Source organism: Salminus brasiliensis, chromosome 1, assembly GCF_030463535.1.
Source record: "Salminus brasiliensis chromosome 1, fSalBra1.hap2, whole genome shotgun sequence".
In the NCBI taxonomy this organism is placed as follows: domain Eukaryota; kingdom Metazoa; phylum Chordata; class Actinopteri; order Characiformes; family Bryconidae; genus Salminus; species Salminus brasiliensis.
Window position 1 is genome coordinate 39,460,179 of NC_132878.1, and position 139,249 is coordinate 39,599,427.

At 39.6% G+C, this 139,249-nt stretch overlaps 5 protein-coding genes across 9 annotated transcripts in view; 4 read left to right on the forward strand and 1 right to left on the reverse strand.

Moving 5' to 3' along the window:
- wasf1 (WASP family member 1) overlaps positions 1–24,242 on the forward strand; it is a 102,364-nt gene extending 78,122 nt beyond the window's left edge. For 2 of the 3 annotated variants that reach the window (XM_072679173.1, XM_072679179.1), the window contains exons 6-10: positions 12,922–12,978; positions 15,163–15,329; positions 15,891–16,061; positions 19,857–20,410; positions 22,731–24,242. In XM_072679173.1, coding sequence (XP_072535274.1) covers positions 12,922–12,978; positions 15,163–15,329; positions 15,891–16,061; positions 19,857–20,410; positions 22,731–22,888 — 1,107 coding nt within the window. In that variant the 3' untranslated portion in view covers positions 22,889–24,242. The remainder of the gene's footprint in view (positions 1–12,921; positions 12,979–15,162; positions 15,330–15,890; positions 16,062–19,856; positions 20,411–22,730) is intronic. The other variant, XM_072679188.1, reaches the window with a different exon arrangement.
- A 3,223-nt stretch (positions 24,243–27,465) lies between these two features.
- On the forward strand, positions 27,466–35,155 carry aida (axin interactor, dorsalization associated). Its single transcript, XM_072679233.1, has 10 exons — positions 27,466–27,731; positions 28,299–28,365; positions 28,559–28,612; positions 29,590–29,644; positions 30,249–30,312; positions 30,399–30,502; positions 31,162–31,284; positions 33,115–33,237; positions 33,449–33,566; positions 33,914–35,155. Exons 1-10 carry the CDS (start codon positions 27,625–27,627, stop codon positions 34,008–34,010), a joined length of 912 nt encoding a protein of 303 aa, XP_072535334.1. The 5' UTR covers positions 27,466–27,624; the 3' UTR covers positions 34,011–35,155.
- Positions 35,156–36,486: 1,331 nt separating this feature from the next.
- mia3 (MIA SH3 domain ER export factor 3) lies at positions 36,487–51,721 on the reverse strand. The gene is given in 29 exon segments (XM_072679201.1): positions 36,487–37,904; positions 38,229–38,508; positions 39,126–39,172; positions 39,275–39,349; positions 40,030–40,143; positions 40,393–40,481; positions 40,618–40,685; positions 40,772–40,807; positions 40,906–41,068; positions 41,483–41,621; positions 41,895–41,985; positions 42,079–42,134; positions 42,226–42,325; positions 42,449–42,571; positions 43,607–43,711; positions 43,857–43,928; positions 44,025–44,135; positions 44,239–44,316; positions 44,419–44,507; positions 44,622–44,643; positions 44,731–44,862; positions 46,196–46,320; positions 46,411–46,698; positions 46,919–49,649; positions 49,866–49,952; positions 50,125–50,258; positions 51,467–51,593; positions 51,595–51,625; positions 51,627–51,721. Coding segments are annotated over 29 exon segments (5,916 nt in total). The 3' UTR covers positions 36,487–37,596.
- taf1a (TATA box binding protein (TBP)-associated factor, RNA polymerase I, A) lies at positions 50,255–63,300 on the forward strand. 3 transcript variants are annotated; one of them, XM_072679214.1, is made up of 12 exons: positions 50,255–50,297; positions 52,793–52,843; positions 53,002–54,480; positions 54,561–54,724; positions 55,323–55,436; positions 55,623–55,821; positions 56,938–57,053; positions 57,145–57,303; positions 57,389–57,455; positions 57,686–57,809; positions 58,298–58,452; positions 58,697–61,827. In XM_072679214.1, the coding sequence occupies exons 3-12, from the start codon at positions 54,348–54,350 to the stop codon at positions 58,804–58,806; spliced, it is 1,341 nt and encodes a 446-aa protein (XP_072535315.1). In that variant the 5' UTR covers positions 50,255–50,297; positions 52,793–52,843; positions 53,002–54,347; the 3' UTR covers positions 58,807–61,827. The 3 variants fall into 3 exon arrangements, 2 of the variants coding, with proteins under 2 accessions (XP_072535315.1, XP_072535326.1); XR_011979689.1 differs by lacking the exon at positions 50,255–50,297 and adding an exon at positions 62,457–63,300 and having other exon boundaries at positions 52,625–54,480; positions 58,697–58,872; XM_072679225.1 differs by lacking the exon at positions 50,255–50,297 and having other exon boundaries at positions 52,625–54,480; positions 57,689–57,809.
- Positions 63,301–64,975: 1,675 nt separating this feature from the next.
- Positions 64,976–79,706, forward strand: dusp10 (dual specificity phosphatase 10). Its single transcript, XM_072679245.1, has 4 exons — positions 64,976–65,131; positions 65,970–66,823; positions 71,672–72,040; positions 75,524–79,706. Exons 2-4 carry the CDS (start codon positions 66,022–66,024, stop codon positions 75,787–75,789), a joined length of 1,437 nt encoding a protein of 478 aa, XP_072535346.1. The 5' UTR covers positions 64,976–65,131; positions 65,970–66,021; the 3' UTR covers positions 75,790–79,706.
- Positions 79,707–139,249: the final 59,543 nt, after the last annotated feature.

Here is a 139,249-nt window from a genome sequence, read left to right on the forward strand (position 1 = left end):
TGGACATGTTTTTATATTTATGTAATTGGTAATCATTTTATTGATTGTTATTATTATTATTATAGTATATATTTGCAGTGGTCAAACAACAGTCTTGCTGTATTACAATTCTCATCAGTGCTTACAGTTCCTGCAGTGCCTTCAGGGCTACCTGTGTGCTAGTGATAAGTATGGTTATGTATCTGATAGCAGGATGACTCATGAGGTCCAGTATCTCTGTTTGTCTGTGTTCTCAGTTGAAATGCTGATCCAACTTTAGATTCACTCCAGTCCATGTTAATGTCTGTGTGTAGCGGCATTTTTAAAAAAAATACGACAGGATCATTCTTCTGAATGCCTTCATGGGATTCTGAGGCATCATGTCATGTCATAGGTACAACAGCGGACAGTTCAGCTCAAGTTCCTTCCGCCTTGTCACATGGATGTCCATAGCTGTAGCACTGTTATGGCAACAGTTTCAGTCAGTGAATTGACTTACCTCTCTGTTTTGTCTTCTTCGGCTCCTCTCCCGTTGCTTATTCCACCATTCAGCGTTCCATCTTTACGAGGACCATTCCATTTATAGTGAAACTAGACATGTCATAGTCATTGCATAATCACATAATAGCAATTCTTTGAACCGGATGCAGTTATTAGGGCTGACGGCAATTATTTTTCACAGCCGTTAGATTTCACATAAATATCACGTTGCAAGATGCAGAATTTGGTATGTTGAGGCAAAGGAGACCTGGTCACTCATTTAAACCAGATACAGATCCCATCATTCAAACCTCAAACGCCAAGCTAAACCCATCCCAGTACAATCAAAACACCAGAAATAATTTCCACACAACAAGTGCATTTGCATAATCCGTCCCACACAGCACGTACATTTCAGTGGGACTAACCAGAAACCCTTTTGGCTCCCAAGTGTAAATGGATGTGGCTATTATCTTATCAGGATACAGTCCAGATACTAGTCACATGACGTGGTCATGGGACCAGGTGTAAACGGGGTATAAATGCAATTAGAAGACAGCAGTCAATGCATTCGTTGACGCATATGTCTGATCCAATGAGAAGAACCTGCCATAACAAGTGTAGGGAGAGGTGCTGAGTAATGTTTATTTGTTAGATGGGCTTTCAAATGTCCGTGCCATATAGGAAAGCCACTTTCCTCCAAGTGGGATATAAAATGGTACAAAAACATGGCAAAGGAAACAAGACAAATGTAGAGCCATGGCCGTATTGCACTTAATTATCACATTAATGGATTGTAAGAACTAATTGGACAGGTTGGTTGGGTTAGCATGGTAAGTTCCTCTGAGCCATCCCTCAGAAACCATGTAAGCAGCTGGTGGTGGTGTACCTTTTTACTGTTCAATGTTGCCTTCACAAGCATGATCTGTGAGCAGCAAGTGTCATCAGAAGAAAGCTTTACTTGCAACAAAGGTGAAGTATGAAAAAGGATCTAGATAACCATGTAGAGTCATTACGTAAAATGTAACTCTATGGCCACGATCACCAAAGCTGTCTTTGGAAAAACAATGAAGTTGCATTTAATGAAAAGAACCCTTTGCCAACTGTTAATCATGAGAGGTGGAAGAGTTGGTCAAGACACTGAAGTTGAAAAGCTGACATGCTAGCTTGTCACAAAACAAGCCAGTTACCTAAAACATGCCACAAAATCCATAATGAGCTACTTCCAGACCCACTAGCTGAAGCTTTTGCAGTGACCCTCACAGCCCCATCCCCCCTACCTGCACCCTCATTAAAAAAAAAAGGTAGGTAGATTGTAAGAATCCTGCTGTGCAAGAATATACCAGCAAAAAATCCATGTTGGCATTTTTCCATAATCAACATAGTAGACCTATCTGGCTAATCATTATAGTCATGAGTTACAACAATGCATTTTTGCTCCTGAAGCAACAATGGCCAGTCAGTAAAATCAATGCTGTATTGACTGTATTTCTACAGAGCTTAGTTCCAATCCTATCTGTCGCACCTGATCCAGCTAATGATTAGGCTTGGAGCAGGGCAGATGTCCCAGAGCAGGGTCAGTCATCACTCAGACAGAGCACTGGTCATTTGGAGCCAGCATCGCTCGTGGAGTATGACGTGACAGTGGCCAGCACTGCCGGATATGTGCAGAGCGAGATGCCATTTATTTTCATTAGATTAGCGGTGTGTGGGAAACGCAGGCCTTGGATTAGGCAGCATTGCGTTAGGGAGGAATAGATTAGGTTAGCAAATGACTGATGGACACCGAGCCGGTGAAAGTGCTGCAGCAGCAGTCTCTGCCCTTTCCCTCCCTACTACTCATCCCCACTGATATTGGAGCTGACTTACTGACTGACTGTCTTTTTTCTGGGTGTCTGTGTTTGTCCCCCCATTGGTCTTGCTCTGTCTCTCTCACAACCATTTTACTCAGAAGCCTGTGGGTGAGCGAGTATATGATGATCATTTCAAAAGAAAATGATTTCACCTACTGTATCATCCATTACGCTTAGAAAATGCTAATATCATAAATGTAACAGATCCCACAGTTCAAAGAGTTGGACTCAAAGACTTGGGTTTTTAAGAAAGTAATAACACATAGAATAATTTCAGATAAATGTAGATAATTACTGTTATAATGCTTCACAGGTTTGAAATGCATAACTTTAAAACATTCAATTTAAAACATGACTTAAAGATGAAGAGAAGTTGACTGACAAAGCCTTGCTACAACACATTACCCAAAATATAGAGCGTAATTTAATTATTATTGATTATTAACTTTCATAATTTTCTTCTTACTGTTGTCTGTAGTTTTTTGGTGATGAATGTGTACAGAATGGGCAGAGAAAGAATGATGTTGGTCTGTTGGACAGTTGGACAGGACTACATTTAACTTAGGTGGCATCAGGCCTGCCAAAGTACCAATCAGAGTTAGAGATGTTTTACTAAACTAACAACAGTCAAACGCATTGTGCTAATAGCTTCTGGCCTTAAATGCCCATTTCATTTGAACAGTTAGCTAGCTTACCGATACTGATGCTGGTGCTGAATGTTCAAAAGAGTGTGTGTGTGAAATAGAGCCAAGTTTGAGCACTAATATTCCCATAAAATTTTAATAAAATATTGTTACTTGATTTGACACATTTTACTCAGTCAAGCTGAGCAAAGTGGTGTATTTTCTTGTAGGGGAAGGCTAAGGTAGAAGGCTGCTGCCTGATGTGTGTGTTCCATCTCTAGCATTGTTTCTGGTGTCGCTCACCATTGCCACTGACAAAAGGGTTTGAGTCTATGGATCAAAAGTATGTCTGGAGAAGGAGGAATAAAAAAAAAAAGAACACTCTGCCTACAGTGAAGCATGGTAGTGGCTCGGTGATGCTCTGGGGCTGCTTTGCTTTTGTTGCTTTGGCGTCATTGGGCCTTCCAACAGGACAATGATTCCAAGCATACCTGAAAGTGCACCAAGGAATTGTTTCAGAAGAAGTCCTGGAAGATTCTGGAGTGATCGTCATAGTCGCCTGACTTGAACCCCATAGAAAATATTTGGTGGGATTTGAAGAAGGTGGTTGCAGCAGCAAACCCAAGAGTATTAGAGTGAACAGGAGGTCACTGCTCATAAAGAATGGGCTGAGATTCCTCAGGAACCCTGCCAGAAGCTGGTGTCTGGCTGTGCATAATAAAAAATACAAATGGTTAAGGTGTGAAGGTTTTAGGTTAAGGTACGAAGCATTTGAGGAGGCACTTCATATATACTCTATAGCGATGTGTGTATGTCGTGAGTGAGTGTGTGTGTGTGTGTGTGTGTGTGTGTGAATGTGTCAGTAGGAGCCAAAAGCAAAATTCTGTTAGCGTCTCCTGATTTGAACCCTGGATGACGCGCAGAGCTCTGATATTTCTGCCTAGACTGATGACTTACAGACTGTGCATCACATTGACGGCCTCAAACAAGATGGCAGTGTGTGTGTGTGTGTGTGTGTGTGTGTGTGTGTGTGTGTGTGTTTGGTGTTCCTTTTATCCAGTTCTTAGTAAGGCTTTTGAGAATGCTGTGTTAAAGGCCATGGTTTTATCATCTTTCCCTCTCTCTCTCTGACACACTCCCTAAGCTGTTTTACACCTCACCTTAGTGTTGGCGAATGGACTGAAAGTTGCAGTGTTTCTTAATAAGCGCTCAAATTCAGTCCGTCCTACGCAGGTCCAGCTTGCAGGCGCTGGAAGTGTGAAATTGTAGCTGTTCTACATGCACTTGAAGAATTACCCAAACCATTCGTCACTGTGCTGTGAAGTCGGCCCTCCGCACTCAGCAGCTCCGTGTCCCAGCCATCCTGCAGAAGCTGAAGTGCCAGCTTAGCACCCCCCCTCAACATTACCAAGGCTGTTTGAAAATCAAAATAGTTCAACCTGATCATAATTCTAAGCTCTTCTAAGATGAACAGTAGCAAAAATTATATAAAAATGGTGTAATATGTTGACTATGGGGTATACATTTTCAGGCTGTACCCTTATTGCAGGAAACAGGTTTTGTTATCCTAGTTTTATTTGTATTTATTATTATTATTATTATTATTATTATTTTATTAGCTAGTTAGCTGCTGAATGCTTGGTGTTTTTTTAAAAGTAGCTGTTTTTTCATGACTAGTGTTTAGCAGTTATTCTGTGGTGAGTTACAATATAGTGAGATTGCGCGAGTTTAGCTCCTGCCCTTCCTCAGTTTGTCATTAACTTAAACTAGGTTGAACGCCACTATAAAAATGTAAATAACCACAAACTGTATCAGACAACAGCTGATATGTTTGTAGGCAATAATGGACCATTATGGTAAAAGTTTATGAATGTAGCTTTGAAACTCACAGTTCATGTGTAGCAGCTTGTAGCAGTGGATCCTTTTAGCACGTGCACTGTTAGAAGCATAAGATTCCTAAGGAAGGAAGGAAGGAAGTTTGAAGGTGCTTTGAGGAACCTTCAATAAACCACACAGTTTTAATAAACCACACAGGTTTAATAAACCATCACAGTTTTAAGTTGAAGAATCTTGGAATCTTATACTTTTAACACAACTTTTGCACATCATTTATAAAGAAAACCCACACCAACAGGAGCGTACAGCAGGGCCGCTTCCCTGGCCTTGTGACTGGTTATTTACAGTACATCAGTCCCAATCAAGGTTTTGTTTTTTACCCCTGATCCGATCCGAGTCTCTTAATGCTAACTGTCGGCCGATACCTATCTGATCCAATCTTTGTGTTTCTATAAATTACACAGCCCTGCAGTTTAGGTAAGATGTGCTAATATACAGTAAACAACAGTAATATCACTGTATTTTAGTACCAGTTTCTATAAATCAGACTAAATTCCAATCTGATCTACTTAGTTTGAAGCAACTTTTTAAACTCTGTAGTATTTAATATCTTACAGTCCAGTCTGACTGACCTACCTAACCAATCAGCTCCCAGCTCCTTTACAACTCTGCAGTCTGATCAGTGTGAGTGCATTAGCATTAACATTAGCCCCCTACTCGGGTTCTGAATGCACCGTTCAGAGCTGGTTTAGAAGGTGGCTCAAGAGGATAGACACAGTGAGATTAATGTGGGCGTAATCGTCCCAAATAGAAATGATGTCCCAAACGAAGTAGAGTAGAGTAGCTTTAGAGAAAATTAGAAGTTCACCGCCGCCGCACCCTAAAGGATGGGAGGTGGCACTACAGCAAACCTAAGGATCAGAAGTGGATCGGAACCTTAAAAGCCGATACCCGATCCATTAAAAACATCCCTACATACCAGTGATCGTTTTGGCGAAAGAAACAGTGTGATGCTTGCTTTACCATTTCACATATTGCAGAGGTGTGTTCATATCATGTGTTCGTTCTGAAGGTTAGGAGCTAAATACAGAACCAACAAGCGCGTCATTATCAGTGAAATTATTTGTTCACTTTGTATGGACAAACACAGCTGTAGTACATGTCTGGCATAAAGTGTGAGTGAGTGAGTGAGTGAGTGAGTGAGTGAGTGAGTGAGTGAGTGAGTGAGTGAGTGAGTGAGTGAGTGAGTGAGTGAGTGAGTGAGTGATAACCAACTGACTCTGAAAGACAGGAGACAGAGGGGAATCACTCTTTAACAATGAATGATCCTATAAAATCTAATCTCTCTACATTCCTTACTGGAGCTGCTTAGTGTGCAGCACAATATGCCACTGTTGTCTCAGTGTAGGGACTTGTGCAAGTGAGTGTGTGTGTGTATAATTGAGGCCTTGGACATCAAACCACAGGTTGGAAGAAATTCAAACAGTGGGCAAGGTTTCTACACCGCACAGGAATGACCATAATAGTCACCTTCCTCCCCTCCGTGTTGCTCTCTTGTTCCCTTGTCTGTCACTCCCTCGTTCTTTCTCTCTTTCTGTCTCTGCTTCTATTTCTGCCTCTGATCTCTCACTCTCTCTCATTCTCTGTGCTCTCTCTCTCTCTCTCTCTCTCCGGCTCTGAACAGCTTGAGGTGCCTTATCTAACTTTGCCGCAGGGTTTCATGGGTAGCCCCCATGACTTCCTCCCGATCATGCCTGAGGTAAGACAGCAAAGAAATGCCACCGAAACACCCAAATTCACAGGGTCCACTAGCCTGCTGCCCACCTCACCTCTCCCCCCGGACCCTCATCTCCTAAGCCCTTATCCCCACTAACCTCCACTCTTACCAGCTATTCTCTGTCCACTTGCGGCGTGGCCTGTTTTTTTATTTATTGTGTCCCTTTAGGAATATGTGTGGTACGTTTTAGCTGTTATTAATCCTGCTGTAGCACAAGCCGAGCAACTACCAGTGCTAAGGTGCAGAAACAAGCTTTGTAAAGGTTGTAAATCTCACCAAGCGCGAGGGCCGGAATGCTGCAGTCATTTCATTTGGTTTTCAGAAGATCTGTGCGCACATAAATTTGGCAAAGGCTGTGCTCACCCGAGCCGCATTAAAACGGTTCGGAAACGTGAACGCCGGGTGAGACAGGGTTTATTTGACGGGAGATGCGCTGTTGAGGTGATTCTCAGTGGGTTTTTTTAACGTCTGCATCATTTAGTGGTCGGGTTCTGAACAAAGTCAGCCAGAGTGAGTTTGATGTGAAGTGGGCTCATTGTAGAGAAACGTACAGCCCCCGATTTCTTTACAGTGGACCACAGTCGCCAGTAAATCTAGACAGTTCTTTTTAGGTTTTATATGACTTACTAATTTGCACAGTGCCCTGCATGTACCTCTCCGGCATGAACCCAAAAAAAACAACAACAAAAAAACAGCTATTACTTTTTTTATATGTGGTGCATGGTGTTCAAGCACTGGACAGAATGCTAAATTGATTTTACAAGCTATATGAATGAGGATTATGAAGAAAGATGTCATAGAAAATGATTCAATTTGCTTCATACAGACTTTTGCATGTGCTTGCCCCTTTACTAGCAGATCTAAAGCTTTACAAGATGCTTTACATGCCGTTATAATTTGGGAGATGGTCCACGGCTCGAAATCCTCCCACTTAGCCCTACTTGGTACCCTCCTTCGTCCTGTCTCCTCCCGTCTTCACCTTTTTCCTCACCTCTGGCAGGTGGGCTTCTACCCTAGAAGACGCTCCGAACTCCAGCCCAAAAAGTCCTTAAGAGTTCGCCTGCCCGGTCCAGTCTTTAACCCCTTAAACAGCCTATAGCCTGCCCTGTTTCTGTAGTTATTTAATAATGTCTTACTGTGGAATAAGCCGTTCTGCATTAAGGGGTTAAGGGTATGGGACATAAGCCTGACATGTTGATAATGCTACTTAAAAAAAGGTGTATCAAATGACTCTTTGAGTGATTCTATAGAAGGTTCTTTTCCTATTGGTGGTTTCTTCACACTCTCACGTTTCTACTGCAAACATGGTTCTTTCTGTGGCATCATGCGAAGAACAGGTATTTTGAAGAGTGTGGTTCTGAATGTCAGAAAGTGGCCTTTCAACTTATCTGAATCAACATAGTCATATAAATGAGACCTTACTCAGCTGATTAACCAGTGAAGTCCCCACTGCTTGTCTGCTAGATTAATCTGATGCTCAACTACAGTCTTATATAGTCTGCACCTTCCTGTTCCGTTTCACCATTCTGCAGTTTAAAGCCCTCAGAATAGATACTGGACAACTTTGAGGCACCTCAGACAGGTCTTTGTATCAATTGCTTGGTTTATTTGTTCAAATAAAACCGCCCAACAAATTTTACACAAATTGTCCACACACCCCTCGGCTAACACAAACCAAAGTGTTGCTGATTTGTCCACATGGTGTCCGGTGTAGTCATATCTAGCTTGTTAGGTTTAGCTGGGACAAACTTTGAGATGCTGATTTCCTCCATATTGATTTAAAAATCAATCAGTTTGAGCCACATTATTCCAAATCAGCAAACTAGGCCGATGGAAAGCTGAGCAGAACACCAAACCAAACTCTGTGGGTCATGTACCAACCTAAAGAGACACACCGTAACTAGGAAGTACTAGGTTAGCTATCTGTCCAATCTGTTCAATTCCAGGTTTCCAACAAGCTCCTGGGTCACTGCTACTGTGTGAGCACTGTAGACTCTCAATGCTTTCTCCCCATATTACCTCAGTACCGGTATCAACAAATTTATTCCAGACTGCATTGCTTGAATGCAGCCCACAATATCCCACCCTTGTTCTGTTTCATTTCTTAAGCCATTTAAAAAGTAAGAGTACTTTAGATTGCTGGTTCAGATCCTGGGCCATGCTGCTTGCCATCAGTAGCCAGAGTCCAAGAGAGCACAATTGAACTTGCTTGCTTGGGAGTAGGGGGGGGGGTTGATGGCACATTACTACATCACTTCTGATGTATCGGAGATAAGAAGCTGAGCTTTCCTCCTTCAAATAGCTTCACATGTAACAGAGGAGATATGTGCTAGTGATAGGGGATAGAGTTCCCATGAACAGGTAATTGATCTTCCACATTGCTTAAAAACTGCCACCCCCAGCACCTCAACCTCAAACTAGAAACCACAAAGTAGAGAATGCACTGAACGCAGAGCCTTGTGAAGAAAGGTAGGCCTTTTTCCATCTTGTGCTTCTATGAATATGTTGACCAATGAATTAGCATATATTAAAAGAATAAATTCATCTAACAGCCCCATCTAACACACCTGATCCAGGTAATCAAGGTGACTCGGGGTGGCATGCACAGTACATTCATCAGTATAAAAATGGTGTCATGAAATAAATCAGTGTATAAAATCTAAGAAGCATATTAGGAAACATATACTCACTGGACAAAATGCGTTGCAAGCATCCTTCCTTTTCCAAATATCCTAATGACGGCTCCAATGCTGTCAGGTAGGGGTTACACCAGTCTCTTGAGATGCCGTTCATGTCCTCTCACTGTTCCACTGACTGGGTGCACATTTCTGCAAGAGTTCCAAAGTGCCTGTTTCAGCATTTCCCCTGCTGTTCCAGATTGAGAATTGGAATTGAGGTCTGGTGATTCTGCTGGTCACTGAAAGTGTCCAGGTGAAGCACAGAGTCAGTGGAAGTCTGGGAGGAAATCAACAGGAACAGGACAGGATCTCCATAGACCTGCTATTAAGGCAAGAGGGACACATAACTAAGTACTAGACCAAAACGATGCATGTGACTAATCCCTATTCAGATGGATTGGAGTTGTCCAACGAACTGCCCAGAGATCTTAGCTATATGGTGTTGGGTTTAGAAGACCTCTCTTACTTGGACTTTGGGTTGAGATGAGGTGGAGTAGGAGCAGAGGACGAGGGAGACGGACGATTCACATTAGCATAGGTCAGCTAAAAGAGCGACAGCTGAGGGAGTTTAGAGCAACACAGGCCTACGTGTGAACAGCGTTCATCACTCAGGAGAAGAAACGGGTGGAAACGGGAAGATTGAGAGCGATTAGACTCATTTAGAGAAGCTGTTTAACTAATGGTTTGTGATGACTTTCACTGTTCTAAAAAATGTCAATGTGTTCAGCTTTGCTACTGATGGTGTGTGTGTGTGTGTGTGTGTGTGTGTGTGTGTGTGTGTGTGTGTGTGTGTGTGTGTGTGTGTGTGTGTGTATTTTTGACCAGTTCTTAATTAGGGTAATGGGCCTTAATCAATCTTCATCGCTGCTTGATTTCATTACATTCTCTCGGTAATGTTTGAGTGTGACTGAGAGCGGGAGAGAGGGTGTGTGTTCCAGAGTATAACACTGCAATTAGCAGCCCGAGGTGAGCCTGTTTATGAGACTAGCTCCCATGCTCTGGTGCAGGATTCATCATACACAACACTGCCCTCTGAACTAGCACCATGATAATGAGCATCTCACTGTCGTACTTAACATCGCCTCACATCAACACTCACGCAGTCACTCGCAACTCATTCAAACCTGTCCAAATCAGTGTTTACACAAGAATGCACAGTGATCAGCCAGTTAAATCCACTCTGCTCGACTGCTTATCAGTATTTACTGATTGATTGATTGTTTTTATAGTTTTTCTATCTTATAGTCTGTTTATATAGAATATCTTCTTTATTTATGATATATCATTTATTTACAAAGCTCTGTTGCATGCTGCTTATTTTGCAGTGTGTGTTTGGTGTGTTACAGTCACATACTTTTGCCTAGGGGATTTCTGATTGTTGAACTGTGCTGCTGTGCAGGTTTGCAAATATGCTTCTTTTGTTTTGTGTCATAGGTGTCAAACCCTAGAGACTTCCTACATAAATGCACATAATGAAAACTCTTATTATGCTATATTACGTGTTACAGCTATATGTTAGAATATATATTAGGATGGCCAAAGAGCTGTTAGTGATTACAGGTGCTACAAAATGCATTTATTCATTATTTTATTATTATTATTCATACATTTTTTAATATATAAATAGTAAGTGACTTTAATGGATGAGGCAAAAAAGTGCAAGTAATTAAATGAGCTCTATTCTCATTGTCTCATTTATGTTACTGCAGGGGCTCACAAAGAAGCCAGGTAGCATAGATCGTTATTATATTACCAGAAAGTATTGTTGTCCTCTTGATTCAGAGGAGAGATGTTATGTCTGATGTTTCTAAGCAACATAATAAGATTATTAAAATTAAATGATATGATTATTTCATACAGCGCAATGCTTCTACTAATTTCTAACTGTAACTCACAGTTTAGTTTGTGTGTGTGTGTACGCAGCTCAGACACTCATGTGTTTGATTATACGACTGGTGCTGACGCATGTATAAACCACTACTTAGTAAATTAAATAGATGTTTTACAGATGTTTGATGATGTATTGATTATATTCCACATGAGTTGCTTTGCTAAAACATCTGTGTTTTATTTATCTGTGTTACATGAATTTCTGTTTCTGTTTCTACATTTCAGTGTAAATGTATCAGCATCAGCACGAACGGGTGGGTTAATTAGCAGAAAATGTGGGTTTAGAAAGATGCTCATCTGGATAACATTCAACTGAATGTCTAATAAATGCATCTGAACTTTGCAACTGACGTTGACTGTCTACTGAATATAACCCTAAACAAAACCCTAACCCAAAACCTTCACCTAAACCTTAAATATGACCCTAAACCTAACCCTAACCTTCACATAGACCTTAACTATAAGCCTAAACCTAATCCTAACCTTCACCTAGACCTTAAATATGACCCTAAACCTAACCCTAATCTTCACCTAAACCTTAAATATGACCCTAAACCTAACCCTAACCTTCACCTAAACCTTAAATATAACCCTAACCCTAACCCTAACCTTCACCTAGACCTTAAATATAACCCTAACCTTCACCTAGACCTTAAATATAACCCAAAACCTTCACCTAAACCTTAAATATAACTCTAAATCTAACCCTAACGTTCACCTAGACCTTAAATATAACCTTAAACCTAACCCTAACCTTCACCTAAACCTTAAATATAACCCTAAACCTAACCCTTCACCTAGACCTTAAATATGACCCTAAACCTAACCCTAATCTTCACCTAGACCTTAAATATGACCCTAAACCTAACCCTAACCTTCACCTAAACCTTAAATATAACCCTAACCCTAACCTTCACCTAGACCTTAAATATAACCCAAACCTTCACCTAAACCTTAAATATAACCCTAACCCTAACCCTAACCTTCACCTAGACCTTAAATATAACCCTAAACCTAACCCAAAACAGGTAAAGTTAAGGTTAAGCTTCAGGTTAGGATTTATGTTATTAAGTTATGGTTAAGGTTACATCCAATAGTCAGTCATTTTCATTGAGTTTAGAGTTCAGGGTTAAATACATATTCAGTTGAGAGTCAGGCGAGCGTCTACAATGCGTCTACAATGGACCATCCAAGTAGAGTGGTAGCAAATCTGAATTCAGTTATTAGCAACAACAGCAGTTCATATAAAACATGTAAACATTGCACATAAACATATAAAACCCAGTCAAAGGGAGAGATTGAGAGATGAGCTGAACTCATTGTGCCAATACCTGCTCTTTCTGTGTACAGCAGGGGAGCAGTGTGTGACAGCAGTGAGACCACTCAACTGAATGCAGCGGAGTTATTGATGTGAACTGGTTTAGAGGAAAATCACCCTATACTAATTGTCCAAACAGCTTCACTGTCTAACAACTTTACGCATGTGAGGGTTGAAGAGAACAGACAACAGGAAGTGTGTATTAAAATGTTCAGTGACTCTCTGCATATGTCTATTTCCACAATTTTACATGGGCAAATCTTGTGGTTTGACACCTATGCTCTTCAGATGAACTCCTCGCACTGTGCTTCTGTTGTTTCAAATATTTAGCAGCTTTGCTCGCCCTATGTTCTTGGTTTGACTGTGTGAGCACATAGCTTAGCATGATGCTTTATTCTACAATGCTTGAGTGCTCTGTTTTATGTTTAGCTTGTGCATATGTTAAAATGGTGCCTTTGGTGCTTCTCTTTTGATTTTGTTCTTGTAGTTACAGGACCCCCACTTGTATGATCAGGTCTATAAGTATTTAGACCTCCCAGGGCAGGTATGTGAATTAGACAACTTCAACAATAGTACCTGACTAATCAGAAAAGCAACTTCAACTCATCACTACAGGGAACAAAGACTCTATGGCTATTCTATTCACCATAATGCACGTTATGATTTTCTGAAAAGACAATGACCAAAACACTGTGATTATAGCTGAGGTATTTTTTTTTCCTTCATTACAATTCCCAGTCCTGGAACACATTCTGATCTGAGAATACTAGATATAGTCCTATAGAAGAACGTAAAGCTTAGTGATGACCTTTACATCTATGATGTGAATGAGCTCAGAGTTCTTCCCCTGGGTCAATGGTCAAGAGATTGTCATTTAACCACACTGCCCATCAGACATTTGGGGAAATACGTTTTTCAAATATTCTTAAAGTGCTCATATAATCATTTCAAAATGTACCGTTTACTGCCCAGTCCATATACTAATCTGCGACAGCAGATCCTTTTTTTGAATTTACAGCTTTTGCGATGTCACGCAAAATCAACACATTAATATAACACAGGACAGCCAGTAAGAACTGAGTTAACTTATTAAGGAGACTTATTAGGAGATTTTGATGTATATATTTATATATATCAAATATATCAAATCAAAGAAAATACTCTGATTCACGTAAAGCCTATTATTGCAATAGATAATCTGTGTTTGCAAATAACTGTTACATACAGACCATACAGATACCCCAATCCCATCCACACACACACACACACACACACATGCAATATAAACTAGCAGTTTCACATCAGTCCACAAAACACACCTGTAATGATTTCACTGCAGCATTCTGAAGTAACTGGGAGCTGAATGATGATTGCGATGAATGGTCAAATATAAAAAAAGTCTACTAACAGTGGCTATTGTGAGTAAGCATATCTGTATTATTTGGCAGCACAAATTACCCAAATTCTGTTTACCCAAATTCATCAACTACAAAAACACCATAGTCAATGTATCACACTTAGGAATATGATCAAAAACAAGGAATATACAAACATAACTATATGTTAGGAAATACGTATCCTTGATAACAGTATTATTCCAAATCCATATTAAATGACTGTATAATGTAATGTAATTATTTGCAGTTCAAATGTAAACAATAGAAAAACAATGCTGGTCCTGTTAAAACCTGAATTTTACATTACTCAGTATTCAGGATAATATTCATTAATATACAACTTCAAAAGAGGCCAGGGTTTCTCCAAACTTTTGATGGGTAGTGTTTTTTCCAGTCCCACATATACTTATTGGAGATTGAGCCATAAAGATTTATTTGTTTCCTGTGTTTTGCTCTGTATGTGTGTGTGTGTGTCTATTGCTAAGCTGTGTAGAGTTTGCGGTGTGTGTTTGCGGAGCTAGTGGAGCAACTGACACTGCTTGATCTCCTAATGTATGGATGACCTTTGCCTCGCTATGCATGTGTTCACAAATGTGTGTTCTTGTACTACTGTCTCTCTGTCCTCACAATGATAGAACAGCATGAACAAAAATTAGTGGAGATTTCACAAAGAGCAGGAGGATTAACTCTGGAATACTGAGGTTACATCTACTGGGGTTTAGGTTAGGATTAAGATTAGGATTGATTGAGTTAAGGCTAAGGTTTAGGGTTAGTGTATCACTGGTTATGGTTAGGGTTAGGTTTACATTATTAATGCAAGCAATTAATACAGGTGTGTGTGTGTGTGTGTGTGTGTATATATATATATATATATATATATATATATATATATATATATATATATATATATATATATCAATTTACACTCACTACATTTACATCCAATAACTACGCATGCACACACACACTATATATATATATATATATATATATACATAGCATGTGTGTGTGTATGCATAAAGTTATTGGATGTAAATGTAGTGAGTGTAAATGTATGAATGGGTGTATAATCTTAGATAGAGATTACATAACACATCATAACTAATCCTATAGAATGCAGTATTGCATGTTCAGGTCCTTTGCAAATGGTCATTTTGCTTTTGGGTGTGCTCACATCATAGACAGACTTCTTTCTATTCCTGCCCTCCTAACTCTTTAAGACTAAGACCTCCTCATTTGCTCCTAAGCTTCAGGTTTTCCCATGTTGTGATAGCCGTTCTCATATATGCTAAGCTGTCTATATAAACTGCTTACTCTGTCTCTCCTGTTAGCTAAAGCACATAGATCGTCCTGCAGAACCGGAGAAGGTTCCACGAGCTCCTCACGATCGCAAGAAGGAGTGGCAGAAGCTGGCCTTGGGGGCAGAGCTCGCAGAGGACGACATAGAGGAAAAACTCAAAGACACTGCCAATGGCTTGGCATCCTACCATGACCCCAGGTATGTGTGTGTGTGTGTGTTTAAATCTGCTTGTGTAGCACAGGCATTCATACGGGAAAAGATGAAGAAAAGAAATGTATTATATATACAGTACTGAGCAAAAGGCTTCAGATTTGGGCAATGAGCCCTTAGCAACACTCGTTTTTAACAGTTGTGATGTCTGGCCTGATTGGTTGGAGGACCAAATACACTGTATGTCCAAAAAGTCAACACCTTCTCATCCCAAAGGTATTGGATGGAGCTCACTCAGCTTACTCCAGAAAACACAGTTCCACTGATCCAAAGACTATTGCTGGGGGGGGGGCTTTAAACCTCTAGACCATGCTTGGCAACCTTAGGCTCATGTATAGCTTCTCAAGAGAGTCCCTATCTATTGGCAGTGCCTCAGTGGACATTATACAGCTGTGTATGTACATCTATAGAACTACCTTGAAGTATCTACACTCACAGACTAGAAGCAGAGTCTAGGTACTTTTGGCTATACTGTATCTGTCTCCTCTGTGTTTACATTATGAATTATTATAAACATGTTCTTCTTCGTCCTTGCTTCACCATGTTCAGGCAAATGTACATGGATCATCTGGATGGTCCGTACTCTCTGGCCGCTCTGCCATACTCTCAGATGAACGAGCTGCTGAGCCGGACAGGAGAAAGGATGTACGGCCGGCCACACGAGCCCCCACCACCCCCACCCTCACACCCGGCAGACATCAAACCAGCCTCCGCCATCAGGTACACGCACACATCCTTAATGTAACATTATGTGCCAATCTTTCCTTGAAATTGCAGCATCAAAATCATGCTGAGAGAGCTGTGTAACACTGCATAACCTGAGTCCACTTTCACTTCAGTGACTGTTTTCTATGTGGCTCAAAGCATGAATTTCTTTTCCTGACTGTGGGTGGAGCCCAGGAGCAAGAACTCTCAATTCTTGCATAATGCTGCTTTAATAGGACAAATAAACTGGGCTCTAGATTCAGCTTCATACACCCCCTCCCCCTCAAAAAAAACACACACACATTTTCACACCCTGTAAGTAACACTCCAGCTGTATACACTCTTATATTCACACTCACACCTCACAAACATATCACCAGCTTCTGCCGTTTGCTATACACACCTCACGAATCCCATGCAGGCCTTGGGTATACACACTGCTGTAGAGGTGCACACACGCGGTGTACTCTGACACTGGCTGACACACATAAATCGGAGACGGTATTGGATGGCAATTCCATATTCCTGGATGGGAAGACCTCAGATTTTACTCTTGTGGACAGAAGGTATAGAAAAAAAACGAGACCATGACCATAGCTGTGCGTCGCTCAAGCATCTGGGGAGGAGAAGATGGAGATTCTTGGCCTTACATCTTCAGTGTTTATGAGCTGGTTGATGATTGTGAGGTCCTGCCTGCATTTATCTCCAGAATGGTGAGCGCATTATTGCTGCTAATGCGTTCCTCCATAATCTTACACTGCTCCTACCAACCAGAAAAGCTTTTACATTTAGTGCTGAAGACTGTGTGTGGAGATTTGAGTGTGTTGTCGGATGAAGATGGGCGCTTCTCAAAAAACCTCACATTTATGCTTATTGGTCAAAACTTGGTTTTTGATTGGTCTGTGTCATAAATGGAATTTGGAACTTGTTTTATTTGTTTTTTAAATTTAATATTGAAAATAAATGTAGTGGCCATTTTTATGAAAATTAGTGGGCCTTGGAACCAAACATAGCACTGTCATAGACCTCACATTATTTATGAATGTGGATACGGCAAAAATGATGCTACAGGGACCAAATGTTTCCATATTGATAAGAAAACACATTCAATGTGAGGTTGTTTTTAAAATGCAGCTTTTGTTTTTTTTTAGGGGGTCCTTTGGGTTTCTGAGCTTAAGCTTTGCTGGAGCCACTGCAGTGTTTGCTTATAGTAACGTGCAGTACAGTAGAGGCCCAGTAGGGGTAATAACGCAAAATTGTGTGTTATAATCACTGGCGGTTGGTTCAGCTGTGCACTCAGTGTTTGGGTCTTTTTGGCTGTTTACTCTGAGACAGCTCTCTCTTCCTGACTTAGCAATTCTCTCTGCTTTGTAGCAGGGGTGACCCAGTTCAAAACACATGAGTAATAACCCCTGCTCCACCCCGCTGTGTGTGTGTGTGTTTTCTTGTTTTATTTATAGCTCTGAGGACAAAAAAAGCAGAGCAAAAAACACCTAACTTAGGGTTTCTCTCTCACTCTGTCAGAGCAGTTCACAACTCTCTTAGCACCTGAGCCTTTTAGTATTATGCACACTGTTGCACACTGATCTGAACATGTTTGTTTGGACCAGGCTTCAGGGAGCATTAGCGTGAATTTTGTCGCTAAACTATAATTTCATTTTTTTCACACCTAAGCAGCAGCACCTTTTCATGTTCTCTTTTTTTTAAGCCTTAAGACGTCATAAATTAAATGAAGGTCTATTTTTGGTGACCTTATCTTTTAGTGTGTAGCTCTGTCTCAGGGCTCTGCCTCACCCGGCTGACTGTTTGTGTGGTCTGTCCATGCCACCTTTGGCTATAGTCGGTCATTGTCTGTGCTGTTTTGGTTGATTGGCTGTAAATCTGTCACAATAAGTGTTGTCGACTTATGGCACAATATAGGGATGTGACCTCAATAATTTTTTGCCGACCTTGCTATCGCCCACTGTGTTTACAAATTTATTAGCATAAGAATAAACATCTACAATACTTCATAGCCAGTCCCGCAATGTCCAGTGCATCAATAACAGCGCCTTCATGCACACAGAGCGGGCAGCGGCAAATTAAGATGTATTGCTTGAGGCTAATAGGTGGTTTTATTCATTTATTTATTTATTTATTTTATTTAGGAATATGCTACAAAGTTTTAATAGACAGTACAAATTGCCAAAAAAACTAACTTCTCCAAGATTATTTGTAATTGCTGTCTTAGAACAACAGTAATATCGTTTATCACAAATATTTCTGGGACAACATATTGTCCCCCCACAAAAAATTGTGATTGTGACTGGCATAATGATTTGTTCAACTGGTGTCGGATAATCTGAGCTTATTTTATACCAGGAACCTCTACCACACAGCACAAGAGGCCAAGACGTGACTGAGGGTGTTTTCACACCTGCACTTTCTAGTCCTGGTTTGTTTTCACCCTTGGTATAGTGAGAACATTAATAGTGAGAACAACAGTAATTGCACTTGGACGTGGACCAAAACAACCATACTGAGACCCTTGAGAGGGACCCTGGCCCCAAACAAACTCAAACAAGCGATTTGTTTGTTAGAATGTCGGTGAGAATGTGATCTGATCCAACCCAACTATCAGGTGTACTCCTCAGGTTTGAGCTAAACTAAAGCTCCCATAGCTAGGTGTTAGCCTGTTATACTGCCCAGATAATTACCACAGCTATGAACAGGTGCCCCCTCTGCTGTTACTCCACGTTAAACTGCACAGAAATATTCTGGAAACTAGTCCAGAATCCTTCTTTCTGTATTTACTGGCTTGCTCCTGCCCCAGACAGGTCTGACCGATACGCAGAGAGAACGTTCTGATGTGGTTTGAAGTGACGCATCTTGGTGCATGTAAATGGTGCATGTAAAACGCTCCACGTTTACAGTCTCTTTAACTGATTGGCACCACAGCAAACCAGCTATTGGTGTGTAAAAATGTATAAATAATGCTTAGATCTTAGACTGGACTAGACTCTAAATACTACAGCACTTACTTATAACTATGAAGACGTGCCAACCATGCGTTGTAGGTACAATACATACTTGGACATTGACGTTTAAGTAGTCTTTTTCTGCACTCAGCTCCAAGTTGGCAGTGGTTTACTCTTACTTTCATGCTCTAGTCTGAGCGTATCCACTGATCTTCAGCTTGTAGAGCACTGACAGTATGTTCCTAATTTTCTACGCATTGTACACTTTCTACACTACTTCCAGCTCCCTTCTCACACAGGTGCAGTAAGTATGGGTGTGTCGACCATCGGTCAAAGTCTTCACAATCTGTTCATGTGCAAATGTTCACAGGGGATGAGAGGCAAGTGAGTGAGCCGAGGGAAGGTGTCCTTAGCTGGCTTGAGTTCTTCCTAGTCAGCTTGATGCGCCTAGGCCCTTAAACTTGTATTATTTGCAGCTGGCTCACCTTTAGAACTTCAGAATTACAGTCAGTCAGAATTTTTAATCTTTTTTGCAACCCCCTGTGCCCCTGTGGAGCCCTCACTGCATTTTCATAAATGCTGAGTATGGTTAAAACGTATAGAATAGGATGTGGGAAAGTGAAATCATTAGACCAATAACAAGACTTGTGTCTTTTTGTGTCCGTAATGTGTTCTCTGAGGACCATCTACACACCATTTAGCTGTGTTTGGAACAATGATTCACCAGTCTGAGGTGGACAGATGTACAATAATCAATAAAGTCATCTTGTGGAAACTGTTAAGCTGCTGACTCAGCAAAGCACTGATTGTGTTTCTGTGTGTGTGTGTGTGTGTGTGTGTGTCTCTCTCTCAGCTCCAGTTCAGGTTTCTCAGACAGTCGTCCTCAGTCTCCGGCCCGCACTCCTGTCTTCCTCAACCCCAATGCCCCGCCCCCTCCTCCACCCCCATTACCTCCGCCTCCTCCCCCTCTCCCATCCACCATATCAGGGTCCAGCATGCGAGGCACGCCACCGCCCCCAATCCCACCCTTGCCCTCGCAGCAGCCGCCAGCAATCCCCCCTCCTCCCGCGCCCCTTCAAATCGCCCCAGGTGTGTTGCACCCCGCCCCTCCTCCTGTGGCCCCACCGCTTCACTCTTCCCCAGCCCGCCTCCAGCAGGATAAAGGGCTGCCCCCTGGTTTGGGTGATGGCACTGTTTTACCCCCTCCTCCTCCACCACCTCCTCTACCCCTCCCAGGAGCCAGAAGCTCCTCCCCCTGTTCATCTGCAGGTCCGCCCCCTGTGCCTTCCTTCCCCGGAGCAGTTTCGTCTCCGCCCACTCACTCGGGTCACGAGGTCAAGAGGCATCCCGCCAACCTGCCACCCATCAGCGACGCACGCAGCGTCCTATTAGAAGCCATTCGTAAAGGTAAGAGGAGCTTCCTCAGTTTTCCTCAGGCTACAGAGCTCATTGTGTGGATGGTCCTGGTAAATGCCTGGATTTCACACGTCTGGAGTGAAGTGGTGCTCAAATGTTACCTGAATTTCTGGTTTGTGACGTTATCTTCAGCCAGTACATTCTTTAATACGTGGTAGCTCGACAGACCAAGCTGTTACAGATGAGTCTCAGTGGGTTCATGTTGTTTACTTTAAAAAGGCTGATATGCATTTTTATTGTTGACATTTGAGCTAATAATAAATATGTATAACATTAATTACAACAGATTTTAAAACACTATAAGCTCGCAGAGGCAGTATGTCTGCATTTTGTCAAAAGAAAAAAACATTTTCTGCCATAGAGGGAACTTTAAAAGTCCCAGCCTGCAATGTGGGACACCTAACTATATGTCCAGATACTTAAGGAGAGCCTTTCTAACGAAAGCATTCACCTACCTGTACTTGAATGCTGCACCAGATGTGCAAATGGACACACACACACCTCGTCCAATCCCTGTACAGAAGTATTGCCAATAGAATAGGACTCTCTAGAGCAGATAAACGTGAACCTATTGACACCTAATGCCAGGCGTGGGCTAGAGGGGTACAAAGCTCCCCAGCATGGAGCTGTGGAGCAGTGGAAGTATGAGTGTGTTCTCTGGAATGATGGATGGGGGTGCTCCATCCAGTACTTTTGGGATGAATTTGGGAGTTGAGGATGAGGTGGGGTGGTGATTCTCCAACTTCCTGACCTCACTATTGGACTTATAGCTGAATGTAATCAAATCCTCACAGCACTGCTGCTCCAAAATTGACAGTAGAGACAGACTCCAACACAAGTTACTCTTGGTTTCAGAAGAATCGATGAATGAACAGGTGTCCCAATACTTTTGTCCATACAGTGTAGCTTTGTATGTTGGCACTAACTAGCCTGTGCTTATTGTGAGGTCGGTATAGGCAGTGTCAGAAGACTGATTACAGTATAATGAGATGAATGCTGCAACCTTTCATTGAGTTCTGCATCAGCTGTTGCCCAGACAGACACGCTTCACTCAGAATCATAAATAATAATGGAAAACAGATAATTAATGATTCAATGTTTAAAAACATGAAAAATAAAAACAGGCAGTGAATGGTAAGTAAATTGAATTATAAATGATTATAAAAGCAATTATTAATTGAAACTACTTTATCCTGCAGTACAGAAGGGTTCAGGGTTTGCTGTCTAATGAAGCCGTTATGCTGATTAATTCATCTATTCCTCTGAATAGATTATCCTCGCCTGCTCTTGTACACTTGTTGCATGCACATATGCTTAAGATGATGGAGAAAGACAAAGATGTCTGAGCTGAACAGGAGAGAGCCCTATCCTCTTCAGAACATGCTAGACTTGACTGTCATTCAGGAACGCTCTGTCTGCCTTCAGAGCCTCGGCCTTCTGAACTTGTTAAGCCATCTAAGGATTCTACTGACTTTCTAGGTTTTCAAACAGCATCAACCGTTCATAATCCAGTACGACCCCAGTATGGGCCAGTGGTGGCTCAGCAGTTAGAGCGCCGGGCTATTGCTAACAGGGTTGTGGGTTCGAGTCCCGGGCTCGGTAAGCTGCCACTGTTGTGCCTGTGAGCAAGGCCCTTTACCCTCTCTGCTCCCCGGGCGCTGGAGTTGGCTGCCCACCGCTCTGGGTGTGTGTGTACTCACTTCCCCCTAGTTCACTAGTGTGTGTGTGTCACTACCACAGATGGGTTAAATGCGAAGGACACATTTTGTGACAAAATGGTGCACAAAATATGTGCACCTTTATCTTTTACCCTATAACCCCTTAATGCAGAAAGGCTTATAACACACGGTGTATTGTAAGGTGTATTATTCAGTGACTACAGGGACGTCTGTACAAACTGGTGGGGGCGATTCTTTAGTAATAGAAGTCTGTAATAACACTTTCAGCTTATTAAGGGGTTAAATGGGGTTTTTCCGTGCCTGTTTGTTTCTAAATAAAGCCTTGAAAAGACTACTAGATATGCTCGTCCACCTTCTAGTTGGTTCTTGTTTGGTTCTTGGGTTTTAAAGAGCAACACAGGAGTAAAGTAATGAGTATGTAGGGTCTTGTTTATCTTCGCAGGACGTAATGATAAGTTTGGTCATCAGTTTGACAGTAGTCATTTGTAATTGAGTAGTAATTTGAAAGCAGTTATTTGTACAAACATTTTTAATGACCATCCCTCCCCTCGTTACAGTGTGGTGAAGTCACAGTTTTCCAACTTTTCCACAGTCATGTCTTGAGTGATCTTTGCTTTCTCTCTCTTTCTCAGGTATCCAGCTGAGGAAAGTAGAGGAGCAAAGGGAACAGGAAGCCAAGCACGAGCGCGTGGGCAACGATGTAGCCACTATCCTGTCTCGGCGCATCGCCGTGGAGTACAGCGACTCGGAAGACGACTCGGAATTTGATGAGGTCGACTGGATGGAGTGAGAGAGTGGAATGTATGTAGGACAGGAAATTTGTTCAATTCCCATTTAACAGATGTGTCTCATTTAACTCTTCGTGCCCCTCCTCCATGGTTCTCTGTGGTACGTCTCAGGAGACTTCCTGACTGCAGTTGTCCTTTTTTTTTCTTTTTTTCAAAAATGCTTCGCTCTCACAGCTGTTCCGTTTTTTTGAGAACGTAATGCGAAACATGTTGCTGTTCTCAAGTTAGTTTGGTTTTTTTTTTGTCTTTTTTAACTCTACACACTTCTTGTAGGAATAATGAAAGAATGAAAGTGACAGCTGTTTTTATCTTGTAGCTCATTTTAAAAGGGGACAACAAAGATCCACCATCTCGTTGATTATTTGTATGAAGTGTTATGTAAAGGGGCAATGAAGAGCACCTTAATGAATTCCTAGGCAATGCTGCCACCTTCTGGTTGTGAGCAAAACTGGAGTGGCATTTTTATTCGGTTTGATTTTACGTCACAACGAAGACGTTTCGTTTCACATCTGGAATACTAGGCCAGTAAATGCCTGTTCTGAACCAATGCCATATCTTGAGGGTGTGGGGATATTTTTCATATTTCATATCAGTGAGGAATATGTGATGTCATGTCATTGTATGATTGTAATAAGAAGAAAAAAGTTGTTAAGGTTCTTGTGAATTTTAAAGATCTGAAAATGTAAAAAATAAACAAAAAAAAAACGGGGGGCTTAAACTACTAATCCTGCACAGAGAGGCGTGGCAATGCCATGCTTTGCTTGGGTTCTAGAATAACATGGGTTCTAAGCAACCCATGGAGGAGCAGGGATCTTGCAAGATAAAAACAAAAAACATTACAGTGAAAGATGCAGATATCAGATATGCCCTTTCACACCCCCCCCCCCACCGCTTTGTAATAATAATGAGGAGCATCGTGTGTTAAAACAGTATTGAACAAAACAGATGGGCCATTCTAATTTTATCGTTTCAGCTCATACGATTTGAGTTTGTCAGCACCCGCCGGTCATCAGCGAATGAATGACCTGCCATCTACCTGTTCATGTTCTAACTGAGGAAAAAAAAAAAAAAAAAAAAAAGACTTTGCCGTTTCATTTCTCTTTCTTCTGCCTTATGGTTTGCATAGACGTGTCGTTAAGTTGATGAATGTACTGTGCTGTTACTACTTTTTGCCTGCTTTCCTAAGCATTAGCTGTTTCTCCGTTCCAGCCAGGAAAATATAAAAAAAAATAAAAAAAAGAAGAAAGAAACAAGGAAACAAAAAAAACTCTGATTTAAAAGTGTATACCTTGTAACTTACGTAACTGTTTAATGTAACAGTTTGCTTGAATTAATAAAAGCTAATGTTATGTTTAAGGTGCATTGCAGTGGAGTTCTTTTACACCTGCTGATATGTAAAGTCTTCCGCAAAGGTCTGTGCACCTCTGGACATGTAGCGTTCATGCACGGGTACTGTTCATTTGCTTTGCTTATAACTACAGTTATAATGAACTATAATTGAACTATATATTAAGGGGAATATGTAGCATATACAAAGAATGTGGGCTGTTTTATATGTTATGGTTTTTTTTTTTATTATTATTAATTGTGCTGTTGGGTTTGCATGAAAATATCATAATATTTCTCTCTCAAAAGTCATGTATGGTGTGTCTGTATTGAGAACAGAGGTTCTGACCAGTAGAGGTATATTGGATGACATTGTGCTGCAGAGTGAGAGTGACAACTTCAACTGTTGTCATATGCCAGGTGCGGTCACTACAGTATCCAGACATCTGATACAGTGCATTCATATTTTTCCATATGAATTTGAGACATTTCAGCCATCCGGGTAGAAGCACACAGCAAATAATACTAAGCTTAAATGAATGAATCACAAGAGTCAAGATTTTTGACAATTCCTTGAAATCAGAATACGGTGCTGCATTCAACACAAAACACCATGAGACTACAGTGCATACGGATAATACGCACAATATGTACATACTGTAAATCATACAACACACTATACAATAAACACTCACCATAGCAACAAGAGAAGATACTGGACCGCTGCTACACTGCCATTGAAGATGCCCACCGTGTGGTCAGTTGAGCAGCTTTTGGGCATTGTGAACATACTACACAGTCTCTTTAACACATCCTAATATACAAGCAGGAGCTTTCCCCTTCTCCTGAACCACCACCAGCTTACCAGATCTCCTCCCTCAACCTGGCGGTCTCCCCTTTGCCCCTGATCATCTTGCCATCAGAGCAGAATGTATCAAGACTCTTCAGGAGACAAAAGGTGAGATTTTGGGCCCAGATTATGTCTCCCCATCCACTCCAAGGCACTCTAAGGAATTTCTGTTCTCAACTACCATCTCATTCCCCTGACAGGACTAAAAGACTACAGCCCAGGTGCCCTGACCTCTGTGGAGGAGTTTACTGCTTGAGGTGGACTGCTCAACGTTCTTCTGTGCTTGCAATGAAGTACAGTGTTTGCCGTTGAAGGGTGTGATATCTAGTTTATGAGAGGATGGTTGAGTAGATAAATTTGGTGTTGCTACTGGTAAATTAGTAGAACTGTGGGTCTAATCACTGAATGAACATGCATGCCTGGGGCAAACTGCCAGAGATGTGAAGAATGCCTTGAGCGTAACGAAGACTCAGTAGGGGAACACATCCTCCTCTGATCAAAGCCGGATAGGGAACAGTGTTATGGGAGCATGACAGGTCAGTCAGTAGTAGTAGTAGCTGCCTATGAGAGTTGGTGATTGGTTGGATGGGCAAAGGAATCTGAATGAGGCTAATGACGGCTTCTCAGGTTCAGGCTTGTGATTCAAACTTCTAAAGAGATCCACAAATGATGGGACACAGCGCCCACTGTGATCGCATGGGGATCGATTAAGCCAGCAGATGTGCAGACTGTGGAATATCTGCACACATGACAAGAAGACTCAAGCATTGGGCCTAAAGTGTGACCAAAGAGAAAAATGGTTGCGTTGATTGTGTGGATTATGAAAGGGCCAAGCAGAGGGACAGAAGGAGGATGAGCTATGGCACAGGAAATAACAGGTAGGAGGAGGAGGCTTGAAGTGTTAAGCATCAGAAGATGGAAGGGTCATTAAAGAGGTGTGAACATTGATCTAGCAGCTGAGGAAACAGAGGACCTGGAATGGGCTGGTGGGATGGAGGGAGGAGGGAATGGGATGAAAAAGGGCGGGGCAGGATGATGTAGGGTAGGATAAATAATGAGAGGTTGGAATAGATGAGGAGTGGGATGAGTGTTGAGAGGTGGTAGGAGAAGAACTTTGGACGAATTTTCTTTTTTTTTTAACTTAAATAGGAGGTAATCAAACCCAGTGTTCAATAAAGTGAATATAAGAGAGCAGATGGAGAATATAAGCAGATTTGACGGGTGTATTGAGAGCAACAGGTAATATGAACGCTGTGTGCATAATACACCAATCTGGTATGAACCTCAATTGGATCAAATTAATAAAGCTCCTTAATAAAGAACAGAGCCACAATAAGATTTTTGTATACTGTTAATGTAAAAAGGTCCACATTGTCTACTGACATTTGACAAAAATCTTTTTTAGGAATATAAAGATCATATTTAATCATTTCAAATGAATAGTTCATCATTTATACTGAATAATAAATGATGATAATAATACAGTGATTGCTGCAACACTTAACTCGAAACTTTCCTGTCCTGAAAAGTTCCTTCCTGAGTACATTCTGACTTCTGAGCTTAGCTTCAGCGCAAAAATAGGCCACACCACCTCTTAGCCGCGCCGCTTTAGGTTTGAAGCAGGTTTCAGATTTTTGGAATGGCAGAACAGCTTATAAACCTATAATGCAAGCAGTCTTTCTTTGCTTCAATCTTTCTTTCTTTCTCTCTTTCTGTCTGTCTGAATTTCTTCTGTCTCCTTGTCCCATTTTGAGATCTACTGCTGAATGTGCTCCAAGATTAGGCCTATGCTTTAAAAATAAAAACAAAGCAAAGCAAAGGCAGACCACACAAGGCCTACTTAAAGAATGAAGAAAAAACAGGTTATAAAACGAAGCATTGCTGTTGCAGTTATTTTTTAGTGGATTATTTGTTCATTATTAATTGTTGACAATTTGGGGAATTTTTCTTTCACAAAACCAGTTTAAATGACTAATCAATTAAATTAAAAGTTTTGAATAGTACAGGGGTACGGGATATAAAGCAGGTACTTATTAAAACATCTTTAATAGACATTTACCTCCTGTTTTGTAAAAAAAAAAAGGTGAATTTCCGAGCAGCATCTATTAGTGGGCAGAAAATATTTTCGAACGTATGATCGTTTTGCTTGTCGTTGGGGACTTTTATTTTGACATGTCAGGCTATATATCAGTCACAGAAAATGAAGTTACTAATTTTAAAATTGGAAACGTTTTGAAATTTAGCTTATTGAATATGAACACAGCAGATGCCCTAGAAAAGGGCAACCCCCTACCCTCCCCTCCCCAAATCGAAACGTGACGACCCAACCCGGCGTGGAGACTTTTACAGTAGACATGTCTCTCCGAAGGCGCGCAGGACTTCCGATGGTGTCATACGGAGTGTTCGGTTGCGCTCGCAGAAGGGCTTGGTCGTGTGTAGCGGTGTCACCGGTTCATCTGTAGCTTGTGGACGAGCAGCTGATTCACTACGATGCAGGATGCAAAATAAGACACCGCCGGCGATGTTAACCTGAAAGCTCTCCTTCAGGTGTGGCTTGAGAAGATGTCCGATGTCACCAAGACCGTCCATAAATGGCACGCAAGTTTTAAAAAGGGCACGGACTTTGATTCGTGGGGGCAGTTGGTGGAGGCAATTGATGAGTACCAAATGTAAGTGGTTTGCGAAAGGCTCGAGTCAGTCAACTTTTGCGCTGTTCGTGCTGATCAAGTGCAGTGTTTACTGAGTGTTTACTGAAATATGCGCGGCTCTGCTGGGCTCTGCTGGGCTCGTGGAGCGGAGGCTGCTTAGCGTTGCGCGTTTACATGACTGAAAGACTTGTGTACTTGTAAGTGCGCTGCGATCGGGACCATACGTTGGCGTATGGTCGGAGGGCGTGTTAACTTTTACGGACGGGCTCTTAGCATAGCACGGCTCAAGCTGCGGTACTGTTTTGATCATGTTCGCCGAATATAAACGCAGCCTTTCCCGCATTAGATGTTCCAGAAGTGCCGCCACACCCTCTTTTTCCTGTGGGCGGAGCTTCTGTACTCCCAGCGGTGTCGCGGTCCTGCGAACAATCAGATGCTTTTGATTAATAATAACTAATCATCAATAAAATAATAATAAAAAAACATAATCATACAATTATTTATTTTAATCTTTTCAAAAAGGACTTTTTTACTGATTTAGCTTTTTTATGATGATATTTTCTATTTTTCCTTTTGCTTATTCGACAGACTTGCAAGGCAGCTGCAGAAAGAGGTCCAGTCATCAAATTCACATGATTTCACAGAGGAGCAAAAGGTGTGTACTTCAGTACTTCAGTAAGTCGGCCTTAAGTGTGCAACGTTCACGTGGCTTAAGATCTGCCCAAGATGCTCAAGATGAGCCATAACAAATTAAACAAGAGCAAGAAAAGTGTCTTGGTGCTGTTTAGTGTAAAATGTTGTATTTACTTTATTTTAAATATGAATTTGCAAGAATCTTCTTTTCCTAGAAAAACTTGGGAAAGATTGCAACATGTCTGGAAATGCGAAGTGCATCCTTACAGGTGTGTAGTACTGTCTATTATTCACACTATTACTCTGTATACAAAACACTTAAGCACACTGTTGTTAGATTTTGTATTATTGGTATATTCCGTAAATGTATTTTTGACCCATCTGTGGTAGTGAACACACACACACAAACACACACAAGTGAACCCCCCACACAAGTGAACCCCCAAGTGAACACAAGTGAACCCGCCCCCCCGATAGGTGGGCAGCCGACTCCAATGCCCAGGGAGCAGAGATTGAACCCACAACCCTGTCATCCATAGCCTGAAGCTCTAACCACTGAGCCACGTCTGTCTGTCTCTCTTTCTCTGTCTCTCTCTCATATATATATATATATATATATATATATATGTATGTATGTATGTATGTATGTATGTATGTGTGTGTGTGTGTGTGTGTGTGTGTGTGTGTGTGTGTGTGAACTAAATTTACAGAATATACCAAATAATCTAGCAATAATGTGCAATGTAGGGATATGCATTGGTAAATGTAAAGTGCAGAATGCATTATTTATCTAGCTCCAGGGATTAGCTAGACCTCTTTCATATTAACAGAAAGCAAGGTCAAGCATGAACAGTGTAGTGCATACATTTATGTACCTATCATACACATGAATGTCATGGCAGTGTTAGGCTTTGACTGATTAATTTGTTCCACCAGTATCTGTTACTGAGGACGTTTTGTATTTTAGATAAAGTGCATCTTTACTGCTCTGTATTCAGAAGTAACTTCTATGTGAATTCTATGTGATTGTGATTCCCTGCATTTAATTGATTAAAGACTCTGTATTGAATAGTTGAGACTGAAGTGTAAAGACTGTGTAAAGAATGTGGCTGCTCTCTATATATACAGTCTTATACAAAACACAGACCAAATGACACATTTTGTCATATTTTGATGGCCAGATGAAATGTGTTAATATTCCACAAAGCTAGAACATTACATCTCTACCTTCTTCTTTTCCATGTAGTACACACAGTCCCAAGAAGACTTTAAGTTAGAAGACCTGAAGAAACTGGAACCCAGTATGTACATCCTGAAATACGTGTACCAGTTCTTCCTTTCTTTTATCCTCATGTTCATTCTGTTGAATGTTTTGTATGTTAAGTAGAAAACAACAGAGCACTTGCATCTGTATGTATTTATTTATTACAATTTATTTGTAATAGTATTTATTAATAATAACTGTTCATACATGTGACCTTAGTTATTTCCATTATTATACATATTGTTGTTCTTGTTGTTGTTGTAGTTTTATTTGCTGCTAAAAGGAATATCACCAGTTCTGGTACCGGAAGCTCAACACAGTTTGGTGACTTTCTTCTTCCAAAACAAACACAAACAGTCAATAAACTAATTAGTCAAACCAGATGTGTTTAAGTAGGAAATCATTACACTGTGCTGCCCTCTGGCCCTTCAGGAGGACTGTGATTAAGTAGGCAGGGTTTCCCAAAAGCATCTTTGCACAAAGGTGATTGTACAGTAGTGAGGTGAGCCTCTTTACCAGTTAGGACAACATTAAGAGATGCCTTTGGAAAATTGGGCTCAGGTTGGTTGAATAGTAAATGTGTCAAATTTGTAGTAAATGATGTGTATTGAGTAAACCTTTGCTGCCTGTTGTTTTAACAGTCATCAAGAACATTCTCACTTACAACAAAGATTTCCCTTTTGATGTCCAACCAGTGCCTTTGAGGTAAATGTAAGACTTGAACTTACAAGCAGGAGTGTTTCTAGGCACCTCATTGTGAGCAACTGATGATTCTGAATCTCCACCCTTAGGAAAATTCTTGCACCGGGTGAGGAAGAGAATCTAGATGTTGAAGAGGAGTTGGATGCAGCCACCGGTTCTGGCTCAACACAGTCCTTCCCCACGAGGGTGCCAGGTATGTGAAGTCTAGTAAGTCAAACTACAGTTTAACAGCTGACCAGTTGAAGATTGGCTGAAATTGAGGTCCCCATGAGTGATCCATTTTTACACTGAAGTCTTACTTGTAAGATATGGATAATTATTGGCTTGTTTTATTTATTTATTGTTATTATTTAGTGTGTGTGTGTGTGTGTGTGTGTGTGTGTGTGGGGGGGGGGGGGGGGGGGGGTGTTCACGTTTCACGCTTATAAATTGAAAGTGTCTGCTAACCATACTTTTTATATTTTATTATATTTGTTTGCACCCTAATTCTGAACTATAGTGTAGCCAATCATCATATTTTTATAATATACTGTATTATATATTATAATGCATGTATTATATACTGTAATATAAGTATGTAAGTAGTATATAAGTATGTACTGAAATGTTGATAAGGTCACTTAAATGTGAGGTTTCCTAGTTGTTAGAACACTGTTTTCTGTGGGTTGTCTGCACTGTTTGTTTATGCTGTGCTTGACGTGACTACTGTCTTTCCTGATTATTATTATTCATTATATAATTGTATTTGTAAGATACAGCTGTTGGTCTGTGGTCTTCTGGCACTCTCATACATACATGTGAAGATGCATCTTATTGAACTGCGAATTGTGGAACTCTTAATGTTTCCAACAGGTACTTTATTGCCACGGCTTCCCTCGGAGCCAGGAATGACACTACTCACCTTGAAAATTGAGAAGATTGGTCTGAAAGATGCAGGGCAGTGCATCGATCCTTACATGACAATTAGTGTGAAAGGTGCAATCTTTTTTTATTTGATTTATTTATTATTTTTTTTATTTATTCCTCATTTTCTTCTCCACAGTTCAAGAAATCACACAGCTAAGAACAGTGGATCTAGTTAATGGGATCTGTTCAGACATATAAACCACATTATGGCACAGGTGTCCGGTTCTAAGACTTAAAAAGTCCTTCTGTTAGTAGGTTGCCATTTTTGTTGCAACAAAAAAAAAGTTTGCCTTCCTGTCCACTGAGTGAGGAAAGCAAGCTAAAGCTCTAATTTACCTCATATATTATTCAGCCCTAGCTGTAGCTAGAGCGTTACGTTACCTAGGAGAAGGGGTATTATGGTTTAAATTGAATAATAACCCAGTAGCAGCGCTTCATGGTGTCATGGCGTTAAGCAGCTATCAAATTGTTGTCAAATCTCCACTCACACGTCTAGTGCAACATAATATTAGCAGTAACCTTTATAACAGAATTGATGTCTTTATCCTTTGAACAGAGCATTGCTCAGTGTAAAATACCCGTGTTACCCTTCTTACATGATAAAAATATGCATTTATTTAAGTTTGATTTTAGTTCATCCTTTTTTGTAATTATTTTGTCAGGTTCTAGTTGTTTCATGCAGAGGTTCTCATAGGGTAAACTTTGGTAATTTGCAGTACCTGATATCCTCGAGTTATGTCTAATTGCAGATTGGGTATAACATTGATATTTAGGTTTTTATATATTTTTCATATTGGCTTTTTCTATGCAAATTTGATGTGTTTGTGCCCTCATTACATGTTAAAGTGTGCATGGTTTACGCATAACTGTTAAACATTCATTTATGAAGTACCACGAGATGCAAGTCTTCAGCTCTGACGAAACATAAATCCATGTTTTTCAGAGTGTTTCAATTATAGAGCCAGGTCCATAAGTATCGGGACAGCCACACAATGTTGCCTCTCTACGCCACCACAGTGGCTTTAAAGATTAGGCAGCCAAGATGTGATTAAAGTGTAGAGTTTTCACAATATTGCTTTTATTTAGGAATCCTCTGTCAGGGTTTCACATTTTCAGGTTCAAAAGTAATTGGACTAATGGATGCAAATCTTTTGCACTCAATGACTGCCTCTCATGAACATCATCAAAGTTTCATCATGAGTTTCTTATGCCTCGAGTGCAGTTGCTGCTTGTTTGTGGGTCATCTTTCAGTTGGGTTCTCAGTACCCAGGCGATAGAACACTCCTTTTTTCAGTATTTTACTTGTGTGCAAAACAGCACTCCGCGAATGTCCACTTATATGAAGAAGTAAGAGGTCTGGAGTGTTCCAGCGTTAGCTGAGCGCAACGATGTCGCAGTTAAAATAATCAGAGAACCCCTGATCTAAAGAAGTGTAAATGGTACAACAAAGACAGAAATAGATGCCTGTTAATCAAATCAAGTCAAATTTACTTGTATAGCTTTTTATAGCTGGTGTTTTACAGCTTTTCACAATCAGTAATTAGTAAAAAAGACAAGAAATCAACAACATAAGAAGACATGAAAACTTAAGACCCCCAGTGAGCAGCCAAAGGCGAATCAGTATTTTAGAAAGGTCAGAGGTTAGGTTTATGTGCTATACCGTGATGAACCCTAAAACCGGGACAGACTACGAGTGGTACAACCATGTGATATTACAGTGCAAACCATGGCAAATGGTCTTATTCTGTATACTAAGTGAACAGTTTGCGTTTGGTGTGTACTGCATATATTAGTGTGATACATGTACACTATGTTAAGGTATAGGGAGTATTAACGTCAGCTTTTACTGGAAATGGATCTTTCTTCTCAGAATGTAATTCAGGTTTCTCTCTACTGCAGACTTGAATGGTGTCGATTTGAACCCTGTTCAGGACACTCCAGTGGCAATACGGAAAGAAGACACATACATACATTTCTGCGTAGATGTGGAGATCCAGAAACATCTCGAAAAACTACCTAAAGGTCTGAATAATTATCTTCCCCCTTTGCTCACTGTTGTAGTTTCCCTCTCTTTTGTCCATTCAGGTGTAACTGTGCATATTAGCCCATCAGTAACTGTTCTATGCCAACAAAAGTGCATAGCGTTTTAGAATGGGCATTTTGTATTAATCCTAATCATATCCTTGACACCCTCCATCTGATTTCTGGTGTTTGTGCTTACTCGTGTCCGCAGGTGCCGCTATATTCTTTGAATTTAAACACTACAAGCCCAAGAAGAGGTTCACCAGCACTAAATGTTTTGCATTCATGGAGATGGATGAGATCAAACCTGGTCCCATTGTGATCGAGCTGTGAGTACTGAAGGATCTTTGCGGTGACTCTTTAGAGATCAAGGTTTCATTAAAGTAATGTAACAATGTAGAAAGGTTAAAGTCATTAAATGAATAAATAATCATTCAGTGCCAAGTCCAAGGAATCATTTATAATGGATTAAAAAAAAACTCCTATGACCTAGATCTGCTGGTGCAGTTTAACGCAGCGAGCTGTAAAAATGACCCCAACTAGTGTAGTTGTTGGTTCTCGTCATTACCATTGCACAGAATTAGGAGTCAGTATGTTTCTCTAGGATGCAGGGTAAGCTTTGCGACTCGCCCCGGTGTGCTGTGGTCTTTAATAGCTTTTATTTCCTCTTTCCCAGGTACAAGAAACCGACTGACTTTAAGAGAAAGAAACTCAACCTCCTTACAAAGAAACCACTCTACCTTCACCTTCATCAGGCTTTGCACAAGGATTGAGCAAGCAGCACCTGGATCAACAAGAGATTGGCCCAAAGGGACAACACCTTTTCCACTTGCCAGCCTTTTTGTTACCTGGTTAAATTTGGTGCACCCCTAAACATTCGCAGCAATACATAACTCTGGATGGAATTTCAGACATGGGCTTTTTACCACAACACTTCATCCAAGTGTCCATTCAATAAAAGAGTGAGCGAGACTGCTGGGAAACCCCGAGTAATGTAATCTTCTGCCTTTTTAAAAAAAAAAAAAATTAAATAATCTTTCCTGCATGTTTTTGGCTAAGTCACCCCAGTCCTCTAAAGCCACCGCTGAAGAATCAAAGAGGATGTTGACGTTGGCTAAAGAGGCAGTGTGTCCTCTTTATCTAATGCTGATGCTTAGTTTTGGGCTGATGGAAAAGGGGGCTAAGTGTGCTCTTATTTAAAACAGAACCGCTCATAGGGGACTGGTAGGTTTGAGACGGGGGTTAAGCCAGGCGTGGACGAAGTGTAGCCTTAGGACATGCCTTGTTCTGAAAGGCGATTGGGGATTTGCTATTGAAGGAAAAAATGCAGTCCAGGACTAGGCTTGATCCCCCGTCTGGGACTGTGCAACATACCAGCAAACTAACATCGGGATTTACTTTAACTCAAATTCAATACACGTAACATTTTGGTGATCTATATTCCTTTATTATCAATCAAGCATCAATATATTGCTGACTAATGACATATGGCATATGAGCGATGATGCTCAGTAAGTTAATAAACCATTTCGAGGTTTTCCTAATTCAGAAACGGATCAGAAATACAGTTTAATGCAAAAGTTGTGGCACCCTTGACCAAATGACTTCCAAATCTAAATCTAAACTAAATCCTTCCGTAGTAAACAAAGCTTCTGTATTAGGGCTGGGCGATATTCAAAAAATATTGTATCACAATATTCATCAGGATAGACGTTATAGCAGACCAAAATCAGTAGGGATGGATTTGTACAAGCTACCATCCAAAAACGTTCCCATATTTAGTACGTAATCATTTATCCAGTTAAACCAGACTAATTACACTGTTTATAATGAAACGTGCAGCTGCTCAGAAAAGCATATTGTGTACTATGATAAGAACATTTTTCACAATACAATAAAACATCCTAATGTGCAGTTACTCTGTATTTCATTACATAGTAGATCATCCACTCGACCCGTGCAAAAGCTTGGGCACAGAGCCAAGACTTGCTAACACCCACGCCAGATGCTTTTTGCAGCAGCTGAAAGTCCGTCCTTTCTCCCTCTCTTCAGCAGCTCACTAGTTCTGAGATGTTATTGGGTTCTCTAACATGCATAGTGTTGTATTAATGAGTCTGATCAATAAATGTCCTATGCTGTTTAGATTGTGGGACTGTGAGTGCCAGTCCTAAAGCTTCAGCTTGTGGTCCCTTCAGGTGGTTCATGGTTCTGATTAAACTTGCTGTTAATTGCTAGGTTTAGTAGGTCTGTAAGAGCAGAGAAACTGTGCTGGACTCTGGCCCCAGTCCCACTCCTGACCTATGCAATACTGTTGTTGCCACTGGCAGCAACACAAGCTCAGAGCATGATACATCCATTATCCCCTGTGCTTCACAGTTGGTGAGGTGTTCTTGTCTCCAGGCATATTTTTGCACTGGTTTTCAGTTACGCTTCTTTCACTCGTCTCACTCCTCCATGAAGATGATGTTTGTGCAAGCAATTCTGCATAGTGGAACGCGACACGCTTTTGACACCTTTGGCAGTCTTATGGAGGAGTCTTAACATATGACCAGTTCTCTACCTTCTTTTAGTCTCATGGGCGTCAACTGCTTTCGTTTTCAGATCTTCAGATAGCTGCTTACAGGAGCCTATGGTTGAGGAGTGTTGGTGCTACAGTAGTGGAAATAGGGTGTTCAAACTTTTGCACAGGCCAAACTGGTCTAGATTACATATATCCATGTTGCTACAAATAATGCAAGTAAAAAAATTATCAAAGGGTGCTCAAATTTTTGCACAATACTTTTAGTAAGCAGTAATATTGTCATTTTGTTTTCATAATTCTGAAATATAAAAATACATAAAATTGAGTTACAGAAATAGACTTACACTAATGCATCCAATTGTGAGCACAGTATGCCAGTGCTGAAAAAGTTGAAATTTACTGAATGGCATATCTGTAATGGGCAACATTCACATTTCTTTAATTTCCAATAAATTCCTATGCTGCTTGATACCTACATATTCACTGAATTATTCCATAGACATATAACAGCGACTCGAGAACTACAGCCTCAAGGATATGGCCTTTGTATGGGTATTGGGTAATTTATAGATTTATTGCTGCATAATCTACTGTTGTGCAGTGGATCTCATCTTTTCCACAGAGCACAGGGTTATACATCTTTGGTTTAAAAACAAAACAAAAAAACACATATGGCAGGAACTGTCCTACAAGTACATTACAGCTAAAATAGAACAGCAAACATGCAGTTGAAAACAGCTTCTCTTTAATATTTCCAACTTGAACATGAGCACAACTCTGCAGATAAAATATTTATTGAAACCTTTGATACCACTTCACTGCAGATTCTCTAAAGTCATTCTTCATTCCCTGATTAATTATACCTTGCTGTGGTAGAAACAGAAATAATAATAATAAAAAAAAAAAAACAGACTTCATTGCCCATTTGAGCCTTGTGTGATGTCTTTCAACAGGTTTACATAGCCATGTAGGGACTATACGAGCATATTCCATCTTCTGTAGTTCCTCTGACCTGCAAATAGTGTAGGCTGGCATAACAGCATCAAGCACAGTCACATCAGTTAATTCTGGCAGCATACTGTGCTGCATTTCTATATTCTGGTGAGTTGATTCATGACAATTTTATTTTACACAGATGAGGGAAATATACAAATACTTTGTCAATATGACAGCAAGTGAGTCTTTTCAGTAGGAAAAGAAAAATCATATGAACAGTACACTAAATCAAACATTAGAAAATAGAGGACGTGATGAATAATCCTTGTTGAACACAAAATTGGCAAGAACTCTTTTCAGAAATGCTGTTTAAAATCAGACAATGCTGTGAAAAACACAGGCCACCATGCATTGTAGCATTTATTCATTAATAAGGTAAAAACAGCCAAAAAAGGTCTAATTTTTCTCCTCCAAATCAGGGACATCAAATAAAACTCTTCTTTCTTAAGTCAAGGAGCATGATAAAATAAGTTATTCTATAAAACCTCATACAACCTACCCTTAATTATGCACTATGATGAAACATTGGGCAAATAAAAGCTACCTGCAAAGCAAAATATCAATTTTTTCCCCACATCATCTTAACAAAAAAGAAGCACAAAAAGGGGATTTTCCCTTTTAGAAAAACTACATAAAATAGAAATGTTATTGCACAGTAGTGGCAAAACCCTGCCTAAAACATAGTTGAAATATCACGACAGAGCATGAAGTGGCTTTTTGGATGCTTTAATGTAGAAATTACACTTAGGGGATTTTAAATGCTGTTAAAAATTGGAAAATAAATGTGATCAAGTCCAGTAACGGGCATGTGGCCTTGTCATCTGGTTGATGGTTTTGCTGTTTCAAGGCTCAGCCATTCCAGAAGTGACTGTGTCCTGTGAAGCCCCCTGCTGAGATGAGGTCTCTGTGGCATGGCCAGTCTCACCATCCCTGGAGGACGGACCCATAAGTGGAGTGGCTCCACGCAAGTCCCGGGCACCAAATGGAGGTGGAACCATGGCTCCAGGAGGAGGAAGAGAGCCAGGGGGGAAGGGACGAGGAGGGAAAGGCAAGTCGCGAGGTCCGGCAAAATCGGGTGGGAAATCATGTGCACCAAATGGGGGTAGAGGTGGTCTCATAGGAGGGAGATCTCTCAGATGTGGTCCACGTACTAAAAAGAATGGGCAGTGATGAGTTGTATTTTAGGACTATTAGGATTTGTCCACACAAATAAGGAATCTTGGATTTGTCAAAATTTCCCATTTTTCGCCCAATTTATTACTGCTAATTAACCTACCACTAGCAATGCTTCTGATACTAGGAGGAAGAGGGTGGCATCTAGCCACCCAGAGAGAGCATGGCCAATTGCACTCACGGCAAAGCAGCATGGCTCGAGATTAGAACTCACAACCCCCTGGCCATAGCATGTTCACAAAACCTATTTAATTTTTAAATGCACCAGTGTGTGTTAGAATGGAGCATGTGAATAACTTACCAAACGGTGGAGGGACAGGTCCAAATGGGCGCAGAGGAGGGCCATAGGAGTCCATGTGAGGCGGTCTGAAATGTGGGTCAGGTCCAAGAGGAGGGCCAGAAGGAATCATTGATGGATGGCCATTAGGTGGTCGGATCATTGAAGGATGTGCGCCATTAGGTGGACCACCCATGGGTTGGGGAACATAACCCTTTGAATGGGCATTTGAAGTTGGAGCAGGAGAATCCCTAATGGGAGATGGGAGAAATGATCCCTGGCTCTGAGACTTTGAGAGCTGAAACTGGGGGGAAAAAAAAGAAACCAACATCTGCATGAGTATGAAAGCAGTATCTTCACATTGAGCTCAACAGGCTAAACTGAGCACACTAAAACACCATTAGCCATGCATATAATACCCGCACAGGACTCACTACAATATCTTGGCAGAGGGCGCAGTTGTAATCAACAAGGTTATGTGTGCTGCAGGAAAAGCTCAGTCAAATCACTACTTTAATGAAAAGTTATGCAAGTTTGCACAGGACACCCACAAGAGTTAGGAGTGTTACAGGAGCTTCTGATTGTGCACCACCAGGTTATACATCCATTCACCAAGTTCACATCCCAACACCCTACTAATGTACTCACTGCCTCTGTAGTGTCAGTGGAGGACAGCGTTGAGGCCTCAGCCTTAGCATCTACAGGCACTGTCTGCTTTTTTTTTTTTTTTTTTTTTTTTTTTTAAATGAACACACCCAGGAAAATAAGAGATATACATACAGTGACTACATGATGTCTTAATTTACATATCTAGATTTCCACAAATATGAACAATATAAAATGTGAATTGTGTACAATCCATCAGGAATACAATGCTTACAGAACACAAAATACTGCATGACAACAATAGAGCACACTTACCGATCCATCCTGTGTGCAAGGGGAAGAGGTGCGAGGAGCAAACGCTTCTAAAAAGACAACAATGGATTAGTTTATCTTTTCTTTTTTTTTTTTTTTTTTAACATATACGTTTCTATATTCTACCACCACGATTAAAGAAGAAAACTTACGCATATCTGGTCGAGAAGGTAAAGGATGTCCAAGGTCAGAAAAGCGCCCATGGGCATCAGGAGGTGGTTGTGGCCCTACAAAATAAAAAAGGATTAGTGCCACAATTTCTAACCACACTGTCACACTCTCCATATCTCTCCTTGATCACATTGGTACAGAAACTAAACTCAAGGTCTGCATTTGAAGACCTCTGGTGGGTTCAAACACTTGTTACAATGCTAGTCAGATGGACAGACAGCATGACGTTGTTATAAATTGTGAAGAAAGTTTTCTTTTTGTGGGCAGTTTATTAAAATGCAAAATGTTAATGTACAAAAGTTGCACCAGATTCAGTAGCTTGGTTCAGAGCTGCACAATGCTGGCCAGTCACACCAGTGAGGCACTCACTACATAAGCACCTCTACATATGCACTTTGTTTAAGGCAATGTCTGTACATATACCATATGGACAAAAGTATTGGGACACATCCCTCAAGCGTTTAGGAACCACAGCACTATGTAAAGTTATAGAGCAGAGCACGGAGTGCTGAGGCACATACTGCGGAGTTCCAAACCTCCTCTGGCATTCCTGACTTGTGCAAATCTATGATCACCCTTTTCAGATCTGCACTGACCTGCTTAGACTTTACCATTGTACTGTGTATGCGCTGACATTACCCAATAGCACATCAATCACTCTTAGCTACTACACACAGGCAGCACAGAGCTTGTGGAGAGAAAGTGGAAAGAGGGCCACTTTAACAAGGACACTCACCATAAGGTTCATTCCTTCGGCCGACAGGTGCAGAAGGCGGGCGTCCAGGACCCTCGATCATTAAAGGGGGAGAGGGTGCACCCCCACTCACAGGTGAGGGCCCATATGAATCACCTGTTTACATTAGTACAATCGCCAATTTAACACTTCAGTCTTATGTAATAGAAAACAAGACATGCTAACAAGCTAACGCATGCTAACGCAAGCTAACATGACACTCAAAATCAAATATGCAGACAGAGCTACACTTTCTAAATCAGTATTTAGTGGCGGCACATTACACAACATAGAACCCTACAGAAGTGTACCAAAACTAAAAGACATACACCAGTACTTCAAAAAACAAAAAGGGGGAAAACTCACCTCTACGTAGAGGGACGTGGCGCTCTGGAGGGCCAGATTTATAAAGAGAGTGCTCCAAATCTGACATTCTGTCACTGCACTCTACAATTCTGAAGAGCAAAAGCAACTTGTTAGATCTGACATCTGATATTTTTCATTTTCACAGCCTACATCGCTAAACTTTAAGTATTAAAAATTTGTCATAAGAAATCCTTTGAATTGAAACTTGGCTAGGGAAACACTCACTTTTGACGCAAGTTGGCACTCTCTCGCCTCTCTTCTATTAGAGATCGTTCAGACGCACGGGCCTTTAACTGAAACACACACAATAATATAAATTCAGTACCATAAAGCTAGGAGTACAGTCTATGGATACACACAATTAAAGCATACTGCTTACCCAATTCTCATGTGCCTTCTTTTCCTGGACAGCAATCTATAATGAGTTTTTAAAATAAATAAATAAAATAGGTCAACATGACAGAACATAACATTCATTGGAGTTACTAGTATGTATGAAAAACAGAAGCAAACCTCTGCCTTGAGTGCACGCTCATTCTGCTGCATTTCTTCTTGCATGTCCTTTACTTTCTGTCTGAGGCTATTCAGCTCCTCTTCGGCCTGCACGGCTCTGCCATCCACCTCAGAGAGCTTGGTTTCCTTCTCACGCCGCTCCAGCTCTTCTTGAGTCAACTTTCTGTGAGCGGAGCATGCACATCGAGCTCTAATCACAGCAGTTCAAAGCGCTGTACAGAGCATTTTGCCATTGATAAACTAACGAACAGCTGTTAATTAAAACCATTTGCACAGGAATTCTACATTAACATCTAATGTGAACATATTCTCTTAATCATTGTGTGAATCTGGAATGGCCCAAGATAAGATAAGATAAGAAAAGAATAAGAAAAGATAAGAATCCTTTGTTAGTCCCTCAGTGAACCAAAACCAGAAAAAGTAGTTGGTCAGCATTATAGAAGTACTGACAATATTCAAAATATGCCCAGAAATGTTTATGTAAAAATTTTCCACTATTCTCGAACCTTCATCCAGCAAGGAACAACCCTAACAAATAATATTTTTCACAGGAAGAGAGATCAATAAATGTACTTACTGCTGTAAGACATTTTCTTTCTGCTGATATAATTCAGTTGTAATTTCTAGTCTCTGTTGGAGGTTGTTGTATTGAGTTTCCAGGTGAGTCTTCTCATTTTTCAGTTTGGTTTGGTCATGAACCACCTTCTGAAATTGCTCTAGAACAACAAAATTATGAATTGTTTTAAGATAAGATAAGATAGTCCTTTATTAGTCCCGCAGTGGGGAAATTCCCAGTGTAACAGCAGAAAGGGATAGCAAGACACTCAGTTACAAAAATTTAGATAAATAACTTACACTATATACACAATATAAATAAGAATTAAAAAAGCAATAACAATATTATTTACAGCAAGTTTTGGAAGTTTTGGAAGTCTTCTCAAAAGAAATCGTAGACCAAGCATACACATCAGGAAAAGTAATGTACATACCTTCCAATTCTTGTCTGGCTTTTTGTTCAGCCATAAAGTTCTCCAAACAGCGGTTCCGTTCATCCTCAACGATGGAAAGTGTGGCCTTAATCTGATGGAAGGAGAGAAAATGAGGAGGGAGTTTAATACAATACAGAATACATAAAAACAACCTTGCATACATGTCAATTCGGTACAGGCTTACCCTTGATACGTCCATCATTTGTTTGAGACGCAATTTAATGGGATCGCCTTTCTTGTCTGGAATACAAATTTAAACATCCACGTGAACCAGTCAGACCAATGTAAACCAATGCTAATTCCTTTCTAAGCACAATTACAAAATACTCGCCTGTGGGCTCCCCATTGGCAAGTTTAGCATCACCCTTTTGCAGCTCTGTACAATCCATGACTTCAAGCCCTTTCAGCTCAGCAATGCAGCTAGACAAGACCTACAAATGACACACAGACCAAGATTACAGCATGGCTTTTTCATGTTAAGTGAGACAGTACTCTACATCATTAATCAAGTCAACATTATACAGCTCAAATAAAACTCAGCAGGCCAAACTTACATCAATTTCATTTTCCTTGTGCACAAGGGAGTCCTCCAAATCTTTCTGTGTTTTATGGTAGACTTTGATCTCCTCGCTGAGTTTCTCGTGCTTCTCTTGCCAATCTTTGGCATCACGCAACAGCTGTGAAGATTACAGAAACATAAGGTTCAGGCTATTAAAAAAAAAAAAAAAAAAAACAACAATAGAATTGAACACATTAATTTCTTGGGTCTAGTGCAGCTCATGACAAAGACAGACACAATCTATTTTTATGGAGGCAAAATCCACTTTGGCTTTGCCAAAACATGTGGCTAGTGAAGTGAAGTAGCTAGTAATCTATTTCTATCAGTACCAACTTAATGACTTATATGGAAGGTACCATACAAAAAAAAAATGAGTAAGTTTAGTTAAATTCAGCATGCACTGATATGTCCTTGACTCGGCAAGGAAAAAATAAAATTTCCCAAGAACAAATTCTACACAGAAAGCTGTACGCCATTTAGCAAGTCTGAATTTGCACAGTACTGTGGGAACTGTAGCGGATTTACATGCATCACTGTGGTAATTGTAGTCAACCTCACTCCCTCGCTCCCTTCTTTCTCTCACCACCTAATATTTTCACAAATGTGCTCATATATGTTCTGTTTTCTTTGTTGTCTTTTTTTCTTTAGCCCTCGCTCTTCTGTTTGCAGTGAAACAACTGAAAATAATCATTTAAACAGTCTGGCCTTTTTCCATTTAAACCCGTCGTTCAACAGTTCAACATACTAAACTGCTGCACATTTTTGTGCAACTGGGTTTACTATAGCCAACATGCTTCAGTTATTTCTTTCAACAGGCTAAAAGTGTGCAGAGAGCTCAGGAAGTAACTGCTACTTCTTACCTGTGGTATTTTTAGCTGACTTGCCCCCTCCCGTCCCCATCCCTCTCTCTTTTTACGTTCAGACTGGATGCAGGTTTGTAAATCGATGTAACCGTATTATGGAATGTTCAAATGAACTCATACCCAATTGGTCAAAGACATTAAATTAAAACCAATTCCACACATTCGTGAAAACACCTGCCTTATGAAACCTAATTTACGTGCTCCTCACAACACTTAAATTACTTGAAAATACAAATATGCGCAAACATACACACCCTTGAAAACACCTCCTCAGGTATCAGTTTACTTACATTTTTCTTCTGCTCCTTCAAGGCACTATTGTCTTTTTCAAAAGACAGCACCTGAGCTTTCAATGCATCTTCCCTGAGTTTAGCCTCATCCATAAGGACCTGAATCTAAAAGTACAAAATGTACAAAACAGAAATATGGGGAAAAACATATATCAGGGGAAGAATTAAAATGCACAAATGCCGTGTACAAGGCTTTTATTACATGGACCCACACAAGAGAAATGAATAGAATGTGATATCCCAAATTTACCTTTGAGCGCTCTTCTTCACTTTTCCTTAGGCTATTCTGGTGCTTTTCAATTCGTTGATGCATTGTTACCACCTTAAGAAACAGAGAGAGAGAAAAAAAATTAACGCCATTAAAGCCATTTTAAAAAGCTTTTAGACAACAGGATCATTTCGAAAAAAAAGTAATTACCTTCTCACTGAGAGCTTTGTTCTCTTTCTGAGTGTCTGCAATCTTTTGACCAAGTTGAGAAACATTAACAGACAGCTCCTCCCTCTGGCTGAGGAGCCCTTGGTAACGTGTCTACAGCACAAAAAATAAGACATACATAAATGAACTGAAAACTGGCACTGAAAACACAACCAATGGCACAATCACATTTAACACCTTTGATTTCAGGACTTACCTTAAGCCCTTCAAATTCCTGATGTGTAGAAGATTGGGACTTTTCAGAATTTTTCAGCTTTTCCTCCTGTTGCTTGATCTAAAGTAACAAAAAAGATCAAAAGAACTTTAAGTGATTCAGATGAGAAATTGGAGCATAATGTTTAAAAAAAAAAAAAAAAAAAAAAAAAAAAATCTTTACCATGTTGTTCAGTTCAGTTATTTTCAGAAGGACATCAGATTTTTCACTAACAAGCTGTTGGATTTTCTCTGCAAGTTGCTTTTCAGTTACTGTCAAACAGAAAAAAAGCCCACAAGAATGTAGATTAAGACAGTTATGGGACAAAAACAACAACAAATACCAGACAAATAGAAGTAAGAAAGACACATAAATATGATACTTACATACATAAGCCCTGCCTTTTACCTGTGGAGAAAATGAGAGCATGTTAAAATCAGATTCTGATGCAGGACTGGGAAAAATAAAGACAAATGAAAGTAGCTAACGTCTCACAGCAAGAATGGTCCTCCAGATGAACATGAACACCGTGAGAACTCCAACAACAGCTGTAGTAACCACAGGCTTCCAGGGAAGTCCATGGAAAGTAGGGCCTGGCTGCCATTCTTCAGGCAAGGCAGCAATCAGCTAAAAAGGAAACCACAAATGAAGAAACTCTTGATACCGAACACAAGTACATGGAGGTTTGACAACTTCTGAGATCTCTGCTATGTGTATTACTCTCCCCAACATAGCGAACATTGTGATGGGATCAGACCGGCATCAGATGGCAAGTCAGACAACATTTCACGTCAGGGGGGCCGTCACCCTCTGGAGGGTGCTCTCTATCCACAACGAGGCTAAAATGTTTATTTTATTATTTTTAACTGTATAACCCTGACTCCCGGTTTGAGAGCCACTGCGATACGCTACTCAGACTCCCTTCACCAAACAATGTTGCATCAGGGTTAAAAGTCCATTTCTTTCAGACTCGATGACTCGGTGTTGTGCGCATGGATTACTTGCAGGGGGAAATGATATCTACAATTAAAACACCACATGTCACATTCAAATAAACCACTTTATTACACAAGAAACCACATCAATAAAACGCGCGACTACAACCGTTAGCCGGCTAGCTCGCTATCTAGCTATCTAACGTCAGGTAGCTACTGACCTAGCTACATGGCTAACAGGCAACGGCTGCTTCACTCCAAGCTTAACTAGGATATCTACTAACTTGTGATAGCTAGGTAGCTAGCTAATACCATTTGCGAATAGTCTCCCATATATAGATAGCTAGCATATATAGCTACATGTTTAGACACCAGACATTAACTTAGCTAGCTCGTTAGCACTATATGTGGCAAGCCAAGCGATAGCTAGCTCGCAAAACACTCACTTCCTGGACTGCTGACAGGAGCACGACGGAGAGGGTAGTCCACAGGTCAAGCACTCCGGTCGGAGAAGTGTGGGTTACCCCCGAGTCCATTCCGCTTCTACAGCCGGCTTGCTAGGGTTTCAAGCACCGATACAGTTTCGCTGTCCGGCCGCCAAACGCAGGCTAAATGGCGGACTGCTGAGTAACTTCATAAAGACAGCTAAGAGCTAAACAACACCGCTAGCAAACGTCCCTATTCCCAGGGCCCGCGGGTCTCTCCAGACCTCAGACTCTGCTCGACAGCCGCAAAATCCACACCGACCGACCCGACAGGACCGGACCGGACCGTACTTCCAGCCTGTACTTCAACCCGTCCTCTAGAACACGTCAACATTTGAAAACCCCCGTTAACCTCGTTCACGTCACAGTCCACGTGACAAATCAGCTCTGTCAAATCAGCGGAACCGCCAGTCTCTTCAACCCCTGACCGGCTCAGTGACACTCAAGCTCAACCCCCAGCGACGCCTGTGCGCATACTGAAACTAGAGGTGTCAAACCAGGCACAGCTGAACGATGCATGTGAAAATTTACATTACTCACACTTTCTGTACACACTCCGAGAAATTCAGAGCCTGCTACCAGCCAGCCCCAAACGTGGTCAGAGGTGGATCTGAGGTTTGCTTTATTGTCATAGAAATCGGAGGCACTTGGGGACTCCAATGAACCTGATGATCACAAATGCAAAACATTAAATCCTGAACGACTCCAGTCAAAGCTACAGCATCACGTTAAATACGAAAAGCCTAAAAGCCTACCTGAAGATGGATCCATCTCAAAGCCGAAGGTAATATCCAAAGGATTCTCCAGAATAGCTTGTGGTCCTCTCTGAACCTCTTCTGCGTCTTCAAAGCCTGCTCGAATGTCTTTATTCTTATTGAAATGCCCACCATCCTCCTCAAGACCCATGTCCGGGCTATGGGTCTCACCCTCCTCAATGTTTACATTGGACGAGTCCTCTGCTTTTTCATGGACCTCAGGTGCGGCGGCTTCTTTGGTCACTGGGACGTTTTTGGCCAAATCCTCTTCAGGCGCATTCACGTTTTCTGCAAAACAACATGCATGTATAAGCATTAATCCAACTGTTTCCTAAAGCGCTGGGCTGTCCCAGGCTGAACAACAAGGTGTTATCACTGGTGTGCTCGCTTGAACCAAGACTGTGAAACACACCCTGCTAACAAACACCTGTCTCAAACATTCAAGCACTTACATAATGGGCCGGACTGATCCTTTTGTTGGTTTAACAGCTAGTTTACAATTGCTTACCCATTTCCAAACGAGACTGGCTCTCCTCTGCCAATGGGACACTGTCACTGACTGCAGAGTACTTCTGGCGCAGATAGAAAGCAAACTCTTGAAAGTCATCCAAAACTGCAGCTTCTTCATCAAACATGACCGGGTCCATTTGCTGTCCGCGGTCCCGAACCTTTTGCTCCCGGGCATCCAGCATTTTCTCAATCTCATCGAGTATGGAGTTTTCCGAAACCTCCAAGATGCTCTCCAGCGCCCTTTCTATGTCATCACTGGTCTCAGAGTTCGACTCCCTAGCCGACCTAAGCTCCTGCTCCAACTCCGAGAACATAGCTTCAACTTTGTACAGGTCTTTCAGGTCCAAGTATCTCTGAATGCGTTCCAACTCGTTGTCCTTAAAGTGGTCTCTCAAAAGCGTGAGTCTCATTATACTGTCACTGTACTCAGGCTCTTTGCTGGTGACAGAATCCTGCTCATATTCACCTGGCCCATCAATAGGTTGTACATCATTTTCTTTATCATGTTTTGAAACGAAAGAGTCCACGGACGGTATGTTTGATTGTGTGTCTTCATTTGCTTGGGTGGACGTGATTTGCTCTGGTCCTCTGCTAGTGACAGGATCCTGCTGTTTTTCACCCGGACCATCAATAGACTGTGTATCATTTTCTTTCTCATGGGCTGAGACTAAGGAGTCCAAGGATGCTACCATGCTTGGTTTATCTTCATCTGTCTGTGTGGATGTGATTGTATCTGGTTCTTTGCTGGTGACAGGATCCTGCTGAATTTTACCTGGACCATCAATTGACTGTGCATTATTTTCTTTATCATCTGGTGAGTCCAAGGATTCTACCATGTTTGGTTTATCTTTATCTGTCTGTGTGGATGCAACTTCATCTGATCCTTTGCTAGTGACAGGATCCTGCTGAATTTTACCTGGACCATCAATCGGCTGTGTATCATTTTCTTTATCAACTGGCAAGTCCAAGGATTCTACCATGTTTGATTCATCTTCATTTGTCTGGATGGATGAGATTTCCTCTGGTTCTTTATGTATGGCCAATTCATCGTTTTTTAATTCTGATTTGGGCTTGCCATTTTCTGTGGATTCTTTAACTTCCTCAGTTTTATCTTGAAGCTCAGTTATGGTGGATAATACAGCGTTTTCATCCTCTAATAACTCCTCAATATCCTCATTGTCTTCATAATCATCAGGTTCCTCTTCAGGATCCTCAGCTTCTTGTTCTGCTTTCAATGTACCTTCTGATAAATTTACTATGTCATTTTTCACACTATTGATTTGTTCATTTGTTGTCTCATGAATGTCAGATTCTTTTTCAGATTCAGGTTGTTCTGCTTTTGTCGTGCCTTCAACTACATGGACCAGATTTTCTTCATGTTGGTCATCATCAACCTGAGCTTCATTTTGTGCAGCTTCTTCCGAGAGATCCTCAGCTTCGGAATCATGAACATTCTCGGTCACCTTCTGAACAGTTTTCTCAGTGACCTGTTTGCCATCTTCCAAGGTATCATGTTTGGATTTAATAGCACCACTGATCTTATCCACATCTGAAGACTCCGTGCTCTCCAACTCTTCTACTTCATCATCATCATCATCATCATGTTTTAACATTTTGGAGGCCTGTTCAGATACCTTCTCATCCTCAGTCGTAAAGTCAGTACTGGTCTGTTTAATTTCAGGTGCTGTAGCATCCTTTGATGAAATGGGATCTTCAGTAACAGAGTCCTTATTTGAGCGTTTTGTGTCCCCTGTGTTTTGATTCATTTCTGAATCCTGATCATGTAGATGATCTTCTGAACCTTTTTCACTTCTATCTGCATCAATATCCACCTTCTTTTCATCGGCTTCTTCCTTCTCCTCCTCCTCCTCTTCATCATCATCATCATCATCATCTTCAGTGTCTTCAGGCAGATCTGTTCGCTCGCCGCCACTTACAATTTTAAAAACAGTGTCCCCTAAAGATGACCACATATCATCCTTGGTCACCTCAGGGGCAGCTTCCTGTTTTTCCACTGCAGGCTCATTTAGAAAATCCTCCAGGTTTGATCCTGGTTTAGGACTTTTGTCCTCAAAATAAGGGAGCTCCTTGGTAGCAGAAAGTAGTGCAGGCTCCTTTGGCTTTTCCTCTACTTGTTCACTCGGTTGGGCAACTAATTTGTTGTGTTCATCAAATGCAGTTACTCTGTCTGTGTCTTCATCATCAGACATAACAGCATCAAATGTTGTCCCTAAAGTAGTTTTTAATTCAGGCAGAGCTTCTACCTCTGTGACATGGTCCTCTTTCTCTAGAGCCTCATGATCTTTGGATGGAGGCTCATCTGCCATGTGTCTGGTTAACGACTGACCTTCTGAATGTGCATCATCTGCTTCACTCTTCTTGCTTTCAGCAGCAGCTCCGACATAATCAGATTCTGTGTCTGCTGCATCTGAAGCTACTGGCTCAACAGGCTCCAAATCACTGCCATCCTCTTCGTCTAGATCCTCAGCTTCACCTTTAGACGACGGATCGGAATCTTTGTCGTCCTCATTATCGGCAGCTGTAGGAAATTCTTTCGATGATGTCTCTGCGTCCTTAGCAGCAATCTCAGCATCTTCACTGTGAAGTCCTTCTGGTTTCTCACTTTGCCCGTCGCCCTCATTTAACAATAATGAACTACTTAACAGCAAATCAACATCATAGCTTTTAAATTGATCTAGTCCAGTGTCAAAGCAGACAAAGTCTGTTTCCTGAAAAACATTTGAAAGGCACATGTTACTTTCAACAGATAAACTCACGGTGACAGTACAACACCAGTCAATTAAGTCTTTCGATTTTGCCATGTAACGTTTCACACTGATACACTGAAGGAAGAAATAAACACTAAGGAAATAAGTCACAAACCTGACTATTTATAACTATTATAAAAGTGATGTATGCTGGTCACACCATAACATTACACTTACCTCTGCAGGCACTTCTATTTCTTTTTCAGTATATATGTGATTGATGTTAAGGAAATCCTTTGGGAAATATCCAAAGTTGCTACCAACCTAAACAAAAACAAACAAAGAACAGGAGATGTTTTATCTATTTTATTTTATGAAAAATAAGGGCTAAATTCTAGCATCAGTGCTAGAGCTGAACTGTGGTAATCTGGTAGCACAGCCTCGCAAATGCTTTATCTCCAACAACAGCCCATCAATCATTAGCCTTCATACTTACACTTCCTGCCCACACATCTGACCTTAGTCCTGAGAGTTTATAGTACACATAAATAGTCTCCCCTTTTTTGAAAGACAGAAACCGACAGTCTGGTCCAGAGAAGTCCTTCGCCGCTTTCCCTCGACAAAGGAGCACTATTGAGAGAACAACAAAAGGTTAAGGACAGAAATAAGGTAAGCCACTATGTCCCAATATACGACACGTAGGCCCAGGACACCAACTAAAGCAAGAGAGGGATGGAAAAGGTTGGAGCAGAGACTGTTCGTAAAGATATCAACAGGGGTAGTGTTGTGTTCACTATCGGCGTAGAAAGGTCAGACTAGGGCTATTTCAGAATATCAGGGGATCAACTTTGCTTCCACAGAGAAATGGAGCAAACATGATCTTAAAGGGAACAGTTAGGTCAAACAAACGAATCAGCATGATCTGCCAGCAAACACTGGATCTGAACTAATCTCAGCTCTGTAAATGCATGGTCAAATCTGGATGGCTTTACTGCTCTCGAAATATAGTATTATTCAATGAAAACACAGGTAAGTAAGTGTTAGCCAACATTACCGCCGCACCATTTCGCTAGCTCAGCCGAGAGGTGTTACACTAGAGCCACATCCGAACCACAGCAGATGATCTGCGTTAAACAAACGGACGTGGTTTGAGAGGGTTGAGGTTTTGAGATTGTGTTTGGGGGTTGAGATTGGTGACCGTTCAAGACCAGGGTTTGTTAGCCAGCAACGTTAGACTACGTTAGCAGCACCCCCTGCTCCAAACTTAACAACGTGTCTTAGCTGGTGCTTTTAGCTTGTTGACTTTCAGCTGAACTACCAGACCTCCATGTCTTCCTAACTAGGAATAGGCCGGTTAGTTAGCTAGCTAGGATACAATACAGGGGCTAGACGAAGGAGCTGCTCGAATTTCTGCTGGTTAAGCAAGCAGGCAAGCAAGCAGGCATCGCTGCATGATGGTAGGTAGCTAGGTAGGAAATTAAACTAGTGCTAATTTGGAGCCGGTGGTGGTGTTTTTTCCCCAACTAGACTAGCTAGCTAGCTAGTCAGCTAGCCTGTTATACTGCTGCGTTCCCAACACAGGCAGCTTGTTTAGACAACCAACCAAAGAGTGCTAGCTAGCGAGCCGTCAGTGCTAGCTAACAGTCAGTTGCTTCAGCTGGTTGATCAACTGTACTCTCGTTATTAAACGAGGTGTCCCACCAAGTCCCAGCCGGACACCATTAAACTACTGCTTTATTTTCCGACACGAAGGATGTTGAGCTCGTTTCTACTCCAGCTCGATCAGCATCCAGCTAAAAGTTCACCAGCCCCCCTTTTTTTTAACTATAGCTACTTACTACTGCATTCGTCGTCGGCACATCTTTTAAAATCGGAAAACCGCCGCTCCAGCGAAGCATTAGAGAAGCAGACATTGAGAAACAGCATAAAAACATAAAACGGCCCAAACATTCCAGTCATATTGGCAAATTATGGTTAGGGCAGCAGGCTGCCTGAGCTGGGCACAACGAGCCGAGCCGAGCCGACACGTCAGCAGATTTGCTGCTGCTACGAATCTGATGCTCAAGGCAAGGAGGAGAAAAGACCGGAGTCATGTTACCAAGGATCCGGGAACGCTTAAAGAGACAGGCTCGCAGGAAAAACGCAGTGTGTGTATATCTAAAAAGCTAGAGTCTGTTCTGTCGAGGTTTGCATGTTTACTAGTTTGCTTTACACGCTTGTACCGTGTCTGCTTCGCAGCGGCTACCTCTGGCATTATTAAGGCATCTATCTTGTGGAGCGTGTGTGGGTCTACCACCCTCCCCCAGCACCTTCAGGTGCGCACTTTTGAACAGGCTTAATGGCCCTGTCCTGTGACTCCACCACACATCCTACAAAGTTCAGATGTGCATCCATTAAAAAATAAAATTAAATAAAATTAAATAAATAAATAAATAATAAAAAGCTTATTTCCGAGCACTGCTGTTGTCCTCTCTGCGTCCGCGCTGTGCGCTTAGAGAGCTAGCTAGCTAGCTGGAGAGACTGTGGTCAGTGGGGACTGTGATTTCCATATTTTATTATCTACCGATGTTGTCGCTGTGTTTATTCAGCCTCGAAAGACTCTCACTAGTGGGCTGGGTGTATAAAAGTGTTGTTGGACAAGACTACTAAATCTTAAGGGTGATCAAACGTCCTCTTTTTTTTCCTGGACATGTAAAAATGGGGGGGGGGGACGCACATGTAAATATACACAAATCAGTAAGTACTGAATCAGTGTCTCACAATGTCTACAAGATTTTAACGCCTTAAACTGAGTTCATTCATTCATTTATTTTTATTTTGACACAATAATGAAAAAAAAATTGTTCTGTAAATGTGAAACTAATTTGAGTTTTAAATGATTTTGCTTGTAAGACATACGTTGAAATGAAATGAGCTGATTGGTCATATAGGTTATTGGGGATTGTTTCATTAGTCTTAGCAAATGAGTAAATGTGTGTATATATAGAAATGTTTTTAATATAGTTCATATAATTATAATTATAAATATATATATATATTTTAATATAGTATAAGAGGTATTCAGCTTCCTCCTACACCCACATATACACATTGCCATGGTCCTGCAAGTTGGGTCTACTTCAAGCCCCCCAACCACAGTTGAATACCTGTGTGTCCCCATGCAGTCAACACTGTCCACAGTGGTGCAGTTAGGAACACCCAGACACCTGAAACAGGTAATGCCTATAAAAGCTGCACCCCAAAAACATTTTCACTCAAAATGATGTTCTGGACAGCGTTTATGATTATGGAAATTATGATTTTAGCCTATTTATTTTTTGACACGACATAGACAAAAGTATTGGGACATGTGCTTGTTTGTTGCCTATTACAGAATCAAGGGAACTATAATGGTTATGTTGGAGTAACTGTCTCTACTGTCCAGGGGAAGCGTTTTACTCGATTTTGGAGCATTGCTGTCAGGATTTGATTGCATTCACTGACAAGAGCGTTAATGAGGTCAATATGTTGGAGGATCACCACCCCACCTTAACCCGAACTCCCCAACTCATCTCAAAAGTACTGGATGCAGCACCGACCATCATTCCAGAGAATACAGTTCTTCCACTCCTCCACAGCTCAGTGCTGGGGGGCTTCAAGTCAAGTCAAGTCAAGTGGGTTTTTATTGTCATTTCAACTACATACAGAGTACACAGTGAAACGAAACAACGTTCCTCCAGGACCATGGTGCAACATAGACACAGTGCATACAGAACAGAGTCTGGTCGTGTTGGACCAGATGCTGTGGTACCTTCTTCCTGATGGCAGGAGGGAGAACAGTCTGTGTGAAGGGTGGGTGGAGTCATCCACAATGCTGGTTGCTTTGCGGATGCAGCGGGCAGTGTAAATGTCCATGACGGAGGGGAGAGAGACTCCGATGATCCTCTCAGCTGTCCTCACAATGCGTTGGAGGGTCTTGCGGTCAGAGGCTGTGCAGGTCCCAAACCAGGCAGTGATGCAGCTGCTTAGGATGCTCTCTATGGTCCTTCTATAGAAGAGGATGTGTGAGGATGGGTGGAGGGACACGGGCCTTTCTCAGCTGAATAGGTGCATGCTTATCATGTTTATCTGTTTATCCTATTCTGTTGGCAATGCTTCTCTTCTGAGTCTGGACAAGCTGTATGTGTCAGTAATGGGTGAAACTCAAAGTAGGAGTGTATGTACAGATTTCACATGAAAGTGAATGTGAATAAAATGTTTTTTATGGCTTTTATACCGTTGATTTCAGAAGAAACTGCTTTAATGAGTAATTTAGCTACAGTTCTGACAGATGAGCATGGGTGGAAACGGACGCTTGGGGCGCAGGGGGAACGCTCTTGCTGGTGGTGATGTGTTTTTGACGCAGTGTGCCTGTAGATGGCAGTAGGCGCGCAAAGGACACGGCGAACCGCTTTTTCGCCTGGAGAAGAAGAAACAACACGTTAGCGTTCAGACAGATGGCTGACTTTATCAGGAGCCCAGGAAAATGCTGTGTTTGAGCCAATCGTAATAAAATAACTACTTTTAGAAGTGGGTTTCTTGCTGGCTATGTAATCCATGCGTTCAACATCCAGAAGCATTTGTCGGAATGAAAGCTTAGAGCAGATATGTGTGTGAGTGAGAGAGAGATAGAGAGTAATGCAGGTGTGAGCTGAAAGAGAGCCTTCCTTCTTTTCGTCTACATGCTGTAGCTAGTGAATTATGGATGATCTCGAAGCAGAGTTCAATATTTTTCCATCAGGCCTGAATGTAGACTCCTCAGGCTCTTCGGAGGATGAAAGAATTCCGAGGAAGATTAAGTCTCCTATTTTGCTGCACGCCTCTCCTGCGAGTGGTAAGTTTGATTGATTAGTTAGCTAGCAATGCTGCCTTCAAGCCCTGCATGTAAGTTACGTACCTTTCACTTCATTTCAGCTCGGTCTAAAGAAAGTGGTTTTCACAAGTCTTCAAGATTATGTCTGAAGGCCATTCGAGATGCCATGCTGCGCCATCACTGGCAAGAAGCAGCGCAGTACCTGTCTGCTTACTCTCAGACACTGGAAGAAACCACTGTCAGCAAGCAGTCAGTGGCCTGTGAGGTAAGTGATTACTTATGTCATTTGTTGTGTGTCCACCCTGTCTCGTGTTTGGTCTAATGACCTGTTCTATTCTGCAGCGGAGCCTAACAGTGTTTTGCTGTACTCTAAAGCCCTGTGTTGGAATGATGACTGTGAAGTTGAATTGAATTGAGTTCAATTACACTTGTTTTAGTGTACAGTAAAGTTTTGTTAAATGTCCTATCTGGATAGACCTCCTGAACGAGGGCTGGCTGCTATCCATGGAACTGCAGCGATATGATATTTCCCTAGTTCAGTTCAGTTCAATCACTCTATAAGATATGTACAGCTTTGCATTAATGATGCCAAATAATTAGTGTTTAATGATGTTAATAAGACTGGAACTTTCTTAAAGTTACAACAAATATGATTTTACTGCATTAATAATTGTAAACAAGACAGAAACACTGTTCCAGAATGTAAGGACCTCCTAGATCTTATAGCCTAGGAAGTTAGAACATACTGTCCTACCGTAATTTAGACTTTAGCGGGTGAGTGGAGAGTGTTATCCATAATTGTTTAAAAGTGGTTTAGTTTGTTTACAGCGTAAAGTGTTTTCTTTAATGGTTTCAATCTTTAGATTATTTGGAGACTCGGCACAGAGATCCTTCAGCATCATCCAAACTCTCAATTGGACGACTTCAATGTTTTGTACGAACAGATGAAAAACTCAGGAGTGAAGAATTATGCTAAGGTATAATCATATTTCTCTATATTTTTATCTTTGGCTTTTGGTTAGCCTCATGCAAATGATATTTCAGTGTTTATGTTTATGAATTGTAAAAAATCCCAAAATGATCAAACAATGAACATTGTACCCAATATATTGTTACCAAAATTATGATTAATAATATTTCTTTTTGTTTTGTTTTGTTTATAGATCTGTTTGGAGCACTCTTTTCATCTTCTGTTGAGTGGCAACATCAACGATGCCAAACGGCAGTTGTCGGTTGCGGCAAGCTGGAGATATGGCAAGCAGTCTGTGCGCCAGTCTCTGGATTTGAAGCTCATCCATGCATACTGTGGCTTTCTAGATTACTTCATCTGGTGTATGAAGAAATCGTCTATGTCCACAGATGGTGAGAAGGTGTAACTTGACTCTTTCAATTTCTCTGATTGTTCTTTCAAGGTTATTGACATAATGGCTATTAGATTAAGCACTCAAAATTGACAGTATAACCTTTTATACATAATATATCTTTTGCAATACCATGAAGCTACATTAGTACTTGGAGCTTTACCTGAGATATCTACTTACTTTTTTTTTGGTTACATGAAAAATATCATGAATTTAATTGGCACTGTTCAGCTGGGCTGTGTGGTAGGGTATGGCTATGAATTTGCTTTCCCTCATTTTACTTTAATTTCTCCTGTTTACCATTTTCTCCTAAAATGCACAAGAAGTTTTGGGTGTTATAACACACAACATTCAGCAGCAGCGATTACAGTGATTTAGCTGGAACTCTGGTACGTCCGGTACATACTTTTTTATTTATATACAGTTCTTTGGGCTTCATGGCTTGGCTTTTGTCCCGACACTGCAGTGTTAATTGGGGGCCCTAAAAGATCCAGATGTCTGGCTTTCCAAAGAATGTCCAATCAGTTCAGATTGTAATAACTGCACTCCAACTGAGTTATGGAATCATCTGAAGGATAATTAAAGCAAACAGGATGCACCTGGCCACAGTGTGGTGTGCCACTGCAAAGGGTCTGAATACATCTCTGCACATTCTCTGATTTTGGAAACGTTATAAAACAAGTTTTCACTTTTTCATTATGGGGGAATAAGTATAGATAGTTAAGTACAGATTTAACAGACTTAAATATCTGATTCACAATTCAAAGTTTCACGATTAATTCTGCATTAGGTATGTTTGGTAGCTCAAAACAATACATGCCTATTTCATATAATGTGGCCCACAGGGTGCAGAGAGTACCCATTGTTTTTTTTCATGGGAACAAGTTGAACACCTCCTACAAACAGTATGGTTGTTTCAATCAGTCACCCAGGGAAAAGGGCTGGATTTAAGGTGTTAGCCATACATACTGTGCTGTACCACAGTGTCCTGTAGAAAAGTACCAGTTTTTGTACCAAGTTGAGCCAGATGAGGGCGTTGTAAGTCTTGATGTACAATTGACAAAACACAAAATGCCTGTGAGCAGTGCTATAAATTGTCCTATGTCTGTTGCTACAGAGGATTGTTCGAGTAACCGAGAGATGCACAGCTACTTCAGACAAGCCTCCGTGACCTTGCAGGAAGTGATCACTCAGCCTGGAGTTTGGGACCCTTTTGTATTGAGTTACGTTGATGTAAGTTTGAACTGAATGAGTTGATCTGACCCGACGCTCATGTTAGGGTGACCGATATAAAGACCTTCTGCCTCTTTTCTGCTGTTGACAGATGCTAGAATTCTACAATGATCAGGATGAAGCCCTGAAAGTACTGCAAAACTATGCCTATAACAAGGACTACCCATCCAATCCCAATGCTCATGTCTACCTGTACCAGTTTCTAAAGAGGCATGAAGCTCCGCCAGCCAAACTTATCAGTACTCTAAAGGTATGGTGTTTCTGTGACTCTATAAACAAAGTAACGAGTGAATGCATATTTCATATTTAGGAAACTGTTCAAATAATTGTTTCAGGTACTGCATCATTTAGTCCCCAGTCATGAGCTGATGCTGGAGTATTGCTCTCTGCTTCTGACCTCAGGTAATTGTAATTGTCTTGTCCTTTGTAGTAAATGTTAAATGAGCCTACTATCAAGTTTCTCAATGTCATTAAAACAAATAGTCACAAATGAAAACCATGTATCTCCAAAATAATGACTTTACAGGAAAAGGCAAAAATGATCTTAACTTTGAATTGAAGTCAATGTAAAAAGTAAAAAGTCTGATGACCGGCTTTGGGGTAGGATGACATTTTTCTGCTCTTTTTAACAGAAGTGCAGGAAGATCTAGAAGAATCCCTTACCGTTGTGTTTAATCTCCTTGACTATCCCAGCTGGAAGTATGATCTTAACACATGGAATTGTCTACTGAAGGTTATGACCATCTTCAAAACTAAGTAAGGGTAAATGTTGTGCAGTGCTGGACATGTTCATGGTCTTAATTGTGGAAAATACAATGTTATCTATGAGCTTTTGACGTGAGCTTACAAGAAAAGTTGCACATGTAAATCACACTAATCAAAAAAATATGTCTTCCTTTTACTGGACTTGATCTGTCTCCAATATGGCTTGTAAAACTGGCTTTTAGTTTATTGTATCAAATGAGAGGCTAGAGGAATGCAATCTGCTTATGATCAGGATGGGTTTTTTTTGTTGTTTATTTATATACAGGGAAATTATAGGACAGTAAAGATCATATCCTGTTTATCATACAGTAAAAACATTTTCTATTTAATTTGGAGATCATCACAACATCTGTTGTGTCCACTAATGCCTTCCCTCATAAAGTTTTGTCATGGGCATGGGGTTTTGTCAGTTTTTAAACAGCAGCATGTTTCAGCACAAACATCATTTTTTTTTCTTTTTTTTCCCTCCATTTCCACAGAGGCCTTCAGCATCTTATAGACAAAGAATGGGAAAAAAGGAAAGACCTCTGGCTTTCCATGCATTTTAGAGAATGTCATGGGAGAAAGGAATCTGAGGAGAACACAGAACTTCTGCTGGTCAAAGCCAAAGTAGCCAAACGTTTGGGTCAACACGGTAAGTATTATCACCACTCTTGCATTACAGTGCCTGCGAAACTCTGATATCTCAGACAGCAGGTGCCAGTTACTCTCATGCGGTTGTACTTGTCATCCACAGTTGTTTATCTGTACTGACATTTTTGGATACGTATTGATCATTTCACTGGGCAAAATACATGTAAACCAATTTTTGTTTTACAGAGTTGCATAAGTTTAGAAATCACTCTATTTGACTAAATGCTGAACCTTTTTCATCTTAGGGAGAAGCTACAATAAATTCAATACTGAAGTCTGGGGGCGTTGCAACGTGAAAGAAAAGAAGCAACAAGTTTGCAAAAAAAGGAGCAAAAAAAAACCCAACAGCATTTAATTCGTCTCACAACCAGGTGTAACTGTGATATTTGGTGCATTTAAGGCATCTAAATGGACTTTTTTTGTAAGTACTGATTGAAATCTATGAGCTGGTATTTTTGGATGTTGTATGTTGTGTATTATTGCTTTGGCCAGAATGTGGCCACTAGGGTGTGCTCATGTTTGTTTTTTGTTTTGTTTTTTAACATTTGAATGTAGAAAAGATTAAGGTCACAAAAGTTACAATTTTCCTTGTTAATTTATACACTATTGACGATGCTGAAGAGATGCTATGCGTTTATGATAGGGGAAACATTCCATATTTTTAGGTGATTTTGAAATAAGGCCAGTGACCAGAAAGCTTTGATTACAAAGACCTAAAGTCTTAGCTTGAATGTGCAGTGCTTAAGAACACCACATTTTACTGTAACAAATTAGTAATGTTCAATCATTTGTAAAGTAATAGTACATTGCTGTAAGGCTTATGATTTAGCTTACACCAACAGTGTATAATCTGATAGCCTATAAGCAGCCATGCTCTAGTAATTATTTTATTTGAGCCTATACTTACTATAAAACAATGTTTTTTTACATTTTACAAAACATCTCATCAATATTGAAAAGAACAGCAAAGCCTTGCCAGTATTACTTTAGTGCCTCTTGTCCAGTCAGTCAGTGCATCTTTAAACTCTACAGTATATTAAAGCAACACAACACATATGTAACATGTTTATGTTAAAATACCAGCTTAACCACCTTGGTGTCACAATGTTGCTCTGGGCTTGGCATGCTGCTAACTGCACTTTGGTGAAATGGGCAAAATAACACTTGCGAGAACTGTGTAACGCCACATAACCCAAGCCATATCTGTGTGAAATCCTGTAATATCTCACCGTCCACTTTCTTCTTTCCCTTTCTGTATCTCTCAACTCATCCAGAAAAGCATGTCCTGTAACGGTGGCTTAAAGCGCGAATTACACTTCCTGACTGTAGGGGGACCCCAGGAACAGGAAATACCAATTCTCCATAGTGTTGCTTTAAGTGTGACCTGCATTTACAGTGTAGCAGAGCGTATATATGTGTAATAAAGGAAGCAGAGACTGAAAATGGACAAAGAAGAATTAAACCAATAAGGAGTCACAGGAAGTTACATTTAAGAAAATAAATGACCCAATCATGCAGAACTGTGGGGTTTCCTGTAGTGAATTCCAGCTGTTTTATAGATTAAAAAAAAGAAAAGGAAAAAAAAACAGACAGAGATGACCAGCCAACCTTTTCATAGAGTAAATAGAAATGTGTACAGTATGGTTCACCAGATGACCTAAGACACAGCCGGCAGCACACATGGTCATGGATCTTGAACATGTGTTTTTTATTTAAGCTCTTGGTCCTACCAGTCAAGAAGATCATGTTTAGGTCACTTACTTGACAGAAACTGGATTGAAATGCCCACCCTTCCCATAATACATGACCTATTGTCCATGATAGCTGTTGTACCATTCAGGTTCAAGGCACTAGATTTGAAGTTTTACAAACAAACAAAACACCTAGAATGAATTATTGCACTCAAAAACAAATATGAAGCACCCAATTTTCACCCATACTATCCAATGAGCCAACTACCATATGCAAAGTATAATTTCTAGACATGCAATAACATTTACATTTATAGCATTTAGCTGACACTCTTATCCAGAGCAACTTACAAGGTTACTCGTATTACAGAGGTGGGCCAATGTGGTGTTAGGAGTCTTGCCCAATGACTCTTATTGGTGTAGCGCAGCATAGTCACCCAGTCACCTGTTGCGCCACACCAACCAATAAGCATTACTAATTGCAGAGCCTGCAAAGAATTGTCTTCACCAGACCTTCCATTAGTCGATCTCACAAAACAGAACGCTTTTTACTGTAATACTGTAATATACACAACTGATTGCTTGGTGGGAAATGGACAAGGTCACGCTTTTCTCCTTGACACCATGTGGATGTACTTCAGTCTGGCACAACTTCATCCTTTTATTTAAAAGTCAGGGATGGCACATTTATTTCTTGTGGTCACCTGGTCCAGAATTTCAGCATTTTAAATTATTTGCATAATATTTACAGTATCGTCACCCTAAAACTGTACTGAGGTCTAAAACAAATGAGTCATTTTTTTACTTTGCTCAAATGAGTTGAAAACATTTAGAATCAATAGAAAGTCTTCTGTACGTCTGTATAAGTTTTACTGGAAAAGAAAACTCCCCACATGTTTCAAGAATATAAACTTGGCCTTCACTATTAAAATATGGCCATCACTGCAACGGATTATGGAAGTGTGCCATGCATTAAACACCAGGCTGGAAAATGTTACAAAATATTTCTAAAGAGTTTGGAATCCTAAAAATCCTTTGTGAGGCAGATGATATGTGTGCACATTTATTTATTAAAAGTTAAAAATTCAGTAGCACTTTTAGTCTACTTAAACTAGTCATCCAGTGAAAATCACTCCAAGGCCGCTGCAAATAATATTGCTTAAATTCACAAAGATCCCTATGGTAACATCTAAGGACACACAGACCTCTCCTGCATTGAGCAGGGTCAGTGTTCATGTGTCCAGCATCAGGCAAACCCTGAACAAGAACGGCATGCATGCCAGTATAGCAAGGAGGAAGCCACTACTCTATTCGTGGCTTTGCTGCCATGGGATAATGTCAGGGTATCGATCCATGAACCCTGAAACCTAACTATAAGTGGGTCATGTAACAACACCAAAGTAAAAGTAAGTCTACAAAGAAATGGTTAAAGCAATAGGCCAAGTCAAAGACTAGTCCTTGACCCAATAGAAATCCTTCCCAATAGTGGAAAGATCTTCCACACAGTAGTAGTTAACACTCACCAACATCACTGTTGAATTGAAGCGTACATGGTACAAAAGTCCTTCCACCCACTGTGTAGGATTGATAGAATTAATAGAATGTTGTATAATTCCTCTCAATATATAAAGATGTTATACATTTTATACTGTATAATCTATATTAATAAATGTAAAATGCTTTTGTCATATGTTTATTGAATATATATAATATATATATATAATGTTTGTTCTCTTTATCTAGTTTACAGCAGCATTATGCAAAATTGGGCTCCCCCCATATAGCTGGGGAGAATAATTGACTTTCACACCACTGCTGTAAATACACATCGTGCTTTGAGTGCATTTGTTGACAAGATGTGAGAAACAGAACCAGTAGTAAAAGTGAAAAGTAAATGGACTGATGTGGCAGAGTTCTATTATAGGTTGTTACACAAATATGAGTAGGGTTACACAGCGTTGCATATCTGGGCCTGGAGTGGAAACCATTTTTAATCAATGGATTAGTCAATGGAGCATAAACATATTTTTAAAGCTGTTATTTTAAAGCAAAATGGCTACATAATGTTGCTTTGAGGACTTATTTAACAACATTATTTAAGATCACATTTATGCAAAATGTCAGAATTTGAAGAGCGTTCACCTACTTTCTAGTGACCTTTGTTATATAAGCTTCTGACCACCACGGAAAATTGCTGTATCACGCTATAGAATATATTTATATATATATATATATATATATATATATATATACACACACACACAATGGGTGAAATAACATTTGTAGCTGAGTTGTGTATTTTTGCTGATTCCAGGTTTTTCGGTATCTTTCCACACATGGTCCTTGGCTCTTGGACAACTCTTCTGTTGATTCTTTTCACTACTCTGGCCGAAATCTAGCGGGGAGCACCTGGTCGTGGCCGGGTTATGGTGAAATGATGTTCTTTCCACTTCCGGATTATGGCGCCAACAGTGCTCACAGGAACCCTCAGTTGTTTAGAAACTCTTCTGTAAGCGATGCCATCAGCATGTTTTCCACAAAATACGGTTGCGAAAGTCTTGCGAGAACTCACCCACCCTTTACCAATCATGAGATGTTTCTTGTGTGGCACCTTGGTAATGAGAAACCTCATTATAGGCCATCAGTTGAACCAGCTGATATTAATTTGTAAAAGTGACAGGATTGCTTTCTAATTACTGATATATTTCAGCTGGTGACTTTCCATGGCTTTTTGCACCTCTCTTTCTTCATGTGTTCAATATTTTTGCCTTGTGTCACTTCTCAATATCACACAACATTTTTTTTGGACATGTATGTTGATTTCTTTGCATGTTGTTAAAGCATGCATGTGCTAAGAGGGTATCTTCTAGTAGTGTGATACAGTGTAAAGAACGAGCTGTTATGATGAACGCTTAGCGAGCTTCTCAACCAATCGGCTCTCATGGCCAGAGCTCTCCAATGAAAACCATGTATCCTAATTTCTAATCCTGAACCCTGCCGCTGCTCTGTACACTGTGTGAATAGTTCTGGATGAATAGACCAATAGAGATGCTCTAACTTATTCAGATTAAACTTAAACTTATTTACACTGACTTCCATTCAAAGTTAAGAATGTTTATACCTGCTCCTGTAAAGTCACTATTTTGGAGATACTTGTTCTGACATCTTTGCATTTAAAAACAAATATTGGTATAAAGTATCTATCAGATCTCAACACCTGTTTGATGATTGTCTGTTTTTTAAGAAAAATCTTAAATCTGCAGGTACTGACATGATTCAGATATCGGTTTACATCTGTACACAGTGTACTAAACTCTGCTGGGCAGCAGATCACCAGTACTAGGATGGGAGTGGCACTTCTTAATGTTGTATGTTGTAGTTTTACAGTGATCCCTTCAGTAAAGACCACAAAATGATTTAGTGGATCATGCAGACCAGACTGGAATGTAGTATCCTCTAATAAAGGATTATCTTATCTTATCTTATCTCATCTAAAATGAGAAGTTCACAATATGTATTCTGTGTAATCTCCATCTGTACTTCAGCCTCCTTGTTTTCTCACAACCTACGTTCCAGTCTGGTCTGCGTGATCCACTGCATCATTTTGTGGTCTTTACTGAAGGGATCGCTGTAAAACTACAACATTAAGAAGTGCCACTACCATCCTAGTACTGGTGATCTGCTGCCCAGCAGAGTTTAACTCCAACCCTCATCTAACACTCCTATCAAACAACAGCATCTTCTTGTTGTCCCTCAATATCGATGGCTATTGCAGCTAACTTTCAGTTCCTAATGAACTAAAGATAGTTGTGTCATATATCAGCTCAGCTGGGTTTACTGATAGCTTGGTAAAGAGCATGCTTTGTGTCGAATTGCACTCCAAGATGCAGAAGAGGAAGTGGTTTGAACTTCCGCTGTAGTGTGGGTTGTAAATGCCATACCACGCCATGTTCTTTTATTTTTCTCTCATACATTTTCAAAGCCATTTTGTCTTGATTCTAAAAGAACCTACATGTCAGATCTATTTCTAGAAAGGTGCTTCCATATCTAGAACTTGTGTTGCAGACTTTCAGACATGAATTTAGATGAAGATGCTCTATGTTCATTAATTAAGACCCTAATGGAGTAGCTGTAGCAATGGTCTGGTGTAAAAGCAAGGTAGCAAGAGCCATCAACCATAGCAACTATTGGGGGGCATCAGTACAGATCCTCCCCAATGGTCCATTCAGACCACACACTAATTTGTCAGACTCATATTTCAGATATATTTATAGCATCAAGGCTTAGTCCAGTATAGTGCTGTATAGTGGCCATATTCACTGCCAGTCTCAGCACACACATAACCTCAGAGGGCTCCTGTCTATGGGCTGCTGATCCCAGACCAGTAAATGGACCATTAATGTTTTTTTTTTTTTTTTTTTGGGTCGTGTTGGTTCAGGAGGATAAACTGGATTGTAGGTCTGGTCTGTTTTGATATGACCCCCTCACCCTTTCGTCCCTCGTTGCCGGTTTGACCAAAGAGCCTTTTGATTGGTTGTCAATGACATCACCCTCTGCCTCAATACACGGGACCCTAAGCATTGTTCAGTGAATAGCAGTCAGAAAGCAGACTTCACACTCGCTCACCCTCCACTCTCACTCCCACCTCCCACCTCCCCCCGCCCCAACCCCGTCCCTCCCCTCTTTTATTCGGGGGTAGGTTTCGTTGTCACTCCACCGGTGACACGGATTGGCTGGTTGCGGTGTCACTCAGAAGTGCCACTTCAGCGGGCTGGGCTAACTCACTCCACATCGAGTCCGTGAGAGAGAGAGAGGGAGGGAGAGAGAGAGAGAGAGAGAGAGAGAGAGAGAGAGAGAGAGAGGCAGAAAGTGAAAATGAGGAGACACAGCGCAGGAGCTGGCTGGACGGTCGTCAAGTGAAATCCCCAAGAAACGTCGGCTTCAGACGTCGGCCTTGGAGACTTCAGCCAGCGCAGATAAACGCCAAAGGTCAGTGCGACGTTCCGTGTTGTTTTTAAGCTGTCAGGCGCGCGCGCGAGAGAGAGAGAGAGAGAGATGGGGGGGTGGGGGAGGGGGGGTGGCGGTGGTGGCAGGGGTCGAGGAAGTAGTTTGACCATTGGACAGACAGCGGTGTAACAGCAGCGGCCACACCGAGTGTCCGAGCGCCTCTGTGTTGGAGGAGCGCGGCCACCCCTGGAGCAGGCTAGAAGGCTGTCCGAGCTCTCCTGTAGAAACTCATTAAGAAGAAGCGAGAAGCGCTGCCATTTTGCCCGGGGACCGTTACACACTCGTCCTGCTCAGTCCTGCTCGATATGCTTTTAACTTTTTTATTATTATTAATAATAATAATGATAATAATAATAAGCACAAATTTGTAAATTGTGTAGAAAATTGTCAGCTTGCTATGATATTTAAAAAGCCCTCCCTCCCCTCACTTGCTGAAGTGAGTAAAAGCAGTGTGTCAGGATGCAGGATGGTGTATTACATTCTCAGCACGTCCACATGCCGCGTTTGCTAGAGGGCTGTGCTGGTTTTCAACGCGGCACCGCGGCTCCGCGGCTCAGCCTGGGCACTTGACCACGCAGGGGATGAGAGGAGGAGAGGGGTTTATTAGTCAGTGTCGTGGAGTGATCAGTTTTGCTGTCACCCTACAGAGAGACTGTAGACATGCACCTAACTGCAGTGCCTAGTGATGCATAGGGCTGCTGCACTAGTTTCCGCTGGAACTTCAGATAGCAGCATCCATTTATATCTACACATGCTTGTCAAATGATAAATCACCACACTCCTTTTTTTGCCCCTCCTTTTTTCTCCCCTCACCCCCCAGACTGGACAGCTGAGTTCTCTGTGGTCAGCCAGCCCTCCTCTGTGGTCTCCCCATGCCTCCATCTCCCCTCGACGACAGAATTGTGGTGGCGCTGCCAAGGCCTATCCGACCTCAGGAACTTCATCTCTGCCTGGACACCAGCTACCTGGAAGCCACTGTGGGTGCCGTCGCCAAGACGACGGTGATCAGCAGCACCACCGTGGTGAAAATCCAGGCGACCAACCTCACGTATATGCCCTCATCCAGTGGCTCCACGCGCTCCTTGACGTGTGGATGCAGCAGTGCCAGCTGTTGCACGGTGACCACGTACGAGAAGGACAGCCAGGCCCATACCCCGACGCTGAGCCAGGTTAGCACAAGCAGCCCCAACTTGAACTCCGCTGTCAGCTATGGCGGGCACGCTGGCGTCTCCGTGCCGATGGTGGGCCCGAGTGAAACCTACAGTGCCCCCAGCCTCACCGCCAGCCCGCCCAACGGCAGTGTGCGGGTCATCCACCCTAATGAACTAGCACAGAAGATGACGCACTGCCCCATGGGTCATCCGGTGGGGCCAGTGCCGGTGATCATCGACTGCAGGCCCTTTATGGAATACAACAAGAGTCACATCCGAGGCGCCGTTCACATCAACTGCTCGGACAAGATCAGCCGCCGGCGCCTCCAGCAGGGCAAGATCACTGTGCTGGACCTCATCTCCTGCCGTCAGAGTAAAGACTCCTTCCGGGGGATTTTTTCCAAAGAGATAGTTGTTTACGACGAAAGCACGGTAGACCCGGGCCGGCTGTCACTTACCCAACCCCTTCAAGTAGTCCTGGAGTCTCTGCGCAGGGAGGGGAAGGACCCTGTTGTTCTAAGAGGTGGGCAATTTTCTGTGTTTTTTTTTCTTAAATTCTTAAATTTAGGCCAAAATTGAAGTTTTATATAATCAGTACTAGGAGTGTAACGATACACTCAGCCCACGATTCAATCCGATTCTCGATTCACAATTCCATATTCGATATTTGAACATATATGTTGTATAATCTAGTAATTAGACTAGAGTTAGGTAGGAGGAGTGCGGCGCATTCCCATGCTGTAGTGGGCTGTTAAGTCTTTCAATGCATCGTTACACCCTAATACAGCGTAACAACATACAAAACCACAGCTTTTTTTTTTTTATTATAACCTTCCATAATGAATATCCAATATCAAATACAACGATATTGTGTAAATTGCACATTTACACATTTAAAATAATGGGAGTTTTTTATGACCTGAATGTTGACATTAGGCTACTTCAAATCGGCTGGTTGAGTAGTAGTTAGCACCAGCAGTGCACATTCTCTTCAAGCAAGTGCCCATGTGTTAGGATGGAGCATTTCTGGTTTTGTATGGTTGGTTAAGCCACATAACCATAATTAATGTTTAATGAATGTTGAAAAAAACTTTTTTAGGTTAATAAATCTGCATTAGAAACACCATGGGGAAAAATGACAGTTTGTCAGGTCATTACATAAAGCTTTTGATGCAAAAGTCAGTTTTGCTGGGAAGCAAAGGTCGTGCTTTTTGCTTAATGCATTTTAATTTCAGAGCTTGTCTATCCACAAGGCCACTGTGAAATATTCACAGCCTTTAGGTGGATGACTGTTTGTGCATAGTAAGGAAAATGTCATCAGGCCTTGAGTGGACAGCGTTCAGCTGTGCTTGCTGGTGGAGGAAGGCAACACGTGCAGTGATTGGCATTAAGGCCAGAGTTCTGCAGCAGCAGCAGCAGCAGCAGCTCTTGTTAGTATTACTCTACTTGTCTCACATCCTCTGCTATCCTTTTTACATTTCGCTGGGGTAGGAGCACTGAGCTGGAGAGGCATTTGCGTCTGTCAGTTTGCTGCTCACCAAGCAACATGCTGCAAGACCACAGTCAGAGCCTTCATATGTTCACACACACTCATAACACACACACACACAGTCTGTTCTTTAGGCTCCTTCTGTTCTGTCCCTTTGCTCTCTCCTCACTGATGATCTCACTGGCCTCTTTTTTGTCCTGTTAACCCTTTTGATACCATATATAAATGTATCTATCCTTCCCATAGCTCTGCTCTACTTTAGCAATATGATTCCTCAATGCTTTTATCAGATTTGCTATGATAGGCAAAGAAAATGATTTAGCAAAGCTGAAAATGTGTAATTTTGTTAGCTTGTGTCACAAACTACCATTTATAGCAACAGATAAGCCCAGATCTCATTCTATGTTAAATGTGTGTGCACACTTTCATTTATTTCATCTAGAAATCTCAGTGTATATAACTATATCCAAATGTACTGACAGTGGTACATTCAGTTGTATTAGGAACCCTTTATCTCTTATTATATTTCAGGCAGTATCTTTTATTTATTTTTACATATAGTACATATCATGCACCCTTATAGGATCATTGTCTTTCAGCATGACCCGCTTGCAATTAAGCTTCAGTTCACAGACCATACTCTGACATTCTCCTGTAGAATTTGCTGATACAATTCCGAATTTGTAGGTCAGATGGTGAAGTCATGAGCACTGACACTACTCAAGGCAAGAGAGGCCTGTAGGTTCTCAGATGTTACCCTGAAGTTCTTGACTTCCCATGATACTATTTGCCAGTCCTTTGGAGTATTTTTGTTTTAATCATCGGCCTTTGGGAAGTGTAATAGAAATTTTTCTCTATTAATTTGCCTCGCATTTGTAGATTGGTGTATGGTTTCTGTTCCAGCCTGGGAAGCTTCAATAACTCTCTTTTTAAGGCCCTTAGGAATCTTAATTTGTTCCAATCATGGTATGGTATTAACCTGTGCAATTACTGAAGTCTCACACTCACACTTGATTGCCGTTCTTGATTGATTGAAACACCTGACCTTAATTATCCCCTTACAACTGTGCTGTGTCCAAAACTGTGCCCTATTCACTATCCTCTATATGAGATTTGAATACTTGTATAGACAAAAGTATTGAGACACCTGCTCATTCATTGTTTCCTCTGAAATGAGGTGCATTAAAATAGGTTTATCCTGCTTTTTTGTTGGAGTATGTGTCTCTGCTGTCCAGGGAAGAAGGCTTTCTACTAGATTTTGGAGGAGCACTGCTGTGAGGATTTGATTATGTTCACTGACAAGAGTGTTAATGAGGACAGGGTGTCAGATGATCACCACCCCACTTCATCCCCCAACTCCCCAGCTCATCACAAAAGTATTCCAGAGAACATAGTTCTTCCACTGCCTTTATGCCCCTTTATGCCCCTCTATCCCACACCTGGCATTAGGCAGCATGGTGCCAATAGGTTCATGTTTATCTGCTCCAGATAGTCCTATTCTGTTGGCAGCACTTCTCTACAGGGTCTAGACGAGCTGTCAGCAACGGGTGCAGCTTAAAGTAGCTGAATGCATTCATTAGAAGGGGTGTCCACAAACATTTGGACATGTATTGTTTGAGGCCCATGTCTTTGAGGAAAGACTCACTCTCTAAAATGTCATTTAAATGAACTTACTATGATATGTTTTAAGGAACAGTGATTTAATTGTGTTGAATAGATCTACTTAATGGATAAAATGGATATCTTTATGCATGGTGCATAGGTAACAGAACAGCGACAGTGTGCTCTAGATACCCCTGTTGAGAGGGCTAATTTGTAAGGAACAGCATGTTGGGCCGCTGAAATCAGAAGCCAGTTGGTGCGTCCCTTAGTATGACAGTGGGTGGTAATGACACATGTACACCCCACAGACTGTGTTTGGGAACATTTACTGTCTTCCTACTACTTTAATGAAATATAATGAAATATGATAATCACACTGTGTGCATGCTCTGTTCATTTGATTCATTTTACTAAAAAATCATTATGGGCAAACCTATATTTTAAATATAGTCTTTACAGCATTTAAGTAGAACATGTCATTTAGTAGTGCAGTAGTGGAAAAAGTGGTCTAGTACTAGCTAAACCACATGCAGGCCTGCTTCCTCAGACCTGAGAATGATAGTGATGATACTTTGGCTTACAGGCTTACAGCCTGTGAGTGAGGGTGTTTGTAATGAACCAGTAATACAGCTTTTGATGGTGGTTGATTGGAGATCCCCCATATGCACTGATGTCATGCAGAGGCCATCAGGCTATACAGTGAACTAGAATCATGTCAGAGTGAAGACTGACAGAATTCTAATAGTTGGGTTCCCTGTGTTTTACTAACTGAAAGGTGGTTGGTTGTCTTACACCCTCAAAGCACTTTTGGTTTTAGATATATTGGGGTGACAGCCAAAGTGAAAGAGCAATGCAGTGATTGGTCAATGTACACCTCAGTACTCAGAATGCAAATGCAGTACCTGACATAGAATGCTATTCAAAGGAAAATGCAAATTAATGCAAAATTTGAAGGGGTAGTGAGCTGAGTCATCCTCATGGCTTTTACAAACAGAGCTACAGACTGAGAGATTGCATTGTCACCACTCGATTAGAAAATATACATATTTTCACTGTCAGGTATCTTTACAGGCTGCTTATAAATCATCTGCTGTTTTCAACATTTAGAGGGCTGTGATGTTTATAAAGTACAGCCCTGGCAGCTGACAGATGAAGTCAGCACGCGTGGACAAAAAATAGATCTACGATAGAGACTTCCTTTACCGGAACTGTCACTATTTATATAATTATGAAGAAATAGCTGAAAGTTCATACTATAATAATGATTGTCTGATACTATACTCTACTATTCTATACTATAATACTGTAGTAATTACATATTGCCATATTGCCAATACCATCTCATCTTATTATGATCATAATAGTGTAAGTATAATGCCAATATAATAAATAAGTATACATAAGTATATGTTTCTTTATTATAAGGAAAAATAACTTAGATTAACTCTTTACAACCTGCATAAATATCAAGCTCAAGCTCCTATTACTTTCTCCTTATATGAATTATATAGATGGAAAATGTATAAATGATATAGATGGAAAAGTATAATCTTCACTGACACCTGCCTGTGTACAAGTCAAGCTACAATTCACCTACTGTGACTTTCTGTGCTCTGAAGTTTGGCTTAGGAGAGATGGTGATCGGTCCTCACGGAGAGTGGGCAGTGCTGACACTTAATTTTGGTGGTACTGGGTGCACTTTTATTAAAAACAATAGTTTAACCCCTTAACATTTACATTTATGGCATTTAGCTGACGCTCTTATCCAGAGCGACTTACAAGGTTACTCCTATTACAGGTGGGCCAATGTAGTGCTAGGAGTCTTGCCCAAGAACTCTTATTGGTGTAGTGCAGCATAGCCACCCTGACCGTGAATCGAACCCCTGTCTCCCACATGGTGTGGTAGCTCAGTGGCAGTGTTATCTGTTGCACCACATCCACCACCACTTAACACTCCAGGGCTTATTACACACTAAGGTGTATTACTCAGTAACTCAGTATTTTGTGGTAATAGACGTTTGTAATAACCCTTTCTGCCTTCCGGCGGTCCATAGGCTGTTTAGGGGATTAAAAAGAAAATTGACGCTGCTTATCATCTGCTTGACACATGAAGGGTGAATCCTATGTAAAAACATCTTACAAAAGATACATGAAAACAAGGTACGGCACAAATACAACAGCCAGTTCCAGACTGTTTTTTTGTTTAAAGGTGGGATGTTTAAATATTTAAATATCCCATATATATATTCTTACCACACACTCTGTGTGCTTGTGTTGCAGGAGGCCTCAGCAGTTTCAGGCAGGGACATGAGGACCTGTGTGAGCACTCCCTCCATCTGCAGGAGGGCCAGGACGCTGGGGCTGCTGTTGGCTTGTCAGGGGCACTACCTCACTCCTTGCCCTCCACCCCTGACATCGAGAATGCAGAGCTAACACCCATACTGCCCTTTCTGTTCCTGGGCAATGAACGGGATGCGCAGGACCATGACCAAATGCAGAGGTTGAACATTGGCTACATCCTCAATGTCACCACTCACCTCCCACTCTACCACTATGCCCTTGGCCTTTACAAGTACAAGCGCTTGCCTGCTACCGACAGCAACAAGCAGAACCTGCGGCAGTATTTCGAGGAGGCATTCGAGTTTATAGGTACAGTAAACATCGTTTTAATTCATCAGTCTTTGAAACTAATTCTGAAGGTTTGTGGAAACTCATATGTGCAATGTTGTGCCCATGCCAAAAGTATGAAAAGTGGAATTCTGAAAATTTAGAAAGCTGTACCAAGCAGTGGTGGATCTAAAAGCCTAGAAGCTGTGTGGGCTGTAGCACCCCATAATGACTCTGCCGTTAACTCACTGTTTTTTTATCCTTATATTAAACATTCACACCAAACAAACATGCCTCCAAACAAAGCTGTTTAAGCCCTTCCACAATAGTGTTTAACCCTTTATGATGATTACAATAATAATAAAGATATTGAGGTAATGTGTCCATAGTTAAGAGTAGGGATGCATGGATCCCTTTTTCGGTTATGATACTGATAAATAAACTTTGCATATCGGTTGATACCCGATACCGATCCGATACCATTATGGAATTAATAAACTGTATACATCACTATGTGGGAAAAACTTAAGGAATCAAGATTGACTTAAACATTACTTTACTAACTTTGTAAAACAAACTATAACAAATTAACACATAGTTATAAATGTAGGAAATTGCTATTTATTTGTCACTAAAATAAAAAATACTGCAGGACCTTGACACAGCATTCAAATTCAAAGTAAAAAAACTTTTAATTCAAAGTAAAAAATCTATTAAAATAAATAAAATGTATTAGCCAAAATGAAAAATATGAAGCTCCATTTTGTCAAACACACAAACAGTCATCCATCATATTTTAGATATTTAGTGTAAACAGTTATTCAAAATAAAATCTGGCAGCTGAACCCGAGCAATATCCAATCCTAATATCGAATCAGTGCATCCCTAGTTTGGAAACCATTACACTGAAAGATCCACCCCCTGCAGAGACCAGTCTGAATTTAAGGATAGACAAAAATCCAGCAGCAGAAGACCTAAGTGTACAGGCAGGACAGGATGGGTGCAGAAATGAGTGGGAGTGCATAACTGCAAAGATGTATCTGTGTGTGAGGAGGAAGAGTTCAAGTTGCATGTGTAGTATGACATGTAACCAGTGTGACTGAAACAGAATTGGGGTGATTTGGGCAGATTTTTTAGCACATAGCACAAGAATTCTAGCTGCTTTTGGATGTGTTGAATTGTGTGCATGGTCTTGTTTGGAATATTAATGAAAGGGAGTCTGAAAGCATCAACAAGAATTTCAGCATCAGCATGGTGAGCATGAGCCGTGATGTGTCCGTAGCCACTGGTATTCACTGTAGTCACATTTCCCACCATTCACAAAGTTTATGGAAATTTAGGGTCTAGGATCATGACAACTAAGTAAGTTTGGAAATGATCAGCCGACAATTTAAAGGGTACACTTCTATGAGCTGTGAATTGCTGTACCAGCAAGAATTAATAGGAACTATTAGGAGACCCATTCGAAGATACTTGCCCACCCTTTCTGCGTGACTACCTATCTTTAGGGTATCTTCTAGGGTCAGTCTTTCTTCTAGGACTAGATGACACAAGGGGTTTATAGTTTTGAAGATTAGCCAGCGAATCCTTTTTAGAATATGTAGGGGGTTCACCTGGCCACAGGTCAGGAGACTGAAACAAGATAAGCTAGAGAGCCAAACGACTGTAAAGAGGCATCTCAGAAGATATGGAAATCTTGGGAGGCTAAAGAGGGATCTAACAGGAAAGGTGTATAACAACAAGGGAATGTCTAACTTTGGTTAAATTGTGAACTTCATCCACCCTTCATCATCCCACTCAGAGTTTGTACTAAACAGCCATTGGACAGAGATTTAGGCTCTTGCAGTGAATGGAAATGGAAACTCCAAAACCTTTTAGCAGTCAGAAGTGTGATCCACCTTGGGCTGGGACTTGGGCCTGGACTAGGTCTTGAAACAGAGCTTGGAGCCAGAGTGGAGCTTGGCCTGGGGCTTAGAAACGAAACTGTATTGGAACTGTCCTGATATGGACTAGCGTTTGGTCTGAGGCTTTGAGCTGGATTGGCAGCTGGAACTGACTTGAGGCTTAGATCTAGACCAGAACTTGACTGGAAAGTTTGGAAAAAGAGCTCTAGCCCAGTAGAATAGCTCAGTGCATCTCATGGCATCATCTGCATTCGCAAAAACAACAGTGTGCGTTGATTCCTGATCCCTGTTTCAGAGATAATTGCATTGAATAGGGGAGTCACAGTGCAGAGCTCATAATTCGTAATTTGATATCGGAATGATATTTGTATGAAAATTTCAATGAATATCAATGATAGAAGAAAAATGATTCAGTGGTTGCATAATCTACTAATGAGACTAGAGTTGTGAGACAGGAGGAGTGTGATTCATGACATGACCGTGCTGTAGTGGGTTGTTGATTGATACTGATTGTTATCAAAACTTAGTGCATTAGATACCATAATTAATAGATGATGTATTTTTTTTAAGTTTTAGCATTGTGACATTGTAAATCAAATTATGGGATGCTGAGCATCCTTCTTTCCCCACTGGGTTACTTGGCCAAACCCCCTCCAGCACCACCATATTGAACAAAAAAGCTTCCCAGGGCTATGTGCCTAGTCTCCTGTTATTCATACTGCTGTCTTATAAATATGCTGCAAAGCACAGCTTGCATCATGTTCTGTGATTATAGTAGTGGTGGGTCTCATCAGCAATAATTACGAAGAAGAGAGCATACAAAGAAGAGGTGGAGCAGCTTGCAGGCTGGTTCAGATACAACAGTCCCAGCTCCTGATTTTAATAAACTTCACTGTGCATCATTGGTTTAGCTGTGGAGAAAGTCACACGTTTGTAAGTGGTTCACCAGGTTCCTTACCTTCACCCTCAGCACCATCTGCCTAGCCAAGAAAGTCCCAGCAGCTACCAGGCCCATCCTTCCATTCCTTACTACTTTCTACAGGATGGCAATTGAGAGCATCCTGACCAGCTGTCTCCCTGTCTAGTATGGGAATAGCCCCACTGCAAGTTGCAGGGCCATATTATGAAGCAGATTGTGAAAACAACTGAAAAGATCATCAGGGTCTCTCTACCCACCTTGGACACCACCTTCTAAGCACTGTGAATGACCTCTCATACGCAGTCTCTTCACCTTACTGCTATCTGGAAACGGTTACTCCACCGCTGGACTCTGCCCTGGTGGTCAGGTTGCTGGAGAAACTACTGGCTTCCAGCATTGTGGTGGATCAATGACTCTTTCCAAAACATCCATCGTAGAGTGATACCACATCCCCTATCACTGCACACCTGCCCTTTAATTCTTACACTCATTAAATGCTACTATGGGACAACTGACTTTGATTGCCTGACTGTTGCCTTCCACTTTCACTGTCAGGTTGTGTATCTGTATTCTGTGTACTCCAGTGTAATAAAAGTTATATTGAGGAATGACATTAAAAACCGCTTGACTGAATATCACAAAGTTTCGATGCATTGCTGCTCTCCTAGTGTTCAACATCTGTGCTGTTTTCTGTCTCAACAGAAGAGGCTCACCAGGCAGGCAGGGGGCTGCTCATTCACTGCCAGGCAGGCGTGTCACGCTCCGCTACCATCGTCATCGCATACCTGATGAAACACACCTGGATGACCATGACGGACGCTTACAAGTTTGTCAAGACACGGCGGCCCATCATCTCGCCCAACCTCAACTTCATGGGCCAGCTTCTGGAGTTCGAGGAGGACCTCAATAATGGCATCACTCCTCGCATACTCACCCCTAAGCTCATTGGAGTGGAGACCATAGTGTAGGAAGCATTTTTGTGTACTTCTCCAGAGCGGTTTCAAGCTAAGAATGGGTTCAGAAGAATCTCATGGGTTTACCTAGTGGTAAGGCCTGGATTCCGAAGCCTTGTATCTTTTTTTCTCTTTTCTCTTCTTTTTTTTTAAAGAGAATTTCTTGACGAAGGAAATGGAGAATGTTGAGCTTTGGGGATTTTTTTGTGTGGAAAATGTTCAGATCCATAGGAGAACTGTCTGGTAGTTGGATGGGGTTCAGAGGGCGAGGTGTACTTGAGCATGGACGTTCGCACATGAAGGAAAACGCATGAACCTTCTTTTGTCCCTACACATGTTTTTGGCACGTTGTCCTCCTCTCTGTGATTGGAGAAAAACACTGTGCTCTGCCTATACTGTGTCTATCAGCTGCTGGTGCTGGACAGGTTCTAAGCAGAACCTGGTCTTTTGCTTGTCAAAAAAGACGAAGACTTGTTTGGTGTGTTTTGTTCTTGTTCTATTTTTATACAGGGGTTGACCATGATGAGCCTTTATAGGCTTTACTGTGCAATAATTTCGGAGTGGAATGCAATGGGGCTTAATCTGTATATATAGGCGATGGCAGAAACCTTGCAGCTGTGTAATTACAAATTCAATCTATTTTCTTTTGTTGTTGCTCTGTTACAGTCATTATCATTGTTACATTATCATTGTTTTCATTTGAGTTCAGCTGAATGTGGTGCCATATCATTAGCATGAACATTTATTCAATTTTTACTTTCTGTTTTTTAAAGGCTAGAACGAACGTGTGTATCTTACCAAAACCATTCATGTTTCAATCATACATTATTTATAGAAATTCCCAAAAGCTGTCCAATGTTTATGTTTATGTCCCAATCACTGTATGCCGACCATACTGTATGCCCACGAAGTAAATTTATGCTTTAGGAATTTTCATGGCACATTAATGAATATATCAGTATATATAAGTCCAGGTCTATTGTATTGTTGGTTGCTAGTTGCCATTTATTGTACTTTTGGATTATGCATCTTGATTGTCCACACCATTTGAACATTCACAGATTTCCCTTTTTCCCTTTTTTTTTCCATTTTCTGGTGTGTGTGTGTGTGTGTGAGTGTACGAGAGAGAGAGAGAGAGAATTAAGAGTAACAGAACCCTATGTTATTACATAATTCTCTCTTCTTTCTGCTCCACTGACTTTACTGTGTTATAACATGAGCCAACTGAAATGCTCTGACACGACCTCAAACTGGGTACAGAGCCTAAAAAAGGAGGTAAGACTATGTTAAAAGGGCAGGTTATATTAGATGAGTGGGTAAATTTGAGCCAATATTAATTGATGCAAAATATCATTTTTGGCACTGATCTCTAAGGCTACGCTAAGCAAGTTTCTCCACACACATACAAACATTGCTGTCACTTACAGTGATAATAGTGCCTCTACTGATGCCTTAATTCATCACAAACATTTTGTTTTCACTTCTTCTGTGTATAATGAGATTACCAGAAACCCCCCAACTTCAGTGGGTGCAGCACCTTCTGCATCTCGACAGTGAGTGCTGTCGTGTTCAGTGCAATCAAGCTACGTTAGTTAAACAGGCCAAGAAAGAATGGCTTTTGCCACTAGGGACTAGGGATTTACACAGGTCATTTAAAATTAGTTTATAATGGAAGTACGGGTGTTGAAATAAATCTTGGCCTTGTTCAAAATGTTTCAATGCAAAGTGCACAAGAGAATAGCTTAATATTGGTATTATTTGTGACATGTGCAAACCTTTTCTCTCCATGAAAGAGAGGGATTTTATAAATAAGGAATTTTTATTGGTGGTATATACTTAGCACAATACTATATAGGTATACACTGTATGTCCAAACATTTGTGGACACCCCTATTAATGAATGCATTCAGCTAATACACACAACACAGCTTGTACGGTCTGTAAAGACGTATTGCCAATAGAATAGGACTCTCTGGAGTAGATAAACATGAACCTAGTGGCACCATGCCTAATGTGAACTAGAGGGGTATAAAGCCCCCCAGCTCTGAGCTGTGGAGCAGAGGAAGAACTGTGTTCTATGAAATGATGGTGGTGCTCCATTCAGTACTTTTTCAATGAACAGTAGAGACAGTTACGCCAACAAAAGCAGAATAAACTTTTTTTAATTCCTTGATTTCAAAAGAAACAATGAACAAGCAGGTGTCCCAATACATTTGTCCATATTGTGTGTGTGTGTGTATGTATATATATATATACACACACTATATTGACACAGGTGTATAAAATCAACCTCCTAGCCATGCAGTTTGCCTTTACACATATCAGTGAAAGAATTCCACACTGAACCCTGGCGTGAGACTGGAATAGGAGCCACCGCTGCAACAACAAGTCAACAGGAGAAATTTCTTTCCTCCTAGATTTTCCTTCATCAGCTGTGAGAGATATTACTGAAAAGTGGAAGCGTTTAGGAACCACAGCAACTCCAAATGTCAGACCACGTAAAGTTACAGAGCTTAGAGCATAGTGCAGAAAAGCCTCCAACACTCTGCTGCCTCAATAACTGTTCCAGACTTAGAATGGGATGTCATAAAAGCTCCTATAGGTGTAATGTTCAGGTGCCACAATCCTTTTGTCCGTATAGTAGATATGTATACTACCTACCCAATATTTCCAGGCTGTTTTGTTTTTCACTCTTTTTTACCAGAGGGATGGTTAAATTGGGTCAGAATCCAATATTTATTCCTAAAATATACTCACCATAAAAACTGCACAAAATTGTATTCTCTAAATTGTTCTTAAATTACACAGATGCTAATGCTAAAGTATTGTAATTACAATGGGCTTTAGATGAGTATTCTGAGCACTTGAAATTAAAACATCATCACTGACATCTCTCATCTCTTCTAAGGCTCTTACATTTACCATATTTAAACCACGGTCAGTGATTAAAGCTAGGTATCTGGCTACATGCTATCAAAGTATAGCAGGAGTGAAAGGGAAGGGGCAATGCATGCACCCACACTCAAAAGAGTGGACTGTGTTTTTTTTCTGATGCAAATTGAATAGGGTCAGTAGGGTTGTGCCAGCATGACAAAAGGACTATGTGCAGTATGTAGTTATAAATTGAATTGAAATTTTAATTGAAAATCATATCAAACATATTAAATATGTGAGTTTGTTGTTACGCCCCTTTGTATCATGGAGCTATGCTGATTGCTCATTGGTTGTTTGTTTTAATGTAGCACTGTAACTCATTGTATTGTCACCCCTTCTTTGAAATTGAATTATTCTTTCCTTATGAGTTGATGTATTGTTGTTGTTATTATTATTATTATTATTATTAATAATAATAAATCTAATAGTAGATATATGCAAAGCACATTTCCAATGTGCCAATACACTGTACAACTTCTGGGCTTTTCTGGTAAACATATTTGTGTACGCTGAAACAGTGTGAGTATTTGATTGCGCAACTGAAGCGAGACGTAACTTACATTCAGTGTCATTGTTTTGCTGTCATTGATATACTCTGTTACATGATTTTAAACTCATAACAAAAAAGCAAGGTATATTTGTCTTTGCATCACGCACACACGCGCACACACACGTAAGTACTATAATAGTGTGCCTGTTGTCAGATGTACTAGATCTCTATTTACCAGTTTCTGTCTATGCATTAGTTTACAACTATGGTTATCATTCATGCATATTTTTGCACTGACTCACAAAAAGGAAAGCAAGTAAAAACAGCTGTGTTTATTTTTCATCAACAAAGGTGCTATTATAATGGAGGCCTTCCACACCTTTTTGCATGATCTGCTCTGGTACAATAGCTACCATTCCCATTTATCCAAGCTCGTTCCCTTAATATAATGAATAAAACACTGTAATTTTCTAATGTGGGGTTTGGAAATAAACAGCTTAAAAATCAATGGATTGTGCTGTTATTATTTTTTTTAAAGTAATAGTATCTACGGCTTGTGCTCTGTCTGAAGCTAATACTTGGTTACTCATGCTCTCGTTTAGTTTCATCCCCGTTGCTTACATTATTGCTCCCTAGGAAATGCAGCCGAGGCAGCCAGGACGTCCCACGCGACTCGAATGCTCAAAGTTCACGAATCTGAAGGAGTCACACACTCAGGACTAAGCCAAGCAATCTCCTATGAATTATTTAGAGCCAGGTGCTGAACCCTGTGTCACTTTTCTGCTGGTCTCATGGGCCTATATTTACCCAGTGCCTGTGGACCTGTGTATGTGTGTGTGTGTGTGTGCTGGTTTGCGTCGCTGTGGCAAGGGCGGGTGGGTAGGTTGTTTGAGGGGGATGACTCCTATGATGGTCAAATTCTCTCCGTAGGAACAGATCCCAAAAATAGTTTTTAGTGTTGTTTCTAATTAGGACTGATGAGAGGTCTGCCTCATTAATCCTATCCTATCAACACTTGGCAGGCCCACAGAACCAGAATAGCCCTGAGCTTAGCACTGCTGCATGCGCCCTTGGGACCCGTTTCATGGACGTATTAGGCAAAGCAGCCACAGACAACACAGAGCAGAAGCTCTGGAGAAGGCTCTCCATGCCACACATATACACATAAACACACACAAGCTCATCATCACAAACGATACTAGGGAGTTTGTTCTTGCTTGCTTGGATTCACAAATACACGCATGACCCTCATTAGTAACAGGACAGTGTCACGGTTCTTTTGTGGTTTAGCTCTGTACTATAGATGTCTATGACATTGCAGGCTAGGGAACAGGCTACAGGACAGTCCTGGATGTTTTTACGCATCTTTATGTTCTTCCTATGGTGGACTTATGAACACAGATGAACCACAGGTGGTTGCAGATCCTTAGCTGTAAACCTAGGGTTCTTTATTAATTGTGTGAAGATTCTGCTGTATTCTCTTGTACTGAGTTTTGCTTGCACTGAGTTCTAAACTTTAGGCCTGTCTGCAGACTAATGATGTCCTACGTTTACCCTGTACTATAGCTCTTGAAAGACCAGGACATAATGCACTTAAACAGAACTCTGCTTTCCAGAGCAGGTAACCAATCAGAAAAATTAAAGCTCTAGTGAAAGTTGTACCAGGGGACTCTAATGCAGCATTACTGTTCTTCAGCCAATCACCAGACGCCACCAGATGCCACCAGAATTCTCTTATTACATGATTTTTCACTGCTTTCAGAAGCTACTTTCCCTCCTCCCCACCGCCACCAGTGTGGTCCCAACGGATGCCCAGGGGATGGCTCTGCCCCCTGCCTCTAAGTTCGTCAGGATCTGCGAGAGTCCCGATGGTGCAAGACCTGGGCTGATGACGGGGCCTACGCCAAAGACTATTAACAGCTCTAACGTGTTAACAATTGTTCCATCTCATTACTTGTCAAGCTTAAATCCCTTATTCACTGCCCTCATGTCTTCAGAGTCTTCTGGTAGAATTTAACTTATATAGCCAACTTCTGTTACCCTGAAGAACTCGCTATCCTAAAAGTTCACACACTACAGTCTGACAGTGTGAAATGCTCTATATGGTAATTGTTAAATCAAATGAGGATTATGACTATGAAGATGAGATCACATTGTTAATGTTATTCATGTAGAAATGTCATAAAATTCCTTTGTAACTGTAGATATGATCTATTCTGTGTATTTAGTCACACATAGGGCAATGAGTGATCAGACAAATTGCCATTACCTTCCATCACGTTTATATATAGTTGGATGTGTCAGTCACTTGCTGAAATTGCCTTTTATAGGGCTAATAGATCTAAATAAACTCATAAACTGGTAAACCCACATATATATGTGACAACTAGGTATCTTCCTCTGGAGCTCTGTTAGGCCTGCAATTAATCATTTCAGCTTGTGCTTGTTTTAGGGGCTTTTTGGCATGAGTCCTGCTTTCAGTACATGCAACACTTAACCCAGTACTTAGTGGAGTTAAGGTCAGGTGACATAAGCAATCAAGTACATTTGATTTTTTTTGGCAGTGAAGTGTGTTTGATGACACTGCCGTAAGGTGAAGTGCAGTTAGTTGGATATGAGCAGACCTAAGACTGACACCAGACTTCTTATGTGCTTTTTTGTGTATATTGTTTCCTCACCTGGAGGTTCTTGAGGTTTTCAAGTTTGCATATTCTGGGGAGATCTTTTCAGGCGAGGAACTCCTGCAAATGATGTCTTGGATATTCTCAACTGTACATTGCCCTCCCAGTTACTGGGACTGGGAAGACAAGTATTTCAGAAGTATCTATGGCATGCCTTTGGAAAATACAGTGACTATAAATGGGGCAAAGATAACGTAACTGGTCGTATGAGACCCTACTGACACTTCATTCACTGTCAGTAAGCATTAAGTAGTAAATAAGCTGTAATTCAGTCTTGTTGAGAGGTTAATTCAGTGTAGCCATTATAATTCCTATCTTGTATACTCTTCTAACTTTGTAGTTAGTGATTACGGACCAGATTCTTTCTTTTGTCAAAGCTTGGTCATATTTGAAAGAGGGTATTATTAGACTGCTGATAAGACATAGCCTACTTTAGTTATGTCACATATCACACACACAGGAACTCCCCTAAACGCCTCTCACCACACTGGAAAGCAGTGGGTGCAAGCCATGCTCTTTCGTTGCCTTTTGGCAAACAAGAAAAAAAGAGACTATAAAGAAGTTTTATGAAAGTGTCGTATCCCTCTCTAGATTCTAAACAACTAAAACGGGTTATGTTCAGTGTTACACTGGATGCAAATAAAGATGCAAATATTATGGAATATTTATAGAACTATAATTCCACAGATAGCATGTATGAGCTAGCAAGCCCTTCCAGATAGTCCATGCCAAAAATGTTACTCTGCCCAAAAAAAGTAAATTAGAGGAGCTATATTCTCTGCCTTTTTCTGCCTTTTCTGTGTGTTATTTAACAAATTGTATTTTACATTAAGATACCAAATACCAACTGCTGATGATCAAAGAGACTGCATAACCTAAAGACATAAAAGGCACCCTTAATTACAGAGTGACTCAACTGTAAGATGTTTGGGACCAGTATATATAGCCAACATAGGACTATACTATAAATATGCTTTAACCAGGCAACAAGATTTGACTCTCCTAATTCTATAGTGAAGACCTTAAAAGAATTAAATACTCTGTGGGCTTTATATACTGATCACAGGATTTTGGTTTTGCTTGATTTTAACATAAGCTCAGACCAAATCCTCCAAAACTGAATCAGTCTATCAGTTAGCAGTTAGTCTACCAGTTTCTGTTGCCATCCCCACAAACAACAGCTGCAAACTCATCAGTGTAGTCATCTCTCTGAGGCAAGTATTTCACACTCCAAAAAAAAAGTATTCATATATACAGTGACATGCAAAGATTTGGGCAACCCCAGCCAAAGTTTTTAAACAAGATATGTTTTACAGCTTGGGCACCCTGTATAGTAATTAGTAACTTTAGCAAGTAAGACAGCTCATAAACACTTTTTGTAGCAGCTGAGAGTGTATTCATTCTTGTTTCTGGGTTTTTTCACCAATTAATGGGCCATTTTGCTGCACTGCTCTTTCGAAGGCTGTCCACAGGGCCGTGGCAGAAGATTACACTTGCAGCTCTTGGATTTTGAGGCATGTTTATGTTAATATTTTTGTTTTTACATAAAATTTCTAGTTTTATAGACCTCAATTTGATGTCCATCATTCCTGTTAGCTCCCATTGCTTGATTATATTATTACCTGAGGAAACCTAAGCTGCCTGAAAATGCTGAAAATCTGAAAAAAAGCTTTCTCCTGCTTTGTGGACATACATTCTTTTTATTAGAGTGCTAGGTAGCTGCTTAGAGAAGCACATTGGTGCTGATTATAGGTACTTACATTTATGAAGAGTTGAAATTTCCACCACCTCGTCTTTTTTAAGATTGTGAACAAGCCGTAGCACAAATCAGGTATTTACATTATCTGAGACCTCAAATCATCCTTTCACTCCAAAATTGTAGAAAACAAAACAAAAAAATATATACTAATCATCTTCTTATACACAGTAACCACACACTCTGTACACCACCACAATCACATGTTGATAGCTTCAGAAGTAACATTTCAAAAATGTGCAAATGCTTATGTAAACAGTATAAGAAATGTTAATCACAGTGTTAATTACTCTTTTGCCAGGTCATGTTTTACAAGCAAAAGCAAAATTAACATTGACATACAGAAAATGGTACAAAAGTGCCCCCCACACACAAAACAAATACTAAAAAAATACTTCGCCACCTCCCACATTATGAACTTTAAATATCAAGCCTTAAAAGTTTAGCCACATTCGTTCTTGCTTGACTTGCCTAGCACTGAAATGTAATACATGCATACATCAGTACATACATACATTGTATGGATGCATGGTAAACAGATAGTAAACACAAACCACACTGAGGCTTGTCTGGGCTGTGGGTTAAAGGTTTTATTTTTCCACTGAAATGAGAGCTGGTATGAACGTCTGGTCTTGCACAGCTGTCAGAAATTTCTCCACGCTTAGATGTAATATGAAGACTCTCTACGTTTAGTCCCAGCCACATGCACTGCAACTATTATTAGCCTGAAATTTGAAACAATCACATTAGAGGGGCTATTTATATACTCATGTGCCATTTTGGATGTTTCAATTTGTCTTGAAATGTCACATCTCTAAAAACAGAGAAGTGAATAGTTAGACGAGAGATGATAGTTGTTTAATAATATATCAAACAGAACTACAACAGCAAACAGCTGTAGACCTGCAGGATCTGCAAGATCCATATAAACAAAGAATATATATATTAAAAAAATAAAGACACTGCACTCTTGTCCTCTAACACACGGGAAAGGTCTCCCTGTAAAAATAAATAAATAAAACAAGTATTTAAAAAGAATTATATATATATATATATATATATATATATATATATATATATATATATATATATATATATATATATACTTCTGTTTGTAAATGTAATTCTTTGGATATGTCCTTTAGAGCATTCTTCCACGTCTCCTCCCTAGTCCTGCATTGCTTTATCCAGTGTAGAGTTTGTAATTCCTCTGTAGCAGGTCTTTTAGTCTCTGTGTTAATGACGTCTTCATGCGGCAAGTAAAGAAGGCCATCATTAGGCTGAAACAACAAAATACACCACACTCTTAAAAATAAAGGTGCTACAAATGGTTCTTTGAGTGATACCATAGAAGAACCACTTTTGGTTCTACAAAGAACCATGTTTTTCAGTGTGAAGAACCTTAAAAGACCCCAAAAATGTACTCTTGATGTAGAAGTTCTTCATCAATTTAATCTTAACATCTCTTTACATCTCTTGTAAAAAAAGGTTCTTTATCGAAACAAAAATAGTGATTCTATGGCATCGCTCCTTTACTTTTAGCACCTTAATTTTTTAGAGTGTACTCAGAGATAAATGGCCAAATCAACAACTTAGTACATTGTTCAAAAGAATGATTCTTTCTTTAGAAAAGTCAAAGAACCTGGAAGAACACTGAAACAAAAAACATAAAGTAGATAATGACAAAATTCTTTCTGTCTTTGGTGAAAATATCTTTACAAAATTTTGTCAAGAACACTCTTAATGTAGGTGTATCTTTATCAAAGTCTACAATCAAGAAACGCCTTCATGAATGTAAACACAGCGGGTTTTCTTGATGCAAGCGACAACAGAAAGGTCAGATTAGACTGCTCAAAAACATCTTAAAAAGTCTGCCAACATTATCTAAAAGAGAGAAATCCAAGATTAAATTAAGTGTAGAGCAGAAAAGGAAAAACTCATGATGAGCATACGCTCTAATTTTGTCCATTAGAATAATATACATTTGAATTAGTATCTTTTACTCATTAACAGTTAAAAATCACAAAGGATATTACAATGACAAAGTCCTTCCATTTATTACTGTGACTTACTGTGAGATAATGATCAGTCCACATTTGAAGGGGGTGGGATACTTTGACTTGTATAGTATTGTGAGACAGTAACATGGCAAATTTTACTATTAGCTATCACCTATCACCTAGTCATGATTGCTAACACTCATTCTGCCTCAGAAAGTGATGGAGCTCTATCAAATAGCTTTAGCATGAGTTGGAGTGTTATTTGTAGTCCAGAACAAACTATTCAACGTCAGTACCTGACCTTACTGAAGCTGTTATAGCTCAATGATATCAAAACCTCACAGCAATGAGTTTGTACTACACCAGGGGTTATATACTTAGTTTTATAAGCACTGACTTCAGAAGAAACATTAGGTGAGCAGGTGTTTTCTCACATATAGGCATGACAGGTTCACATCTGATGGTTGCTTCTAGTCTCCTTGGACAGAAAACAGCACTTGCTGTATCTTGGGCCTAGACGACTGCACCAAAATGCAGTACAGTCCCCTTAGATGATCTGAAAGCATCAATAGCAGCGACTATTCATCACTTTTACACTACACTCTTGAAAGAAGGTTAGGGTTAAGTTTTTTAACAATAGTCAAAAAGTATTACATCATAGAAGCAAAAGCTGCTGTGGAAAACACATGAAGTTACATAGAACTTTAAATTGGGTGACGGTTTCTTTATTTCTTTTATTCTAAACGCTCACACATCTCTTCTTCAAACATAGTACAATCAAAAGTATTTATTTCATGGTATCAATCAAAGAACTGTAGCACACATTTAGCATAACTTAAGAAAAAACAAGGTAGTTGACATTGTTTCCATATAGTTATTTAATGAGAAATCACTACAATTAAGTGATCAATTACATACCATTAGTTAAATCTCATGCATTCAATGCATCCCGTTACTTTGCACAGTACAAAGCCACCACAAATGAGATTGAAATAACACAGAGGACTTGATAAGACAGCAGGACTACTTCATGGACAACTCTCTGACCTCAAGGCTTAAGCTGAACTGTTTAGACCCATACACTACATAGACAAAAGTACACCTCTTATAAAGTGGGTTCAGCTGTTTTAGCCTTACTCATTACTAACTGAGTCCACTGAGTGCTAAAGCATGTAAAACTGAGCACCACTGAGTGCTAAAGTGTGTAAAAATGGTCAGGCCTTGATTGCAACACTCACAACTACTCCAACTGGGTCTAGAAGCATTACCATCTCAAGAAATGTTAATCTGGGCTCTATTAGTGAACTATTCCTTTATTTATAATAAAAATGTACATATTATTATATTACCAAACCAAACTCCCACATGCCATTGACATGACCTAGTTAGTTAGCTTCTGTTTTAAAAAATAGAAATATTCTAAACTGGTGAATTTTCTAGAGACTGTACCACATGCACATATGAGGTGGAATTTAACAAGCTAGTACCAATCTTGCTGCCTAGAAACATAAAGTGAATAGCCATTGTCAGTGTGTTGCATTTGCAATAAATAAAAATAGCATACTTTGCTCAATTACAGGTTATGGGATCGTGTGATCACCCCGCCACAGCTAAATACCTTTATTAAATGGATTTACCATAGCCAACCAGCCAATGTTAGTTAAAGGTCACAGTCCCCAAACTTTTGTTGGATGTTGGAAGTTGGGTGTAGTTTTTTGTTTCGCTGATTTTTGATCACTGTTCTTTTCCTACTGCTGTCATTAACAACACAATCCTAGAATTTAAAATTTGATTATTTTTCGAGTAGCCCCTTCCATGATAGATTATGTTGGGCTCTGCTGGTCTGCTGTGTACTGGTTGGTTGCCAGGTTTGCACAGACTGCAGGTGAAATCACCCAATCATGTTTCAAAAACAAAACATTATTAAAAAGCTATGCAGAACCATGATCCAAACCTAACCAAACCATCACTCAGAGACCAAGCACTGAACCGAACCGTAAAAACGGTGAACCATTACAGACCCAGATAGAACATTATCCTGAACTACACAGCATCAAAAATGGAGATTGAAAGGAAAACATAGTCCATGGCTAGGCTCAATACCTGTCTGACAATGTGCCCCAGACAATTCCCTTACTGAGATTAATATTGTAAAGATTAATATTCCACACAGAGAGACTTTTTAGTGATAAATACATAGGATTTATTTATTTTTCAAAACATTACTGTTCATTAAAAACCAACCCTTAATGTTAACTACAACAAAAACAACGAATGCCTTTTTATCTTTAATAACTGACATTTTCTCATTCTGTCTTTGCTGTTTTTACTGTTCTTTTATATATATATATATATATATATATATATATATATATATATATATATATATATTGTTTTTTTTTTTCTTTTAGAGGCATCTTAATGTCTTTCTGGCAGATAATAGCTAGGCTAATAGTGAAAGTTCATATGAAGGTGCACTAATCTTTATTTATTATTAAATAAATATTGTGTTCCATTTAACACTCTTTCAGTAAAGGTAAAAAGGTAAAGGTGCATGTATTTGTCACTGTACAGCGAAATGTGTCCTCTGCATTTAACCCATCTGGTAGTGAACACACACTCACACATGTGTTAGGGGCAGTGAGTACACACACACACACCCAGAGCAGGGGGCAGCCAACTCCAGTGCCCGGGGAGCAGAGAGGGTAAAGGGCCTTGCTCAAGGGCCCAACAGTGGCAGCATGCCGAGCCTGGGAATCAAACCCACAACCCTGTTAACAAAAGCCCGGCGCTCTAACCGCTGAACCACCACTGCCCCACAGTAGGGGAGGATGATAGTTTTTTTATGCAAGTCAATTGATTGACTAATTGATCTAAAACTAATGAATAGAACAAATTCAGAAACACTTAGCAGTGTGCCTCTCAAATAGACAACAAAATATGGAGTCCCTTGTGATTCAACTTGGCCCATGGGTAAATTAATCCAGCTGTTAAAATAGCTTTTACACATTTAAACATTAAACAGGAAATAGACAATTAAATCATGTAGAATTCTGTTTCATGGCATGGTTTCCACAAGATTTTTCTGCTTACCACAAATGTACAGAGTTGTTATCCCTATGTTGATGGTTCATGTGAGCATTACCTGAAGCTGCTGGCTCATATCTGCATGATTGTTTGCACTGTACTGCTGCCACATAAGTGTTTGATCAGATAATTGCATCCTCAGTGAGTGAATATATAACATATAAAGTTATTTATTCATTATTAGGATGCAACACTAATCCCACTGGCTCATCTTACCCTAGAGAGAGAGAGAGAAATCGATCTACATTTGCATGTCTAGTGTAACTTAAGTCCGGAAGTCTATGGTGGTTCAAGTGTGACATGTTTATTGTATGTTATTGTACTGTGTAGCCAAAGCCTGATTTGAATTCTGATAAACCCCAAAGAGTGAACTTGTACAAGGAAAAAAACATACATAAAAGATCTAGAACTTAGATCCTTTAAAATATCTGCTTCCGCTGGGGCATGCAGAATGGAGAACACATCCTGTACAGACAGTTTTCTCCTGAAGGCCTTAGCAGCACTGAATTTAGAAACAGAAATTAAGCAATAAGCAGTAATGCACTCCTCTATGTCAGTAACTGAGGGCTTCTGCAAAGGATGTTTCCAGGTCTTGCAGCTTCACCAATTTCATAAGGGTGTTTGTAGATATTGTTGAGTCATTGCTGCCATCTTGTGGAAGTGAAGGTATTCTGTATTCTGTTGAATAATGTCATTGTAGGCCATGAAGGTATGTTAACACTGCACATTGTTTGCATCAACACATTTAGTGTTCAACACAGTAGTCCAGAACTACACTTCTATTCTACTAGCAAAGTTATTTATCCAATAATTCCTTCCCTCTGTAGAGTAAAAGGTACATGCAGTGGCATGCAGAAGTTTAGGCGTGTGAATAGTAGAAGATTAACTCCAAAGGGCATAAAGTTAAAGACAAAAGATTATTTTGTACAATTTTAGCAAAAAATGAGAAATTTGAGCTCTCCGAGAACTTTTACCAAGGTCTCATCTGCTTGGTAGGGCTCAGGCTCAGGTAATGCTAGTTCCAAAGCTTCAGAAAAACTCCTCCAACCTTGTCTGAGCAATCATCAGCCATGTGCTTCTCTAAGCAGCTGCCTAGCACTCTAAACACTGAAATAGTGAAGCTATGTTAGATATAAGAAGATAGCAATGCAATTTCAGGTAGGTTTCCTCAGTTCATCGTGCAATTAGGTACAGTTAACAGAACCTGGAAGACCAAAAAAACTTTCAGGGAGAATCAGTTTCTAGAAATATTAAGACTGCAAAAGAGCTTCAGGAAGATTATGCAGACTCTGGAGTGGTGGTGCACTGTTTTACTGTGCAGTGCCACCTTTTCTAGTATGATCTTCAGGGACGTATCACCAGAAAAAAGCTTTTCCTGTGTCATTTCAAAATTCACCAAGGATATAATAATAATAAAAAAATTATAATAAGCCTGGAGCATTTTAGAAATAAGACATGTGAACTGCCAAAGCTAACAATGTGCAAATGTATATTTGGAGAAAAAAAAAGAATCACATAAAAATAACATCTCTTCAACATTTAAGCATTGGCTCGCTTGTACATTGGGGGCATGTGTTGAAACCAGTGTCATAAGGAGCATTTCTCTGGTACGAGGAAGAATGGATTTAATCAAATACCACCAAATTCTGGAAGCAAACATTACACTGTGTATAGAAAAAAAATCAAATGAGATAGAGGATGGTTGATAATGATCCTACACACATCTCAACATCCACGATGGACCATCTCAAAATGCACAAGCTGAAGGTTTGGCCATGGCCCTCACAGTCCCCCGACCTCATTTAATAAAAATCTCTGAATAGACTTTAAAAGATCAGTGAACACAGTTCACAAATCTCACAGAACTAGAAATCTTTTGCATGGAAGAATGGGTGAAAATCTTCAACATAGAACTAAGAGACTTTTAGCTGCTACAAAAAGCATTTACATGGGAGGTGTTTCTACATACTGGCCATGCAGGAAGCCCAAACTCTTTTGGTTCATTATCACCATATTTGTGTACTGTAGAGGATGGATAAAGTAAAGATTATCTTGCTTAAAATATTAGTTTAATAAAAGTGTTTCATCTAAAAATCTGGTCACCATTCACTCACTTGTCTCTTCCCAGTAACAGAAGTTTTGAGCAGGGATGCTCATGCCACTGTGACTTTTGCATGCCACTGTATGTGTAGACAAAGTGTAAGATCAGACTAACAAGGAGTACTTTGTCTCAAAATGCACTCCTTCTTAGACCATTTTTTTCTTCCCTCAGAATCTGTTCACTGCTCAGAAACTATAGCTGCAGCTTTGATTAATGAGTTTATGCTATCCACAGCTGCCTGGCCACATTCTAACTGTCCAAGCAGGCCCACTAAAGCACTCCTCACACTGTGACTGCAGTAAACATCCCTGGGCCTACAGCTCGGCCCTTGTTAATCCTTAAACGAAGGGATGAGGACTGCCAATCTGCACAATCTGCGCAATAAAACTACAATCATTTATTCTTATTCTAAATATAATTTCAATTGCCATTGCCTATTATAGAAGAGCTTCTCAACAGCGTTAGTAAACAGTACAAAGTGAGCTTTGTATACGCTAGCAGGCCTGTGCTGTTGAGTGGATTCTGAGACAGTGGAAATTTTGGCTTGAGTCTGGATTAGCTTGACTCACAGTTGCATTCCATTCTGGCAGAAAAATGAATGTGTTATTTGTCGAGAGCAAACTCATTACTTGTCAAGATGTGTGGGATATAAACCTTCTGTGATGTGAAAAAAACAGAACCGTGACTGGCGACGCAGCTATTGGATAGCTTTATAGAGTCCACACAATGCAAACGCTTGTGTTTCAGATGTTTTGCCTTATTTCTTGAATAGTTTTGAGTGTTTATTTTTACATTGAGAAGTGAATCAACTGCAAAAGGTTAAAGTAATCATGCTACAAATAATGCAAGAGGAGTTAGATACTTCAATCTAGTTTCTGCTTTAGCTCTTCAAATAGTTTCATTTCTGTACATTTTCTCTATAGTTGGGTTAAAAAGACATGGTGAAAATGGTTATTCTGAAAGATTTTCTATTCACAAAGCTTTTCATAACACATTACATTATCAGCATGGCAATTTGACTGCTATGCCCCCTTCCCCCTATTACTTGAATGACTACGAGTTATACAAACCCTTCTAATGATTAGATCAAATCCAGTGTAAGAGGCGTTTGACTTTTTTGTACAAAGGCCTTAACATGGTCATTGTCAACAATTTACTACTTTTTAATAATGAAGAAAGTCAACTTTTGTTTATTTTCTGGTTAAAAAGATTTTTAGTACTGTATTTTAAAGCAACACACATTAATTGTCCAAAAACGTCCTTCATGACTGGAATATCTGATGACATTTAATATGCAATATAATATAACAAGTGCAGCTTTAATTGAATTCAAAAAGGTAAACTGTCATATTGTTCATATTCATTACATGTCAAATTACCTTTGATATGATAGTATGGCTTATAGCTCATGAGAATCAGAAATCTAGTATCTGAAATTATTGGAGTATTTCATGAGATCAAACAGATAATACAGAAATGTTCAAAATATGAACTTCTGACATGTACCTTCATTCATGCACTCAGTATTTAGATGGAGCTCCTTTACCACAGATTCCTTGGCACAGCGGTAATCGGCTTGTGGCACCGCTGAGCTGTTATTAGAGCCCAGGTTGTTTTAATCATGGCCTTCAGGTTGTCTGTATTGTTGGGTGGTGTGTTTCTCACCTGACAGTACAAGCCAACTCGCTGATTTATGTATGGAGAGTTGGCTGGCCAATCAAGCAAGCACAGTAATATCATGGTGGGCAAATCATTTGGTAGTAGCTTGCTGGACGTCCTGCTGGAAAAATATATAACTGGTTGCCTTTTTAAAATTAAATTATGGACAAAATCATTTTTCAGATGCATTAGTATATGTATAATAATAATATATAATATAATATATGTTTTTCTTCTGCTCTGATCAAACTATCAATAGAAAAGTGTGCCCTCCGGTGACTCAGGCAAGAATTACTAGAAGGATCCGCAAAACCTTTAAGGAGTTTATTTTAGTATTTTCTGTTTTCCAGCTCACCAGTGGAACAGCCCACTTCATACTGAACCGATCCAGGTCTGCAATAAAACTTTTGTGGCAGCCTGCCTGCCGGGGGGCTAGCTGGACTCAGGGAACACTCAGTGTGAGCTGCTACCCTTCCCCCTTTCCTAAAAAGGACAATTAACCAACTTTCAACCATTAAAACAACAGGTAGGCGTTTGCAGCCGCTCTGCTGGCTCTGAGACTTCTTTCAATCCCCCTTACAATAACACACTGATAGATTTAGCAGGCCCACTTCTCAAATTAATAATTCTGTCCAATTTAGTGGAGCATATCACATCTGACCAATGGGTTTTACATATCCCCCTCCCCCCTCTTGTCACTCAGAATGTTGATCCAGTTTCCATGTCTTTCCTTTCTGCAGCAGCTGCATTTTTATTCATTGACAGTAGCTTATGGGATTTGCTACGGTAGGGATAAAGTAAAAATGAAGTGTAAAATAAAAGTAAAGTTCACTGTATTTCCCAGTATAAGAAAATAGTCCATAATCTATGCATGTATTAAGATTTCTGTTAATAAAACAATGACAATATCATTTTTAAGGCATTTTAAATATATCCCATTAAAATCTACATTTATATACATATCTATGTACCATGTCATAAATTTAGTATGCAAAGTAAATAGCTAATATAGGTGCGTTGTGCATGTTAATGATTTGCCTTTTTTAAGGTTAGTAATAATGCTGTTCTTCATAACTCTCACAAACAATGGCTCAATCGACACCTTATGGAAATGATTTTGTAGATTTTATGAAGCTCTTGATGAAACACACTTGTATAAGACCAGCTTCTTGTGTGGTATCGCTACCAGATGCAGTAAATGGGGACATATTTACTTGACACTAACTGTTGCGTGGTAAATTTTAAACTGTCAATTGTTGTTAATCATGCTCTGAGATTAGAGACAGGAACGACAGAGGGAATTCTCCCAGCAAAGTGAAATCTCTTTTGCTCCATTAGACCCTATGTAATCCATGTTAATAGTTTTTCCCTGGCAGGTGGACCCATATCCAATGAAGGCCCCTGGGTAATACCGCCAGCCTCCCAGGTGATGGTATGGTCTGATTTACTTCACTAAATGAATTAAATGAAATCATATAATACCTCAAGCGCTGCATTACCGAGGAATTTCCATATAGCAGCATGCGATACTCCCCGCTCACGGGTCGCCACAGAGTGGAAATGTATGGGCTCTGCTGAGGGGCCTGAAATAGGACACTAGGCAGAGGTCCCATGGCAAACAACACATGCAGTTGCAGCAAACACTTTGGGACAGACTGTTGAACACTGGGGTTTCATTACAGCCCATTAGGCCTGTGAATAACTCAGTATGCTTGCTTCATTATGACAGCAAATGGCTATACACACACGCTTGCACATATAAATACATACACACATGTGCACACATACACATTTTGCCGTTTGAATAAAGGCCCTTAAACAGTTCTTGGTTTGAACACCTGGTGTAAAAAAAAAAAAAAACTTGGGGTCAGGAACATTACCAAAAGAAGATTCTTCTATGTGGTTCTTTTATGATTATACTTTTTTGGCACCTTTATTTTTAGGGTTGCATGATATTATGTTTATTAAAGGATATTGTGATATTCTGATAGTCTGTTGTAGTACTGGTATCACAATAATCTGTAATAGGCAAATAAGGTTTCTAACCAATGAGCAGTTATATATATATATATATTATTTATTGATTATTGATAGTTTGTAATATTTTATAAGGTGTATCTCAATCACTAAAGCGACTTAATCTCTGTCCACATCAAACAGTGCACAGCTGACCTGCAGCAGCTGTGAAATGCTCAACTGTTAAATGCATCAGTGACGGAACTCAGGTGGCCCAGGACGCTGAAGGGAAATTGTGTCCGATGTTTACACTTTTCTACATTCTTCTCTAAATTTGATCCGTTTCTTCTTCCAGGTTTTAACTCCAATTTCCATCAGGGAGCAAGCCTTTTTCCTCATCTCCCGCTTGCCTGGTGAATTTGGCCAACACCATGGACATTTTGGCTGTTACTTTGTGGTCTCGTTAAAGGCTGAACTAGAAACGTGAGCTCCTTTGTTTCAGAAAAATGTGACCCCTCATCTTGTTCTTACCTCAGCTCAGTTTTAACAGGGAAAAACTGCTGCATGTGAATGAAACTATTGATTTCATGGGGTGCTTTCAGTTTGTCTTATGCTGATGATGTCGATTATGCAGGAAAATCATTGTTTATGTGTGTTACCCTCCCCATCTGTGTGTAATTGAACAGAATATACATTGGAGATACAATCTAAACTACCTGATTGCTACAAATTTTTGGCAAACATCCCACATGAGTTTGGAGTTTTGATTGTCCCATTACTTATGTTTGCAAACAATTATGTTGCATGCAAGAATGCAAATGAGCTGTCATCTTACAACCTCCACCCTGGAATGCTGATATTAAGGTTAAATTATAGTTTCCTGTAATTTTCCGTTTCAGTGTAAAAGGAAGTCACCTGTACATTTACCTGCCATAAAGAGCCGGTATTGGAGATCAGCTGCAGTATCTGTTTACGTCCACTAAGAGTCAGCTTTCCTCCGTCACTGACATGACCAGTTGTTCTCAGGAGCAGCCCACAAGGGAACCTGGCAATTTACTTCAAAACACCCTTTTAACAACAATCAGTCCACAATTAAAACCTCCACAGAATGACTGTTAGGACTGGAAGCAAATCATTTTGGTGATGAATGAACCATTTATCATAAATGATAGATAAACAGTGGAGCTCATGAATAAGCTCTTAAGTGATTAATGGAAAAAGGACAAACACGGTGCTTTAATGTTTCATCTGCAGATGTGAAAATAATAATAAAAAAACATAGCTGACTTGGATGCCAGTAAACATTTTGACCCTGAAGATGGATTCAGTGACAGCATTTCTGGCATGCTTTTGTCAATGTTGCTGTTATTGTGGCCTCTTGAGGTTTCATTACCCTCTTAACTCTTGCTGTTTTCCAAGCAGGACAAACTACCGGCCTCTTGTGTGCCGTGCAATAAAGCCCTCCCCTGAAAACAGCAAAATAACCCAAACACCAAAACAAAGCCCTTATTTTTGGCAGCCTAATAGTTTATAATTGTGTGTTTTAATGGAGTTGAGAAAAGGGAGGAGGGCCGGTGTAGGCGGCCGCTTGTGATGTGACGGGTCGCTTAGAGCTTGTGAGAAAGGAAGCACCAGGAAGATCAATACATCCTCTGCGTCGATTTCCAGCAGAGTGTGACGTGCGTGTGGGGAAACAAGCTGCGCTGAAGATACTTTCCTTATTATGGATTTGACATGAACTTGGCCCCTGGCCCTGGGGAATGTGATGAATGCATTATTTGATCTTCCTGCCTTTGTTCACCTCGCTGGGGCGTCAGCAAGCAGTCGTTTGGCAGTGCCACACACACCACAGAGCCGCAAGCACAGAGCTTTTTTCACCAGCAGAGCTCAGGTCCAGGCTTTTGATGACCTGTACTAATGACTGAGATAATTGAAGTGCTCTCTTTAAGCCCATTTTCTCCACTGAGACACTGAGAGTTGAATTCTAGGCACATAAGAGCAGACGGCAGAACACTTGATGTGTTGACGCACAAGGCCCAGGCGCCAGTGAGCGCTTTAACAGCTGCTTGATGAGCGCCTAGACGTCTTATCTGTTCCAGGATTCTCGCTGAAAGAGGAAGTGAGTAAATGCTTGTGTGTGTGTGCTTCTAAAAATAACACCATTTACAATAAGGATAAAAGAGGCCAACAACCAGCTGATGACGTCGATGTGAATTTATTGCATTTTATTCAGTATGTGGAACAGCAGTCTAATGAAGTTAGTCAAAATGTGTTGATGTACAGTAGCTGATATAGTGCAGTTTGATGAGATGTGTATATTAGGGAATTACATATGCTATATGAAAAAGTTAGTTAGTTAGTTATTCTTCATATTGTGTCAATATTTCAGGATGAACGGATCCATAGAAATTCACCAAAATAAGCAAAATATGTAGTTTATATTGTTTATATTAGTTTATATTGACTTTCATTGCAGACTTTTCCCTTAAACCCCTTAACACGCCAAGGCTTACCACATACTACGCTGTATTATTCAGTATCTACAGAGACTTCTGTACAAACTGGTGCTAGGCTATTCTTTGCTAATACAAGTATATAAGCCTATAGGCTCTTTAAGGGGTTAAAGTTACTCTTGTGAGGCAGAGCAGCAGTAGTAATATATTATACACTATATTAGGCAATTATTTCAAGCTAATTCAAGTGTTCACACCTAAAAGAGTCAACTTTAAACCTGTATTTGGACATGGATCAGTCCTCAATCCTTTTTTGAAGTAAATTGGCTCTCAGGGCTCAAACTCTGTAGTCCCCTTAATAATAGCACTATGGCTCCCTTTAGAGAAAGCGCTGAGGAGGTGGGCTGTTTGAGCCGGTGTGCTGAATGTTGAACTGAAGCGGGTCTTGCTGTGATCCAGCACTCTGTGTGCTTCACTTGAGCTCAATGCCTCAAAACACAAATGTTAGAGCAGCTGCTCAATGTAGTGTGCAGCTGAAGTTCAGCGCTGCTCTCTCACATCCCTGACGACCTGTTGGTCCTGAACCTGAACCGTCACTTGCGGAAATACTCCATGTTCTTTAAGAATGAAACACTAAGATACGAGGCAAGGGAAAACGCAATGCACGCAGTAGCCAGCCGTGATAATGCCACCACTTTCAACCTATTAATATTTGTGCAAATTTGATCTTGTGTGGAATGGGTTTGAGAATATTCATTAGAATTAGGATTACAGAAAGTCATTTCTGGGGAGAACAATTGAAGGACTTGGTGATCCTGAAACATTTGAATCAATATCACATTTATAACTTTAGTGCAACAAGACTTTATTGAATGTCATTTATTATTGGTCCATTCTATATAGGCTGTTCACACAATGTGACCTAATGGTATTAAAAACACACACACGATAAACCCAACATATTTTTTACATAATATTAATTTCTGTGTTTTCTTATTTCAGGCTTTGGAAGACCAGTGGCCATATGATGCATTCTTTCTGGTCGTAATTAAAGTTTGGCTGGTGGCTGGTTAGCATGTCCCAACTACTGTGTCTATGACCTTTCAATTTTTTTTTTACATGCTGAGAAATTATTTTGCTGTAACATTATTTGGCTAATATAAGGCTTCATCCATCCACATATTGTGCAAGAAAAGTAGCCAAAACCTTCTTTCTTGGAGATTTCTAACATAAATTCTATACAAAGTACACATACAATCTTTTCCTGTCCTTACCGAGCGTGTACCGGATGAACTACTCGGCCTTTTCCCAATCAGCTCATACTTGATGGAAATGTACTTGCTCCTGCCCTGCTTGCTCCCTCCCAGTGGAGAATGGTCAGATTTCATTTCCTTGTCATGGAGAGGCCTCAGTGCAGGGTCTTGGCCATCCCTGTAACCGCTCATCTGGCTTTCTGACGTCCTGATGCGGTTTCCTCCTCCACTGTTTGTGACAGCATCGCCGACTGCGTGGCCTGTATTCTTGTCCTAATAAATCACTCAAAACTCCAGCCTGCCATGAATGTGAGTGGACTTTGCTCCTTACAAAAAAAACAACAACAACAAAACCACAGAGCATGACCCCAACAGCCAGCTGGTCAGCATGCCACATGGGTGCATCTTGCTGCCTTGCTTCCACAGCCATGTGCAAACCACTAACTATTCCAGATTCAGGGCAGTACGGACCCGGGTCCTCTTTTTATTGCCTGCTCCTCCGGCCCACTGGACAAGTCATCAACAATCAACCACTTGGACATCTGACATAAAACAAGATAATCACATATTCTGGTCAACAGGCCATTCAAGCTAAAAGGAAAAATAGGTCGGTCATAATGGCAGGTCATAAGTCAGCCCTCTTCCAGCGAATTCTTGAGAGTGTAGTAAATTTCTGCTCCTTTTTTTTTTTGTTTCAAGCTTTTTTCCCTTTACTCAAAGATCCATTACAGGACAGTGAATTTGGGCCTGGGGTTGAGTGATCTCAAATGCCTCCTTATGGATAGCCCCCTTGCAGAGCTCCATAGAACAGGATGCAGGACATCTTCAGGCACAAAGCTTGAGCCTGATGTCACATACAGCTTAATACAAAAAACAGGACAAACACATTAAAACTACAAAGTACACATTTCATTTCGTCCCAAAATAAAAGGATCTGAAGGATTTATGGTGTGTGGAAAAGAAGAGGGATTTCAAACTGGGATAAGTGGAAGCATTCAAACAGAGCACTCTAATTAAGCTACCAAAACGACATGTATTCCCCAGTGTTTAGTACTATGTTGTCATGCTTTTTTATTTGACATTTGAAAAGAAGAATGGCATGTCTTGACATAACAATGATGTGCAAATGTGTTATTCTACCTAAGCAGTTCCCTTTTATAATAAAGAGGAATTTATTAAAAACAAGCATTCGAAGGCTAATCAAGGACAGCACTATAACATCATAAGTAGTGCATGTGCTGCACAGCTCAAGGGTTGTGAGTTCTTCCTTTGCTCCCATCACATCACTTCCTTTGCTCTCACCGTCTATGAGGTGCTTGGTGTTTTCTCCTTGTGTCCATGTGGATTTTGTCTGGGTGCTCTGGTTTTCCTCCCACCAACACACAATTGCCCTGACCAGGAAGATGCGAATAAGAAGATGAATGAATGAACCATCTAACCAGAGGTGGGTAGAGTGAAAACCATTAAAAAACAACAACTTGAGTACAAGTCACATAGTATAAGGTCAATAAAACCTAATAAAACTCAACATATGAACTTTCTGCACATCCAGCATTTATCAGCACATTTTACAAATCCTAAAATGTTGCAATTTACTCATTGGATTAAGCGAAGAAAAATTCTAATAGCTCTAATAATCCAAACAAATAAAATGAGTTCAACAGCAACTTTTGATGAAGTACAGTCCCATTCTCAGTTCTAAGTAAAAATGGTACCTTATGATTTGATGATGATGATGAGTTTTAGACAAAAAGTTTAGGCAATGTTTTTTGTACCTATGCTGGTGTATTTTGTTCACATTTACCAGTTCAGTTTGTATTGCTAATGTGAAAGTAAATTGTTGTGTCCATCCTCTAAACATATTTGGATTAGATATGTGTAGATATGATTGTATAAACTAGTAGAATCATCTGAAATGGGTGAATCTGTTTGTAGCTAATTGAGTAATCAGTTCATTATTTATTACATGTTCATGTAAGGCTTTTATTTCTGAATGTTTGTAACACAGAACAGAAGTTAATGTGGTTTACATGTAAGCAGTAAGCAGTATATCTATTCATAACATACACTGAGGTTATTCATTATTCATATCATTGCTGTCAGACAAAAGCCTTATCTCCAAATTGGCAATTTTACAGGAAGCGAAAACAACCTTCTTACCTTTCAATGTAAGTCAATGTACATAGCTTTTATTCAAAGTTACTTTGGAGCATTTCTATTAGTCCATTCATCATTGGTCCATTAAATTCTGACAAGATATGCAGAACAACTGCCAGATTCACATTATTTTAAAAAGTGAAATACGGTTAATGTATTATTCTTATTAGAGCAGCATTTTATTAGAGCATTATTAATGTATTATAACAATTGAATTAACTTTGAAAGTCTACATTTCAATCATATTGATCTTGGTCCATTCTGGTGGTATGGAAGCAAAATTTTAAAAAAAATGTCCAAATACTTTATGTTGCTGTTACGTTTTGAGTTAGTGGTACGCAGTTCAGGTTAGGTTAATTACATTAATTACATTCATTTATTACACAGAGTGATGTTAATAAACAGTTTAGAAATGACATCCACTGACGACATTTGCAACATCATTGCTTTTCTAAATTATTTACATATCCTGCAGCTAAAATGCACAATATGTAGTGGTGGAGTGTAATTATTGGTATGGAGTTATATATATTACTGTATTTGTGAACTGTGATTTGAAGATATATGTCAGATATGACATGTAAATTTATGGCAAAAAGTAATTTACATGAGTAAGGAGTGACCAGTAAAAATGGTCCCAAAAATTTGTAGTAGTGGTAGTGTCAGTGGAACTGCTAAATTGCACAACGTGCATGGAATAATAAAGAAAGTATTATGTAAAAAGTAAAGTATAAATGTAAATCTGACTGAAAATAAACTTTTAGAATGGCCCTCTCCTCTCTCATTCTTGACCTCAACCCTATCAGAAATATGTGGGCCAAATTAACAAATGTAATAAAATTTTGCAGAGAATATTAATCAAATATATAATTATTGAAATATTGAAATTTAATTGAAATTGAATTCCACCAATTCCAAGTTTGTTGATGGCTATGTAAAGCATCTGGTCAAGGTACAACTTGCTAAGGGACATTTAACCAAATATAAGGTGTGCAGTATGTATATGTTGACCCTGTATCTTAATTTTGACCCTGGTTTTGTAATTGTATAACTGAAAATATTTGCACCATTTTTTTCTGTTAAAGATGTGTGTTGTAACAGTTCAGAGAAATCATTGAAAGCCTATTATTGCCTTGATATTTATCCAAGTGTATGTAAAATTTAAGCATTAAACATTTAAGCCATGTTAGATACATGTCTAATATTAACTGCCCCTATTAACTGGATAGACAGTATTTCAAAGACATACATTTCTTTTCACATGTCTACATTGGTTCTGATGTGATTCATTTAATTCTTTTCTTGGTAGTTTGTAATTTTCTGTTGGTTAGTAACATTGGGTGTTCTGTTATCGGCTGCAAAGCTTCATTTGAAAGCAATAATTAGTGTTTGTCCCCTAGTTTCCACTAAGAAACCAAGTTTTGTATAAATTATGGCTACAAATAAAATATGGGGTTAATAACAATATTGACATAATAAATATGAGTCTGCAGTGATTATTTTGTAGCAGTGGATTGTGCAGCCAGGAACCTTATGAAATTATAAGGTCGTTATTTTTTTCTAGTTTGGCTAAGTCTATCTAGCTTGGCACAGTTAGTTACTTCCAGCGCTCATTGCAGCATTGTCAGTTGCTTCTGTTGGCCAAGCTTGTCACATTGCTTGTCATAATGCAGCTCAAATTAATAGGTTGCAAATGCCAACTGACACAAAATTCACATCCAGTAGTAGCCAATGACATCTCCAGGCTACAATCAACAATACAATATCAAGAGTACACAATTGGAAATACTCAGAAAAGGACAGGCTCATATTTTTTTTTACTTAACTACATAACCCATTAAGTATTTATATATGGCAATTCCCTCTGAGGGGGCTGACTTTAAGTGCACAGAAGAATATGTCAAATGTTTGACCAAATCTGAACTGTTTCAGTAGACTGTGTGAAATAGTCCTTCGCAAGAATAACAAATCGGCCTCAGTTTCACAGACCCCTCTCCCTCAGTTACAACAGAGGACCCAAAAGTCAGAAAAGGAGGGAAATCATGAGTAATTAGCACTTTTGTCAGTTTGCAGGAAACAAAGTATCAGTTTCATGGCCCTTACATTTGCCCGCCACCTGTTGGACATGATAATTAAATAAATTAGCCAGTGTGTGTGTGTGTGTTTGTGTGTGTGTGTGTGAGAGAGAGAGAGCGAGAGAGCGAGAGAGAACAGGAGGAGTCTAGTCATATTTATATCAACAATGTCTGACAAAACTGTCTAATTATCCCCCCTGGCCCCAGCTCATCTTACAACTCACAGCCAATTTGCCATTTGCCCTCCTGTCCCGGGGCCAAGCTGCACAGCCGTGCGTCTTTAAGCACATGCTAATGACAGCTCTTTCAAACCCCGAACTTTATAATTGTAAGGGGTGACTTACATACATATGGCATTAGTCCACATTGCTAATAAAGGAGGGTCAAGGGGAGGTTCACTAGAATCATCACAACGCATGTGGGCTCAGTAAGTCTCCAACTGAGAACACTGAGGGGTCATTTAGTTTCTTGTTTGCCATGATTAAAAAAGGACAGACAATAGGTCTTAATCTGCAATAAAGTGGTTCACTGGCTGAGCATCACGTTTGTACGATTTCCCACTTATAACTTGCCATTGTAACCAAAACTCATATCTCCTAAAAAAAGACATGCTCAATGAATAAATAGAAAAGTCTTATTCTATTGGTCTTGTAAAATGTATTTGCAAAAAAAGAAGATTCTTTGCTAGAACTTAACATTAGTAATGGCACCAAATTTTCACCGCTGTCCAATGAAAACATGTATCTCCATTGTATCTCCAGTGTTTGAACCCTGTAGCTGCTCTGTACACTGTGTAAATCATTCTGAATGAATAGACATGCTCTAAATAACCTTGCATAAACTCTTATTCTACATTGACTCCCATTTACAGTTAAGAACATGTTTGCCTTCTTCTACTTGTTTTTGATTGGACAGTGACAATTTACATTTACATTTTGTTAGGCATAGTAGGCTGAGATAGCATGTAAAGTCAACTGTATCTGGGGGAAAACGTATTAAGGCCTGTTGAGAGAATTATCCTCAAGAATTGCTATTATATACTAGAATAAAATAATTATATTATGACATTATGGTTGGTGATTAGACAAGGAAGTCAACTGGGATAAAAAGCAGTTGCTAATTGGCTACAATTACTGCCCTTGACTGAGCAAACACACATTTCAACATTCTGATCATTTGCACCTGTGCAAATCTGACCTCAGGAAGTGATTACATGAAAGAGGGCAACTGGAATGTATTTAAAGTCAAAAAGGTGAAAATAATCACTAATTGCTCTTTAATCTGTTTGCTTTTTGGTCCAAACTGTTCTGACAGACTCGGATTCATTGGTTAACTGAGCCTTCCTTAGTTTCTTATTAGGTTTGCCCACAAACCCAGAGCGCATAACTCAGCTGTGACCTGCCGGATGGCTTTGGAAGGGCACACTCCCAGAGGGACAGCATTCAGAGCTTAATTAGTATGTCAAGGGACAGTTTTAAAGTGAGCTGAGATGAGAGGCAGCTCGAATGGGAAACGTGAGCTGATTGTCTTTCTCAGTTCAAGGCAAATCAGGGAAAAACATCAGACACCAAGAATCAAAACGAGGCAAAGGGCAATGTATAATGAACCACTGCTGGGGGGGCTTGTTTAACACTTTGCCCTGAAGTGTGACTGTGAAAGACTACATGAGCTGTATCTGTGCATGCGATCATGCGAACATAAAGCAAACTCAAATACAATACACACTGTTGATGTGTGGATTTTTGTGATTCTAAAATTTAATGCTGTCTTCAGTCAAGAGTTGTGCAGATATTAGGGATCCACGCATGTAGTGCTGAACCCATTTTGTAATTGTTAGTATTTTTCTTATTCAAAGTCAATTTGTTGCCTATTGTTAGAATTACTACATCATCATTTTGATCTTTTTGTGTCTTCTCTCCCAGCACTAGTAGCTTCTTGAGAAAGGTCAAGTTCAGTGGCCTCCCAGAAGGGGCAGCTGGCCTGGATAGGGTTACAAGTTCGGGCTGCCAAAATGCAGGAACTGGCGTGTCATTGAGGCATGGGTGATTACTCAACACATCATCCCCGTAATGCCTGCTATGTTAATTATGCCTCAGGCTCCTCTCCAGCAGGGGGATTTCAAGCTGAAGTGCAGGCATGGGCCTCATTATGGCTGCCCCAGTCCACCATGTGCAGGGGACGTGATCTGCAGAGGAACTCTCCAAATGTGCTCAGGGTCTCTGAACGAGTATCCAATTTGCCACCAGATGGTACTTTATCAGGTCCTATGTTTTTCAATGCTGTAGTTCACGACATGTTAGGATTGTCTACACCTAACACTTTGAGAAATATGGATGGACTAAGTAGAAACATCTACATATACCTGAGAATAATGGCTTTGCTTTCTGTAAAACAATATTTCCATAATGCATTTCCAAAGTAATTCTCCATGAATGTGACCTTTAATTATAAAAAATCCTGACGTGACAGTGACGGTCCAAAATAGCTCTAATTAACACAGCAAGGCTTATCACACACTAAGGTGTATTGCTCATTAACTACAGGGATTTCTGTACAAACTGGTAGGGCTATTCCTTGGTAAACGAAGTTTGCAATAACACTTCTGGGGGATAATGATGTACATGCAAAAACATTGACAATACCAGGACTCAAAAAAAGGAATTGATTGACTTATTACTTATTACTATCAGGGCTATCAAGGATATTTGACTGCCTACACACTATACATCAGCGCTACACATCTGGTACAGCAGAAAAGTATGCCATTTTCAAATAAAAGCATTTTGCAAGTCAAAGAATCACCCAAGCCATTCCCTTAAACCCTCTGGGAGGGGTTTAAAACATGGCCACACCAATAAAAAGACAAAGGCCTTTCTCCTCAGGTTTTATGAACCTCTGTGTAATCATTATGATAAAATCAAACTTAAATCTTAATCCTTTTCCAGAAACAGACTTCAAATGGAGACAATACCATGGATTGCGTGTAGCATAAGCATGTGCATATCTAAACAATATATCATAGAAAGCTTTTTTTAATGATTGAAAGTGATTTGCCATCCTGTTTGAAACATCAAAATGTCAGCTCATTTATCTCCTGAGTAAAAGGCTCTCCTGCTTTTGAAGCATTTAAGATGTGAACAGTGGGGGGAAGGTAGGGGGGGCTTATACCATTTCCACTTGAAATAGGAAGCCAAGACCTTCTGGGAGACACTAAATTGAAACTAAGGCTGTTCCTGATGGACCACAGGATATGCCTGCAAAATTTAGACGTATCAAAATGGCAAAAAAGTCTGTTAGTGCCCATTCATATAAACTGAATGGCTTGTAATGTCCTCGACCCCTCTGAGAATACTTGCGAAGCTGAGGAGAGACTGCAGGAAGAGCCAAATGGTTTTGACATAACTTTATTTTAGTGCACTACAGGTTTTCTCTCCTCCCCACAGTTTAATGTTGTATTCCACTGGGTCGCGGAAGGAAGCGGCCAAGTAAATTCCCGTGCCTGGCTTTAGAGAGAAAAGAGAATTTTGAAGACAGGTGAAAAACAGAAAGAAAAATAAACTCAGGTACAAGTCTTTTCCCTTGTCATCCAGAGACTCCTAATTCTAAAACTAAACAGTGTAAGCTCATTTTAAAATGTAATTTCACAAGTTTATGAGGCAATATATGGGCAAACATAAATTTAGAAGTCCATTACAGGGCATTCAATATGACTTTCTATCTGTCTCACTTATTTTTGTTTAATGTGTTTGTTAGGGACATTCTGAAGTTTTCCTTATTGTGTCTTTGTTTGTGTCTGCTGTTTCTCTAATGTGTTATGTGACCTTCTGACAAGACAATGTGCTTCATAAATGAAACTTTTTATTGTTTATTGTCATAATCATGATGGAGACAGCTTTCAGTGAGTATGTGATCATGTATTGTGCAATTATGCACTTAGTGCAAGTGCCTCGCTAATTTACCTCAGAGGTGCTTAAGAGGGGGAAGTATTACAAAGCTTTCACCCAGCTGCCTGTAATGAACTAAGCCGATGTTTTCTAACATTTCCCCTTTTTTTTCGGAGGAAGGAGGTTGGAGCTCCAAAAGTAAACAAAGTCAGGGGCTTCAGGAGTTCTAACTGCTCCCTGTGCACTTCAAGAAATGTCCCATATGCTTTCAAGATTTGAGAGCAGCCGACCTTTTGATACTGCAGGGTATAGAATGTTTATTTTAAATGTTTTATAAGGAACTCATATACTTCTGAGAGAAAGTGAAATGTTTGTTGTATGTGTTACAAAATGAAGCACGCTTTACATTTACATTTACATAGATTAATCAAGTCAAGAAAGTATGGGTTAAAATGATGGGAATAAGAACATTTGTTAAAGTACATAAACCGTTTCTGAATTTTTTTAAGTTTTAAGTATCAGGACATAATAAAAATATAAACAATAAATCAATAAACAATAAAAACATCTGGTCCTAAGAAGGTGATAAAATTAGGTAAATACAACCTCAGATGAACAACACCACACACAACAGATTCCACTGTGTCATTGGTTATTTAACACAAAAATAGGCCAAATGCAGTTTGAAAAGTTAAGGACACCCTTACTGCTTTTACAGGAATTAAGATGGTAGGTAGCAGCCAGGTGCTGCAAATCTATGGCCCTTGATTAAGTGATCATCAGCAAGTGTGAGCACCTCTATGAAAGCAGAGGGTTTTGCAGTTTCCTGGACTGGAGCATTCAGGTGTAGGTTAATACAATGCCAATGAGGAAAGACATCAGCAATGATCTTAGAGAAGCAGTTGTTGCTGTCTATCAATCTGGGTAGGGGTGTAAGGCCATTTCCAAACAACCTGAAGTCCATCCTTCTACAGTGAGACAGATTATTCACACAGAGAAAACAAGACGTCCCAGGAGTGGAACGTCCCAGCAAAGTTCAGGCTGTGCAATGCTCAGAAAAAAAACCCCCAAAAACCCAAGAGCTACATCTCAGACTCAACAGGCCTCTGTTAGCATGATACATGTTTGAGTTTGGGACAGTACAATCAGAAAAATACTGAACATGTATGGCTTGTTTGGAGGGGTTGCCAAGAGCAAGTCTCTTCTTTTAAAAAAGAACATTGGCAGCATTGACAACCACAAGACTTCTGAAACAATGTTCTTTGGACAGATGAGAGCAAAACGAAAATGTTTGGCCATACTTTACCAAACCAAACAGCATAACAGCACAAACACCTCATACCTACTATCAAACACAGTGGTAGGGTGATTTTTGCTTGTTTTGCAGCCACTAGACCTGGGCACCTTGCAGTCATTGAGTTGATCATAAACTCTGAGGACAAGATAAAAACTGAGGACATTTATACAACAGCTAAAGCTTGGCCGAAATTGGGTCATGCAACAGGACGATGATCCCAAGCACAGCAGCAATTCTGGCTGAACGATGTAAAAGACTGATAGTCATAGAATAAACTATTACTATTTATCGCTGCTAAAGATGGTTCTTTAAGATACTGATTCATGGGGTGTACTTATATTTACACATGGCTTTTCCATTTGGCCTAGTTTTTAAAAAGAAATAATGTCACAGTGGAATCTGTCATGTGTTGTTGTTCATCTGAGGTTGTTTTTATGCAATTTTAAGACCTGCTATGGACCAGATGTTTTTTATTATGTCCTAGGTAAAACTAGAGAATTCAAGGAGGGTGTACTTTTCTTTTCATGTTTGTATAAAATGAGAACATTTCAGAATGCTTGAAAATAAGTAAAAGTTTTATATTTGTAAGTGTATTTACTTATTTAATTTATATACTGTTTTTTACTCAGCATAATCAGTGTTTTGGTCAATACTCCCTCACTTGAACATGATCTGAGCTTTCAAGTATATATGAAATGTGTTCATGAATAATAGGGTAATGTTTCTGACTCTAGTCTACAGTAGCCATATATTAAGACCCTCACAGTATTAGTTCACAAACATTACAGTTATTCAGATGGTTCCATGTGAGATTTTAGGTTTGAACTGGGGCCTGTCCCTCTCTGAGTTTAAACAGGAAAACTTTTTCATTTGTGCCACCCCTAAGACTTAGTTTTCAGGAAGGGGCTAGATTTATTGACATATAAATTACATGTGGTTTTGTGGCAGAGCTGGAGGTGTAATGCACTCTGCACATGTCTGGATTTGTAAGCATGAAAGTGAATGGGTGAGGCTGACCATAGACACCACACTGCCTGTATTTAATGCCCTGTATCATATACACAATCTCATTGACATGCATTGATCCTGGCAAATCTTTCTTAAAGAATAAATGGATGTAAATGGAATTTCACAAGAGTAACACTTAAACACATAGCTGTATATAGTGAAAACAGTAATCCAAAAGATTATTGCAGTATAACAACTGAATGCAAGTTAATAGAAACAGCTGAAAAGGAATATGTTCTCACACGAGTAAATACAAGCAACAATTTGCCAAATTTCTGACCCATGTCCCCCTGCTTAGCTATAATAAAATGCAATGCATATTTACCCAGGAATCATCACACCAGAGCTGATTAATTTTGTATACCAAACTAGACTACAGATGTTTGCTTTGTTTTTCTTGTCTTTTTTCTTCCTCAAATTCATTCTCCTTGACCGTGTTGAGTCGTAGTTAGGTGTCATGAGAGGGCTGCTTTTGAGAGCTGTAAGGGCCTCTGAAGGCCCCTAAATTTGTCTTTTGATGGTTTGAAGATTCAACTGGAGGACTTGAGTCGGATAAAGAGAAGAAAATTGCCCATTTAGAAAAAAACAGACAGCATTTCCTTCCTCATGTCAGCATGAAAAAAGGAAAAACAGAGGAATACAAACTAATTCATCTCTTGGCTTTTACAGCTCCTGAATGGCTCGTATTTCATAATTCCTTCGTAACATCAATAGCAAGGAGAAGGCAGGTTGCACATGCAGAGAAGCTTTATTACAAGTGACCCGAGAGCCAAAGTCATTCTTACTATTAAACTTCAGATAGCTAGTGGACGGATACATGCTCACACAAGAACTAGACTAGACTACGGTAAAGCATTGTTACCTCAAAATATATAACTCAAAACAACACAAGCATTAAACAGCCAAATGTAACAGAACATAAAAGCTGCAGGCTGCATAGAACCTGAAAATCACAACTTATGCTGAGGATGAATGGGCTCCTACAAGAAGCAAGTGAGTCTCCCAGTCATTGCCAGGGGAGGGCGATGCCTGCAGGGGCCTGGCTGTGACATGATCGGTCACAAACAAACAACTGACATGCAACTTATCTGTAAGTGAAGCATCCAGGGGGCTGAGCCATGTGACAGAAACATGCAGCTCCAGAAACATCAAAGGGCAGAACCTTAAGAGCAGCGAAGCTATATGACATCCTTTATTTTTTTCCTTATGTTGTTAAATTCCTGACACATTATATGCACTGTTTGAATAGCTTTATAAAGTAGCTCCTATGCTAGTCTCTAAAATATGCATAAGAAAGGGGAAAGTGAATGTGTACACTGTTAATAATGTACAATGTTTTAGGTTCAAGGGTGCAACTACCAATTGCCCCTGCAAACTTACTATAACCTAGTCTAAACTAGCCAAGTAATGGTGAAGTTACATTGATCTTCTACTGTCGGCAGGTATAGCAACTCTGTTATTCAAGATTTGCAATTTACTGTGTGCCTTTCCTACATAATACTACAGACCTCAGAGAATCAACAATTAAATTTACTTAATATATTGTAAATAAAACTTTAGTTGCATTGGCATTATTGCATTGGCAAAACTTTATTGCCTAGCTGACAGCAGTGAGGACATTCTCAGATGGTAAATAAAATGTTTTAAAGTCTGCAGTGTGGAGCTATTTTACAGTGGAACTTGAAAACAGACCCTAATATCTGAACCTTTATAAATTATCACTAAAAAGCCCTGTTTTACCAGCGGGAGAACCGCACACCTTTCTTTATTTTTAAACCACTACTGAAGAGCAGATGCTAATACACACAAACACACACACTATAGAAACCCCAATCACAGCACATTCACCCACTTTAAAGCAGTTGTTATACACCAGTGGACCATCAACAGCAGATATCAGTCCAGAGTGTGTACCACTACAAACACACAGGAAGTGACTTGGCTACAGTGTTTGAAAAGGAACTGGGAGCTGATTGGCCAGGGAGGTGAGTCAGACTGGATTATAAAACAGTCATTTTAAGAAAAGTCTCGACTGACCTAAATAAATCAGTCCAGAAAGTCTGATTATAGAAACTGCTACTGAAAATAAAGAGATTTTACTGAATATATTAATCAGCAGTTCCTCTCATGTAAGAGACTTGGATCAGAGGCAAAAAATCATGGCATCTCTAATATTTACACTTTAGAGTATGGATTTCTGACATCTGTGGTTGCTTTCATTTCATATACTGAGTTGTCTAAACACCATATATGTAATATAAATATCATTTAAATAAATTTCTTATCATGTACTCTATATCCTACCTCTCTGTTGTCATTACAGTCACCTTCTTTGCAGAATTGCATTTTTAATTATGCTTTTTTAGTGCTTGGATGTCTGATCCAAAAAGAAAAAATGAAATATATTAATCATTACATTTTGTTCTCTTTTCATGGAAGATTTGAATTTTGTTATTTTGCCACTGTTTCATTTTGCCCAGTTTCCATTGTAGTGCAGTTTTTCTCTTGATTGACAGTTATGCTTGTGCAGATGTGAGAGGATAGGCTTTTTGCACATTTGAGTTTTGAACTAGTATCTTAGCTGCATGGTGTATTGTATAACTCCACTGCCAGATTCACCCTTTTCTGGGTGCTCCCATAGCCTCAGTACTTTTGATAGGTCATGATGAGCATAAAAGAAAAAGGGTCTTGACCAAGACATCATTATTTCTACACATTTTAAACATTTATAACTATAAATTGAGAGAATAAAAATGTTTTGATAGCCATGGAATGAAAATGACATGGCTAACATCTGACATCAATGCTTTACCTGTCTCCAGATACTAATCATCCATCTGTGCCATATGGGAAATCCATATTGGAAGTGCTGCTTCAGTGGATTCCTTAGGATCCGTCTGTTAGTGTCATTGGACATCATGCTGAAAGAGTGGTTGATTTAGCGCTCGGCCGGCCTATTCCCCTTATTCCTTTTGTGGAATTATTTATTGTGTAAATGGTTTAAGGGACAAGAGGTGAAGTGGGACCTATTCACACTCACTCTCCAGACATCACACATGGACCCATTTTATTTCATCTCATAGTGACATCTCTGCAATCCACTGCAGTGCTTTCTGCAAGACTTTTGTAAATAGCTCAGTATCTCAGACAAACCCTACTGTATTCTCCCATGCTGGGGTGTAATAAGCGAACAAAGGTAGCATTTAATTCCATTTTCATAATGATGCACCTCGCTGGCAGTATCCTTTGGAAACTGCAGCCATAAATTTTATTACTATTAAATGTTTCTAATGGGAGTTGACAAATATTTGAATGGAGCTGCACAACTCTTGGCAGCAGTCAGCATAAGGAAAATCCCCAGTCCTGAAAAACGAGGAACACATAAATACTGAAAAGCCATTTATCTCAACTGTGTTTCAGAGCAATCTAAGCCAGTTTAGATTGTCCAGTGAAAATACAATGTGCTTAAGGGCAACTGCAAAAGATTTTATGATCGTAATAAAATTGTCATCTATTATGGATCAGAAACCGAACATTGTGAGGGCGCGTTGGAGTGTGTGTCTTGTAATGAAGGCACATTGAGTGACAGGCTAGTTTTATGACAAAGGTGCTAAAATGTGAAGCACCATATTATAAACAGCCAAAGAAAGTCCTATAACAGCAAGTAAAACTAAATTACTTTAAGATCCCTTTGGGGGCAATGCTTATAGCTGTGCTGGTTGCACTGACTGGCAAAGGGCCTATGTCCCATTAATCCTGTGTGCTTGATGAAAGGTCATCCAAAAGGAGATGGCCATGAGAGTCATCCTGCCAACAGGAATAAACATAATTTTTCCTTGTAAATCTTTAAACTGGTGACCAAAACAACTTGGGGAAATTTACCAGCAATATCTTGTGGTTAACTCTGCTCTTATTCCACCATGAAGCAGTGCTCTAGTAGTTCCCATTACTATGAGTGCAAATTGATTTATGTCAGTGTTTACTGATGACTTTCAGATGGTAGCACTCACTGAGCATTGTCCTATGTTTCCAGATGAACCTCTGATGAATAAACTAGTCAGGACCACTGGGGACAAACCATATTTATTGAGGTTATGTGTTACTGTTCATGGGAGAAAACAGATGGGTTTCTCTTATGGTACATTTAGCCACTGAAAAAACGTTTTCTGCCATGCCACTGCCTTTTTTATCTGCATTTAGGATGATGTCTTAAGTAGACTTAGGCCCTGAAATTGTATTATTAATACATAGCATTAAATGCATTGAGAAAAGTCCAAAATGGTCAGTTGGACACCATTTACAAAATAGAGAAGGCTTGCGACTGTCGGCCTCTGCTTACTTGTTATGGGTGTGGACACGGATTTCTGTGAAACTACTTGTATACTCTATATTGGACTGAAAAGGCGTTTTGGACCCAGAGCAATAGCAATAGTAGAGAACTCTAGGTTTTGATGTAATTCTTTTATTTCTTCAACAGTGTGTCTTAAGTGTTCATTTTCATTTAAACACAGTAAATTAGATTAACCTAACCTAAGTTCTCAAAATAGCATGCTGACTTAGAAGGAACAGTTTGTCTTGCAAAATTTAGTCTGTATATCTTTATATCAAAGAAAGCAAAGTAATGGCTTTATTTGACTGTGAAGAGAAGTGAGTGTTTAGTCAGTTTAGGAACGTTCTCCCCTGCGAGTGCTGCCCTAGCAGTACCGTAAGTGCTGTTATTGTGAAATGGAAACATCTAGGAACAACAACAGCTTAGCTGTGAAGCAGTAGGCCACACAATGTCACAGAACAAATCGCCGCTGGAAACAACATCAGCGCAACAGCTGTTCATCAGGAGCTTCATGGACTGGGTTTTAATGGCAGAGCAGTCACACACAGGGCTAAGATCACCATGCCCAATGCCAAGCATTGGCTGAAGTGATGTAGGCACACCGCCAAAGGACTCTGAAGCAGTGGAACACATTTTCTATGTGTGATGAAGTGATGAATGGGCAGATGAATCTAGGCTTGGCAGATGCCAGCAGAACACTACCTGCCCAAGTGCCGACTGTAAAGTTTTGTGGTGGAGAAATAAAGGTCTAGGGGCTGTTTTTCATGCTTTGGGTTGGGCCCTTTTAGTTACACTGAATGGTATTCTTAATGCTACCAAAAAAAAAAAAAAACCACAGAAAACCAGACGTAAAAGATGTAGTCCAGGATGTTTGATGTAATAAATTCCTGGTGAATAGAAGAAAAGAGATCCTCACCTGGCTTACTATGCAATGAACCATCGAAGCTTTGTAAGTGACTGCTTATACGAGAGTTCAAATGTCTGTATGATGTCTTTGACGTACCAAGAACCGTGCAGGGTTACTCCAGAAGGTACTGAACTAAGAGGTGGGCCTCTTTTTGAAAGTGCCGAAATGTCATAGCTGTAAGTACAGCTGCTTTCTTATAGGCCTTTTCAGGCCACTGACCGACACCATGACAGTTTCATATGCAGACAGAGAACTTTAAAATGGACTTTACAGTCGAAATATGTGGAGGCAAACATTTTTTCACCATGTGTGCTTTTTAATTACCACTGAAATGTACATAATACGTGTGCACTGAATAAAAATGAAAAGTACATCAAATGTTACATTCAAATAGTGCTGAAAGAATTACACACAATCGTTTTCTAGACATATCTCTTATATAAAATAACATTAATATTTGTTGTTCATCCATTCACATGTACATCCAAGTAATAGTTAACATAGTCAATCTCTGGAAAGCAGTTTTCATCAATTTGAAAAAGGTTGGTCTGTGAAATTTTATTTATCAAAAGGCCTATCTGGTTCAACTATGTACCCCCTCCCCCACCCAAAATTTTGCTGTGCTTCTCCTAACCCCTTGTGTTTTCCCTTCCTTTCTTTTTTCTTTCCCACTCTTTCCCATGTACTGAGATGCCCAGTTCCAACAGTTCTATCATGGTACACTACCCTGCTGCCTGCAGCCCTGCTCTGGGGCCTCTCGTTGACTATGCCTGTGACTGTTTACCTGCATGGATCTTTTATCCATTAAATCTTTTATCCAAATTAAATTCCCTTAAATTCAGTTTTGTTTTATTGTTGTCTTTATTCCTGATTTGTTTTTTATTGGACTATCCAGTGTCGACCAGAGGAGAATGGGTTCCTCTTTAGAGTCTTGGTTTCTCTCAAGTTTTCTTTCTCTCAATCTGAGGGAGTTTTTTTTTTTTGCCACTGGCTTGCTCAGAGGCACGGATCCAGATCTCTGTAAAACTGCTTTGTGATAACTGCTGTTGTGAAAAGTGCTATATATATAAATTTGAATTTATTTTAATTGAATTATTGTGTATTTTTTATTTTACATAGATCTTTATAGATTTATAATGTACATTTTTAATTACTTCAAACTGCACAGTCAAAATACCCTCGTCTCATTTTATAAAACAAAGCGTTCGTCAGGCAACATATCCATTTTCACAGTTTGTGCTTCCACTTTTATTGGCAGCACACAGGGGTTTTCTCAACCAAATACATGCCTTTCTCTAACTCGCTCTCTCTCTCTGTCAAATTCTACACATTCCTCTGAGTTTGCTCATGCAGATCCCTCCTCGTGAGTGGAGGCCTGACTTTCCCAAAGCCGATATTAATATCACAGGCCATTGTGATGGAGTTATTTTCATGGAAGCCCAGAAGGAAGTCATGTGACTCTAATTAGTCCCTGGAGCCTACATGGTCTCCATTAACCAAGTTGTTTTAACTCACATAACCATCAATGAAGTGGAAAAGCTGAGGAAGTAGCAATCACTGTGGCTGGGTGGGTGTTTTTATTTTAAGCTTTTTTGAGCACCTATGTTGTTAATGGTTTTTTTCTTTCTGTTCTTTAAAAAACAGAAAGAAAAAAAAAACGTTTCCACCATCCCATTCTTTAGCTTTAAGCGTGAGCACACAAGCACATTTTAAATGGACCTAGTGTTATAAAGAGTCATAGCTGTGGGATTTGCTGGTTTACACTCTGTTTGACATGTGGGGAAAGCAGAAGTAGAATAAAGGATCATATGGCTAGTAGACGACACTTTCTATACCTGCTCCTGCCATCATTTCAAATAGGCACAACATGAAGGGAAATAAATGTATCCAGTCAGATGAATTGCAAACATAAACACATAACTACAATAACAGGCATTGCCACTTGCATGCTTTCTCTCATAATTCTGTAAATTCTCCTCTTTTACTGACCTAATGGCTTCCATTTACTGCTGGGCTCAGTCCAAGGGAAAGTGCAGAATTGGGCCAAAGTCTGTGCAAAGTTTTCAGATGTGCTCCACCGAGTCCAACACTATTTGTCCAGCCCTACTGCACCAAAACTATGCACTGATGAAAAGCTGGAAACCACTGCTGGTTTACATTAGTAAAAAGAGATTAAAGAGAAATTAGGCTTTCAACTGACATTCTCACATCTCGAGTTGTAGAAACTGGAATTCACTGGACTTTCAAGAAGGAGAGATAATTGTTTGGCTTAGTCTATAAAGAAAAGGCCCCACCAACTGATGTCTGTGAAAATATGGATGGAAATTGCTCAAAACCCAACTTGATTTCTCCTTGCAGGCTCTGCCAGTCCAGAGAGTTCCACAACATAGCTAAAATACGGAGAAACACTCAAGACATATTATACTTCAGCTCGTTCATCCCATTGGATAATAATCATGTAATACTTATGGTTTTTCCTTTGACAACAAGCCGGGCAAAGGAAGGTCATGGCAGAACACAGTTGTCTATTAAGACTTTAAAGAGACATGAATCGAAGAAACGATACAATGTGCAGGACTCAATAAGATCTTTCTTTTTCAAAAGATACCAATCCAAGGACAATATGACGTGGGTAGAATGTGCTTTTCAGAGCAAAGAAAAGTCACATTCCTATATAGCTTACTGATATATATTGAAGAATAGTGCTTTAAGTGATTCGGAACTTTTATAACTCTTTATTACTCATTATTCTTGTTGTCAATCAGTATTGTGGCCACATGTAGACACAAAATTGCATGTACTCTTGTAACAGATCCTAGTAATCCCGGAGTGTCAGTGTTTTAAAATGAACAAGGATTTCCCTTGGGTACGTACTTCTGAAGTTTTGTAACAATTGATCAAAGTGTTCCAAAATTAGGACCATATACAGCACACCCCAGTGGCCAACGTCTTTCAAATTTCAAAGAGAAGTACATATCAGATGTCATGATAATAGAACATGTGTCAAATGGTATAAGCTTAATGGCAATTGAAATCCATATTGGCCACACTGGTGTAATTATCAAATCATCATTATAAACATACTCACATGATAGACAACAATGCAGTTTTCACTCTAAAAATGTGCAGAACAATATATAGTATAATATATATCATACAAAATAATGAATAAACTTTGCTTAAAACTTAGGCCCCTAACCCTCTCTGCTCCCTGATCACTGCCGCTCTAGGCACGTGTGCTCACTCTCCACTGTGTGTGTTTGCTCATTAGTGTGTATGTGTGGGTTCACTGCATGGATGGGTTAAAGGTGGAAGTTGAATTCCATCTGTGTCCAACATAAGTGGTGATTGTGGTTGTCTTTGTCTAGAACGTATGATGCAGGAGTTAAAGTCCAACATATTTAAAGTAGAATCATGTGGAATTAGTGATTGTTGTTCATGGGTCACGCAGCATTGCACAGTTCATCTCCAGTGCAGCTCCACCTTCACCGTCAAGTTACATGGTGCAGTTACCTATTGTAGCCTATTGCTATTACTATATGTTGTCTTTGCTCTAGCACCACCGTCAGGACATTCAGCCTGAGTTTGCACACCTGATTTGTGGAGTAGGGAGTATCTATTGACAAGTTTTCATGTCAATTGAACAAATGAACAATCTGTCAAGTAGCTGCTGTTAACCAAATGGCCATTGTCTGCAATATTGGCCATACTATTCAAATTAGGTTGTCATCACAAAATCACTTACAAATATAGGCAACAATGAAGCCCGCCACGTTTCATCTTGATCGGGCAAGTACTTGCTGAGAAGCCAAGATGTGAGAGTTATTGTACCCTCAGGTAATGCAGTTGCACCAAAGTTGAAACATAATATTGGAATATAGTCTGTGCAACTCACATTATGGCAGAAAAAGAATAATAATCATATTAATAATCATAATAATAAGAAAAATCCATTTATTTCTTTGAAATTTTAACACAATGTAAAGTACGGCTGCCAGATTCAAATAATATTATAAAGTAAAAAGCAGCAAAAATGGAGATAAAAAGCTTTTTGTCTGACAACGACAATAAATATCTTAACTTCTCATTGCCTTCAAATGTTACAACCAGCCATCAGTGAAGCTACATCTGCACTCCCCCCCTAGAAAAGCGGTGTAAATTTCCTAACATTTGCCTTATGAATGTCAGCTCCATGTTGTGTGCTGCCTTACACAAACACCCAGCACACATGTTAATCCTGCACGCGCAGCAGGGCTTGGGTTGGGGCCCCAGGCTGACCGGTGTTTTAAACTGACACACACACACCCCACTGCACAGCAAAAAAAAAAAAAAAAGATCTTGGCAAGTAAAAACATCCCAAAATCATGAAACATGCTATTTTCATTATAAGATTTTTCAGCCTACGTTACACACACACACATACACACCACAACAAGAATATCTTGGTGTTATGTGAAAGCATCTTTGACAACATAGCTGTTGTTATTGATGTAATTATAAGATAATCAGAACATTATAATATTATATAAATTATTTAATTAGATATGAAGAGAGATGATCTAATGGTTTAGGGAAATTATCTAATTATTTAAAAGATTTCAAAAAATAATATTTGGCAGAAGTACAATTTTTCACAAGTAATTAATGATCATTTTACCTGATGAACTAATTTATATGTACACATACACCCTAAATTCTTAGTTCTACAATCTTTAGTCACTTTGAATATGTACATTTCAGCTGCGTTCACTCGTTAAGATATTTTCTGAAAAGTGTACATGTGCTTGAGAAGAAAAATGGAAGATCCACATTGAGGCCTGTGACACACTGGCCCTTCCCTTTATTCCCCAGCCACCTGGAGCAGGGAGAAGGGCCTGAGACCTGCCTGGACTGGGCCGCACATTAACTGGAACAGGTGCAAGGGAGCGAAGGCTTGTTTTTTCTTCAACAGCTCCTCAGGAAATCATAAAGCAAATATATTGCTGGGGGACGGTTTTTCAGGGTGCCCTGTGAGCAAACTGAGAGGGGAAATGGATCAACGCGCGGCCACCGAGGGCGGTAAATCAGCAGGCAAAGAGGAGAGTTGAATGTACTGTAGAGAGCTCTAGGGGCCCAACCCAAGGCCAGGGCCTCTGTCAGTCACGGCCTGGTGTTAATGTCAAAGCCAGCTGGGGCTGGCAGGCCTGCAGCTCTGGAAGGGGTGGAATGATTGAGCTGTCTGTGTCAATTGCTGCAGCTCCACTAGAGGCCATCATGTCATAAGCAGGAGACTTTAAGTCAATGATGTTCCAAGAAGTATAGAATGATTTGCAAGTTCACAAATTACATTCTGCACCATTAACAGTACAGTAGGCTGCATGTTCATTTCCTTCAGAAAGCAGTACTGAAATACGGTGGAGAGCTTTTCAGGCACACATTTACCATTAGAAACACCATGATGCTTATTTAACTGTTAGAAGTCATAGATATCACCGATAATAATGCTAGCAATGATAATAATAATACCAGCAAAAGTGAATAAGCAAGTGAACAATTCTCTACAGGAAATACATATACATATGGCATGTTCTGCACATTTTAGACAGAATCCCAGATTCATTTTCTATATGTCACACATCAGAAACAAATAACATAACCTATTTAATGTGCCATTACTTTTGCACATGCCACATTTAATGCTAATTAATACCTACTAAATAATAATTCTACTTTAGTACATGCAGAAGCGTGTATCTGTAGAGGATGTGACCTATTCATGTAAATTCCTCATTACCACATGAAGTACTTGCTTTAGATTTAGCACAAGCACAGAAAATAAAGGTAATAAACTTAATCATAGTTTGCATAGAAATATAGATTTATTTAAATTATTAGAATTTGACACATCTTCAGTATGAATGAGTTTGCAGATATTGTTCTTTTGCAAAAACAAAAATTGCAAGTACATAAATAAAAAAGTGTGGACTGTGAGTAGAATGTAAATGTAATCCATTTTATTTTATAGAGCATGATGTATTTACTTGAATAAACTTTCTCTCTCTCCCAAATCCAACTTTACAATGTACAGATAAAAGTCACAGCAATTATGCTGTGCTAGTGTTTTGTAGATCATATCGTCCGTAAGTTATCTTGCCTCTACTTTTCTGATTGAGTGTTTCAACACATCATATATAGAAACAGCTGGGCTAAAAATGTATTCGGACTTGGTGACATTGACAAATGAGCTGCCTAGCCTCTTTGAAAGCTCCGAGGCCTACAGCTCTCTACCCGCCCTCACCCCCCTTCTCCCAGGTTAACAGTTTCGATTTGCGTATTCCTCATTCTGCATTTGCTAAAGACAAAACTTTGACTTTACAGGGAAGTGCAATTCAAGCTGTGTAAATATGAATTCGTTTAGAGGACGTCTTTCTCAAGGGCAGCTTAAATCTAAAGCACATTAAGCATTATGCATAATTTCCCTCCGCATATAAATCACATTACTTTTGCAGGGATGACACTGGGGAATATATTAGTGAGGACCATGTGCACATTCCATGTTCATGACAGTTCATGACAATAAACTCTCTTCATTGTCCCCCTTCAGTAAAATAAAACGCAGCTACAGGATAACTGTGGAGCCGTTGCATTATTGTCATGGAATTCAACAGTTTAAAAAAACTAACTTTGAATATACAGCTGTGGTCTGAAGTTTACACAAACTCATAGACATGAATGCTATGCCAATGTTGTGCCTTCTGTGGTTCCTTTTTGTTTGAACTCATCAAAAAAAAAAGTTCATAGCTAAAATGGCCATGCTTTTGGATGTTAGCAGTGCTAACATAATAGTGGAAAGAGTTTCAGCAAATTGCCACAGCCATTTCGCTGAAAGAAGAAGTCAGGCACAGTACATGCCATATAATTTGCTAAAACCATTGCAATCAAGCAATCAGATAGCAGCAGTTGGCTAAGCAATGACGACTCACCCTGAAAGTAGATAAAATAGATCAGCCTAGCCACTACCTCCTTATAACAGTTGTCCTGGCAATTCCTGGAAATAAATGTAATTATGAATGAACAAAAAATATATGGATTTTCCCATATTACACTAACAGTGTTGTTGTTGACATTCACTGAAAATATTGCCATATAGAATTTACCCTTAATTTAAGTTAAGTGATCATTTTTACAGGTACAAATGAATACAATATGTCACATCAACACAATCACATAATTTAAGTTCTGTAGTTTTTTGGATGAATTGTGTTCACTTTTATTTACAAACAGAATTGAATCAGGTCAATTTAAAATGCTATTGTTTAAGTATGAGATTAATTTAAAATATTTCCCAAGGTGGCATAGCCCTGCATTTTTCCAGGTATATTCAACTAAACATCTAAGATACACATGCAGATAACAATGGGTCGCTACACATTGCATTATCTGAAATCTGAAAGGTTTCCTTAACCATGTACATTTCTCTTCAGAAACAAAGTGGAGGGTTTTGATCTTTGTAAGCAAACTATTGACTAATTACACTAAAGACATGTGTTGAAGCTCCAGTGATGACTAAGTGTTTGAGGCTTACCAAACTCAACCCTTCTCAAGACATGAGGAAGAACAGTGTTGCAAAAATCAAGCAATGACATGGCACAAAGCTAGGCATTATCACAATGTTAGATCATATCAGTCTGTCAATATAATGAAGAAATAAATAGAAGATCATATAAATATATGTATGGCGTGGATGTGACTGCTAATTGAAATCTCTTAGGTAGAATACACTGATTAAGACACGAGGGATGAGGTTGATAATGTCTTGCCAGAACTGGTTAATGGGTGCCACACAGAATGAGTATAGGTGTCTATCAAGTTTTGGGTGCAGTGTGTACATACTGGGGTTTCTGCCACTGCTGGTAGACCTTTATGACCATCCTCTTCAATACACCTGCAGATTCAGCTACTTCCTTCACACTATGGTCTCTTTGGTACGCCCAAATGCAGTCACTCCTTTTAGCCAATAATTAACTGAATCTGCTTTGTGACCCATTTTTCACACATCCAACCAGACACTTACTGCACTGTATCCCTCTTCTCAATCTATAAATCCCATCACACACCCTGCAGGTATTTATAGCTATATTATCCTCATCCAGAGTCATCTTCAGGAGCCTGATGTTACGACCTACTTAAACATACAGTAATTAATGTTTTGTCCAGGGAGCTTATAATCAAACAATCAATAAAAAATAGATAGATAAATAAATAAAAGAATAACAAGTAGCAACTAAAAAGTAAAAGTTACATGATGTTTTCTGTCAGGGTGGTTCTACAAATAGCAAAGACTATTTTAGAGAAAAGTTGGATGCATTTCATTCAGATTATTGTACCAGAGCTCAACTTTTTTTTCTGACTGATCACTGAACAGAAAGGTTAATATTTACCAGGTACAAGCCTATTCTGAAAATGTGGTGAGTAAATATTGCAGATTGAAATGTTGTACAAGTAGGAGTTGAAAGTATTAGTACATTTACTATATTATCTTAATAGTATCTTAAATACTTAAAAATGAAATATGAGATTAATATAAAATATCTTAAATACTTAAATACAGTAACAAAGAACAAAGCACTTATACTTTGTTACAAGGGTTGGGAGGGTTATGTTGAAAATGTAATCCATTAAAGATTACTGATTTTCCAAAGGATTCCTTTACTAAAGTAACATAATTTGATTACGTTCAGTTACTTTTAGATTATGCGTCTTGTTTTGTAAAAAAAAAAAAAAAGATGTGAGTGTGTAAAACTTTTTAAAGGTTCTTTATGGAAACAAAAGTGGCTCTTCTGTGGCATCGCTCAAATTTTCAAATTGCCTTTATTTATATGGGGTGCTTTATATGTCACATCTTTCTTGATGATAAAAGACAACTGGGCCACGGACTGACTGATTAACATGAACTCTCAGCTCTACATACAGCCTCTGTCTGAGCTATTACATAATAACATTATATAATATATTATATAAACACATATATAATACCTTGTTCATTAACACCATCAGTGTTCAGTGTTTGTTTCAGCCCTGCAGGTTCATTCTAACAGAGCTAACTAACATTTCAGAATAGATATTTGATAACTTTCAAGCAGTGTGGAACAAAAACTGGTGTATAAATATTAGTTTATGACTCGCACCAGATTTATAAGCTGTAGCAGTTGTTTCACTGATCAGAACTCAGTGTCACTGATTGGTTCTGTCTCTGCATTTGGACCCTCTGTGGTGCCACACCTGTTCTGCTATAGAGTTGGAATCTTGGGTCTCACCCCCAGCTGAAATAGAGATTCTAACTGGTTATGCTGTGGAGTTTGACTCTCTCCTTGTTTGTACCTATTAGTTAGTGTCAGTGTGGATTAGGGAGAGTGGATTTCTTTTAATAAGTGGCGAAACTCGTTTAAATTGTTGTCATGGAGAACATGGATTATGAATTTAGTTTAATGTACCATATGGGCCATATGATTGACTCCCCTGCTGTGATAAAATCCTTGCTAATAATCACCCTATTTTTAAAATGTACTTGTAATGTAATTACCTTATTATTTTACTTGCTTATAAAATAGAGTTCCTGTTTTCTTGTATGCTGATTGCGTAAAGCCTTTCCATGCATTTCGAGTGACTCTACATAATGGCTTAGAGGTTTCCCAAGCCAGCTGCTAGGGCAACTGTGCATTGTGGCTCTGAAGCCTGTCAGACTGATAAATGGACAACAAACTTTCATAAACACATACATAACCAAGCCTAAATACTGTAAAAGTGCATCTCTCTCTACATGGGAAACAGTAGGAATTCCACCAGATAATAACAATAATGAATGTAAGTAATGCAGAGGTAAAATAATCATAAACATGAAAAAAGGAAGGATGTAACTTAGGTAATTGTACAGAAGTAACCTTAGAATTCAGCTTATTGCTTTTCACTAGTCTCTGCTCCCTTTGTCTCTATCTCTCTTTCTTTCTGACTTAACTGACACTTAGTCTCTTGTCATTTACAATTTCTTTTGTGGTTTCTTTTAGAGTGTTGCAACTCTTATGATATTATCATTGCAGTCAACGGGCTGTCAATGATGTTGCAACGTATTGTAGGTATCTTTAACAAGAACTGAAACCCCTCATTTTAGATTAGGCAGCTGGCTATGTCTATATGCCCTTAGTTTCTCACTGTGTGAAAGTGGCTGCAACTTCCTTAAATGTGCTGCAGACCCTCAGATATAGAGGACCAAGAGAATTGGCACCCCAAGACAACCTCTACCACCCAAAGACAACATTCATCAATGCAGCTTTAACTCTTATGAAATGCTTGTGCATGACTGCCTGTGTCTGAGCGTGGCATATCACAAAATCACAAAGGGATGGGCTTAGTCCGTTTTCTTAGAATTCTGATGAACGAAACCACAGTGATTGTTCCAACTTTTCTCCAAGTAACTGTATTAATACCACTGCGGGCGTTAAACTTCCCTATTCTGGAAATGACACATTGTCACCACTTCCTGTTTTGTTATCTGACTGTTAAGAGCTTTGCACATTGTCTGATTATTACATACATATTTTACACACATGCTTGCATAGTTGTACCTAATTGACCCAGCGGGACACCTATAGCTAACTAAGCCAGTTTACTGATCTAGTTGGACACTTTATTGAAATTGCATTTTAGGCACAGATGAAGACGTCAACAACAACTTCTCAACAGATTTCTGTTAATATAGTTTTTTTTTTTGTTTCCTGCTATCCTGCTATTCTGTAACCTGCTATTCTTTTTTATATTTTTTAGCATCATTTGAAAAGTAGCATTTCTCAGAATGAAAGGAATTCTAAATGGGCCAAGAGAAAATATTCAAACATCTATATTAGTAAATTACATTGAAAATCATGAAAAAATTGCCTTCTCCTATTAAATTACCATTATGGAGTTACCATATTTTACCATATACCAACTCATCTCAGAAGTACTGGATGGGGTACCACCATAATTCTAGAGAACACAGTTCCACTGCTCCACAGCTCAATGCTGGGGGACCTTATATCCCTCTAGCTCACGCCTGGCATTAGGCATGGTGCCAACAGGTTCATGTTTATGTACTCCAGAGAGTCCTATTCGGTTGGCAATACTTATCTACAGTGAATTTATATATAAATTATATTTAGATATATATGTGTTTCTTTGAGCCAAGTTTCACAACCAAATCCTCTTCTAACATATTGCACCATAACGCATGTAGCTATGACCACAATGACTAAAACAGTCATCTTCTTGTAAACATCAATGGCCATAGTTGGTGCTTTTGTCTTATTTGAGGAAATGAACAATAGCAAGTAACAACAAGTAATATTTGTGATTTTTGCCATGGCAACAACATCAGACTAGTAAGTAACAAAGCTTGGTACTACAATCGTGTGGGGATACAACCCACATAAAAATGGATCCAGGTGTGGGAAACGTCTCCTGTCCTGTCTCCTAACAAATTATAAATGGTGAATGAGAGGAAACATGCAGACAACCTTCATGAGAAACCTTGTTCTAAAACATGTAAGGAGGTATGAGCAAGTAGACTAGACTACAACAGAAAAAAAGGTTTGAAATACAAGTAACAGCAGGGCTCACTAGTTTGGAAAACACAAAGTCAGTGTTACCAAAAAAAAACAAAAAAACAAAAACAAATGTAGTGATATGGTATGTGGTAAAATATTGTACATTATCCATAAACTATTAAGTAAAGTAATGTAAACTATTGAGTAAAGTAGCTAAAACTAATATGTTGTGCATCCTTCATCAGACATTCATTTTGTTACAGATAAAAACATAAGGTCATCAGCCTCCGAAAGTAGGCATGGTCAGAGCATAGAGTAAAGGTCCAGCCACACAGGTAGTAGTTAAAGCACCTAATTGCTGAGACTGCAGCCAACAGCTACTGTCAGGTGATGCAATACCTCTGTTCAGCTTTACTCAATACTTTGCTGAAATAGGCCACTACTCTCTCTGTGTAGCCACTTCTGCAAAAGAGGTTAGGGTCTGGGGGCGCCAGGACAGATGGGCTCATAATGCTTAGGGACTGCTTTAGGGCTTCAAAAGTTAACTGACAGTCCTCTGGCCAGTTGAATACTTGGTAGTTCTGGGGTAACTTGTACAAGGGGACACCCAAGAAGAGGACACCCTCCAGAACCTTTGTCGCCAAGCATTCAGATGTTGCTATGTTAAATGATGTTAAATGACCATAACACTTAGTCAATGCAGAGCACTGTCTTGTGTCTAGCTTCTGGGGACGACAAGACATGCTTTTCAACACCAAGCATCCAGAGCATAAGCAGATTTAACTATATGTTTAATATTGTTAGCCAAGCCTCTCAAATCAAATCAAATCAAATCAAATCAAATCAAATCAAATCAAATCAAATCACAGGTGTATAATGTCTATACATACATTATATATACACTATACACACACTATACACATCCTATACATACACTATACATACACTTTATATACAGTCCACACACAAACGCTTTACATACACTATGCGCACATTATACACATCCTATACATACACTATACACATCCTATACATACACTACACACACTGTACTCATATTATACACACAATATACACACATTACACATACACTATATACATTTACATTTATGGCATTTAGCAGACGCTCTTATCCAGAGCGACTTACAAGGTTACTCGTATTACAGAGGAGGGCCAATGTAGTGTTAGGAGTCTTGCCCAAGGACTCTTATTGGTGTAGCGCAGCGTAGTCACCCAGACCGGGAATCGAACCCATCTCCCACATGGTGTTGTTGTAACTTAATGGCAGGTGGTGTTATCTGTTGCGCCACACCAACTAACATCTGTTGCACCACACCAACTAACTGGTGAGATAGCTTTGTGACAGACTGGACTGATACATTGTACTGTTGCTTGGGGGTAGAAATTAAAATAGGTTCTGCTTCTGTACCTTCTGTCACTGAGCACTTGTGAGAACAGTGGCTTGGGTGAGTGGGGTCCAATGATGTGCTGGGCTGTGCTCACCACCCTCTGCAGAGCTTCCCACTTTAGGGCCATGCAGTTCCAGTACTAGGTTGTGATGAAACATGGCAGGATGCTCTCCATAGTACAGGTGTAGAACATCCTGAGGATGCAGGGATTCATACCGAACCTCCTCAGGTAGAAGAGGCACTGTTGTGCCACCCATGTGGTGTGTTCTGTCCATGTAAGTTCCTCAGTGATGTGAACACCAAGGAACTTGAAGCTTCTGACCCTCTCCACAGTGGTCCCATTGATGAAGATAGGGGTGTGCACTCTGAATGCAAGTTTTCCATGTGCTGCACAAACTTGAGTGCTATTTTCCTCATATTTGCTTTCTTAAAGTCCCAAACAGCAATGAATGCAGCCTCTGGGCACATGGTTTCCTGTTCGTTAATCGCCTCAGACAATATCCCAAGTGCAAGGTCTGTGTCAGCCTTATATCAGTCAGATCAGGTTATATACACAGCATAAAAAATAACCCCAAAGATCTCTCTCAGCAACGCACGAGGTGATGAGATATTTTAATTGTGAAGTGTGACCTCCTCCGATAACACCAAAAATTACTGATCAAAAAACATACACCATCACTTTTGCTTTTCCTGGAGTGGCCCTTTGTTCTGTCCACATGGTGCAGGGAGAACCCTACCGGCTCAATGGCTTGGTCTGGAATTTCGTCTGGCATCCATGTCTCTACAAGTCAGATAATACAGAGGTCCCTAGTCTCTAAAGCCTAAAGTTTGCTGTTTGTTGTCCAAGGACTGTCTGTTTGCAAGAAGTATGCTAAGTAGAGTGGAGCTATTTCATATAGGTGTTTGTCGGTCGTAAACGAAGGAGCTAACAATTCATCTGACCACTTGCCTGTTTTGGCTAGCAGTTCAAACCCTCTCTGTCCACTTTACTACTTTGGGGTCATGATGCTAGCTAACTGTTGGATGTAGCAAACCCTCCACCCACACCCCCCCATTTTTGTCATATGTTCTGTACCCTACTGATGTCACAGTAGCTGGGAATGGTGACAATGGTGGCCAAAAACCTCTCAGTGGTGGAAGTCTTTACTTCTGACACCAGTTTTTTTCACTAGCTTTTGCCACTATTCACAGAGCCACTGCTTTATTGCTCAAGGGCATTTTTTTACCCAACTTTTGTCAGCCACAGCCACTGCATACAATTCAAGGGTTTTCTCTGTAACAAGTCACTTTACCACAGCTCACGTTTCTCACTCTTCTAGCTTTTTTTTTTACTTTCTACCAGCCACATACACACATACACACACACACACACATACACACACACACACACATACACACACACACTCTCACATGTTTTACAACATCCCTAACCAAATGAACCAAGTTGAGTTGATGCTGAATTACACATAGCCATATTGGACTAAATGGCTAAAGTTTGTAACATTCAGTATTTCTATGTATTGCAACAGCAATGGTACTTAATTATTTCTTTAATTAAAACAAACTTTTGTTGAAAATGGCTAATGCTTAGTGTGCGCCTGACATTTTGCGGATGCTAAGGAAGAGCTTAACCAATGTCCAAATTACCAAAGTCCCAGGCATTGTGTTTTCCCCCAACGCTAAACAACAGAGCATTGCCTCTACATGCAAACAGGTAATCATTGTATGCAGGACGTATGCTGATCTTCTAAATTTAGGTACTTTTCTGGCACTGTACTTTTTTCTGAATTTCCATGAATTCAAATTTTAGTTTCTGTGTCATGGCCCTCAAGCTATGGAACTCCTTTTATAGCTCAAATATTTTTGAGTGCTGTCCCTTTAAAACTTTTAAGCCTTTTGGTGCTAGGAGCAACATTATTATCGTCTTGCATGTTGTAATAGGAACAGCTTGTTTTGAGAAGCTTCGTTTCATTACTTGCACTGTTTGGAATAACCACCTTTCAATGTTTCCTTCTTTACACAGAATCCTGTGGACGTTTTCCCTTAACGAGTGCATTCAGGAGTGAAGAAATTGCATCAGCTACCCATGAAATGTTGGCCAGCTTCCATATGAGTGTTTTTGCATAGTTGCCATAGTCACCCACTACAGATCTTTAAAGATGTAAAATCAATTGGGAGTCTAGGTGTATGCCCGAACATGAAAAGATACAAGACATGTTGTCTAAAGAACAGTAGCATTGTGTGCAAATGTCATTGTTTGGCCAATGATGTTTGGCTTTCGTAAGCAATGAGCACAGCCTGTTACCAAGAGCCCTGTTAAATCTTTTTCTCGCACTGTTTCCTATTGGATAATGGGTGTGTGATAATAGGGTAGTAAAAGCTAGTTCTAGTATTCAGCAATCTGAAATCTGTGCATAACCTTAGACTGCAGTCTTTTTTTCCGCACTATTGCGTATGGAGAGGCATATTCACTAACAGACTTCTAGGTGTAATAAAGTCAGGATTCCGGGGTTGTTGGTACCTCTTAGAAGTAGGACGCTCTGGTACAAGCTTATAGAGATCTTTTGTTCAAGCTCACAATTACTGAATGGTGCTAATATTCATTTGCTCCACCAAAATGCAAAGTATGCTTTGGAAATTATTGTAATTCACAAGCACCTGAAGCTCAACCACTCAAAAATGAATTTCTACATCTATGTCTACACCCTTGGACATGACATCTAATGCAGCATTAAAAAAGGCAGTATGATGACACTAAAACAATATAATAAAAAAACAGTACAACTTGTGCTGAGTCATTTTGGGATATGGGCCACAACTGCAGCTTCTGCAATGGGCACAGGACAGTTGAAGGCTGGATATATATATATATATATATATATATATATATATACATGCCTGGAATGTCACCACCATTTTGGGTAATGTTGCTGACCATATGTATCCCTTCAGGACCACAATTCATTGATAATCTAGTGGCTATGATCACAGGAATGATATAATGCCCCTGTTACAAAGCACAACCTATCTCAAACTGGTTTTATGAACTTGACAATGATGTCAGTGTGCTTCAGTTAAAGTCACCAGATCTGAATCCAAAAGAGTACCTCTGGGATGAGGCAGAATGGGAGATTTGCCTAGAAAATCTGCAAGAACTGTGTGACACAATCATGTCAACACACTATGTGACGTCTGTCCATAACAATTTGGCCCATGTCAAAGTAACTGACGTGTCACTTTTATTCCTGTATCCAACATATCGACTAAAAGAACTGACTGTTTAGTTACTGTCTTTACATACTGTACATTCTAGGCCTTGACATGCATTGCTGATGATTAATTATATTTTCTTCACCTATTACTTGTCTTAATGATTTCATGAGTTTATATACTGTATTTTAACAAAACATGGAGTTACATATTCATTTTTGTAATAATTATTTATTGATGGGTGTAATTATTAAAATTGCCTTGTTCATGTTACTTTTGGTTTCTTCACATTTTCTACAATCCAAATCCAATATAAGCTAGCAGGGCAACTAGGTTAACTAACGTAACAATTCATTTCAGCTTAATTAACAGCTAACCTTACACAAAACTAACTAACAGGACCTGGTATAATATTTCAATGCTCAGAAAGTTGACATTAGCAGCTTACTGAAAAAGAAAGCAGTCAGTTATTAAACTCAAAACAAAAGATTTTATAATATAATACTTGCTGTTCTGTGTCATTTGTAGCTATAGTGACATCACTAAAGCTGTGAATCAATGTTGTACATAGCAATTCATTATCTTGTCACAACTTAATAACCTGTAGATCCCCCTTACCAGCTTTTTACCAGCTAATAGCTGCTTCCTTTAGGGTGCCCCCCATGACCAGCATTCTTGTTTTTTTCTAATGGACACATACACAAAGAATTTTTCAGTTTGTATACCTCTTGCTATTACCCCTCCTTTTATTTTCTCCTCTTTTGTAGCCTTTTTCAGCTTCATGCATCTTTGTAACATTGAATTGAAAAAGCTTTTGACAATTAGCTTTTGGAGAAGTCATTAACACAGAGGTTCACTTACTTTTTCTAGCCTGCACTGTTGATGTTTACTTAGTGTGTTCAATACATGAACAGTACAGCTGTATGGTATTAGTTGTGTTATTAGTCTATAATTGTGACACAACACACCACATATCGCAGATCACCTTTTTCAACAATACTTATTACTTATTTTGACAATATTTTACCTAGTTGCTGTACTAGGTACTCCTTTGTGGACTTTCCCCTCCTCCACATAATGTCTAGAAATTAAGTTACTGACTAAGAATTCTTTAATAGAAAGTGCGGACCTGTGAAAGAGCATTTGGTGACATAACTTTAATTTATAAAAAGCAACACAGACCAGTGATACCTAATGGAGAACTATTATAGGCTACCCTGTTTAACAAGTGTTGTCAAATCCAAGAATGAACCTGGATCACAGCCTCAAAGCTCAACACACTCTTTTCATGCTGTTTTGTAATCAATATTATATTGTTATGTTTTGTAGAACTTTTATATTTTCATAATTTTTTATATTTTAGTGGAACATTTTAAAAAGACATAACCATAAATAAAAACATTTTTTAAAAGGACCCTGATTAATGCTTATTTACTTTTCATTATATGATGTCATGTTCATGTAATTTCCTGAAAATCTTTTTGCTTAGTAAGGAGAAATAAGTAGGTAATGCTGCAATTGAGGTGAAGAGAGCAAAAACCATTTTAAATGACTTTTATGAAGCTTTTCTGTGTGTCTTACATGTAATTTCAATGTATACATTTGTACAGGTATTCTGATATTATTTTCAGAATTTTTCAAAAATATAGGCTCTCAAAAATAAAGACATATAATTCATATAATTTACAAAACATTGGTAGGGGCTTGTGAAACAGAAATGTAGATGTGTTTTATTATGTCAAACTATTTGTGAACATAGCATAGAGATATTTTTGCACAGATCTAGTGTGTGAAAGTTTAATAAAAAAAAAATAAAGTATTAAAACACTTTAAAGTTGCTTTGGCTGATGCTCTTATCCAGAAAGACTTGAATCATGTTACAGAGGTACCTGAATGTAGTGTCTGAACTCTTGCCCAATTCCTCTTGTTGGTGTATTGTGGTGTTCTTATCTAGCTTGGGAATTGACCCCTAGACTGCTGTGGGGAAGGCAGCATTCATACCCACAACAAGTGACCAACTGTTTGAAAATATGAGCAGCTTGTGTATTGCAAACAGAAAAACTGTAGACACCAGCCCGTCACTGTGTAAGAACAGTATTTTGTGTTTTTAGACATCATAGAGTCCATTGTTTTTAGATTTTTAGATAGATCAAAAACTATGACCAAAAAGAGAGGCTAAAAATATTTGAGATTTAAATGTTTATGAGTAATGGTATTACCTGGCTGGATAACAGAACAGTATATTCACTGGAAATTGACTGTGGGTCAGTTGACAAACAGTGTTTTGTGCACTAGATACTTTTTCAAAGGAAGCTATGTCTAGTAATAATTTTAGCAGATGGCTAGCCACATATTTCATATGCAGTCCTGCCAAAAAAGTAACACAATCTCACATCCCACAGGCAAAATTATTGTTTATGAGTGTTTTACCTCGGACCTGAAATTATAAAAGTGTACTTGTGCTACCAGTGCCAGTAAAATGAGATCAGAGTAATAAAGAAAACAGAAAGAAAACAAATATTTTCAACTGACTATACTTAATAAGAAGTACAACTTCCCACTATAATCAATCTTGTATATGAGGATTTTGGAAAACCCCAAGTTGGAATCTGTCATAAGACCATAAAACGCTAAAGCCTTTTTCCATGGGTCCAAATAAGATATATGCATGTTTTAAACAAGGTAAAAAGAACAATCATGCATTATTGCACAAATCTTAACTAGAAGTTACTAGAAACAGAATTTAATATTTACTAGAATAAATGATGTATATTTTATAATTATATGTTTAGATTTAGACAGGTATAAATGACATTTTCAGCTTTGTCAGGGGGCCTTGTCCCCAAATCCCACTTAATAAGACACTAAGCATTTAGCCTTATGCACTCCCAAATAACCTCCATACAGGGCCTATGACAGAAGTAAGCTAAAGGAGAAAAATGTTGTAGAAGGGAGAGCTGTTGTGTTCAATGTGAATTAATGTGTGTATACCACTGCACCCAGTGAGAGGATTTGAGAGTCCTTTATCACCTTCCTGAACCGTTGAAGAAAAATAATGCCCTCTCTGTTATTCTCATCATGGCCATGGTGAGCGAGTCTAAAGGGATATCCTGTTGGAGAGTCCAATGCATTTATCGTCCTCACGGTGGTTTGGGGTGACTCAAGATTTACAAAATGTTCCACTGGCTTCCACTTACTGCTTTACAATATTGAAAATATAGAGTAATGGGCCTTAGATCCTCTGTTATTTCAGAAAACATGGAGCTCTGAAAAGAGTGCCAACTGGCAAACTGGTGGGCCAAGGCTCAGAGCTACACCACAAGGGTGTTTTCATCACCCCTGGCAACTTGAATTTAATTTTTAACTGATGTGTAGACAACTTAGGACAACTGAATTTAACTGAAGTGGGATATTCCAGGTCAGTTCCACCATTACTGACTGTCATTATGATAACATATAAACGTTTGCACATATTGCTCTCTAAAGAGATTATTCATAACCATAACAGAGATTTTTTTTTGCCAAATTCTATCTGGCCAGAACAAGCCTGTAAGACATAGTAGTAGCAGTAGTACTTTTCTTCTTTTTCCAGTTATCAGACAATGTTAATAAAGTAGATCTGATGAAAATCAAAAGCAACACCACTGTGGATTGTGTGCTTCAGTATTAATGCTGAAAATCTGTACTCAAACACTGTAATGGTTTAAATTTGCAATAATAATTTGCAATAACATCCAGAGGGAGGATCCATACCCAGAAAGATCTATTAAGTGTTTTTTTTCCAAACCTGCATCTCACCTTATGTCACCTCATGTGTCTTATGTGCTGTGCTTGTCCATAGTATGAAACAGAGACAAATTAAGGTCTAAAAATGGCTTCTAAAAATACATCAGATCACTGGAGAATGTGTTGCATCAGCATGGAAGTTGTTGTTTGGGTTTATGTGGGCAAATACAGGCAACATTTTCTCTGGTATTAAGCATGCCTGTGGTAGTGACTTTGCCTTAGAGACGAAAGCAATGACATTACCATAGCAAATGAAAGGAAGTGATGGTGAGGGCCACCCAGGAGTTCCATAGGTCTGAAAGCCTGGGAAAGTGTATGTTGGACATATCTTTGGTCTACCCTTTGCATTTTCTGCAATTAATTTTGCATGGCTCCCTAGTCGTTATTCATGAAAAATAGTTAGTGGCTTTTAACAGCTTTTTTTTATTAGAAGAAACAGCTGACAACAAGCTGGTGACGTGATTAGTTGGGGATAGTTCAGAGTTTTTGTCACCAAACATTTGCTTCAAGGTGCACAGTTGGTAATATGCCCATTTGTTAGAGTCAGGCCATGGCACCGTGAAATGATGTGATGTATAAATCCACTACACTAACATGCATTTACAGAAGCGATAGTAGTGTGATTTTACTCTCAGCAAATTCCTTTGTGGATATGCACCATGGGGGCAGCATATCTCGAAATAGAAACTGGTGAGGCAACATCAAATAATAGCCCATGCCACAAAATGACAAATCTTTTATACCACCAACTTAAATGTGCCCACAGTGTTTTCTTCCTCTCCATGCCAAAACCATTCTCTAATTATAGATGTTTTTCCAGGCTCTTCAGAAGATTTACTGAAAACCAGGTGAATTTGTTGCTTAAAAGAGAAGAGCCAGTGGCTCAGTATTTCCCCTTTTTAGGGAGGAATATTTTAACATTCCTTACACATTATTAATTCATTAGTAGTAAACTAATAAACTAGTGGCTAATCAGCTAAACACAAAGCATAATACAAATCCTAATACACAGTTAGTCTTAATATAATATAATATAACAAAAAATAATAAAATATATATCATCAATGTAGCCTGTGCAAAAGTTTGGGCACTGTACATGTTGCAAAGGCTCAAATTTTTTTTCCAGAAACCTAAGCCAGACCTCCAACTAGAACCTGTCAGCTGATTCAAATCTCCAAGTTTTATACACTCTCTAACTCTTTAGACCTTCAAAACTCCAGCTTCTGTCTAATGTCTAATGATTTGAAAACAAAAGTAATTGATGCCCGCAAGACAGGGGAAGGCTGTAAAAAGATAGTCAGCATTAATAGTATTATGCTATTGTTAATAAAATACTTAATTGTGTTAAAAAGATTAACAATATGAAAGGCCATTCCCTGACTTTTCAGTATTAGTGAATATGTGCATAAAATGAAGCATAAAGACATGCACATCCAAACATTTGCAGTAGAGTGGGTCATGATAGAGCTGCCACAGCCAACTGTAAGCATGTACCAGCTGAAAATAAATGTCTAAGACTAACACAGCTCTCCCACAAAGCACTTAACCACAAATGCCCATAGAATAGGGTATTACTACTCCATCCAACCTCTCCAACCTGCCACTGATGTGATTGTGGCAGAAAAAGAATCCCTTCTGCCACGTTCCAAAATCTAGTAGATGCTTTTCAGGGTTTTGTCATGTGTCCCCAAACTTTTGATCATGTGTGAAACCAAAACACAACAAGAAAATTGAGGATCATTTGAGGAAGTTGGCAAGACAACAATGTTAACAAAATATTTAGACATGAGGAAAAAGAAGATTAGCACATGATACTTTTGGCAACTGGTAGGCAATGTGTGTGGTAAATATTAATTTAAATTTTAATTTGGCTGTAAATTTTCTGCACAAAATATATTTTTGAAACATGAATGGAATGCAATTACAAGAGACACAATAATTAGTCTACAACTTATATGGAAGCACAAGATGCAGACAACTTGGCATTACATTGCATCCACTAAGAAGATGTACTTTAGGGTATACTTTTATATTCTGAACCTTTGGACTATTTTCTTTTAAGTTCATAATGCTGCTTATGTACTAATGATACATAAATGCCCCTAAGAGGCAAACATGCTGAGTGGATTTAATATGTTCTGCTCTGTTTACTAAATATATTCTATTGGAAAATAAAGCATTTTATTAATAAGACATATTTGTGTGTGTGTGTGTGTGTGTGACATATTTTGCTGAAAATATTTCAGTAGTAGTAACAGCAGCTAGACATAGCAAGATCATAATAGGCTGGACCTGTGTTAAGTCAATCCAATATGGTGATCGTGGTGAAGCTCAGATGATGATGTTCACTCCCCTAGCAGTCCTTCACGCTGCAGCAGTGTTTCAGACTGAAATGCTTAAGCAAACAAAGCCAGGAGAAGCCCTGTGCAATCCTTGAGATGAGCAGCAGATGGTCTCTGGAATTTCTAAACAAAGAGATATACATCTATTATATCAAACCATTTTACATTTTATTTGGGCCTCTGGTATCTCTCATCGTTCTTGTAACATGACAGTAATTATAGCCATCAAGGTGTTCCCTTGGAAACATCAGCCAAGAACTTTACAGAACTGCTTAATCTCAGAGCGCCTTGCTGACATCATCTTGCAGTTTATTTTAGAAGTGGCTGAAGTATGTAATGGCTGTAATTGCAGACGGACCAGATTTATATAGACAACTGTCACGCTGGTTAACCCATATATCAACTTAACTGTTGCTCAGAGAATAATCCTGTAAACAAGATAAAGTATGGCCTAGAGTGGGGCATGCACGACACCAAATGTCTGTGAAGTTATATATGGAAAGTTTCTAAGTCTCGACCAGTGCAATAATGTGGACTGGAGTGTTGTCTTTGATAATGGTAGAGATAGCGGGAGACATGGAAGGGAATAAAAAAGGGGACATTTCCATGCTTTACCGACCGTGTATATACATGTTCTTTGCAGCAGAGCACTGACGATGCGCTCGAGGCAAAAGCAATTGTATTAAAATCTTGCAAATGGAGCATTAATAGTGGTTGACATATGACACCCCTAGTTGGTGTTGAAATGTATCAACTTGAAAGGTCCTACAGGGGAATGCTGTCATTCTTTACCCTGCAGTTGTAAAACAGTAATTATTGGAATATATAGTGGTTAAATTGCCTTTAAATGAGGTGACAAATCTATTTTGCTTCGTAAAATTCACATGATTGATTTGCAGCAGCCAGTACTGAGGTGTTACTGTATTAGGCAAGCCAGATTAACGTCTATGATATCATCATTTTCCACTGTATAAATGCGCCCAGGATAATTTAACAATTACACTGGCAAATATTAATTCAAAGGGAAAAAGTGCTACTAAATCATGTGTATTAAAACCTTAAAATACTCAAATAAAACCAGATGGAAAAACGGGAAACCCCTGGAGAGAGAAATGTGTATAACATCAACAAGTCAGGCTGTAATGCATAGTAAAGAAAGTGACCCCTTGCCTCTTAGCCCAGCCCTCGGTCATTCATCAAGGGCCTCAGCCTCCCCTAAAAGCCCTGTTTATAGCCGCCCAGCATACTCATGGTAAAATATGTCCTGCTGGATAGACAGAAAGTGTCAATGAGGTGGTATTTCTCAGGCCCCTCGTCAGTCTCGTTATTGTATAATGTGGAGTCAGAGAGAGGGAGCAGACAGAGAGGAAGAGTGCAGCTCTAAAGGATGATTTACTTGACCTCAGCTGTGCTGGAACTTAAGGCGAGAGCCTCATTAATTCCTAACTCATTGCGTTTGGACATAAACTGGTTAAAAATCGGAATGTGTGGAAGACTTCCAGACATATACAAAGAATTATGAACCACACCCCCTCCCCCAACAACCACCCCCCACCCCCACAGCCTCTTTGTTTCCTCTCCTCCCCTTCGCCAGCCATTGCCATATTCCAAATGAAAAGCTTTTCCAAATAACTTAACGTAAATCAAGCAGGCTTTTTTGTAGGAGGTCTCAAATCCCAATCAGGGGGAGGCAACGGCCCTGGAACGTTTTTGCACTTATTAGTCTGTAAATATAGTGTTGTTTTAAGTGATTACCAACTGTGAATGATTTTTCACTCCCATCCATTCTTGAGGTGGGACCTGTCATTTGTCTCGGGGCTTGAAAAAAAAGGGTAACTTCGAAGAGTACTTGAGCAGAGTAGGAGCCCGATAAATTATGATAATGCACACATTTTAAATGGCTCATATTTCTCTTGGCCTGTTATCAAGACTACTCTGCCGAGAATGTAAACTGCCTTTCCTACCCCCCTCCCATGCACAATATTTAATGTTATCTTCATTTGAGACATGTCTGTTTATGCATTAGCAAATGTAGCCAAATTTTACAGACTTTTTCTGCTGCCTTTTTTTTCCAGTTTCATTGAAGGCCTTTTTTTCTGGACGAACATCTGTCTGGCTCCGATGTCTGCTGCCATTAATTTCAGACAATACATCAGGAGTTGTAATGATCGCTGAATACAATGGAATAAGTAAGAGGTAAAACATGGTAAAAGTTCAATATATTAGTGCAAATCAAGGTCAAAACAAACATATACTGAAACTACTTGGTGATGTGGGGGTTTGAAAGATGGGTAATAAAGATAAAGGTCCATTCTGCCTTCATAATGAGATGTTTTAACCCTGAGGGAGGATCCATCACTGTTAAAGCAACCTTGTTAATATCTGACCAGGTTCCACTCAGAGTTTGATTATATTTAGTATTGGCTGCTCACTATCAACAGCAGTCCATCTCTCTTAGGGCCCAAATCAATCACTAGCTGAAGGAAAGGCCAATTTTGTGGAGTGCATTAGTGAATTATTGTGTTAAGTTTATAGTGTAAAGTCTTGTCAGTCATGTCTTTATCCTCGCCTCTGACTCTAAACCCACAGCAGTCCACATGTCTTTGGGGCTGTGTAACTATCTTTTTTTGAAAAGAACATAATGTAAGGATATAACATTAGAATATTTGTATAGTTGAGTTCATTGGGCTTGTTCTTCAGAAAAACTATGTGGGTTTTTATGGTGATTGAATGTCAGCCACAATGATGTTTTGGCTACATTTCTGTTTGTTTTGGTTGCTTTGATTTATGAAATATCTTCTGTGTTGAAAAAACATCTGCCCAGACTTTCAATGCTTGTAGCACTGCACTAGACTATACAATGCCTTATGTAAGCTCTGTGAGTGTTGCAGTCTTTGTTGCATATTCACCCTTTTTCCAGGGTAATAACACATATATGCAAATATTTGGTAACAGATTCAATATATAATTTAATTAAAAAATACTACTTATCAAAATATATTTTAAAAGTATATACTTTGTATAAAAGTATTAAGTATAGCAGGTGTTTTAGTTCCATAATATCTGGATGTATCAGACCACCATGCCTGCACCATAGCTTATTGTCATTTTCAGTTGTTCATATATATGCAGACAAGCCTGA

What these genes read in the sequence shown, in the direction of transcription:
- taf1a (XM_072679214.1), top strand. Translation starts at nt 54,348, where the DNA reads ATGGATGATCTCGAAGCAGAGTTCAATATTTTTCCATCAGGCCTGAAT. An exon ending in AGCAGTCAGTGGCCTGTGAG is followed by an intron (nt 54,725 to 55,322) that starts GTAAGTGATTAC and finishes TTCAATCTTTAG; the next exon opens with ATTATTTGGAGACTCGGCAC. An exon ending in GAGTGAAGAATTATGCTAAG is followed by an intron (nt 55,437 to 55,622) that starts GTATAATCATAT and finishes TTTTGTTTATAG; the next exon opens with ATCTGTTTGGAGCACTCTTT.
- aida (XM_072679233.1), top strand. Translation starts at nt 27,625, where the DNA reads ATGTCCGATGTCACCAAGACCGTCCATAAATGGCACGCAAGTTTTAAA. An exon ending in GCAATTGATGAGTACCAAAT is followed by an intron (nt 27,732 to 28,298) that starts GTAAGTGGTTTG and finishes CTTATTCGACAG; the next exon opens with ACTTGCAAGGCAGCTGCAGA. An exon ending in TCTCGAAAAACTACCTAAAG is followed by an intron (nt 33,238 to 33,448) that starts GTCTGAATAATT and finishes TCGTGTCCGCAG; the next exon opens with GTGCCGCTATATTCTTTGAA.
- dusp10 (XM_072679245.1), top strand. Translation starts at nt 66,022, where the DNA reads ATGCCTCCATCTCCCCTCGACGACAGAATTGTGGTGGCGCTGCCAAGG. An exon ending in GGACCCTGTTGTTCTAAGAG is followed by an intron (nt 66,824 to 71,671) that starts GTGGGCAATTTT and finishes CTTGTGTTGCAG; the next exon opens with GAGGCCTCAGCAGTTTCAGG. An exon ending in GGAGGCATTCGAGTTTATAG is followed by an intron (nt 72,041 to 75,523) that starts GTACAGTAAACA and finishes CTGTCTCAACAG; the next exon opens with AAGAGGCTCACCAGGCAGGC.